Below are 102,918 nucleotides of genomic sequence, written 5' to 3' on the forward strand. Positions count from 1 at the left end.
GGCGCTCTCCCCGTCGCGTTCTGAACGTGCGCAGCAATCATCCGGCGCGTGCGGTGTGCAACCCAACAATTGCATTTTGAACGGAGTAGGCTGGTGAACTTGGAAGGAAAGGAGGCGTGAGTTTGAAGGAAAGCGAGTTTATCATGACCCCCTGTAAAGGACCGAAGACCACCACAGCAATTTCTGCACAATTATTTAACCAGCCACATGAAACCCAAACCACAATGACAGATTTAACAAATGTACAGACTGTCGGAAAGAGTTTTTTTTTTAACCAAACCAAGAGCCGTATTTGTAAAGCGGTGTTTCGCCTGCAGCTGCGTCGTGGGCGGACGTTGACAGCGGCGTTGTGGTGTAAAACTAAATCGTGGTCTTATTTTTCTACGTGTGTCAATGTTGGTCGTGAGCCGCGCACGCGGTTAACCCAAGGCAGCCTGCATTAAGCTAATGTGACAATCTTGTATTATACGTGCTAAATGCAATTTAATAAACGACAATAATAAAAAAAACCCAACCTAACAAGCCTCCATACAACGTGTCTGTCTTGAAGTGGCGTGCCCGCCTTGATGTTGTGTGCGTGTGGTATGCACAGCGCCCTGAATAGCAATCTTCCACACTGCCCCAGGGGTCGTCTTGTCAGTTTTCACTTTCTCTTCACTTCTCTGGTGGCCTACGGCCCCTATGTATGTATGTGGGTGCGCCACGGTGGCTAGGAGATGTTAACTCCCTCGCCTGGTATACAGGATGGTCGTGGGTTCGATCCCGACGCTGATGCTTGTGTGTTTGGAGTTTGCAAGGTCTCCGCGTGATCGCTTTGATTTTTTCCAGGGGCATCCGATTTTTTCTTTCCGCATTTAGAATCGATGTGCATTTAGAGTATTTGGCTACTATAAATGTCCACGTGATAAGCCATTTCGTTGAGCTATCATTCGTGACAGCCAGGTCGCTTCTGAAAAAGAGTCATATAGCTCAGTGGGCCCTACCTTGTTCAAACAAGAAATAGTTTACAGTTTTAGTTGAGTATGTTGAACTTATTTCACTATGGACAGACACCTCGCTGCCTCCAGTTCCACCAGTGAGAGTCACTCAAGGCACGCGACGACTCCCGACCACGCTTGCAGATCTCTAACATTTATTGTGGATTAGACAGACGCGCCGTGGGTCGGGATTAAGGGACGTCGCGGCACACATTGATGGGAGATTGAGATCACGATGAAATATATAAGGCACAGAAATTACGATCAAATCAAGCGGAATGCGCCCGACTTCCGTCACACATCAGAAGCTAAGCCGTGGTTGAGCCTGGCTAGCGCATGGATGGGTGATCACCGTGCGTAAAAACAGGTGTTATAGGCTGCTTATAGCCGACGTCAGCAAAGACCGGTGCAGCAACATAGATTATTCTACCATACTACGTTCCACGCCTTCACCAACCCGCACTGACCTGCGTAGTGAAGTATGGTCAAATAACCCCCATGACCCCTCAATCCAGCAGTGGCTTGACAAAAGGGCCATACGTGTCAAATGTAAAGCCAAGTGGTGCCGTGACAGTTTGATTCACAGTAAGAAGGTTGCGAGTATAGTAATGGTGCTGTACATTCAAATCCCTGTCTGGACTCGACTCAGCCTCTCAGCCCAGTAGGGTCAATGTGTCCGACTATGCAGGAAGATATTATCCCCCCTACCATGGGAATGTGGAATTCCCAGAGCTATATATTTTATGAGCCTTGGTGACGTCAGTCTGGCACGTGTTGTACTGTGGTATCAATAACAGCCATTGACCTTTGGAACCCCGCACTGACCCCTTGAGACCTTCATATGGGCCCTGCTTGTTGGGACGTCCATCCAATATATATTTTTTGAGTTGTATTGCTTTTTGGACTGGAGACCATGGATCCCAGTGAAAACCCACATATGTTAGTGGATAACGCAACCTCCGCACAGGTATGTCAAAAACAAACCTACCTATTCTTGTACTGCCTCCTATAGTCAGCTCATAGCCCTGCGGTTGCTCATCTCACACACGAGATGACCCCCCCCCCCCGCCTCTCTTTATCTTTGCCTGACTGGCCCAGGTTCACACCTCTTGCGCTGGTGCGCAAGCTCCAGAATGTGCCGTCGGTGGTGGCGGCAATCCAAGGGGGAAAAAAGTAGCTTAAAATGTTGACACCTTCCTCCCAAAACAATGCAAATTCGTACAATATCTCATATTCACACATTATCAGAAAATGTATTTCATCATTCGTGCACTGGGCGTCGGCGGGCGTGGAACGCAGCTTTAAGACGGGCTACCGATAATAAGTGTACACATTTTATGAAGATCTTCAATTATACAGCTGAAATCCTGAGCAATTACATGCAAGTGAAGGTGATTCGTTTACTGTAATTTTGATGGCGGCACGATGCCTTGGCCGTGTGTGCGCGTGCGGATTGTGAACTCGTGGCACCGTGCGGTACGACAGCTTTCGTGGGATCTTCATCCAGCAGTGGATTGATCACGGCCGATGATGACGAGTGCTGTGTGCCTATCCGGGGGGGGGGGGGGGGTACGTAGCGTGGGATAAAGGCTCCAGCCGTGGTGTGCACGCCACCGCGCGTGAGATGAAGCATCCACTTTCGAGCAACGGCGGCGTGAATTGTTCGAGTGGTCACGCTGTTTACTGGGCTGCATTGAGATTCCAAACCATGAGCCGCCCGCAAAGTGAATAAGCAGCGGGCGCTCTAAAAGCGCTTGGGCTAATGAGCCCAAGAAGATGGCGAAGCGGCAGAATAAATGATGATGTAATAACGTTCGCTCACAAAGGCGCTATTATGTTCGGGCTTGGGACAGATCAATTCACGTTTATTACCCCCTCTCCCTGAATCCGTCCAAACTGGCCTTCCTGGGTAAATAAACAACATAATTACAACTTAAAATAAGGGGGTGGAGTGGTGGTGCAGTGGTTAGGGCACTGGGATATGAAGCTGCTAAGCTCAGTTCGATTCACGGACAACAGCAGCAGCGAGTGATGTCTGAACTGGTCATGGGCCAAAACCTTCCTTTGTCAGTCCACTGCTGGACGAAGGCCTTATACCACGCGGTGTCGGTTATGGGGGTTGTTTGAGCAGAATTCACCTACGATGGTGAGTGTGGACGAGTGAAGGTTGTTGGCTGTGGGGGGTCAAAACCGGTTCAGATATCACTCCTGACTTATGTTAGCCGTGGTTGGGGATTGAAGTCTGGTCACAGTGCTCCAAACCAATCCTTGCCTCCTGTAACTACAATTAGAATGTATATTTGTATTATTATGAACATGATATAATGGTCGATCCAATTTGAAATAAAAATGCAAATCGTAATATAAGCCTTACATTTGTTTATATTTTTTATCGCGATGTTAATCCCACGAAAGAATCGAGATCATTTGGTCAATTCTGTTCTCCAGGGTGGTCAGGTTGCCCGGCCGCATGCGTGACGTCACGACACTTCAAACAATTCAGAGCCACCCGCAAACCCCCACAGTTGAATCATCTTTGGGTAAAAATATAAATTCGAGAGCAAGATAGTTTCACCTAAAAGCTACGCGTGATTTAAATCAATCGCACGGAATGGCTCAGCGCAAGAAAACGCGTGCCCTGCATGCCGTCGCACGCGATTTACGAAAGCTAAGACGATCAAAGTTAGGCTAAGCGCAGCGAGCGAAAGCATCGCGGAGAGAGGCTGCGCTTCTCCATGAACCTTTCCCTCTCCGCGGTGACCGCACAGGCGAGGAGGCCTCAGGCCACCGCCGCGAGTAAGTACGATCTTGAGAACCATGAGGCTGGTCACAGCCACGCGAACATCCACACCCAACGCACCTGCAAGCAACAGAGAGTTCGTTTGATACTCACGATTCAAATACAACCGCAGGGGGGCGCGGGGGGGGGCGGTGCTTTGTCAGCTTGCTATTTTGCAAAGGGGTGATTGTGCTGGCCCTAATGAAACGGAAGAATAATCGACTTCAAAAGCGTGGCCAATAGCGTAATGATCTGCGGTACACCACATTCCACTACTTGCTCGTCCAATTAGGCAAATTGGGAGTGTTTGTTTGGAAACTGCTGTATCTATCTTTGCCCAACTCAAACAGTGCCAGTGGGGGGCGCGGGGCTCTCTCAAAATTACTCGACGAATATGAAATATACACTTTATACATCAATTAATGTTAGATTGGCTGTACGTGTACAATATTCGTAATCAGTAGCAATCTTACCTGCTTGCTGGAGGCTTCAGCATTACACTTGCAACAATGAAGAGTGAATAACTTGGTTCACTGGTGATGGACATTGTATATTTGTGTTTTATCAAACTTAATTAATTTAGAACTTCAGGCTGATGCTGCACTATTCGTAAAACCACTCAGTCTCTGGGCTGCAATGTTTAGGCGTTCAAATAAAACACATATTGGCTTTCATATTTGCCTTGTTGTAGGAGCGTAGATTTGACTCAATTCAGCTCTCCAGCCCTTCTAGAACACCAAAATAATTTATATCAACCACTCACTCAGTCAGTCACGATAATCTATATGCATTCGATTGAACAATATACTGCACCCGTGTATCGTAAGGTCACAAGTACTGTACAGCACTTTGCCAACACCACTGCTGGATGAGGGCCTCCACACACCGTGCGGGTCGTGGGGGTTATTTGAATATACCTCACCATACTGGTCAGTGCCGGTTGGTGAAGGTGGGGAGCGTTGATCTGGGAGCGCAGAAGTAAAGTACAACAATGGATTTTGCTGCACTTTCCCTCTGTTGTCCGGCGTGTAAACCGTGCAGTCTATGATCGCCTACTGTGCAAAGTGGTCGGGCCCATCCGATTACTATCCAAGCTCAATTCCCCGCTTAGCTTCTGAGATCTGATGAGGTCGGGCGCTCTTGGTCATAAGCCGTGTGACAAGCAACGTTATGAAAAATGAAAAAACAACAACTAAAACTCTTTGGCAAGAGCCACCCGCTGAGTAGGTGCCGTGTAGGGTAGCGCGATTGACGAGCGAGATAATGCCCACTGGGGTCTCTTGCCATGGGATCTCGCTGAGAGCGAGCGAGCGAGTGAGCGAGCGGCGAGAGTTACCCGCCGAGTTGAGGCCGCTGGGGAGCGACTTGGGCTCGATGTTGTTGATGACCTGCAGGAGCGCGCTCCTCTGCTCGGGGCTCAGAGCGCTGCGCTGCTCCTCGGTGGACGATGCGGAGTTGTCGGCTCCGAAAGCGAACAGCTGCTGCGGGGACAGCGCCTGGACGGCAGACGGAACGCGTGGTGTTAGCCCGCAAGCGGCCGCAGCGGCGCTGTCGTCACCGTCGGCAAGGATCAATCCACTGCTGTTTGAAGACCTTCCCACGAGCCACCGTTATGTACGTACGTTGAACTTCTTTCGCGCCGTACGTAGCCAACCGTGCTAATCGGAGGTACATTGGAAGGATGACAAACTAATCGTAAGAAGCGGTTCTAAAGAAATGATTTTTCAATGTAGATTTAAAAGTGCATAGCTCTCAGTGGCTTCCTCATATCGGAAGGAAGAGCCTTCCAGACGGCCGCAGAAGCGCACGCGATGCAATTACCGTCTCTGTTCGATGGCTCGTCAAAAGCTGCTGCTGCTGCGAGGATGACCGGAGTTCGATCCCAGTCAGCAGATCCAAGGAGGGCAGGCGGCAATGCGGGGACCGCTGCCCGATACATTTTTATTTATTCTCAGAGCTAGAATTGATCCAATTTATGTGCAGAACTAAATTCAATGTGTTTGCTTTTTGTTGTTGTTGTGCAGTCGGTGGTGACAGGGAGGAGGCCACAAACCCACTCCAGTTCTACGGCAGGTGGCTGTGTGAATTGAAGCCCGGGAAATCTCTGTCGGTGCCGGCCGGTCAGCCGGCCGGCTTAGCCCTCTGACCTCCGAGCCACACGGCCACCTCCACGCTTAATGCAGCCTTACCTTGAATGCATCAAGGGAGAGAAGGGGCACAGCTGAGGGCTTGATATAGGGCATGAGGCTGCTATTTAAGTTGGACAGCTCGGCGGGTGTCAAGCCCCCTGAGAAAACAAGACAAACCAGCGTTAGTAATGCAAAGTAGGCTTTCTGTTTTTGTTATCTCACACCTCTGCGAATGTCAATAATTAATTATGTCGCTGGACAAGTCGCATTGATTTGTATGCTTGCCAATGAGCCAATTTGCACAGTCAAACAGTTCGATTCGTTGAAGCCGCCCCCAGTAATGTCTGCCACAATTCCAAAAGCAGCCTCCTGGTTCCGAAGTGGACAGGGGAGATCCCTTGCGGCATCGTTGTCATCCGTCGTCGTCGTGAGCGCAAGCATCTGAGTCGCGTTGCCATAGCGGCGATCCGAAACCGTTAAATCCCACCGCAGTGAAGAACAGATGAACCAACTCGGAGGGCTGCCGTCTGACAACGGCGATATTGAATTGTGGGCACCGGGAATGTCATCGCGGCAGTGGGTGGTGATCACAAACCGCACCGGGGAAATGCCACGGGCGATGCGGATGCACATCTGATGTATGAGTGGCGACGAAGACGACGATGATGATGACGACGATGATGACGACGATGATGACGATGATGATGAGGTGACGATCCGCGCTGCAACAGCGCAGGCGAACTTCGCACACCGGAACGCGTCACCGCGGAGAGTCACTCGCCGATAGCCACTTCCTCCCGGTGGGATGACAAAGGTTCATTCTGCATCCGTCCCGACGATCGACCTAGCCCTGGTCGATGTTTCCATATCCATACGACAGAAGAAGATTGCCCAATTTGATAACGCATTAAATGCATTTTAAATTTGTCGTCCTTTCTCCCACTTTTAGGCGCCATTATCCTCTGGGTGCAAGCCTCGTGACGGAACGGAGGACCCATTCAGGTTTCTCGCAGAGCACTTGCGAGCGTTCCTGCCAGACAACGATCAACAGAAGCGGACATCACGGAAGTAGTGCAGAGATCGCTTCGCGTTGAGCGACCTCTGGTCCGTAAAGTCAAGAGCAGCACTTTACCGCCCGCTCCGTTGCAGAGAGTAATGTTCCTATAAAACCTTAAGTAAGTTTACTGGAAAAACTGAAGACCAAACGAAATTAAAAATATATATTGACCATGGCACTCATCACTGCCGTAGTTCCGTTTACTGCTGTAATCACTCGGCCTTGCGGTTAAATGGAGAGATGGCACCGAACCAAACCAGCAAATCTGTTGAATCCTCCACATTTCACGCCGAACATGAAACACACGTAAAACAAAATTAAACACTGGATTCGATGCACTCATTTGGCCACAACATTGGGAAGTAATTCAAATCATGCGCAATGACATCTCGCTTTACACAGCATATAAGAGGTTGCATCAGTAAGCAAGCATCTAATAACGTCAGGATGTGTTCTGTACTCGTATTAATAGTTCAATACATTCGACGTTTGTTCACCATTGCACGACTGAAATTTGCATCTGTAAATTTTCAACGCCAACCTACCATCACCGAGGTCTTTATTCAAAACCAGATTTTGCATCTTTACAGAAATAAAGTTAAGCGCTAACCTGGGCCATCGCGGGCAACGTAAAACAAATCTACAAATAAAACAGGCAAAGGGGGTTTGTTTACTCTGGAGTGAAATACGGAATCCATTGACTAATGGCGCTTTCTGATCAATGCGCTCCAATGCGTCGCATCGATCCCAAAGGCTCGATAGGTCGATAGATTAAATTTATGTTTCCTCCCTACGCAATTCTTTTCTCGACGCAGTTGCAACAGGGCAGGGCACAGGAGCCCTGCGTTCCGCGGTGCCGGCAACGGGGTGGTAGCAGCAGTAATAATACTACAGGGCGCTTCAAAAAAATATTAACACTTAAATGGGAATATCATTTTCAATGGAAAAAGAACGGATAATACACTGTAACATGATAACAAATGTGTGTTAATAGCTTCAAAAAGGCAAAGAGTGTCCACTTGTTTGCCATTATTGTCAACACATTGCCTGGAATCTTCTCCAGATGGTCTTCAGAGGCACACTTATTTTATTGTAGCAAATGCTCGGAAGTGTGAACATTTGTTTGAAGCACCCTGTACTGATGATGACGCTTCGATTAATCGACAACGAAAATCGATTCGTAGGCTCACGGCGGCGGTGGCTACGCTGCTGCTGCTGCACGTGACTGCCGTAGTCCAGCACTGTGCAGGGGCAGCAGCGAGGGTTGTTGGAGCATCACCGCACGAGCGACAAAATGTTGCGAAACTCCCTTCCCGTGGTCATCGACGTCCAATACTCTGGCTTCGCCAGCAGAATGCAGTACAGGTACAGCAAAGTGTGGGCTGATGCCATATGTCCCTTCTGTTTGGGACACGGTGTTGCTCCTTCGCATGTTGGGGGGGGGTTTCCTTGGGTGCTGCTGATCCCTCTCACGTGTATAGTGAATACTCACTCACTGGCTGAAAACGCCTTAATATATAGAGAACTGCAGAGCAATTGTTTTGGTGTTGTGGTTCCCACTTGGCTATTGTGAAATGCAATTTGCAATGGACGACTATAACATAAAAAACGAATCGTTATATATTTTTTACACATCAAATCGTGTGTGGGTAAGAATACAGCAGATACTTTCCAATGTGTATACTGTATATGTTTAATGTAATGTGTTCACGTGTGCCCTGCAAGCTACTAGAGGACGCTACATTTATCAAATTGTAGAATTTGTTTTAGAGATTATTTTTATTGGATCGTGACGTTGAATTGTGGAAATGTATCAATTTGTTGGCCGTCATGTGGCAGTCGTGAATTGTCACGCGCCTGCTGTTATGGGCACACACCGGCCTCATGCAGGAGGTGAGCAGGTGTGTGGGTGGCACGCATGACCGCTCGATATGTATCAACACGATGGGATGGTCATCGACAGCTCTGGAAAGGGATAGCAGATTGAGCGCTAATGCCAGCTGCTTATGCTCTTGTGCTGTGCAATAATATAAATATAATAATAAGAATAATGATGATGATACTTTTGAGCAATTTGTCAATCCACTGCTGAACGAAAAATCACCCCATGCCGTGTCACCTAATGCCGTCCGTGTCAGTCGTGGGGAGCTTACTAAACGTCCCGGGTTCAGGATTTTGTAGAGGGTTGTGGAGTAGCAGGTGGCCCTTTGAGCAAATAGGCCACGCGGTGGGCGCGTGCGTGGCTCGCGGTTGTGTGGGCGTGGCCGTGTTAAAGTGGGCGGGGTTATGTTAAAGTAGGCGGGGGCTGACAAACCATACAAGTCCTGGTCGATCCTCATGTAAAATGTGGTGTCCTTATCTCCCCACCTGCTATGTTTCCAACCTCGTGCAGGGTGGACTCGGTCCACTGTGCTCACAAGGCCCAGCGCCTCCACCGCCTTCTCCTTGAGCGCTCTGAGCACGACCCTGTCGGAGCAAAAGGCTCCTCCAAGAGACGCCACCACCGTGCTACGGGAACAACGAGTTCACAAAGGGAGGGGGGGGCGGTCAGAGGCTTGTAATGCACACACGTCGCTTTTAGGGCTCGCAATAATAACGACAATAACAACAATCATCTCATAGACATCCGTGAAAATGAGCTTCATAGCTCATCGGATTCCACCAGTATAAATATTCCGATTCTGGCCATTTACAGCTCTCTTGTTTGATCAACTGCTGGTTCGAGGCGTCCCCATGCCACATCGTTCATGGCAGTGCATCGACCATACTTCACCTTGCCGGTTAGTGCACGTTGGGTGAAGGTGGAGAGGAATCGGTCCCGATATCGCTCGCCAACTTTGGAGTTTCTCCCCTTATCCCAAGCTAGAACAATGGCAATGGTGCAGATTTATTTGGCCCAGTGGATAATAGGAGGGTGGATGAACGGTTAAAGCTTCATATTACAGTATGCTCATGCTCATGATTGACACAATGACCCTTCGGCTTAAGCGTAGAGGGATAGCAGTGGGAATGACTGACTGGTTTATGCCCAAACTCGTGCCCGAGAGAATAAGGACCTCACCAGGCCCAGGGACTTCATCTTATCCTCTGCGTCGAAGTCTGTCGCTTTCTTTGCATTAAATAAATGGACATATACTTGCAACATTCATCCTTTCCCAGGATGCCTACGTCTTGATTGCATTTAGATTGCCCTCATATCCAAATTGGCGTCGTGACGTTTTGTAATTTGCTGTCGTTCCGTAATGCCTGTTGAGATTTTAATTTCAAATGGATAGCGCAATAGAATATAAAACAAATAAGTCGTGTATTATCGTATTATTGTTGTACCTGCTTACTCAGAAAAAGCCTCACTTAATCTCAAGTCTCTTTGTAGGGGAGTTTTGTCAAGTTTTCACATGAGGGGCGATGTTCTAATGTGCAATCCAAATCGGAGTATTTAGCAGGTATTCATGATAAAGTTTTTTTTGGGCTATATCGCATAAACATACCTGTCAACGCCTTATCAGTGCCTACCTTATCACAAACCAATTCAGGACCTGATTGGTCACCCTGTTGCCCTAATAAATCTCAACGTTCATCCTACAAAGTCCCATCACAAGAGGAAGAAACACCAACACATAGACAACATTTTTTACTCAATATCCCTGTTAAAGAATTTGGGGTGTACCGTGTGGTTTGAGAGCTATGTAAATGTGTTGTTAATCCACCACCACCCCAACACAGCCAATTAGTAAGGTTGGTCAAGTGAACAAAACGTGCGAATTCGTGACTACTTCAGCACGCCAATATGTTGGGAGCATAAACCCACGACGTTTACGATTCGAGTACGACGTTTCGCTGGTGATTACAACCAGCTTCTCATAACGCGTTTCGCCTGATGAATATGTGGACGGCATAATTATAGCCGACTCTCTGTGTTGTATTGCATTATATTTCAAAGTTTACTAGTTTTTCTCTCATTCGTTTGTACCTGATGACGAATGCTTGTGTTGCAATCGAAACGTCGTATTCTATTATTATGATGTAATTTTATTTATTTCTATGTGACATTACCAAAAGAACCAAAGAATGAAAGCCTACGTGTTAAATCAGCAGGTACATTTCCAGCATCGCGACGTTTGGTCAATGCCGGTGACATTGTACGTGGGTTTTTTTTTTTTTTTTACCCATGGGGGGCAACGTGAGAGGAGGAAATACAGTCCACATGGAAAGCCACTCGGACCCGGAATCGAACCCACAACTTCTTGCAGTGAGACACAAGTGTTGCCACTCTGCCAGCAAGCCGCCAATTTATAACTATTGTTAACGTGAATGTTTAATGTCACAACATGATGCATATATGTACAAAACACATTTATTTATGAAAAATTACCCAATTTTTATCCTAATTGCGCTATCAGCATCACGGCGTGAGATGAAGAATCCATTCAAATCTCTCGCAGAACGGTTTCCTGGAAGCAGACGCCACGGAGTTACCTCTGAGATATCTGTGTGAGTCATCAGTGACTGGGCTGAGATCATCAACTCACACAATTTGTGCCCAGCATCTCAGTGGTGCCGGCTCTGAGCTCTGACCTCTAACCCACCAGGCCATCTCATCAACGGGGCTTCAATTAAATTGCTATACTCTTTGGTTCTTTCGGTAAAGTCACGTAGGTATAAAATAAAATAAATCACGACGTTTCGGGCACAACACATGCCTCCGTCATCAGGTGGGAAAACATGGTCTGCTGCTAAAGCAGACTGTTTTAAAAAGGTTTGGAATGGGTGTCGCCCAAGGGTCATAAAAAAGTTGGCGGGGCTAGTGATGTTAATGTGAGAAATTAGCATGTAAATGTAAGATCGGAAAGCGGCCTCCTATATATAAATTTGTATATATATGAAAAAAAAAACTCACCTGAAGACCGCTTTAGGAATCTCCTGGATTTGTGCCTCTGAGAAGCCACACACGAGGTTGCCTTTGCCAGCGAGCTCATCCTCCTTCAAGTTCGCCGGAGGGTACTGCTTCAGGAACTCTTCGACCAATGCCTGCAACGTACAACACAAACGTGTCTGGTCTGTGGGCGTGCATTTCCAGCACTTGGGGATTGCGTTACCGATACACGCTGTGCTCAAGACGGCGGAACAACCGTGTTGTCACTCCTGCAGGCGTTCATTAGAAGCGAAATTATATTTTAAAAGGCTTTTGACCTGGGGGAGGTAATTCCAGAGTAAGTGTGATATGATGACGATGATGGTGATCATTTGTGCCATACTGAATTGGCCATGAGCACAAGTTACAAAACCGAAACGGATTGATCATAAACACTGCCCTATAAAATGACCCTACGTGGATGTCCACGTCCCATAGTGGGTGTCCATGTCCCACACAGGCCAGCCATGTGCTATGAAAAAGGGTCAACGACTGAAACGGCGCATATGATATACAGTATATTATTTATATGGTTATGATGAAGACAAGCATGAGTGAATATCGTTTGTTTCATCATTGTACTAGGTTTTAACTGGCGTTGTTAAACATCTCGCTTTGTCGTGTCTTCACGTTGATCAGTTGACAGCATGTGGCACACATTACACTTCATTTCAGCTCCGCTTTATTTCCACGTCTGAATTATTGACTCCCCGGGGGCGTGTGAAATATCGTCTTCTCTTTGCATTATGAGACCTGTTATGAATGAATAATGATGATTATGGATTGATATCCATTTTGGAACAAAAATATATCATGACTACGATGATGATGATGATGGCGGTGGTGCTTAGTTAGCTTTGGCAGGAATATAAACCAACATCTCACGCATAATGAAGGATTTGTGATGCACGGCAGCTTATCGCTAATTCTCAGCAGTGAACGCTAGGAGGCAGCACGTGTCCACCTTGTAAGCAAGAGCCGATCCGCATCAAGTAAAACAACCCCAGTGGGAAACACATTGTCCTGCGGAGGGAGCTGGTAGGAACGTTGGGTTGCTCGGTCAATGGCCAGGGTCAACGGCGGCGTGGTGTATTCCGCAAATATGGCCGACTGTGAGGGCGGGCACAAGCCGGCATGAGTAGGTTAAATGTTGAGTTTTATAAGGGCACTACGCGGTGAGCAGCCCCTCCCCACCCAGCCCCACCCCTCCCACCCCCCACCCAGCCCCACCCTCCCCTCCCCACCCAGTCCCACCCAGCCCCTCCCCACCCTCCCCTCCCCACCCAGCCCCTCCCTGCCCACCCAGCCCCTCCCTGCACGACGGACACAATAATTCCCTGTGGGCTGGTGGAACCAGTGGGTCCCTACCAGTACAAATACTTTTTTTGTGAAACTCTTAGGGCTATGCTCCGGGTCGACAACCTGCGGTTCTGTTCATTCTTTTAAATATCTATCTATCTAGATATTTGTTTCGTACATCAAGCCTTTTGGGATTTCCGAAACCAATGCTATCCAGCACCATTAGTTTAAACAAGGGAAAACTCCCCACTGGTTTCACATCGTTGGGGAATCTCATCGGCAATCATGGGTGGTGGTGGCGCTGCCGAGTTCAAGTCCAACGGCCACCCCCCACGCCCCCCCCCCAAAATAACGCCAATGGGCCAGGCAGTAACAATTGTTCACCGCCTGTCGCCCGGCAGTGAACGATGTGCCACCTTGCTCGGCTTCCACTTGGGGAAGCTGGCGAAAGCCGTCACGGTCTCGGTGATGCCGATGCTCAGCGCCGAGAGCTCCGCCGACGTGAAGTTCAGCGCGATGTATCCCAGCGAGGAGAACTGCTCCGACGTCCAGTTCGACAGGACTCCCCATGCCTAGTGGTGGTGGTGGGGGGGTGCGGAAGAATCATGCGTGTTAAAGTCGGGGGGGGGGGGCGTGGGGAATAATCGTGCAGTGCGTGTTAAAGTCAGGGGGGAGCAGGTAGTGCAGCGGTAAGCAGCGCTGCGCTACGAACCCGGCGAAACCGAGTTCGATTCCCGCTCACGGCCATCAACACCAAGTGACGATTATCTGAACCGGTTCTGGGCCTCCCTAAGGTCGACTCAGCCTCAATATGAGTACCTAGTGCCGTGCTGGCCTTCATGGGTGCTTCGCTAAAAGCACTCGCCCCTCTAGTCTGGTTCAGGCTATACGGGGGATCTTTGTCTTTACGTTAAGGTCACGTTCATAATTCTGGACACGCTCCACCAGGGTCCTTCAAAGTCATCGCTGTGCCGCTGGGTTCACGTCTGTGCACGCAGACTCCCTCATCTGCACCTCTTGCCCTCCTGTTCGTCTCTCATCTCTCTCCCGTTCATCTCTCGTCGAACTTCCTCTGTCCCTCTTTGCTCTCTGCGGTTCATAACTTCGCAGTCCACTCGGGTGGCCCAAGTCCGGCGCTCTAGCCACCAGTTTAGAAACCTTTCATTTCTGTTGAGACTCAACGAATGGTGATACGTCTACTGCGGCGGTGCGCATGCACGGGCAAATGAAAAACAAAGCTCAACTCATGTGTCGATTAACGCTATCTTATTCTTGGATCTTTCGGTCAAGTCACGTAGAAGTGAAATAATAAAATAATACACATTTAACATAATACATTTCTCATCGACGTTCCGGCCACAACACAAGCAGCCGTCCTGTTCTTCACCTGAGGACGGCTGCTTGTGTTGTGGCCGAAACGTCGTGAGAGAGAATTTTATAATGTTTTATTTTTATTATTGTATTATTTTCCTTCTACGTGAGTTTACCGAAAGATCCAAGAATATGAATCCCTGCAGTCAAGAAAGCTTTAAATCGAAATTTAACGCTATCTTCTCGTTGGTCAACTTTTTTTTTAATTCCCAGGGCCCCCAAAGCGTAAAGTGTGATCTCCAACTGTAAGTCAGTCAATCATTTCGCCCCCTCCCGCTCTCTCTCTCTGTGCTCTGAGCAAGGTCCACTGCCTGCAACATCAGCCTCCTCTATTATTTTCTGTTCAAGACAAAGATAATGGCGAACGTGGCGATTGATATATCGTTGTGGTTACTATATTCTCAGAAAGAAAAAAATTGGCGGGGGGGGGTCTTCTAACCCACTAGGCGTAGTGCTTGTCTGTGTGTCTTTGTCCGATCAGATAACAAAGATATGGGGAGCGGTCGTGGGGAGCGATAGTGTAGCGGTTAGCTCTGTGCGCGACCCGGGGTTCGATTCCCGCTCACGGCCACGAGCAGTGACGATTATCTGATAGGATCCTAGGCCTTCTCTAGGTCGACTCGGCCTCAAATGAGTACCTGGGAAGACAAAAACGGCTAGGCGTGGTGCTGGCCACCCACCCCTTCGTGTGCCATGCCGGCCTTCATAGGCGCTCGCTCACGGCAACTTTCCGCAACAGTCTGTTCAGGCTACATCGGGGGGATCTTTGTCTAAGTCAACTGGGTCACGCAAGAGCATGCAGGATGGAGGGGGTCATCCTTGGTGCGCCCGAGGGTCTTCACCGTGAACGACTTCTTCTTGAGCACTTCCAGCTGATCGCTGTTGAAACCCTTCACAGAGCCCAACACCTCCACTGACTCGATGAAGGTCTGGTTGGTGATGCAGGCCAGGATCTCCGGTTGCCACTGGGAGTTGGCCTCCTGGAGATTCGCGATGGTCTCCGTGCTTGGGCACACTGCGCACAATGCACGGACGCGACCCCGAGACGTTATGGCTCGCCGGTTATCACGAAACGTTTACAAGACAAGCAATAAAACAGTAGCGCAATGCTATGGCAGATTTTTGAAGTGCAACACCATTCTTGGACAGAGGTGATATGCCGTGAACATGATGCGGTCACACTGTCGCATCTTTGACTCTTCTCACGCAAAGCCTAATGCAGAAACATGAGTCACAGCTGGTATTAATGTGAAAACAACATCACATCACCCAGCATGTGGCTTCACACTGCAACTGTGGTGCTGCGAAGCTGTTATACAATAAGTAGTCACGAATCAACCGGGGTGCATAGGAGACGCAGCAGCTACCGCACCGCCCTATGCACCTAACGACCTGAGTTTGACTCCTGGCCACAGCGAACATCGGTGATGTGCCAAACCGGTCATGAGTTCAACCGGCACTGACCAGCACGGTGAAGTATGTGTAAACAGCCCCCCACGACTGACGTGGTGTGGAGTGGTGGGGGGGCCTTCATCTGGCACACTGGTGTAGCTTGCGAGTGTACAGGCGGTGCAACTGCGTCGGGTCCCAAAGGGGCTGGAGGGGCAGGAAATTGCACAGTGTGGTTGTGGTGGACGGCAGCCCATTTCATTCATTGCACTGGGGCCTTTGCCGACTAGGATCTGTCAAATATCATTATAATTATCATTATAATTATCATTATAATGAGCATAAATCGTCAGTCAAGCTGCGGTAATCCTTGCAGCAGCGGCTTTTGGCTAACCATCGAACAAAAAAGGTCACTGCATTGCGCGCTTTCAGATACGCTTCTGCGCCCGTCTGGGAGCATTGCACTTTGAAATCTAAACTGAAAACGCATTTGTTTAGAAGTCTCTTTTGTGTTCATTTTAGTTTGCTCTCCCCCCCCCCGCCCGCACCTCTGATTAGCACAGTTGGCTACATACGGTGCAAAATACGTTCAACATACAAAGACATACATCAACGTACGTACATCATTTTGTGGAACTAGTTGTCAGATGAAGTATCATTATCATTTCAGTTCACGATTCCCCAACACCTACGTGTGTGTGTGTGTATTCTCTCGCTGATTCCCATGCTAAGAGAGCGTTTATAATCGTGGGAGGCGGGGGGGGGGGCTGCACACCTATGCTCCTGCGGCTGCGCAAGGCGAGGCTTGTGGTCGTGGAGTCGTAGTATTTCCTGGCGAGCTCCGTGAGGTCCAGCGTCGAGTTGAAGTCGGGCTGCGTGTCGTTGATGGTCGGCGGATTCGCCAGGACGCTCTGCATGGCCTCCGCTACCGCCGCCTGTGCCACCCCCCAGTTTGCCGATTATAGCGGTCGCTCCGCCACACGTTTTACTATTATCGTCATCATCATCATCGCTGTTGTCATCATCGTCATCATCTTAATAACGGTTCTTTAGTCGTCAGTGCTCAAAAGCTAAGCTAACCTGGACAGGGCCTATAATGGGTATACATTGCAAAAAATGTACCTCCAAAACTGAAAAACTAAAAGAAACAAACACATTTTTCAGGTCATTTAGCAATCAGAGCCACTGATTATGATTGCGTGGAGCGAGTTGGCGTGCAATGTATCAAACTCATGCATTGCGAGTGAGGACATCGTTCGGTCACATTTATTGCCAAACAGCAACCAAGGACTCATAATAAACATTGTTTCAGACCATGAACCCAATCCAGGACACCCTGCCGTATAAATTACACATTCACACCAACAGCGCTACGGGGTGGGTTCCAATTCATCAAAGCTGTGGAGAAAAACAATTTAGCATTGAAAAGGGAAAGCAATTATATGTATACTCATGCGCGCGCTCGCGCAATCAAAAACGTCGCGGGGGTGTGCCGCATTCGCTTGACGGCAAATGATGAAATTTCTTTGCGTTATTTCCGCAGCATTCGCGCGTGCGTGTGCGCGCCCGTCACACTCGCGACCCCGGACGCGACGTCGGCCCCGAATGCGCGCAGGATTGTAGCTCGCGCATTCCGCTCGCGAGTCACCGTGCTGTTGATGGAGGTGATGTTTTCCGCGCTCAATGTGGCCAGCAGAACTCCGAGCTTGATAATAGTATCCTCGGACCAGTTCGATGGAGCCCTTGGAATGGAATGGGGAAGAAATATAAATATGTGTTACCGGAAAGATTCAACCATCAGCAGGAGGATGAACAAGAAAGCTACAGCGGCAAAGTTAGAGAAAAGCGACACATTCTAGATTTGAAGCTTTCGTGACTGCAAGGATTAATATTCTTAGGTTTTTTCGATAAAGTCACGTAGGTAAAAAATTAAAATTAATAAAAGTAAAATAAAAATATTTTTATTAAAATAAAATTATTTTTATTAAAATATAAATATATTTATTAAAATATTTTTATTTTACTTTAATTCATTTTAATTTTTTACCTACGTGACTTTACCGAAAAAGCGTCACAGCCAGGAGAACATTTGCATCACAATCTTTGCGGGGAATTCAAGGCCCACCTACGAAACGGCAATTTAGCCGAGCGTATGATCATAGTTTGTCATTTGTTTGTAGTCTGTAAGGAAGAATGTTGATGATTCACTCAAAGGTGGCAATCGGTTCATAAAAAAAACTAAAAATTCTCAACATACTCATCAATAACGCTGAGGCCTCAATAGGCAAAGTATATAATAGGCGACGTTTTGGGCAACAGCCCTTCTTCACAGAGGTAGAGTGTTACTTTCATATAATTGCCAAAAAAAGTGTCACCCATTAATTAGTTTCTGTTTTGTAATAAAATTTGCCAATGTCTCTCGAAAGGCCATTCGCATGAGTAAAGGTGGTAAATCTGCAAGTACGAATAATCCTCCGTTCCAATACAGAGTGCAGAATAGCGCTTTGATGATTCTTCAACACCGTCAGCGTTTATCACAAGCGTACCGTTATTTCACTAAATCGAGGGGGGGAGGGGGGTGAAACCTCACGAACAATTTACAAGAAATGAAAAATCTCCCCATAGCCAACATTTGAATTCAACCAAACAGTGAAAGGGCTCTCTGTTGATGGCTGTGGTCCACAAGCACAAATAATTCAATAGATAAATAGAGAGATAAATAAATAGGCTGCTTGCCACATTGATTCTGAGCAGTGGCCCACTATTAGGGCTGCTGAACAGCAGATTGAACAGTCCTCAAGAAAGGCGAATTTCCATACCATCAGCCTATGATGCATTCTGCTGCTACCATATTCTCTGGATTTAGGAGATGCTCCAAAAAGGAAAAGTCACCCCCCCCCCTCCCCCACACTCGTGCCCAGCGTCAGTAAAGTTATACAAATCTGAAGCCTTAACTGACTGTTGGGGCAAGTGCTGTTAGTGAGCACCTATGAAGGCCAGAACAGCACACTAGAGGGTGGGTTGCCAACACCACGCCCGGCCGCCTTTGTCTCCCGAGTGGCAATGCTTTTACACACCGCACCAGGTACTCATGTGAGGCTGAGTCGACCTAGGGGAGGCACAGGACCCGTTCAGATAATATAATCGTCACCGATGCTGGTGACTGTGGGCGGAAATCGAACCTGGGTTGCTGGGTTTGTAGCTCAGCCTGATAACTGCTAGGCTACTGCTTCCCACACACACAGCAATGACATTAATCTATTGTATAGCATTATTGGTGTTGGCCGTGAGCGGGAATCGAACCCGGAACACTGGGTTAATAGCTCAGCACACTAACCGCTACACTACCGCTCCTCACAAGCACAGACACAATCCGACCGTATTAATGGACGCATCCTCAAACTGTAGATGTGAAAATGCAAAGGGGAGAAAAATGTGTCTTATAAATGCGGAGAATATGGTTGACAATGACGGATGGGGTGAGGTTAATGAAGGATGTGGTGTTTTTTTTAAAGCATTTGAATGCACTCTTTCCTAGGTGTGGGGAGTTGGGAAGGTAAGAGGAAAGAGTACCTGATCCACGCTTTTAAAAATGATATCAATGGCAACGACAACCACAAATGATTATAATGTATATTACAAAAAATGTTACATTCTTGAGATGAAGAAATTCGTCCACAATTCACGTAACCTTTTTCGCTCCATCAGTTTACATTTCCCAAATAATCATGGCAGACAATGTCCTCCATTGAGCAAGTGTGGATTATAATATCTTGATCTCTTGATAAACGCAGCGAGCACAACGAAGGTGATGAGTGATGAGTTAATGATGACGTCACCCTGCTGCTGCTCTATTTAAGACCAGAAGCAAGAGCAGAGCCTCACCATTCTGGCGAATTGCCCGATGATGCTGGATGAAATTACTAGCGAAACGTCGTGCTACTCAAAAATTGTAAATGTTGTGGTTTCACGCTTCAGCACACCGGTGGGCTAAAGCAGTGAACTATTTGTCTTTTGTCAACGTGACACTTTTTTTGCTGATTGGCCATGTCGGGTGGTGAAGGGTTGCGGCGATCTAAACCCAAAAAAAACGTTGATTATGGACAACGAAGGTGGCTGATGGACGTGGCGACTGGAGCTTCGGGACGTGCTTTATACTTTGTGTTGGGCGCTATATCTCGCAATAGGTGTCAGGTTTTTGTTTTTTTGTTGCAGCAGTCGAGTCCTCTAGAGTCCAGGATTTAGGCTCATTTGCAAGAGTGACCCAAGTCATCAAAACGATCAAAGCAATGAAATCAAATAAAGCACAGCAACGAAAGCAAAGATAAATCAGTGCAAAAACAATTGCACAGACAATTAGTTAAGATTAAATAAAATACAAATGTCCCGCACTGAAAGTTGGGTTGGACAGATAACTTAAAAAAACTAAACCGTTCAAAGCAAAAACTAAGAGTCGGAAAGGTCACAGCAGATGTCGAGTCATTATAATGAATATAATTATTATAATCACCCGACAATAATACCAGCTTGCAATGATTATTGCAACACAAGAATAGGTGCTGTACCTTTCGATTTAAAGCTTTCGTGACTGCAGGGATTCATCTTCTTGGTTCTTTTGGTAAAGTCACGTAGAAGGGAAATAATAAAATAATAAAAATTAAACATAATAAAATAATTCTCACGACGTTTCGGCCACAACGCAAGCAGCCGTCCTCAGGTGAAGAACAAGTCTGTCGGGAAGACAGCGTCTGAGGACGGCTGCTTGCGTTGTGGCCGAAACGTCGTGAGAATTATTTTATTATGTTTTATTTTTATTTATTATTTCCCTTCTACGTGACTTTACCGAAAGAACCAAGAAGGTGCTGTAGCGTTAACAGCATAAACTGGTGACTCGAGGGGGAAGGGTGAAGGGGCAGGTCGGATATTGAAGCGGCAGCGTTCCCGGTCATTCGGGATCCCCGGAGTGAGGGAAAGGAGAGAAAGCGCGTGGCGTGGCTGGGTGGGTGGGGCTGTGGGTACGCAGCACAAACAGACTGCGACAGAATCACCGATCATGCAGATATCAGCCAATGATAGCGTCACACGACGCGATACTGACCAATGGAGATGACTCGATCCACGGATGTAGAAACGTGCATCTAGATCATTTTGCTGCTATAAATTCCCACGTGGAGCTATTATTTGAGGCCAGGTTGCTTCGGAAAAATAAGTTCATATCTCAGTGGGCTTTTCCTAAGTAGGATGGGGATGGTTGAGTTTTATTCGTGTGTTTGCGGGTGATTTGTTTGACCTTAATTGTATTTGGAGCCGTCCATAAATGACGTCACAAAAAGTCAGACCCCCCTCAAATATGACGTCACAAAGCTCTGCCCCCCCTCCCAAAAAATAAAATATGTTTCAAATCGCTTTAAACTATTGTCATTGTAGTGCGTATTTAATATGGCGCTGCACTCTGATGTTGTAGGAAAACATTTATGATAACGTCTATTTAATTAAGCAGAACGTGTTGTCTATATTTATTTAAAGTTGCGTATTGGATGTGACGTCACATTTCTCAAACCCCCCCTCCTCCTCGTCACACATCGTCACAAATGTCTGACCCCCCCCCCCCCAGGTGCGTGACGTCATTTATGGACTGCCCCTTTGCACTCCTATCGTGTATGTTGTATTGTTTGTTGTAGTAACGTTCTTGCCGACCCCGACTGGACATCTGTGTCAAAGAGCTTTATAGCTCCTCAGATTCCTCCTGCAGTATAAATACATATTCCGATTGCCACTAAATAGACACGGCGATTTAACCCGCAAATTACGATCCAATTTTTTGCCGGCTTACTGGATCGACTGGGGGGGCAGCATCGATACCATTTTCACCTCGGTTCACCATCCACAAATGCCCACATACGGCCAACGGCACGCCTACACACACGTGGTGGGGGGGGGGGGGCAGATCTCTCCCGATGGGTGACAATTTCGTCCAAGGTGTCCTCGTTTTATTTCTCCTTCTACAGCGCCGGTGGCAATTCCACCGGCGAGCAGTCATTTGGTTTGTTTTGTTTTACCCGAAGGCCTGCCGCAGCTTGACGGCCACGGCGTCCTTCTGGGTGCCGTTGAGCTGCAGGCAGAGCTTGAACTGCTCGAAGGACAACGCGAAGGCCTCGTCGGGCATGGCCAGGATGTCGCCTGCGGGCAGCATGCACACCAGCTGGCCCATCAACTCCACCTCCTCCACTGGTGGGCGCCAAGCTCGAGTTCTGCGAGAGGAGAGGTGGTTGCGTTTGAACAACGAAAGGCAAATATTTACCACCACCACCACCAACCCCGTTTCGCCTGTACCATACTCTCGGGGGTAAGCGCTTGCTTAGCGAGTAGCAGCATCGCCTATGAAGTAGGGCTGAACGATTTGGGGGAAATATCTAATTGCGAATTTTCTGACAGATATTGCGATTTGATTTGCAATTACATTTTTTAAAAAGTCAAGCTTCATTTCAATATTCACTGTGTAATAGATTTCAAACATGTGATGGGGCATTACCACATTATACCATCAAAACATGAACTGCTCTATATATTATAATGCAAGGATGATAACTTAAAAGATATTAATTGCTTCCAACATGTATTTATAAAAAAAATGTTATTGAAATAGAACAATCAACATAGAACAATTGTTAAGATTAAATAAATAAAGGTATAATTATAACAACAAAATAAAACAATTCCAATAAGAATGTAACAGGACTTTTCAAATCGCAAAAAATCGCAACCTTTGCGATTTGCTATTTGCATTGTTTCAAATTGCGATTTCGATTTGAAATCGATTAATCGTCCAGCCCTACTATACGTCGCACACGAAGGGGTGGTGTGGCCAGGACCATGCCCGCCTTTGTCTCCCCAGTGGCGATCTTTGCACACCGCACTGGGTACTCGTTTGAGGCTGAGTCGACCTAGGGGAGGCCCAGGACCGGTTCAGATAATATAATCGTCACCGGTGCGGGTGACTGTAGGCGGGAAACGAACCCGGGCTGCTGGGTTTGTAGCGCAGCCTGCTATCCGCTAGGCTACTGCTTCCCACACACACAACAATGACATTAATCTATTGTATAGCATTATTGACACACACACACTGATACGTATCCATTATATAGCATTTCAGATGAACACCCACCCATGCACAATGACAAAGATCTCACGTATAGCATCACTGACTGGCACGTACACAATGACAAGGCGCTAACGCGCAGCATCATTGACACACACCCACACACAGTGATAAAGAACTGTCATATAGTATAACTTACACACACATACACACGTAAGGATAACGATCTGTTATGTGGTGTTACTGACACACACTCAACGACAACGCTCAATCATCAGCATGACTGACTCACTCTATGATAAAGATCTATTATATGGCGTTACTTAAACACACACAAATACCCAATGACAATGATCTATTTCACGGCATTCCTGACTCGCACATGCAATAATAGAGATCTATAGGGGTCACCTGAATGACACTATCACACACGCACACAAGGAAGACGGTATTCCATTAAGCTTCACTGACTCCCACACACACATGCATCGACAACGATCTTACAGAGATCTTAACAGGACTTGCACGCAACACGCACACACAAAGAGACCCCCCCAATACAGCCTTAATTATTGACAAAGACAACATATTCCCTTTGTAGGCTTTCGCAAACCGTTGGGGCGAGTGCACCTATTAGGGATTCTATAAAAACAGGAAAGTGGTTTGGCATGCACCACTCGGCCATCTTTGTATTTCCAGCGCTGATGTTAACACTTCTAAACTAAACTAATATTTATTATAAATTTTACCAGGTAAGGCCCGCTGGGCTATATAGCTATTTTTCAGAAGCGACCTGGCCACAAATGATAGCTCAACGAAGTTGCTTATCATGTATAGCAGCCAACTCAAAACGTGTGTTTTTTTAATGTGGGTGGAAAAACCCGGTGGACCTGAATAAAAATCCACACGAACATGGGAATAACATGCAAATTCCGAAAATACAGCAGGTGTCAGGGTCGGAAACGAACCCACGAACTCCTGTATACCAGGCGAGGTAGTTAACATCTCGCCACCGGCTTAAATAAAGCCGAGACAATCTCGAGAATGTCACCCTGTACATTCGCCGAAAGTTCAATTACATCGCATAACAAGAATAAACAGCTACAGAAGAATTGGTCTGGCTTGCAGGACATAAACGCATCGGCCCACACTTCGGCCCGGAGGCCTTATTAGCAACTTCACGAAGTCACAAACTGTTTGAAAGCTTTTTCTCTGAAATGTCCTAGAAGTTCGCCAGCATAGGGCACACACACACACATCAAGCCACCGTAGGCTCTTGGCTTCTGACGGAGCTCCCGTACGTGGCGACGCTTGTTTCTGGTGCTATCCACTCGCGATATTTATGGACCTGGAAACCTTTATTACGCGTCAGTGTTTAACAAAATGCACCTTTTTAACGGGGGGGGGGAGGGACTCGCGGGGAAACTGTACAACAATGTCGAGTGCCAATTGTTTTAATGCTTTCATCCATCTCTCTTTAATGGTGAGATGGGCTAAAGGTTACCCGTTGAAAGCAATTTGCCCGTTGTGCCGCTGTTAACACGAGGCACTGCATTTGTAGTCGTATTTATTTAGACCGCCGGCTCCGGTATTACATCGGCAAATAAGACTCTCAAATGGTGGCAGTGTTTCAAGGAACTAACCCCAATGCCCCCGGAGCATTTTCACAATTTCGACGGATGTCAAAGGCCTGAGGGCAGAGGAGCAGCACGTTACAACTTGAAGGTCTCGGGTTCAAATCCAGGTAAGGTTCAAGTAATCCTATCACTGAACCAGGGGTCGCTAAATGAATGGATGCCGATTGGTTTTTCGATGGACAAATGCGAAATTCACACCATTGGGGTCAGGGTCCGGCCGCTCTGATGAACACCGCTCGCCCTGCGAGAGTGGACGAGTCTCGACCATGCATCGGTGCACCAATTAACATCGACGATTGCGCTCAAGATAACGCGCACCGGATTGCCCGTAAAAATTCGATTACATGTGCGTTATTGTTTTGCGTTAACGACTGTTGGGGAAAAGCTAACTTCCGGGCTTAGTTCAGGACGCGCCCTGGGAATTGACGATGGCCGATGAGGGGTGAGACTGGTGGTAGAATGGCATCCAAAGCGGGTGGGGGGCGGTGACTGAATTGACGACCGCTGCCGAGACAGAGCGACGAGATCATCTCGTGTGTGGGAGCGAGACGGATCGTGGCGTCCCGTGAGATTACAAGGGCTTTCATCCAGCAATGACTAGGCAAATGGATATTTTTATTTAAAGCTTTCGTGACTGCAGGGATTCATCTTCTTGGTTCTTTCGGTAAAGTCACGTAGAAGGGAAGTAATAAAATAATAAAAATAAAACATAATAAAATAAATAATTCTACGTGACTTTACCGAAAGAACCAAGAAGATGGATATTTTTATTTTACCAGGTAAGGGCCACTGTGCTATATAGCTCTTTTTCGGAAGCGACATGGCCACAAATGATGTGGCTTATAACGTGAAAATGTATAGCAGCCAAATACTCTAAAACGCACGTTGACTCTATATGCGGAGGGGAAAAAAAACGGAGGACCCGGAGAAAAATCCACGCGACCACAAGGAGAAAATCCACGTGACCACGCAAACTCTTAATCAAACCCACGACCTCCTGTATACCACGCATGGGAGATAACACCTCCGAGTCACAATGGCAACCTACATACCCAGCAGGTTTTGGCGAGGGAGATGATGTCTTCTCTGAGCGGGGTCCTCTTCGCCAGGATGTGGACGTCAGCCCTGCCCAGCTGCTGCGTCAGGTTCCCGCACAAGGCCATCGGAATTTTCTTCAGTTCTCCAAATCTGCAATAGCGGCATTCAATCATTGGACATCTTAATCGCCAACCATGATCAATCTACTGCTGGATGAATGCCAAGCTGCAAATCCACATCTTGCTGTGCTCCAGCGTGGCGATCCATCCTCGTGTCTGTGCGTCAACTGATTTCATTGCTTCAGCTTAATGGTCACGGAAAAATAAACAGTGCTTATGCTACTGACAGATTCAGCCATTCCATGGGAATGTGGAATTTCCTCCACTGGCTCAGGAATATAAACAGTAGAGTGCTGCGCGAGGCTTCTTTGAACATATTTAAGAATTCATCCCTCTTGCCTCCCGAACCTCCTTCCACCGATTCAGTGAATCCTTCAAGTGTGCAACAATTCACGATCTCCTTAACACTGCGCTGAATATGTAGCACCTCTAGCGGCTGAGAGAGGTGCCACACACTCATTGCGTGCAACACATACGGTATAGTAGTTGAAAATCATGGATTCTTCGATGCGTCGTTCCAGCCCAATGGCGCTGTGGTAAGTGCACCGCCATATGGGCCCGGCGACCTAAGTTGTACTCCATGCGATGGCAATCATCAGTGGCGAACAATCAGTGAACCGAACCTAAAAAAAAAAACCCTTCACCAATCAGTTTAACCGTTGGCTTTCACAACCAATATCATCCATAATAAAGGTTTTTTTGGGTCAGATTGTATAAATGTTCTTTGGGTCTCTCGGTAAAGTCAGCGTAGAACAAAAAAACAAACAATTATTTTGTTCATTTGAATATGAATTCCTGCAGTCACGAAAGCTTTAAGTCAAGATTTAGATCGTGTAAATATAAACGTGCCCCTTCACTGATCCACACTAAGCAGCACTCTGAAGTATGGACAAACAGCATGAGGCGACTTCAAATTTAGTCATTTTTGCCTATAAACACCTGGTAGTTAACCGAGCGTTGGTTCAAGCAAGCCCCACTCTGCTGATGAGACACTTGAGTATCGAAACCGATCCAGAGTTTGCTGGTTTTTGGACCAATGCTGTTGAAATTATGCACTCTCAGAAGGACGTATGGCTGATGGAATGTGTAAAACAAATACCGTGATATTTTTTACATGAAAAGGAAGAGACATGGGGATTGGAGTTATTGTGTGATTATTCATCAGTTTGGATTATTGGCTACGTGTGATAACACTCAAAGACCACTCATGCACTTCTGTCAAAGTGTCATGTGACCTAAAAGATTGAATTCCACTACGTGCAAAGTACATACCGTACACAATAGAGAAACGAACGGTGGTGAAGAGTTGGGTACGTATAGTGCTGGATTCTCCAAGTAGCACAAGTAGCTACATATGTAGCTACTACACGTGTAGTAGCTACATATGTAGCTACATATGTAGCTACTACATGTGTAGTAGCTACATATGTAGCTACGGGCCCCGCACTTTCAAGGGCCCCGCGCTACATGCTTTCAAGCTATCAATTCCAGTTCAGTGATTCTGCACTTGCTCTATTACTATAGTACTATACAGCCTTCAACTTTTATGAACGACTGGGTGTTTAAGGTTAGCGATTTGTCGTATTATCTGGCTATTTAGCAAATGAAAAAATACAATTACTTTACTATGCAAGTTAAACATTTATGTGTTTTAATATTAGGTGTTTTTTTTAGGGCCCCTTAATAACATGTGCTACAGGCCCCGCACTAGCTTAATCTGGCACTGGGTACATACGGTAGCTGTAGGAGGAGGTTGGGAGCAATTTGGCTCAGCTCCTCGGACGAGATGTTGGAAAAGAAGTTGCTCCTTGTTGTGTTCAACCACGAGAAAACTCTCTGTGCCAGGCATTTGAGCTGCAGAGAAATGCCACACCTATTGGTTAGCCGGTGAAAGTTCACCAAAGACAAAGACAAAGATCCCCCGTATAGGCTTTACACATGCTATTGGGGCAAGTGCTGTTAGCAAGCACCAATCAAGGCCGACACGGCACACGAGGGGGTGGGTGGCCAGCGCCACACCCGACCGCCTTTGTCTCGACAGTGGCGATATTTTTACACACTGCACCAGGTACTGATTTGAAGCTGAGTCGACCTAGGGAAGGCCCAGGACCGGTTCAGATAATCGCCAGAGGTGTTGGCCGTGCGCAGGCATCGAAAGCGGGTCACCAGGTTCATAACGCAGAACACTAACCACTGCGCCACCTCCCCCTACACATAAGATCCCCCGTGTAGCCTTAACAGACTGTTGGGCAAGTGCTGTTAGCGAGCACCTATGAAGGCCAGCACGGTACACGAAGGGGTGGGTGGCCAACATCACGCCCGGCCGCCTTTGTCTCCCCAGTGGCTATGTTTACACATCGCACCAGGTACTCATTTGAGGCTAAGTCGACCTAGGGGAGGCCCAGGACCGGTTCAGATAATCGTTACTGGTGTTGGTCGTGAGCGGGAATCGAACCCGGGTCGCCAGGTTCGTAGCGCAGCGCGCTAACCGCTACACTACCACTCCCCCCACACATAGACACAGACACACACACACTTTCACTTGGTTCCTCCAATAGCCTGCCCAATAAGCCATTTCAATATTTCATAAATTGAGAAATGCTGGTGTCAGAAAATGTATTGGCTGACCTGTGCCCTGGACATCAGGTCTCGCCTGCCGGCCAGGATCCCGGAGCAGTGCAGCAGCGTGCTGTTATCCAGCTGCTTCAGCATGCCGCACGTGAGCCCAGAGGATGCCGATGCCATGGTCCTGCACGCCGCGCCACAAAGCCATACATCGCTGCTGAGACTCACTCGGTGGACTGTGCGGCGCGAGGTGTGGAGGGGGGGGGGGGGATATTGTGGCCGTAAATGTCACCTGAAGCCCCGGGAATGAGGAAGAGCCCACTGGATTTCACTGTGGTTCCTTCCATGCTGTTCCAGGTGACACCCACTCAAATTAAACAACGGTAAAAAAAATTACCAGGTAAGGCCCACTGGGCTATTTAGCTCTCTTTCAGAAGGGACCTGGCCACACGTGATAGCTCAACGAAGTGGCTTACGTGGAAATATATAGCAGCTATATATTATAAACGCATGTTGACTCTAAATGTAGAGGGGAAAAACCGGAGTACCCGGAGAAAAATCCACGCAACCACGGGGAGAACATGCAAAGTTGAAATATACAAGCGTCAGAGTTGGGATCGAACCCACGATCCTCCTGTATATCTAGAAAGCTAGGTAACATCTTTCCACTGTGGCGCCTACAATTAAATCCGGCCAGGTGTTGGCTTAGCAGAAGGTCGTCGATTTTAAATCTTAGTTGGGTGTTCACTTAGCCCATCACCATCATCATCTGGCTAGGATTGATCAAAATGAGTACCACTTCGTGGCGAAGTCAACATTGGTTGATCCATGGATAGACCCACCCCCACCAGAGGAATGTGGGATTTTCACCACTGGCTTAGGGCTGTAAACAGAAGATGAACACTGCCGCAATGCTCAGTTGAGCAGAGAATCACCGAAGACATCCGTGTACCCCTATCAGACAATTTAGAGAAGGAGTCTGGAATGTGGTTGGTCGTTGGGTCGGAGTGGAATTTGTGCTGTTTGCGTAACTATCTGCTCTCTGCTCTACGAGTTTCCATGCCGACTTAAGCCCAGGGCTGAACTTCCGACTGAATATATATTTTTTGTGAGCCGCTGGTAGAATGAACAGGCTGTACGTGGCGAGCAGCCACAGCCATAGCGAGAGATTAACCTAATGTGGTGTGCCGAGCGTGAAACAGTATCTTCCTGGTCACCGAACCAGGCACACGTGGTTGAAATGAAGCCCTGCTTTGAGCCTATTGCAAAATCTTGACTTAAAGCTTTCGTGACTGCAGGAATTCATATTCTTGGGTCTTTCGGTAAAGTCACGTCGATAGGTTCAATGAAAATTATTTTAGTTATTATCTTTGAGCCTATCTACGTGACTTTACCGAAAGACCCGAGAATATAATAATACCTATTGCAAAAGGGAGTCAATTTCAGACCAATGACAACTACAATTTTCTTGCTGCTGTGCCCTGTTAACATTGCATAATTGTCAAGTTATTATTGTAAAACAAATATTTCATGGTGTAATTAACAGATTTAATTACTCATCAAAAAAATTAACAATGCAATGTCCCACTTCGCCAATACAAATTACACTTTAGTGCTTTCTTATTCTTGTGCCCAATTAATTAAACCATTATAAATTACAGCCTATGAAAAACCAATTGAAAATGTGATTTTAATTCAACAAGTTTTAATTGAAAACACATTCACCAGTGTCCTTCATTTAACCAAGCGAGAGCACGCAGACAACCATTAACTTTGCAAAAGGGAATAAAGAAAGCCCATGACGTACTTAGAAAGAGCTTTAACTGCGGATTTGGGCCAATGTTTCACGGACATAAAAAACCGTGGCTGTCAGGTGCAGAGCCAATCTCAGTGTTGCTCAAAAGCCAGTCGAGAAAGACATAAGGTTGGGGGGCCTTTTTGAGTTGTCTCTTAAAGAGTCGGTGTAGATTGGTGTTCTTCCTTGTGAAGGCCCGCGGGTCACTTGCGGCCCCTGGTGGTCTTTATTGCGCCCCCAACAATACACAAACGTGAAAACACCCCCCCCCCCCCTGCCCTCATCGACGTGCTGTCAAACCCCAAAGGTTTCGAAAGTGTGGCGGCCCTCACACCGATGTCTTATCGGCGAAAGTGGCCTCCCTCTCTGAAAATTGGTGAAGAATCTACACACTGGTGTAGATACAATGCTCGATGGCGTTCGAGACGATTTGGACCGCCACGGAGATGCGTTGCCTAGCAGTGGCGATCCTGGTCCTTGGTGTAGAGATGAGGAGGAGGAGGTTGTGAGTCACGCTGCTACTGCTGCTGCTGCGGAGACTTCTACCGTGAGCTGTAGTGTGCAGGGTGACGGGAGAGCTGAGAGAGGTACTGTGGACGAACGAAAGTCGAGGTATGGCAGCAGAGGCAGGAGATGTTGTAGCTCAGCCCTGCTGCTGATGGGAAGCCTACTTATGACAACAGTGGTGATAATAATGTCCCAGATAATAACCTGCCCTATAGTATTAATATTTTGAAGATGTATTTTAATCCTCTGCTGGATGAAGGCCTCCCCATGCTGTCTCAACCATGGGGGTGATTTGACCATTTTGAACCCCGCTGGACGGTGCTGGTTGGAGGGGTAAGCCCAGGCCTGGTTGTAATATCACTCACCACTGATGTTAGCCGTGCCTGGACATCAAACTCAGCTGTAATTAAACAGCAAGTGCGCTAACTGCTGTGCCACCGCTCCGCGCTGTACAATCTCAAATGGCAATGTGCAGATAACCAACAAAGGTGCCCTTACTTGATGTCTGCCGAGGAAATGGACTGTCCATCCTTTAGTAGTTTCTTCAAGAGGAAAAGAGCCTGTCAAAAATAGGAAATAAAACATTGCACAGTCACGGCCAATGGGTTCAGGTCGATTGAAACACCCGTCAGAGGCCGATTACTGCTCACGGTTAAAACCACGAAAGAACGAAGCTGAGGAATGGGGCATTGAGTTGCGTCGGCGCGATGCAGATTACCGTACCTGGCCCTTGTTCCACAACTTGTTTTCGAACGTTTTATTGGTGATGTCGGCAATGTTTCTCAGCCTGACGAGAGAGATTGCACTCACGAGGGACCCCTTTAGGTAATCCAAGGCTCTGGAGATATTGACTTCTTCAATGATCTGGGAATTGCAAAAGAGGTTTGTTTTGTTGTTGTTGTAACAAACATCGAGACGTTTTGTTTATCTAATGAAACGCGCACTCAGTGCTTACATTTAACCGTGACCATCGCCTACAAACAGATCACCGGGGTTGTGCCAGATCTCGTCAGATCTTTGTCACATCTCAAAAGCTAAGCAGGGCTGAGCATGGACATTGCTTGGATAGGCGACCAAGAGGCACAAGCGGGTTGTTATAGGGTGCTGCGGGGTTACGCGTTGCTCAGCCGAGGCTAGCGCAGTCAAAGCTAGCATTGTACAGTACTTATATGCTCCCACATCCAAGTTTACCCACCGAAGTACAGTTAAATGACCCCCACGGCCCACATGGAGGGACGCCCTCATCCAGCAGTGGATGGAGAATAAGGAAGCTTTAATTTATACGCAGCGCTGTCAAGCAGGAAAAATATCAGGCGGGCCCCAAGTGCAACTGTGGACATCCAGAAGCGACCACTACAACACATAATAGCGCACTGCCCGATCCACAAATACGACGGAGATATCACAGCAATACAATTCGCTACTCCTGACACGGTTATCTGGCTTGACCACCTCAATGTCAAATTTTCGTTGTTGCTCTGTATCTACATGAGCCATATACGATAAGAAGAAGAATAAGAAGCCCACAGTGCACGACATTGAACTTCTGGGAGTCAATTACATTTGTCACGGTCAAATAATGATGATGATGATGATAATTATAATAATAGCGAAGATAATAATTTCAGCTTGCAATGTCGCCGCACGGTATCCGCCTGCTCTCGCAGAGAGAGGAGGGAATGACTCGGTAGGCGCAGAGGAGCAACCACAGGCGAGCGGGGAGGAGCGGGCAGCCACGCGGTCAGCTGGCGCCAACAATTGTGCAAGCTCTGCGGTCCTGTATATATATATGTGTGTTCAGGTGTTTCCGGCCGATTAACGAGTGCTGCCGTGTTGGAGGGCTCCCGAGCACCCGGATAAAAATGCACATGCTCGTGAAGGGGAACACGCTCTAATCCCGTGCGCACCAAAGAGGTGCTGCCCATGTTTACTGCTGCCCATGTCACTTGCCAAAGCTATGTGGAAAAAAAAACCTGTCTCCGATCAACCATAGGACCACAACGCATCGTATTGCCTTGCACTACTTTCTACTGTGAATGATATTGTGCGAAAAAAAACCCCACCATTTCAAGATGTTATTGCAAATTTTGCAATGAAAACATCTCGAAAAGTTCATCTCCGATGTTTAATTTCTCTCCGTATATATGTACACTGTCTATCCTTGCGTTATAACTATATGTCTTCAAGAATATATATTGGTTAAATCATGTTATCATACACACAACAAGAAGCATGATAAAATATGTATTCTTCGTAGGCCCTTTAGTTTTCGTAAGCCCTAGGCACAGTGTCTACTGTGGCCTATTGGATAATGCGGCCCTGGCTCCTCGGGTAACGTTTTTAACCCGTTCCACGAAAACTACTGTTAACCATAATAACTGTTAATCGAACACAGGAATTACATGGGTCTGCAAGAGAGCTGTTTTCCACTGCCAATACAGAAAACCTCACGTAAACTTAAAGCCAGTCGAGGTCTAAACTGCTCCCAATGGGGTTGTCGCTTAATTGGCTGAGGGCATGCGCTCAGCCAAACTTAACCAACGCTCGGATAGGCATCACGTAAACATGCTCTTTGGTTCTTTCGGTAAAGTCACGTAGATAAAAAAAAAATAGATCACGACGTTTCGATCGCAACAACAAGTGACCGTCTTCAACGACAAGACGGTCGCTACGTGACTTTACCGAAAGAACCAAATAGCATGGATTCATTCCTGCAGTCACGAAAGCTTCAAATTAAGATTAATCACGGAAACATACCGTGAGTCAAAATGTGTAACGCGATTCGAATCCACGGGAGTCCTCTACGGGAAGCAAAACGTTAACCATCAACAACAACAAAAACAAAACCCCGTTAACCGATGTCGCTGTTAACCGAGGAACGATTGCACTGCAATTCTCCTGGCCTAGCCCAATACATGTGTGCCGTGATCCACAAACTCTCGCTGCTGCTGCTGCCTCTACAACCGCGCTGGATTACAGGTAGCCACGTGCAGCAGCAGCACCATTTCCACTGCCCCCCGCCTGGCTTCAGGTGTATCGTGCCGGCTGGCAATGAGACGACTTTCACGTCAGGGCCGTGTTGCAGCTCGAAGGCAATCACCGCTCACGTGCAATGTTTGATATTCGTAATTCAGCGAGTCGTAATGGGAAGTCAAATACACGATTGCAAATGAAAAATGGTGATTTACAAACTATTAGCCAGTATTTCTTATCGGAGGTGGAGGGGGGGGCACCGCTATAAATACTGGAAAGAAAAACCATCCGTCATGAGGGAGTTGCTGGCAACCCACCCGCTCGTGTGCCGTGCCAGCCTTCATCGGTGTTACTAACAGCACTTGCTCTAACAGCCCGTTAAGGCTACACGGGGGACCTGTGTCTTTGTTGTGTACGTGTGTACTTTTTTAATGCATAGTATATGTGTGTGTACGTATGTATGTATGTGTGAATGGACACACTTTGTACGTGTGTGTGTACGCATACACGACTCTGCCTCAAATGAGTACCTGCTGCGATGTGCAAACATCGCCACTGGGGATACAAAGGCGGCCGGGCGTGGTGTTGACCACCCACCCCTTCGTGTGCCGTGCAGGCCTTCATAGGTGCTACTCACTGACTGCACTTGCCCCAACAGTCTGCTCAGGCTACACAAGGGGATCTTGTCTTTTTTTTTGTTATGCGCATTTATGCATATACGCGCCCATATGCCACTCGTGGTCTCTTGGTAGGAAATCTGTGTGCCCGGTCAGAAATGTTTAACTGGAGTGTGCCGCTGGTTGCATACAAATCAGACATTTCAGGTAGGTGTCGGGAATGAAGTGGGTTGGGATGACTGCAACGAGTGGACCATCACCATGGTGACTTCTCACCTTGCTGACGATGGCCTTCTGTTGGGAAGGCCTCATGTGCTCTGCTTGCAGGGAGAACTCCTCCGACACGTTGAGGAGCTCCTTGGTGGGTATCTGCCTCAGAGTGTTTGCGTCGATTCCTGCCACCAGGGAGCCCAACCGCCGCAGATCCACGGCCGACGAGATCTGAAAAGAAGTCAACAATTACTTGGCGCCGCGGTGGCGAGATGTTAACTACCTTGCCTGGTATACAGAAGGTCGGGCTTGGATTCGTTCCTGACCCCTGATGCCTGCTGTATATTTGGAGTTTGCGGTGTCTCTCTCCCCGTGGTCATGTGGATTTTTCTCCAGATATTCTGGTTTTTCCCTCCACATGTAGAAACGTGTTTAGACTTTAGGGCATTTGGCTGACATAAAATATCCACGTGATAAGCCACTTCGTTGAGCTATCATTTGTGACCAGGTCGCTTCTGAAAAGGAGCTACATAGCTCAGTGGGCCTTACCTGTTAAAATACAAATAGTTTAATTCACATTTGGACGCTTTATAAATTCAAGTAATTTTTTATTAGGTCTATTAATATAAAAGTTGGCGCACACAGTGAGCGTTAACAAAAGTTAGGAGGTAAAAACTGCGTGGAATATAATGCTGTGATCATGGCAGGCGCTAGCGATAGCAGAATTATTACACTTTAAACAAATTCCTCTTCATTTATTAAAACATGAATTACCGAGCGCGAGCGGAGCATGAATATACAATAATTACACGGAGACACAGACCTATTTATCACGGTTAAGTTCACCTCATTGAAAATTAATTTTGTTATTTTCCATTTTTCATGCACTCGTCAATTTAAGTTTTGGCAACACCATACTGGGCCATTGTAACGCTGGATATGAAAGTCTCGCCCCATTGTGCCGGTCTTGAGCATTGTTTGACCATTCTTCATCATGCCGGTAAGTGCAGATTTGCGAAGGGGAGGCCCCAAGAGACTGGTTCTGACTGTCACTCACCTCTGGTATTTGCCGTGGCCTGGAATCGAATTCAGGTCGGTGGGTTCAGAGCCAAATGCACTTACCATTCCGTGAGCACCCCAACCCTTTATCAATTCCGATTCCGCCAATACACAATTACAGGGCTTACCAAAAACTGCAGTCCTCACGACCCAACACACCACGTCTTTCCGTGTTTACCAATTGAATCCCCGTTACAATTGTTTTCGCACGTCACGTGGGAGGTGCGTAACAACCATTGGGCGCGTGCAGCGTTGAATCGAGTCGATTTGCATCTGAAGGTTTGAGGAATAAATTGTTCAAAACGCAGAGAGAGGGAGGAGCGTGATGGTGGGGCCCGCCAAGACCGCGGTCTGGGGAAAAACCCCTGCACTCCGAACCGACGCGACACCTCGAACCTCGACCGCAGAGAGAGCGCAGTGCTGTCGCGTAGTGCCGGTGCAAAAGGAAGCTCACGTTTTTGCCAGAGGCGAGGTACTTGGTCACCAGCAGCTTGGCCTTCCCCCTGGACCACGCGCCCATGCTTCCCAGCTCGCTGATGGCGTCTCGCACGACGGTGTTGCCCATGTCCAGGAGGCGCGTCACCGACACCAACTGCACGGCCTTGCCCAGCTTGCTGATGGCGACGGCGTCAAGCCTCGCGTCCGTGCCGTACATCTTGGCGACCATCTGGTACAACTGGGAGAGTGGGAATCAGAATATGTATTGATACCAGAGGAGGAATCTGATGAGCTATGAAGCTCTTTTTCACAGATGTCCAGTCGAGGTGGGTAAGAACGTTACAACAACAAACAGTACAAAATCATGATGGTAGTGCAAAGTACAAGAAATGTAAACAAATCACACAAACTCATGCAAATGAAACGAAACCATCCCCATCCAAACTAGATTCGAAGCTTTCGTGACTGCAGGAATTGCTCTTTGGTTCTTTCGGTAAAGTCACGTAGAAAATAAAATACCCACATGCAGAGAGATACACACACAAAGACACACCGAGACTGGTTTATAGCAAGAGAATCGCAAGTGTGAGAAAGCAAATTTAGTAAAATAAGGAAGTGTAATGCAATGCAACACAGAGGGTCGGTTAACACACAGTTAACGCATAGCCTGGTTGATTCACGTTCTTCCAAAGATTGCTCAATTAGAAGTTAAGTGTGAAACAAACAAGCAAGGAGAAATTTAGAGAGAGGTGGGAAGTTTGAAAACAAATTTAGTAAAATTAGGGCGTGTAATGTAATGCAACGCAGAGAGTCGGCTAACACACAGTTAACGCATAGCCTGGTTGATTAACGTTCTACCAAAGATTGCTAAATTAGAAGTAAAGTGTGAGTTGTGAGTAGTAAAGTGTGAGTTGTGAGTAAACCCTCCCCCGTAGAGGTGGTTTAAACTAGATTCGAAGCTTTCGTGACTGCAGGAATTACTCTTTGGTTCTTTTGGTAAAGTCAAGTAAATAATAAAATACCCACTTCCCACTTCTCTCTTTAAATTTATCCTTGCTTGTCTGTTCCACACTTAACTTCTAATTTAGCAATCTTTGGAAGAACGTTAATAAAGCAGGCTATGCGTTAATTGTGTGCTAACACCGACCCTCTGTGTTGCATTGCGTTACACGTCTTAATTTTAGTAAATTGCTTTCTCAAACGTGCGATTCTCTTGCTTTAAACCAGTTTCGGTGTGTCTTTGTGTGTGTATCTCTCTGCATGTGGGTATTTTATTTTCTACGTGACTTTACCGAAAGAACCAAAGAGTCATTCCCATCCAAGAAGACAAAACCCACCGAGGTATAAACTTATTTTTCAAAAGCGACCCGGCCACAAATGATAGCTCAAAAAAGTGGCTCATCATTTGGACATTTATAGCAGCTAAATAATTTAAATAGTTTCAGCACATGTTTCTAAATGTGGAGGGACAAAACGAAGGACCCGAAGAAAAAAATCCACGCGACCACTGGGCGAGAGAGAGACACGCAAACTCCAAATATACAGGCGTCAGAGTCGGGATCGAACCCACAACCTCGTGTACACCACGCGATGAAGATAACATCTCACCACTGTGGAGCCCCTTAAATAAGTAATTAAAGTATATAAGTTCAAATTGCACCATCTATTCCCAAGCTTCAGAAAGGCAGTAAAACAACAGCAAAAACAGTGCCAGACCACATCAAGAGATGGGATATTCGTCTGCGGACGCCGCCGCAGCGTTTCCAAAACTTGCTGGCGGTGGCCCCGTTAAGGGTGTTTGCAAAAAGGGCTTCAAATTGTGCTGAAATTATTTGTCGTTGTTGTAGTAAATAACACGCTCGGCAGGGCTGTCCCTAAATAGTTAATGGCACACAAGCAAGGTACAGGGAGGCCAGCAAACATGGCCTCGAGAATGACTGTGCCTCTGGGAAGGGTTGCAAGAAGCCCCGATAGACGGGGACGTAATTGACAGGATCAGCTAAGAAAGTTCGGAAACCTGGCACACCTCTGGTAACCTTGATATACAGCAAATGTAAACACATTCACGGGCGCTCATCCAATGGAAATGCAACTCAGAAAACAAGCATCTCTCGTGTGTGGAGATATCTACCTATGTTGTGTGTTCCGAGCTGACGCGAGTTTTAAGGATCATTAATGACCAAAAAAAGCATTTAAATTTGCAGTCAGGCGTGGTCTATTGACCACACTGCAGTGATCTTGTATTGCATGGGAGTGAAACTTGAAATGCTTTAAAATATATATGTTTAACGGAGATTCAAGCACTTGTCAGACAGATCAAAACACATAGTCCAGGTACATATCTATGACATAGGAGCTTGTTGCTTTTTGAGCTGCGTATTCCTTGACTTAGAAATTATACCAGGCGGCTGTCGGTGGCTATGCACATGGCCTGCAATCCAGCAATGTGGAGGCAAGGGTTGGTAGATCACCGCACAAATTTGTGGAACTTCCTCCGTACAGGTTACGTAGTACAGCAAGTGGAATAATTTCTATTTGGATCTCATCTCTCCGAGGAGATTGTTCATTACCCCCCTCGTACACGTGGGCTTTCCTCCAGGGACTCTGCTTTCCTCCCACTGACAAATGGAGATGATAAAACATCCAAATATAGGACCACAGAACTTGGGGCAATTATGGACACCGTGCAATAACTGAGCAACGTTACAAATTCTGCATTCACCACAAGTGCTTGTGGTAAAACATGCAAATAAACGTACTCTGATAATTATCAAATAATATATGCAGTATGTTTTTTAACATATTGGCCTATTTCATTGCGAGAAAGGGAAAAACCCTATTCTTTCCATAATTTGATACTGGCAAAAAAAGGTCCCGTAGATATACTCCGGCGGTTTTTGAGACGCCATTTTGCATCAACGACATTGCGTTCAAAGTAAAAAAAAAATCCCATGATCGTTCTCTCGATTTTTGCCTCAAATATAATCCATATCTGTATCCAATCCACCAATAAATATGGGAGGCGATCGGGCAAGATTTTGCGGCACCTTGTCTCGTTGGGTCGCGCACTGCAGCAGATTTTCGAGCAGCAGGTCGGTCACATTGTTGTTCTTAGCCCACATGACGTTGGTGCCGCTGAAGAAGCACGTCAGCTGGCCCAGCCTGCGGGTTGAACGCGTGGCAGAGCAAGAAGGCGTCAAGGTGCGATGACGACGAGCATCGTCGACAATTCGAAGCGCTTACATGTATCGTTGAGATTTAAACAAAACAAAAATACAGCAGGTGGCCAGGCGACTCAGGGGATCAGAGCATTGAGCCGGCACGGTTGATACCCTTGGTTGCAGTAGCTCTCTCGCTACATTTCTTCCTCAGCAGTCCGCCTGCTGTATTGTTTCACCTGAAGACGATGGCTTGCGTTGCTATCGAAACGTCGTGATTTATTCGTTATTTTTCTATCTACGTGACTTTACCGAAAGAACCAAAGAGTATGAATTCCTGCAGTCACGAAAGCTGCAAATCAAGACCATAAAGCTATTTTGCACGCAGGTCCAGTCGGGGCTAGTCAGAACATTACAACAACAAATAAACCACGATAGGAGTGCAAACTACAGGAAAGGTAAGCAAATCACAAAAAGTACGAATAAATCTGTAATGACAATAGTGCCTGCATGCGGTGTGAGTGGACTAGTGGCCACGGGAGGTAATGCCAGGGGAGTCAGCCTGCAGAGCGAATGGACTAGTGGCCACGGGAGGTAATGCCAGGGGATTCAGCTTGCAGAGCGAATGGACTAGTGGCCACGGAAGGTAATGACAGGAGAGTCAGTTGTGAGTGCGAAGGGACTGGTGGCGACGGGAATGATCGAGAAGGGAGCGTGGTCAGGTGACAGGAAGAGGACGGAAGAGGACGGCGGAGTCTGCCGGTGGAGCAAGCGTCCAGAGTCAGCGAGAAGGTTCGGGAAGGGGGGCGTGGCCTCGTGTCGGTATATAAGGGGGAGATGCGTGGGAAACTCGGGGCTGTTGCAGTGGGGATCTCTGCCTGATGTCAAGTGAACGTGTCTTCAATAAAGTTCCATTTCAAGAGAAGTGTGTCAAGTCGTCATTACAAATCTAAACTTTTTATTTTACCAGGTAAAGCTCACGGAGCTATTTGCTAGCTCAACAAGCGGCTTATCACGTGAACATTTTATAGCAGCCAAATCATCTAAATAATCTAAACGCCTGAATCCACAACCCGAGTTCGATTTCCGACCACGGCTAATGCCAGGTTGGGAGTGACATCCGAATGGACCCTTGGCTACCCCGTTTCCCCTTCACGAAGCGCACACCGACCGTCATGGTGAAGAATGGCAAAAAATTTAAACAACCCCACAAACATCTAGCAGTGGATCGACAGAGGAATGTTAATAATTGTATTATTATTTTTACTACCGTGACTATTGATCATACCAGATACAATATATCGTAGTCATGAATGCAGCCGTGTGTGTAGAATACTAAACGATGGACTCTTTTGGGAGGAATCACACAGAATAGATACAAGGTGGAGGTCACAGTATCTGAGGTGCAGTGCAGGAGACTAATGAAGGTTGATTACATCTTTGATGGTCTCAGGTGGCCCACAGCGTAAGACAACCTTAGATATCAACTGTTGTTGAACCCTAATCATAATGTTGTACAAATTAGTTTTCAATTAGTCAGGGCACGGATATCATCAGTGGTGACTAATGTCAGAACTGGCGCTGGAAACCCAACCTTCACCAACCGGTACAGACAGACCAGCGCATTGAAGTATGGTCAAACAACTCCCCTGACCCACATGGCATGGGGAGGGGCCTTCATTCAGCAGTGGATTGACAAGAGAGCTGAAAATTATCACTTAATTAAACTATGCCCACAAACATTTCAGTTATTGGTCGCCTAAATTTAAAGCGAGTTAATTTGTTAAATTGTGCATTTTTCCTTTATTAAACTGTCTAATAAGAATGAAGACGTTTTTTTTATTAGTCACGAAAGCTTTATCTCAAAAATTAAGAGTTTAGTCACATTACCATGTCAATTGATTTTGCCAATGTGCAACGCTGGTAAATAAAAAAATTATACTTTAAAATGTCAAACGTCTCACTGCATATCGCAACCTTCATTGCCAGTAAAGCCCCAAAGAGTTAAAAGCCTGAATAAATATTTCATTTTATGATGGCATCATTCAAATTTCATTCTGTCATCATATATTCATAGCTACGCATAGCGCATGCAGATATCGCTGCTTGGACGGGCCACGTTTCTCACCTCTGTAGAAAAGCTCTCGGCACCCATCTGTCCCTGCAGCTGTCAAGTTTGTCCAGCAAGATCCTGGCCAACAACGGTTGTAGGTCCGTCAAGTTGCCGAGAATCTCCACACCCAAGTTGTTTGCAAGGAATTCGCAGATCTGGGGGGGGGGGGGGGGGGAGATGTTCAACAGATGTGTCACGATGTGCTGCAGTCGGATGCCTTTGGTAAAACAACTTTAATACGCATTAACAACACCTTGCACTTGATTACTCTATGCTCCACGTAATAAGACATGCTGGGATGTTTTTGTCCTGTATTTAACAGCAAATGTTGGTGGTCTGTCTCATGTCCGGTAGTTGTGTGAGTGTGACCAGATCTGTATAACTTTACTGACACATTTAGAGTGTGTCTTCCTTTTTGGAGAATCTTCTGATCCGGAGAAAACGTTATCTAAAGTGCCGCATTGTATTGTATGTAAAAATGCATTTGTTAAACACTGCAAATCACAGTCCTATTAGGTCAGCAATATATAATCACGCCAATTTTTTTTATGCTCATAAACATAACTTTTCATCAGGGTAAATGAAGAAGGGTGGCTGTGAGACACAATGACCTGCAAACGCACAGGAAAACATCGAGAGCCATTCGTAACGAACCATTTCACACATTTCACACATCTACATGTTTCCAGGATTGCATATCCAACAATCTCCATTATAATACTTATTAAGAATTAATGCCCGTGTTAATTACATGCTGTTTGGCAACCAACGATGCGTTTTCAATGTTTACTATCCTTAAATTATTCAATCAACAACATGCTTTCATTGGACAAGGTGAAATTGCATCGAGCAAGAACACTGTGTGAAGCTTGTTTTAAATATTCGCTTGTGAGAATGTTAGGGTGTAAATTATAAATGAAGAGATGTATATCTGAAAAAGCTGCAACCGTGACAAATTCTTCAGTTTTCATTTCACGGCGATTGCCGTGAGTGCGGAGTAAAGCTCGCTTTATTAAAAACTCAGTTGCTGAGCACAGACCCAAAAGTCTTGTCTTGTCTTCAGCCATCTGCGATCCGAGGGTTGGCCGCGCCATGGGCAATCCTACGCCGCTGACTTCTGTCTTCTGCTATCCTCATTGTCTGTTCCAGCGTGAGCCTGGTCCATGCTTTGTTGTTATCTATCCATGCCACTCTTGGTCTTCCGTACGCACGGGAACCAGGTATTTATTGTGCCTTGCATAATCTGCTTTTCTAAAACAAGTTAAAAACATTTCTCATGACGCGACAATAGAAGGCGAGCTTTCTTGATTTCATCACAAGTTTTCTTTCAACATCAGCTTTCTCTAGAACCCATTCACTTGCTTTCTCTTAAGCCCACGATACGTGTAGTAATATCCGCCTGAGTCCTTTCATTTGAAAGGCGTTTAATCGTTTTTCTTGATTGTCCAATTTTCACAACCATACATAGCAACTGGCCACCACAAAGGCATGCAAAAGTCTGATCTTCGTTCCAATGGGGATGCTGTGACTCGCCCAACACTTCTTCGGGGATCACCCCATTGCCTGACCCTTATTCAATTTAGCTCGAATTTCCCTTGCAACACTTCGCATCATCAGTGATAACTGATCCAAGATATGGAAAGGTGTCAACTTGCTCCAGCTGGATGCCTTGTATCCAGATGTTGCAGGCTGCTCCATTACTGCCCATCACTTTGGTCTTGTCCACATTGATGAGGAGGTTAAACTTTTGACGAACCCGATCTAAGCGATCTGTCAACTCCTGCGGCTCCACCTCGGAACCGCCAAGCAAGATGACGTCATCGGCATACCAAAGATTTGTGACTCGTCGCCCTCCGATCTGGATTCTTCCGAAGAAGCCATCAAGTTGTCTATCTCCTTACCGTTTCAACCAGAATGTAAAATAATTATGGAGAAAGGTCATAACCCTGTCTGACTCCCTTTCTGACACAGACCCATTCTGACCGTGACTCTTGCAAGTTGTTTATGATTAAGTTTTTGCCAGGAAGTCAATCAGATAGAGTGGGAATCCCATGTCCATCGTGGCCCACCAGAACTTACCAAACGCTTTCTTGACGTCCACAAAGCCCACATATATAATGGTTGAGTATGTTCTTTTGCCTTGTGCATGGGGATTCTGAGATTGGGTGACTTGATCACCTGTCCCTCTCCCTTGCCGGAATCCCGCTTGCTCGTCTGAAATCTCGCATTCTGTTTTACAAGCGGTTCCGTTCCAGGATGATCCTAAGAAGGACTTTGCTAGCGTAAGAATCCAGTGTTATTGTCCTGTAATTTGTATGCTGTTTAGAATCACCCATCTTCGGAAGTGGCATAAATGTAGAAGTATGTCCAATCCTCTGGCCATTCACTGGTTCCCCCAGATTGCCACACACATTCTGTGGATCCTGTCAAGAACCGTCTGCCCTCCTTCTTTGAACAATTCCACAGGGACTTGCTATCTGACGAACGGCTCGGGCAGCTTCTGAACGAAGGGGAATTGGCTCGCGCTCCTGATAATCTCTTTCCAGGCTCCCCCCTCTCCCGCTCCCGCTGTTATCATCATATAGGTCTTCACAATCCTCTCGACACTGCTTGGCAATTTGTGAAGCTTCTGTGAGATGTTTCCCCCAGTCGCATTTTGGATGCATTGCAGTCGAGGTTGCAACTTCACTGCGATTGACCTTGGCTGCCCGGAAAAAAAAAGTTTCCTTTTAGGTTTGTTGCTTCCATTTCCTCACACGGATCCAAAAGTTCGACAAGCAAACAGCAACCAAAGAGCCCTCTTGATAAGAGAGCAGATGCAAACCCTAAGATGTGCCTTGCACTTGAGCGAGGTGAACGGAGAGTCGGGAAGAGCGGCGATGGCAGCGAGGTTTCCAATGCCGAGAAGCGCAAAGGAAACGAGTCGGAGAAGCGCGGCGATCCACATGAGAGTGGTGACGCAATGCATCGTGAACGAGAGGACACAATCGCATCTGGTTCTTCTTCTCTCTCCCACCTAATGTGGCAACATGTCCAGCAGAAAAATGCCAATGTCACGTTCCGCTAGCCACGAGAGGGATTCTGGAGAGAGTTGTCACATCTGTCTGGGCTTCAACCCCAGACGGATGTGACAAGAGGGCGACACAACCTCGGCTGAACAATCCATTTACGTGCAGTCCTTGGCATTAGTAGCGGAACGTACGTATGTTGAACTTCTTTCGCACTGTATGTAGCCAAGCGTGCTAATGGGTGGTGCGGGTGAAGGACAACAAACTAAACACAAAATTAGCTTTCAATCTAGATTTAAAAGTGCATAGCTCCAGTGGCGTCCTAATATCGGAAGAACGAGAGCGTTCCAGACGGCCGCAGAAGCGCATTTGAAAGCTCGCGATGCGGTGACTGTCATTGTTCGATGGTTGAGCCATAAGCCGCTAATGCGAGGATGATCAGAGTTCGCGTGATGATGGTTTATGCTACTTGACGAGATCATTTTCGTCATTTTCGTTCAATTGTGGCAAGCACTTCGTGTGTGTAATGAGTGCGACCCTCATAATCATGGATTCGCTCGCCATCCAGAAGCCAACGCAGCTCGGAACAGAGAGGAACTGAGGGGCACCCACCGCACAGAGAGACATCACAGCAGTGCCGCAACGCTTGCCAAAGCGAAACATCCCGTAAGCAATTAAAATGGTTTAACAGAAAGCCGGCAGCCTGCCGCTTCAATCGCCCTCTCTGTACAGCAGTGGCAACAGCAGCAGAAGTCGTAATCGGTCAGAGGTAGCCCTCTGATTTTTGGTTGTTTGTGTTGCTTTGGGGGCAATTTCTTAAATTTCGATTTAAAGCTTTCGTGACTGCAGCGATTCATCTTCTTGGTTCTTTCGGTAAAGTCACGTAGAAAGGAAATTATATTTTTTGTATGTTATAATGTGTTATTATTTTATTATTTTATTATTTCCCTTCTACGTGACTTTACCGAAAGAACCAAGAAGGACAATTTCTTAGTATGTTTGTTCATTATTGGTTTTGCTTGGTAGTCGTAGGGTTTTCATTTGCTTGGTGTAGTGGCTGTACATGGGAATTGATTCTCATAATTACTGTACAGCATTATGGGATGCTATTAACATGAATGATACTTTTTAAAATGTAAGTATTATTATTATGAGAGGTGCAGCGGAGAACTCAGAATGCGCTCACCTGCTCTGGAACGATCTCCCTGAGATCGGAGGACGTCACCTGCGCCAAGAAGCGTCTCATGCACAGGAGAATCGTGGTGTTGAGCCAGGGCTCGGGCTGAGCTGCATGGGCCACCACGTGTCCCATGACAGAACAAGGCAGACAGCGAGAGACGGAGGGCAATTACAGAATACTGACGTAGCTACCTCGAGTACCAAGGGTGGTCCAGATGTGTCGTGACACCACCAAATTAATTGACCCCGAATATGTGTGTTTGTCCTTTGCATGTTTCGTGATCTGTTTTAAATAAAACATTACGTGAAAACAAAATTTAGTTTTAGAGAATTCAATCGGCGTCACAAGACATCTGAAGCACCCTGTAGAATAGGAGCTGGATACATAGACCCCCAAAGTGTGCTCATATTCGAAGATGCTTTTTGCCTTTCCAGCCACGAGTGTAATGTTAAGATGTGTTGCTTATATCGGAACTGTGCCTATATAAGGCGTGATTAGATCCAGCTTCGTACAGTCAATGGTTTTGAAATATGCGCACGACGTCAATCAAGCGCACTTATTAAGCCTCACACATGTCATGCGAGCGTAAATGGGGTTGCTGCTGGGCTCTGGCCCAATCACATGGCCCGGGGTATTGGGGGCGGAGCCCGGTATGGGGGGCGTGTGGGAGGGGCCGCCGTTCACCTCGGCAGCTCCAATGGGAAGCGAGGTGAATGGAGGTGGAGCCAGCAGGGCAGTATGGGAAGGCCGCATCGGACGATCCGGAAGGGGAGGAGTCAGGATCACGTGGGAGAGAGGATATAGAGGGGAGCCCGGAAGAGATCGGGTCAGTTGATGGAGTGAAGAAGCGGGACCACGTTGGGTGGCCGCCGCGCCATCAACCACGTGGCTGATGGGGCTTCGGCACACCGTCGTCCAGCGGTGAGCGGGGAGGAGCGGAGCGACTGACGGGAAAGCGCGCCTGCAAGCAGGCTCCTTCCAAATGGAAGTGGTCACAACATCCCAATGCAGGATTCTCCGGGGCCTCAGTGAGACTGTGCTCACTCACGAGGCTGACGCGCTAGGCAACCACATTACCCGACTTGTCTCGCGGTCCACTCCCTTGGCTTCCGCCCCGAGTTGCAGTCCGAAACCACGAGAAGATCGCTTCCCGCATCTCCGGCTTCACGTGGTCGTAGTGGTGGCTGAGGAATGCCATTCTGCAATCAAGAGCGCAGGGCGAAAGCGTCGTTCGAAACGGGGCGTTCTTCTCTGTTCGAGGAACAAGGAACGGAACAGCAGGAAAATACTGCAGGCAGGTCTCAATAAGGACAGAAACCACAACCAGCGTCAAGGTCACGTGTGCATTTGTACCGGGTCAGGACTTAAAAAAAAATTCACAATGATTGGGGTGAGGGCTGAGGTTTGAGTAAGCCTTAAGGCTACTCTTTTAATATCGGACTGAAAATAAGCTTATATACTGCATAAACAATTCAGATAGCTAGAGAGAGAGAGCAAATGTTTTTGTTTAGATCTGTAAGCCCCCTTTTCCTGGTTTAATGTCTACGGCAATGAGAAACATTCCATTGCTTGTGTACGAGGCTATTCAACGTAAATGCGCGTTCAACAGTGTTCAACGCCCTTCATTTGAAACCGGATACCCAGCCACCTGGCATCTTTTGCGTTTTTACACGCCATTGAATGATTGCTGCTTTAGCAGACGAACGTTAGAACACTAACAAGAACCTTCGGTGGCAACGCCTCAGCTTGTGCATTCAATGGCATTTGTCCACGAGCCACTCAGGGGGTCGCCCTGCGACCACGGTGCGTTAGCCGATGCCGAGCAAACCCCGTGGGTGTGCGAGGAGGCTTTCATCTCAACCGACTCGGAAAATATTCCCGCACCCACAGGCGCCAACGGGCGTCCAGTGGCTATCTCGCTGCAGCCGTGGCTACCGGCAGTCGCGTGCCGTCTACGAATATTCGGCGAGAGGTTAAGGGGCCGTCCATAAATGACGTCACGCAATTTTGGACTATTTTTGACACCCCCCCCCCTCTCGTCACGGCGTCACGAAAAGTCAGACCCCTCCCCTTCAAATATGACGTCACAAAGCTATGCCCCCCTCCCCCCCAAAACCACATTTCCATTTTGAAAATTAAACATGCTTCAAATCGCTTTAAACTATTGTCATTGTAGTGCGTATTTAATGTGGCGCTGCACTCTGATGTTGTAGGAGTGTTGTTATAACAATTATTTAAAGTTGCGCATTTTGATGTGACGTCACATTTCTCACCCCCCCCCCCCCCCTCTCGTCACACATCGTCACAAAAATCTGACCCCCCCCCCCCCACCTAGGTGCGTAACGTCATTTATGGACGGCCCCTTAGGGCGCCCGCTCACATGGTATCCAGCACCGTGGCGTTGTCAGCGGGGGCGGGCAATTTGCGCAGCGATGACGGCAAGATGTCCTTCAACGTCGCGGCGCCTTCGGCGAGGATGCGATCAGCCTCCTGCGCGTTGGGCGCGCGTAGAGCTCGGGCGACCTGTCACCCGCAACACGCGACGCACGCACAAAACGTCAACAAACAACAACAAACAACAACAAACAACAACAACAGCAGCCGCCATTCGTCGATAGGTGGCGGCCACGGCGCCTGTGCCAGGCCAGGTGCACTTTCGAGGTCACGTGAAGTGTCGAAGACTCGCTGACAAGGAGGTCGCGGGACAGACCCAGGTTGTTTCCCATGAGTTGACTGACTGAGATGACTGGCAGATGCACCAGCTGTGCCTGACCCCCCCCCCCCCCCCCCTACTGTTACAACTTGCTGCGTTTTAGCCGCTCGGCGTTCCCTATGCACAAAAAACAGCACGAGCACGCGCGCATTCATCGTAGTCCGTCGGCTCGGTTGACACAAAGTTCGACAGAGTTAAGCGAAATGCACGGAAGATGTGGTGTGTTTCCTAATGCGCATTGCCTGGTGCCTTGCTACTTTCATGCAGTGTTTTTCCTTCATGGGCAAGATACACATTGTGATGATGAAAAATGGTAAATGCCATCCGCTTGTCGATTTGTGCTCATTATGGTGAAGAGTGTGAAGATAAGTTTTCAAGACAATTAGGATGAAAAGCAAGATTTGCCAACATTTTAATCAGTACCCTGCGCGTCAGATGACATTTTCCAACTTTTAATTCTTTAAAAAAAAATCTATTGAACATTGTTCATTCTGAAATGATTAGCTCAATTGTGATGAGATGATATTTCCGTTCACAGATTTCGAATCAATCCCCGTAATTCATAATTTAATCATATCCTTTCCACCCGTAATTAAACTGGGTTCTCAAGAACAGAAAATTGATGTCCTAGCCTGGTTCACCAATGACAGCTCACATAAAACCCCACCGTAATATTAAACTGGGTTTTGTACCTAATCTGTCCATTAAATTCACTCAAGAACGAACTCTGCATTGAATATTCTTCCCAGTTGCATCCGAGTGGTCAAATTGCTGATGTAATTCATTCGTTGTCTTATTTGTCTTTTTTGTACTTTTACTTTTCCCATTCAAAACATTGCACTGTGTTCTCAATTCACGTGCAAGTAACACAACTTGGCTTTCTCCAAGTATGCTCATTCATTCTTAATTCTTTTTTTGTACCTGCTGCCACCCATAATATAATTGATCGCTACACCTCTAAATGTCACCCTTCCAATATCGCCGATCATTACGTAGAATCGCCGCCACACGTAGGGTCACAATTACACAATCTTTGGCAAAGCTGGGCGTTGAATCTTTTCTGAAGTTTTACAAATCCCCTTGGCAACCCACGCTGCATATTCACTGCGATGCGACTCTGTCCTCTGGAGGCCATCCAGAAATAGAAACCCGCATCCTGCCTAGAGGGTATGAGTACAGCCACGGTGCGGGCCACAGAGGTTTACAGTTATGGTTTGAAAATATTTCCACAACGTGTGCGTTATTATTATATATACACACACCGTTTTTTATCGTGGCCAGCAACTTAATCGACCGCATCAATGATTTTGGACATTTTCATTACTGTGGTAGCCTCGTACGGAGTTTCTGCCAACGCCTATCTATGGAAAAGTTGTGCAATTCACCTTTTTTAAAATTAGAAATCATGAAGTTAAAACTTTTGAAATTGTACCATTATCAGTGCAGACGAATATCTGGTAACTCTGCTGGGGTGATGCAATTTATAGAAGATGAGATGATTACTGCATTCCCTCGTTATTCACGAACTTGCGATCCGCGATTTTGGTGATCCGCGAATCGCATGTGGAACTCGACACGACTCCATCAGAGAGAAATAGGGAGAAATAAAGTGATGAGAGCGAAAGTGATCAAAGAGAGGAGAGAGAGAGATAACTTATAGAAGCTTTTGAAGAATCTGCAGATGCTGTGCGTATGATATTTGCCGGCCAACATCATTATCAGTGAGTTTTGCTATTCACGATCATCTCCCTTGTCGCGAATAACAAGGGAATCACGTCCATTACAATCTTCAGTCTTCTCATCCTCTTTGCACATTTGCTTTTCATGGTGTGTGTATTCATTGCAATGATCCAATGACAATGCGCATTGTAATACTTGTAGGCGGTACGTGTTTTGAAACGTATAATGATGTTAACATTTGAAACAACATTCGTTGAAAAATATATATGTGAAGAAAAACAACACGGAGCAAAAAGAACAAAAAAGCACGTCGAATATACAAATTGTTAACGTTAAAAAAAGTAATCACATTATGTCCAAACATTGTGAATACTCGTACGTAAACAAAAACACTTACGATGTTGTCATCATCTCTCTTGCTCAGAGGTTTTCCCGGAGTCAGAGGCATACCCAGCATTGCTGCTGGTGGATTTCCCCCGTTGGGATTGCTGCCCTGTGAAGACTGAACCTGCTGCCCTGGTTTGTTCGCTGCCTGGTTTTGCTGTCCCTGATTTTGCTGCCCCTGATTTTGCTGCCCCTGATTTTGCTGCCCCTGATTTTGCTGCCCCTGATTTTGCTGCCCCTGGGTTTGCTGCCCCTGATTTTGCTGCCCCTGATTTTGCTGCCCCTGGGTTTGCTCCCCCTGATTTTGCTGCCCCTGATTTTGCTGCCCCTGATTTTGCTGCCCCTGATTTTGATGTCCTTGATTCGGTTGGCCCTGAGTTGGTGGCCCCTGCGTCGTATTGCTGTGATCCGTTACCAGTATGTTTGTTTTACTCTCACTTGGCTGGTTTTGGTTTGGATTTCCGTTGCTTCGTTGCTCCTCATTGAGGTGTACTGCGGTGGTCTGATTCATATTTGGATGTTGCTGACTTGGTATCAATGATACCTGACTTGTTTGCTCAGAAATATTCTCCTTTTTGGGTAGCCCATTGTCTGCTGTCCCTTTATTGCCCTGATCATCCCCATCTGTGGATGAAAAACATGAAAAAAAATCGATTTCATATCACAGTATTTACATCGTGATTTTTTATGTCTTGAAACACTTGTACAGTATAAATATATCGTGCAAATGTTCAGAGATACACTTGCCATTGTGATGCTCTCATTGAATTACATTTTTTCACAATCCACCGCTGGATGAAGGCAGCCACTGTGAACTCGCCACAAAGTGGTACTCATTTTACCTACAAGGAGACATTTGACCTACCTAGGCCCAGGTGTGTCTATTCGCGCGTCTGTTTAGTAGATGCGCAACAACAACAACAAACAACATCCTCACAGGGCTTGTGCCAGGCTAGGTGCACAAAGTAGATGCGCACATACACACAATTTTAATGTCGCCCTCCACAGGCAGGATAGTGCAATGGTGTGTGTGTGTGTGGCTTATTCACGTGTGTGTGGGGAGCGGTGGCGTAGCGGTTAGCGCGCTGCACAATCAACCCGGCGGTCCCGAGTTCGATTCACGCTCACGGTCCTGGGCATCCCCTAGGTCGACTCAGCCTCAAAATGAGTACCCGGTGCGGTGTGTAAACATCACCACTAAAGAGACAAAGGCGGCCGGGCGTGGTGCTGGCCACCTACCCCCTCGTGTGCCGTGCCGGCCTCCATCGGTGCTACTCGCTAACAGCACTTGCCCCCAGCAGTCTGTCAAGGCTACACGGGATATCTTTGTCTTTGTTGTTGTTGTTGTTGTTGTTGTGTGCGCCCAGGGAGCTCGTCGCTATGGTGACGTACTCGCACGTACCTTGGGATCACCATGGCAACCGTGCAAGCGTCCAGGTGAGATTCTTCACCTGGCCGCTCTATTAGCGGTAACGAGAACCCATGGCGAGGCGCACGGCGCTCTTCACATCATGCACGGGGTCAGTGCAGGCTGGCCGGTCAACGTATTTGTACAGGCACCTGTACATCTAATGAGTTGCGCCAGCAAGATACAACGCCGGGTTTTTTTTTTTGGTTTCCCGTGATGTCTGTTTCGTTGGTTGTTTTTTATTTGCTCAGAATTAGCATTTGCTTTATTGTTGCGCGTTTTTTCCCCCCTTTTATTCCTTTGCTTTTGTTGTTTTGGCGACCCGGGTCATCCTCGCAATTGAGATTCTTAGTCCTGATCGCTTGCATTCACACCCACCTCGTTATACAAATACGTTGAGGAAATTTCAGATGGGGGGAAAATTTGTAAAAAAATAAGCATCTTAGGAAAGGAAATAATTCGCAAAAAGCATTCATTCTTAATTATATTAAACGTATCCAAACAGAAATGCCATAATTATTTCTTTACAAAAATAGAATTGACATACGATGACTATTTTTTGGGGTTTTGGGGTCTCCATGGACGGGACAATCAACCAACTTGCTGTGCTGCCATCTGACCACCTTGGGGCCCAGTGAGCACTCGCGAGGTCCACAAATCTCGGGACGACCCACCAACCCTTGCCTCATTTAACGTTTCCAACCACTCTGAAACCATTTCCCTATCCGCGTGCGAACGCGTGCGTGTAGATCGGAGCGTATGTCCAGCGAAACGCTCCGGATCCGCTAACATTTCCTTTGCCCCAAACGCGTGCGTGCGTTCGTGCGGCCAAGTTCCCCAAAACCCAGGCCCAAATTCGTGGGGATACACTGCAGGTGGTTTCTGTTCCCTCTGAGAGAGAGAAACATAAACGCGAAGCTGCCGTTTAGCACACGTCCGTGACTTCAGCTGGCGAGAAATTTGAAAGGAAATGTCAGTTGGAATTGTTTTTTAAAGTCCCGTATTTATGGTTGATGTGACGTGTGAATGAATGTTATTTTGGCCATTGTAACAATTCAATAATAGTAGGAAAATTTACTGAAAGTGGGCAACGACGATTGTGCACATGAAGCACTGCAATTTTACCAACTTCGCCTGGTTCTTCACCGATTCTCAAAAAAACAATGCCCCTATAATAATGAATACATTAATTAACGTCCGTCATGTTGCGCACATTCTATGCGATGGAAGGCAGGGGGAGAAGGTGTTCAAGCATGCCGCCTTGTGAATGTTGTGTACCCACATTAGACACCACTGCAACCAATCGACCAAAATAAACCAAATTTGTTTCGTTTTATAGCCAAATCATCGCACAGGCAGCCACGGATGAGGAATCTTGTTCAACGGCCAATTTGTAAAAAAGATTAAAAAAAACTATTGATCGACGCAGTAATGAGCTGCCAGCCTAATTAGCGGTGGCTGAAGGGTGCAGGGAGCAAACCTCCCCTCCCTCCCTCCCTCTTGGACCGTGTGCTCGCTCATTACCGACCGTCACGAATAAGCCACCCGCATCAAAAACTAAAATTGCATTCTTAAAAAATTACTGCCTTAGAACAAAAAAAAACTGAACAAGCAGCATTGTCTTTCCCGTGCTTCCCCCTGCCAATGTGTTGGGTTTTCTGTTTAACCGCAATGCCATTACACAAATGGAGCACGCCAAACACGCTCACACAAACAGGGAACACCCAACATGCCAACGCGTTCACACATGCGATTCCTAAGGGGGAGAAACGCGTGCAACGGTTAGCACGCTGCGCTCCATGAGCGGCAACCCGAGTTCGATTGCCGCTCACGGCCAACGCCAGTGACGATCGTCTGTTGGCCCCCTAGGTCGACTCAGCCTCAAAAGAGTACTTGGTGCGGTATGTAAACGTCGCCACTGGGGGAGACAAAGGCGGCCGCGTGTGGTGTTGCCCACCCACCACCCCCTCGTGTGCCGCGCCCCAACAGTATGTTAAGCCGATATGAGATCTTCGTCTTTGGTAAAATTGTTGGTGGGGTTTCTCATTGGTGTAAGGGAGCCATTGGTTCTACATGAAAACGTTTTACAGTGAGGGTAAAAAGTATTTGATCCCCTGCTGATTTTGTACGTTTGCCCACTGACAAAGAAATGATCAGTCTATAATATTAATGGTAGGTTTATTTGAACAATGAGAGACAGAATAACAACAACAAAAAATGCAGAAAAACGCATGTCAAAAATGTTATAAATTGATTTGCATTTTAATGAGGGAAATAAGTATTTGACCCCCTCTCAATCAGAAAGATTTCTAGCTCCCAGGTGTCTTTTATACAGGTAACGAGCTGAGATTAGGAGCACACTCTTAAAGGGAGTGCTCCTAATCTCAGCTTTGTTACCTGTATAAAAGACACCTGTTCACAGAAGAAATCAATCAGATTCCAAACTCTCCACCATGGCCAAGACCAAAGAGCTCTCCAAGGATGTCAGGGACAAGATTGTAGAGCTACACAAGGCTGGAATGGGCTACAAGACCATCGCCAAGCACCTTAGTGAGAATGTGACAACAGTTGGTGCGATTATTCGCAAATGGAAGAAACACAACGAACTGTCAATCTCCCTCGGCATGGTGCTCCATGCAAGATCTCACCTCGTGGAGTTGCAATGATCATGAGAACGGTGAGGAATCATCCCAGAACTACACGGGAGGATCTTGTCAATGATCTCAAGGCAGCTGGGACCATAGTCACCAAGAAAACAGTTGGTAACACACTACGCCGTGAAGGACTTAAATCCTGCAGCGCCCGCAAGGTCCCCCTGCTCAAGAAGTTTGCCAATGAATATCTGAATGATTCAGAGGACAACTGGGTGAAAGTGTTGTGGTCAAATGAGACCAAAATGGAGCTCTTTGGCATAAACTCAACTCGCCGTGTTTGGAGGAGGAGGAATGCTGCCTATGAGCCCAAGAACACCATCCCCACCGTCAAACATGGAGGTGGAAACATTATGCTTTGGGGGTGTTTTTCTGCTAAGGGGACAGGGCAACTTCACCGCATCAAAGGGACGATGGACGGGGCCATGTACCGTCAAATCTTGGGTGAGAACCTCCTTCCCTCAGCCAGGGCATTGAAAATGGGTCGTGGATGGGTATTCCAGCATGACAATGACCCAAAACACACGGCCAAGGCAACAAAGGAGTGGCTCAAGAAGAAGCACATTAAGGTCCTGGAGTGGCCTAGTCTCCAGACCTTAATCCCATAGAAAATCTGTGGAGGGAGCTGAAGGTTCGAGTTGCCAAACGTCAGCCTCGAAACCTTAATGACTTGGAGAAGATCTGCAAAGAGGAGTGGGACAAAATCCCTCCTGAGATGTGTGCAAACCTGGTGGCCAACTACAAGAAACGTCTGACCTCTGTGATTGCCAACAAGGGTTTTGCCACCAAGTACTAAGTCATGTTTTGCAGAGGGGTAAAATGCTTATTTCCCTCATTAAAATGCAAATCCATTTATAACATTTTTGACATGCGTTTTTCTGGATTTTGTTGTTGTTATTCTGTCTCTCACTGTTCAAATAAACCTACCGTTAAAATTATAGACTGATCATTTATTTGTCAGTGGGCTAACCTACAAAATCAGCAGGGGATCAAATACTTGTTTCCCTCACTGTACATCCATGCTGGTGTGGTAATGCCTGCGCTCTATCGCACCGCACCACCAATACACCTTCCATGCAAAAGCAGATACCGTCCGCTCAGGCTATTACGGGGGATCTTTGTATTTGTATTTTGATGTTGTTGTTGTTATCCTCCTTACGTGAGCGCGCGAGGAGGATGGCGAGGATGAAGACGAAGAGAGGGAGCGTGCAGTTTGCTCCGAGTCGACGCATTGTGGCTCGTTTGATGTCACGCGCACCTGCGGACACACGCGTGCGCGTTGCGCGTGATATCCTTCTTGACGAGGGCACACACACGCAACGTGTACGAGACACTGCGTTGGCGATGCAGCGCTTACATCCGAAAGGCTCTTCAAGTCTAATGCAACAATTTCAATCCACGCGCTGTGCAAATTAATTGTTATGCTTGGTTCTTTCGGTAAAGTCAGGTAGAAGGGAAATAATAAAATAATAAAAATAAAACAATTCTCACGACGTTTCGGCCACAACGCAAGCAGCTGTCCTCAGGTGAAGAACAGGTCTGTCGGGAAGACAGCGTCCTAATGAACACTGCTAAGCTTGGCAGCGGCTGCTTGCATTGTGGCCGAAACGTCGTGAGAATTTTATCTTATTATGTTTTATTTTTTTATTTCCCTTCTACGTGACTTTACCGAAAGAATCAAGAATATGAATCCATACAATCACGAAAGCTTTAAATCGAAAATTAATTGTTGTTATAAATCATCATCACGACGAGTTTTAATTCACAGCAGGTAAACGTGCAATCCAGGCGACTGCTCGTCTCATGCGACTGCTTGGTGGAAGGGTCTCCAACAGATGGAGCTCTAGAGAGCCCCTGTAGAGGGTCAACTCTCTTCAAAAGACGTCTTAAAAGTGAGTTTATATATGTGTGTATATATTACAGAGGAAGCGTATGAACATTAGGGACAGAATTCAGACCAAATACCCGAGGAGGAATTCAAAACAATATCAGTTGGGAATATTAAGCAGTGGCTTGGCTGCACACAGAAAAACTACAAACACATTTTTTTTTATTTTACCAGGCAAGCCCCACTGAGCTATATAGCTATTTTCAAAACGACCTGGCCTCCACAAATGATAGCTGAACGAGGTGGATTATCATGTGAAAATGTAGAGCAGTCAAATACTCTTAACGCGTGATGTTCATTCTAAATGTGGAGGGGAAAAAGCGGAGGACACGGAGGAAAATACACGCGACCACGGGGAGCGAGAGAGACACGCAAACTCCAAATATACAATAGGCATCAATGTGACCCCACGCAAGTGGTGAATTGTGCCGTGCTGTGCAAAAATTAATGCAGTGCCTTTAATAAAGGGGAGAAGATTTGGATGGAGTAAGAAAAGCAAAGAGGGCGCAAAAAAGTGGCGGAAAAAAAATGGTGCGAGCCGTTATTAGAATATGTAACTCGTGAATGTATGTTGCATTTCTTTCGCACCGTACGTAGCCAAGGGGAGGGGACGACAAACTAAAACACAAAAAAATCGATTCTAACCAAATGAGCTTTTCAACCGAGCGTGACAAGAGGAGAGAAGGTAGGTCTTAAGTCTGGTGTTAGAGGTGAGGACACACGCACGAATATGCAGCTCACCTTGCTTCAAGCGCAGCAGTGGGGAAGGTGAGTGGGTACCAGTCTGGCCTCTGCTCTCTCTATATATATGGTGGCCAGGTAGAGGTGACGTCGACAGTGTTGTGCGTGAGAGCGGTGTCACGGAGTGGGTTGTGAAAAGGCACCGATGACTGCAGTTCTCATTGAGTCAGAGCGCAGCAGTCCATCATAAACGAGGTGCCGGCGTGTAGCCTTTCTCCCCGAGGCTTTTCTCATTGTACGCGAGTTGCGAAATTAGAAATCAAAACCCGCACCGATTAAATCAACAATGGGATCGTGTATATTCCCCAGAAAAAGGGGCTGGGTTTCGTCCTGAATTTCACCGTCGTCATCATCGTCGTCAACAACCAAGTGACATCGTTGTCAAGGTCATCACGTGCCGAGGTCAACGATCGAGACTATGAACTAAACGGCGGCATCTCTAATTTGTCGCGTCGTCGGTCTATTAAAAAACACAAAATTCGCTCGCCAAACACCGTTTCCTCTATTTCGTGACCATGGAAAAATCTCCGGCGAGTTGTTTAGCGGCTCACGCGAAATTGCCGCCGTTCTCTCGCTCGGATTAGCAGCAGGGATCCAGTGGCACTTTTTTTACGCACGGAATATTTCGATGAATTACTTAAAGAGAACAGCTGAACAAAGCCTGCACTTTAGCAGCTTACGTGTGCAAGCAGCTACCTGTACACGCACGTTTCAACACCAATTGCTGTAATTAAAGAAAATATTGCATGCGACAGCCCCCCCCCCCCCCCGTCCCCCCATGATATATGGCACTTGGCATACTAAGTATGGAAATTCACACATCTCATACTTGCATCGGTGCCTGTGGAAGGTGGACAGAATGCGAAATGGGGGGGGGGGGGGGGGGGAAGTCGCAGCAATATAAATTAAGGCAAATTTTCAATGTTCAACTTTAATCTGTGCTAAATATATTAAACCCAGTGTTTTATGCATTACAAAACATTGTTATAATCTTTAGCATTGTAATTGTTTGTTTTCTGATAGGCTTACACCTTTTCCCAATCAGAAAATAATTGCTCCATGTCACACATTTATGAAACAGTAATGCTATTTTATAGACAGTAGTGGGCATCTGGAAAAAGCACTGGACATTTGAAAGAGCTTCATAGTTCATGGGATTTCTCCAGGATAAATATAGATTCTGGTTATATAAGCCCTGCTGGGACTATAGGGCACTAATCATTGCTAATCATTGCTGTAAACTCTGTACGTGTATGTTTAACTTTAATAGTGCCGGGCCTGCGAGGCCACGGCGGGATGTCTGCGGTTGTGTGTACACCCCGGACACGGGGTGTAGTACCAGCCCTAGTGGGGGCTCGGGTGAGCGCTGGTTAAGCGCGGTGGCACCACGCACAGCGTGCGGTGCGGGCTCCCGTTGAGAGAGCGAGAGTGTCAGCCAGCTAGGGTTACGTTGGGGGCATGATGCTCTGGCTGACCTGGGGACACGTGACAGAACGATACGGGAGGGGGCCACCGGTGGAGGGGGCTAATGGGTGGTCACATGGTCCGGGAAGAACTCTCGAGAGCCTTCGGGCAAAGGCGAGAGACCGAGAAGGTGGGCGGGGTGTGAGCCAGCCCCAGCCCGGTCCGATATAAAGGGCGCCCTGAGAGGGGATCGGGGTTTTTAAATCCTTTATATTAAGTTTACTTGCTTGCTTGCGCGCTTACGACCGTGCAAATCTTTCGGTCGTTTTTTAACCCACTTCCCGTTATCCAATCGAGCTGACATTATGCACACAGACTCGTTGTGCGTGACAATTAATTTTCGTGAATTTTTTTTTCTCCAAATTTTTACACTTTTTAGGATTTTTTTTTTATATTTAATTACCAATTGCTTAATGGTGGCAGGCAATCATCTGACCCATAGGTGGCAGCCATCTCAAGCCAGAGGACGAGGACTCTAGCCGCCACGCATATAAAGGATTTATAGTGAAAAACTTTGTTTTTACGGGTTAATTTTTTACTGTTGGAGAGGCAGGAAATCCACGTCGAGCTTGAAGAAGCCTCCAGCCACGTGGTCCAGACCGGGATTGTGGAACCGTGTCTAGTTCCGCCGTAGCGTGGTTCGTTGGGTGGTCACCCCCCGTGAGTGTGTTGTGTTAATAGCCTGGAGTGTGTTGTGTTAATAGCCTGGAGTATGTTGTGCTAAGTTTAATAAAAACGTATTGCTCCCAAGACGTCTGCGACTCAGGTGGACTCACTTCACTTGTATAACAATAATACTATCGCATAGATACTTCATATTTCATACCTTGGATGGGACATCCCTCCGATTTGTATTAGGTTCCGTGCAAAGAGGGTTATTAATGGTGTGATATGGGTATTGTCCAAAAATTCAAGTAGATCTCATGAAACTTACTCAATATTTGAACGTGTTGACCAATTAACAACTAACGATGACATACAGCGATTCCATACGTATTGAATTTTTGGGTGGAGCAGTGGTGCCGTGGTTAGAAAACTGCTACGAACACAGAAACAAGAGTTCAAATCCCAGCCACGGCTGACATGAGTGGTGAGCTATATGAGAACATGTACTGGCCAACCTACCTTCGCCAACCCACACTGACCAATGTGGTGAAGTGTAATCAAATAAATCCCATGACCAACATGGGGAAAGGGAGGCCTTAATCCACAATTGGACTTGAAAAGGCCTGAAAATTACAAACCATTGTTGAACCTCACCTGTTCACCGATCCGATACGAGAGCAAGGGATGCTGTTGACAGTGATCTCAAAAAGGTGGCTCAAACGACGGTGGTCTAATTCGGTTTCCAATCCGTCAAGACAGTTGACACTGAATCAACAAATGTCAGTTGCACTGGAGCCATATCTCAGCCATGTCATGCAGTGTATACACTTCATATATAATGGCAGGTTTCAGGTTACACAAACAGGCTGCCAAAACTTAATTAAACACGTGTATTGCACACACAATTTTTATTTATAAAAGCGAACAGTGCTAAATCTTGAAAGTAATGTTTATTTCGGTGTTGTTTTTTGGTCTTCCTTCGCCATACAAGCATCGCAAAACAATGAAAACACCTGATTCTGGAAAACACCTGCGCCCATGAATAAACAGAAACGTGACGGTGTGTTTTGAGGGGGATGGCTGGGAAATAAATCAACAAGGCGTGGTCCGTTGGGGCCAAATAGATAATGCAATTATTGCACAAGCAGAAACTCCTAGAGCCAGAAAATTGATTGGTACAGTGTACGTCAGCAAGGTACATGTTGCATTCCCCGATAGCATACGGTCACACATCGCATGTGGCCAGATAACGGATTTACATGACCCTCTTGGTTCTAAAAAGCCATATATACTTCTTCCATGAATAACTGGACATTCCAATACAAAACCACACCCAATGATGCACCGGATTGCATTTAATGTAACATTGTATACGCAGTTTTGTTTTCTACATCAAAACCTTGGCGAGAACACACAGGACTCGCCCTGGAAGCTTTTATTTCAGGTTTGGTATTGAAAAAATAAACAGTACAAAAATGTTAATGTACCATTGGAATTTAATACAAAATGCTAATGTTCCAGATACATTTCACAACGGATTTTTTTCTTCTAAATTAAATTTTACACACTCTTTATAATGATCATACATAGCTGCACTACTGTTAGTGTTGCTGATGAATATGGAAGTTTCATTCGACATTTTCGGGTTGCCATTTGGAACATTAATTTTTTTCTCCAACACGTTTATAATTTTTCCGCTCCTAAGCATTAACAAAATATTTGGATTCATGCAAATAAGCTGCGATTCACTTTTTAGGAAATTATAACTCATCAGCACTTGCATAACTGCCAGGATATTAATGCCTAGTTGGTTAATACTGTTAGGATTTAAATATCAGGGTGACTGTTTTAACTGCACGTCAACCCTGACATTTAAAACGTGGACTAAACATCACTTTTTGGATCATTAAGGAAGCAGTTTTTTTTATGAACCACTAGAAATCTAAACACAAAAAGTACTGAAGATATTTTCAACATTCATGGCATGTGTAAAACGGTCCTTTATCCAGAGGCTTGGGAGAGGATACAGTATATGTAAACACCGTAGCAAGTCTTGCAGGACTCTGGTGAATGAACGTGGCCCACAGACGACGGGCTACCTCTGCAGTCTTATTCAAACGACAGCGGCATATTTACCGTAAAAGATGGCAATTCTGTACCTTCGAAAACAAATAAGAAAATCACACTTTAGTAGATCGAGCAAGTTTCCTGAGAAATGGCTTTAGATAAAATCCAAATGTGGTTGTTTTTGCTCAGAACTGTGGTGCGCAAATGTTATTGGATATTCGAAGTCTGTTCAAGCTACAAAGCTATTAAGTTTTCTTGGTCTAGTCCATATTTGGTAATGCCATACTTTATATTGAGCATAGTAACGAGTCAGTTGAGTCAACATCAGGATCCATAACTTTAGTCAGTCCAATTTAGCATTAGAGTTAATCCCAGTGCTTATTTTGCCCACTTTTCACAACATAACATTTAATCTAAAGCACTCTATATACAAAACACAATCGTGAATATTTTTACATTAGCAACGGAATATTACTCAAGTCAAAAGGTGACATGTAAACAGTAATATATGTGGAAGAAAACCAAGACGACTGCCAATTTTGGTTTCCACTCAAATTAACCATGTGCAGTATTCCCAAAAATATATTTTATAAATCAATATATTTAAGTCATGTATTTTTTGCATTAATGCATTTCCATGCATACCAGCAATAGATATACACTGCAGAAAAAGCAGCATGTGTAATACATCTTCTTTCAAATACCAAATGAGATTCTAGGGAATAAATATAAAAAAACATCTAAATGTTCCTATTGATAATCACTGTTGTCACCACAACATGCTTAGGACTATACCAATGTCATTTCACTTTCCTGTGAATCTATCATACAGAGTATATAATATGAAATTTATTTTGCCATTGTAGAAACTGCAAATAATGGCAACTGCTTGTCCAATAAACATGAAAATAAAACCTTTCGTTTCAACCCAGTCCATGAATCAATAACTGAGAACATTGCAAAACTATTAACCATATTAAAACGTTTTTATTAAAAAAGCAATACGAACATGGTGGGACAGTGGAGAGGCAGAGGCCCTGCAGCTGCCAGAAGGGAGAAGTAATGCGTGTGTGTTCTTCCCACTTTCAAGACTTTCAATTTTACCAGGTTTGTCTCCAGGTTTAATTTCTCTCCTCCGGCTGCTCTCATTGACATAATTTATCTGCCTCCCCCCCCCCCCACTCTATATAATGCCTCGACAGAGTTGTTGTTTCTCTGTCTGTATTTGTCTCAATCAAATTTAGCAATCTATGGAAGAACGCAATCAACCAGGTAATGTGTTAACTGTTGTTAGCAGACTCTCTGTTGCATTGCATTACATTTCTCTAAGTTTGCTAGATTTGTTTTCTCATTCATTCATACCTGATGACGGTTGCTTGTGTTGCAATCGAAACGTCGTATTCTATTATTTATTTTATTTTTACGTGACTTTACCTAAAGAACCAATGAGTAATTCCTGCAGTCACGAAAGCTTTGAATCAAGTTTCAATGATGTGAGAATCAACAATAAGGAGAAATGCAACAGCAACAAAAACTGTGCACAGATGCATAGACTTTATTTGTTCCTCATCAGATTTATTTAAAAAGAAAAAAATGTTTATCCGCCGTATAAAGGTCTTAAACCCCCATCTCTGATCGGCTGCGGGTGCATGAACATTACAGTACTCACAAACACGACTCCAATTTCTCCCCAATAAAAAAAACCCCCACATCTCTGAAAGGACAAAAAAAGGACAAATTGAAAACTTAACAAAAAAACGTAAGTGCATTGTATAACTAGGTAAAATAAAACATGGATTTACAAGTATAAAACCCTATGCATATATATCTTCTGTACATGGTAAAACTACATTTAACATTAGCTGGCAATAATAATCTTCAAAATAATGTGTCATACATGTTGTTTCTCTCATAAGCAAACGTAATGTGCACCAAGGCCAGCTCAATACTGAAAATAAAAATACTAGTTCGTAAACACTTTGACCAAGTGCTTCGCATGTGCGGGTCTCATTTGAGTGAATTACATGGGGAGAGGGGAAACTTCTGAGCAGCGCTGTTTCTCCGTGGTTGAAAAGGTTTCTTGTTTTTCCCAGTGGGAGAGCTCAGGTTCCATGGCCTGATCGATGGTGCTCTGAGGGGGTTCGTCAGAGAAGACCAGTTAGCCGTACACAGCTTCCTTCATGACATTTGGCCGAGCAAAATAAAACCACGCTTCGCTCTAAACGTGACAATGTCAATAACGTGCAAACAAATAAACTTAACGGTGGCGTCCATGACAATGACGCTTGCACAGCGGATATGAACAACAGTTGAGTAAAAACCCTCTCGATAAGACTAAAAATAATTAACCAATGCTATATTATGGAAGTTTATTTACACATAATTATGTCAAACAAATTAAATAGTATTTAATACATATTTACTGTACGTACGGCAGTCCACTAACTGCAGTGAACTCATATCTATCTTCAAAACTGTATGATTGATGTTATAATTTGCTGCACATTTGAAGATGCAATATACCATCATTTTGTTTAGGCATTAACTAAAAATCACAGCTTTTATTTTCCATGTTAATTCATAATATGGACACTGTAATATAGACGATTTTATAACTTCACTTTTGCATATGACCATGTGAAAAATAACTCACGGCTTGTCTGGAGACAAGAGGCAAAGAATATCTTTCGGAGGACACGCGGTTGCCTCTTGACTTCCACTTGCTGCAAATAAATTGAACACAAACTGCAGTGCATGTTTTGATACAACGTAATAAGGTTAGAGACACTAAGCAATAGCACAGAACTTACCATTGGGCACAGCGGGAGGAGATGTGATGACGCTCAGATCAACATCCGCATTGGCAAATGTCATGTCACCCATCGTGTCTGCAAAACAATGGGCGTTATATATACACAAGTCTGCACGTGTCGAGATTTTCCTCGCAGTTGAAGGCGAGGTGTCAAGAACAAGTCCATACTGACAAATCACATGTAAGGAAGATAAGAACAGAGGGATAACGTGCTTACGATCTGGGGTACTGAAGGCTCTCCAACTCGCTCCTTGGGTCACTCGAGGCTCGGAAGCTTTCTGCTGTGTATTGTGGTTTAGCTCCAATCCTGAAAAATAAACATACAAACTTAGAATCCTTAAGAGGTTTTTTTTGGGTTAGATCGCATAAATATACACGTGTCGCTAAAACCGCCACCACCTGACACAGCCAATTAGTAAGGTTTGTCACGTAAACAAAACGTGTCAATTCGCTACTAGTTCAGCACACCGGTGTGTTGGAGAGTAAACCCACAACATTTATAATTCAAGTACGACGTTTCGCCAGTCATTACAACCAGCCTCTCATCGGGTGACGCAGCTATGCTTAGAAGTTTTAGATTAATGCAAAGATTTAACAACAAAAACAGAGCCCGAGGCATTTACAGCAGGTGAAGGGGACATGGGTGGTGCGCCTCGTGATAGCGTTTTCCACATGCGTTGAATGTCTCGTGAAGTCCTTGCCAGGTTTGGAGTTCGACGGGGGCGGAGTGACGTTAATACTCTGGTTGTGGGTTTTTCTTTGCGCCGCCACCAGTTTCCTGGCCGAGTTCACGATGGCGACGGTGCTCAACGACTGATGCCTGCTGGACGAATCACAGGGGTGGGGGGGGAAGCTGAATAACCCATCGCTCACAAACAGGAGCGCAAATTATTTATAGTCAACCCAGCAGCAATTAATACATCTCCTTCTTTAGCCCCAACTTATTTGTTACAAGGCAAACACAAGGCACGATAGTAAATCATGTGGGAGCAAGCGGTGCATTGGATTTAGCCAGGGCGTGAGCATGAGTGCCCTACGTAGTGGGGGGGGGGGGGGTTAAAATCCCAGACCAGGTGACGTTGTATTCTTTTTCCTTATCTTACATCTGAAATTATCGAGTTGGTGGAATAAAGGTACTCTTCATGTTTTCGTAATACTGGATACTATAGAGGAATAAATGTTGGTGAGAAGTACCCAGGGGGACTTAAGAGGTTCCTTCAGTCTTTTTCCACACGGGTTAAGTGTGACTGAGCTGGGGTCAGTGGGAACCAGTGTTGTGAAACTTGTTGTAATAGTTTTTGTGTAAGGAGAATGATCACACAGGGGAATTCAATCAACCAAGTGGAAAAGAGACTCGCAGAGCGCACGGCCTGCATGGAGATGAGTGGACCTCACAGCGACCAGCATCATCTAGGAGGGGGGTGGCACAGGTGAAGCATGTGCAAGGGCCAGACACCCAAGGTGCTGTGGCAATTGCCTGGGGAGGCAGTAGGGGTGCTGTGTGGACAACCCCAAAGAGTTCAACCCTAAAGAGTACAACCGAGAGCTGGGAGGGCACTTGCAAAGGACAACACCCAAAGCCCATCAAGTTAATGCCTAAAACTGGTTGGCACTTGTGGGTAAAAACACACGTACGCAACAGCCTGCAATTTAAAACACGCAGCGTTGCCTGCAACATCTGGGGGCTTCCGCACTCAGCACAACACAGCTCCCGACAACTTCAAGCATCGGAAAATTGGGTCTGGATTTGGTCTAAGCAGAGGACTGCCATCTCATGTAGGAGGGGAAGAGGTGGAGCAGGGCTGGGTGTGAGGGTCTGCCCCGTGACCTCCTGCCGGCGGGCATTCGACACTTCACGTGACCTCAACGTGCACATAGCCTGGTACAAGCGCCGTGGTGACGTCACCGTCACTTAGTGCTGAATAGCGGTTGATGTATGTATGGGCACCGGTAGTGTCGTGTTAGCGCACTGCGCTATGAACCCGGTATCCCGAGTTAGATTCCTGCCCATTACCAACAACAGTGACGAATATCTGAACCGGTCCTGGTGCTGGTGGCCACTCACACCTCGTGTGCAGTGCCAGCCTTCATAGGTGCTCGCTAACAGCATTTGCTCCAACAGTCTGTTGCAGTCTATATGGGGGATCTTTGTCTTTTGTGAAATTGGTGGTGGGTTTCCCATTGGTGTAAGGAAGCCATTGGTTCAACATTAAAACGCTTTACACCCCTGAAGTGTGGTTATGCCTGTGGTCTATCACACCGCACCACAGATAAACCTTCGATACAAAGCAGATGCCGTTACATCGTAACACTAATTTCTCGTACACATTTTACATTTTTTACAAGAGTAGTCGCATCGGTACAGACCTGGGTTTGTTGGCAAGAGGTGTGTAGTTGATACCGTTGGGCTCATGCGGCTTGCTTGATTCACCTCCTAACGGGCTTGGATTTGACGTATTGGCAGCACCATCTTTGCTTACGTGCAGTGAATGACAGTCCTACAACAACAGGTTTGATTAATCACCCATTAAAGATGGCATTTGTTGCAATATCTAAGGGAGTTATTTTGAACATTAGGAAACCGGAAAACAAATTTGGCATTATTTCACATTGTACCAAGAAAAATGTATTACTTTTGCACAACGGCCTGCATTCAAAGCGCAACTTTCGTGTGCAAACTATGAAATGAAGGTGCTGTGTGCTTGAAGGAGGACACGTACTCGTGGAGCAGGGGCAGCAGTGGGAGAGTGGACCCTGGGGCTGGCAGGGCTGGCAGGGCCAGCAGGGCCATTGGGAGGCAACGGAAGATCCCCACTCAGTCTCTCCCTTCCCCTCTCCTCTTCCTCCTCCTCATACTTTTTGAGATCGTACTCCACTTCAGCCGCCAGCCGCTTGTCAGCTGCCAGGACATCCTTCACCTCATCACGGTAATCCTTCATCACCTCCTAAAAGAACACCGTGTTATACTTCATAGCGCGGACACGCAGGCAGGCTATACATAAAAAAGCATCTTCTTGCAAATAAATTAAAATCTGTAAATGTAATTGTAATGTTTAGTCATATGCATGCATGACAATTAAACGGTTAAAAGATGACAAAATATGGGTATAACAATGCATTGCTATTAAGCAAACGATACATGCATAAAATCACAAGTGCAAAATTAAATATATTTTTATTTGCATGTTTAAATGTAATGTTAAGTGTCACCCCTGCAGCCACCATTCACAGTGGAGGAGGAGTAAAAAAAAAAACAGATTCTCAAAACTAATTGTGACCCCGATTTGCAGCGATTTATCAAAAGTGTACCCTAAACACTGGGACACAGTTCCATTACGATGAGAGGTACATTGACAACACTGAGATTCAGCTGACGGTGTGGGAAACCGACCCGGAGATACTGCATGAGGTCCTTGAGCACTGGCAATCTCTTCGTCTCCATCTGCTTCTTCAGCATGATCACGATTGGAATGATGTTCTCGACGAAGTTTTTCTTTTGCACCTTGAGAATACACACACAGATGCAACTTTTAAATAAAGGCAAAGGCACTTTCCATAACACTCCCAATCATTTTAAACCTCAGTGTTTTTATTAATAGTGGAGTGGAGCGGTAGTGCAGTCGTTAGGCACACTGCTATCAACCCAGCGGCCCGAGTTCTATTACTCGCCTTGACTAACAGCAATATCGGAATCCATACTAAAAACTCTATCGTTTTTGATACAACAATCTAGCACTTACTCACATTGCGTCACAAAACTGTACAACATATTTTTGGTTCTAACGGAAGATTCACGTCCTTTTATTTTCATTATGCCACAACAGATGTTCCATTAAAAAGTTACACGATGTGGCCACATGTCCCGTTCGACTGAAAAATGTACCATCAAGCAGCGGGTTCTACCTGCGAGATGAGCTTCTTCTGGGCAACCTGCATGACGGCATTGGCCATTGCCATCTCTCCGTCTTCGGGCAGCTCTTCGTCCGCTGGCCGTGCGCGAGACACCACCAGTTTAATCTCCTTGCAGCAGAGCACGGAAAAAATGTCCGATAGGAGGTCGGCTGCCTCCATATCCAGCGCCAGCATGCCATCCACAAAGCTCCCTGAAAGGGCAGGGACGAAGGCACAACACGTACACACATTATTGCCCTCATCAACCAACACAGCTTCGGTGTACAAAAGATGCCTCTGGTCACTCGGGCCGGTGACAAAGCGGAGTAGAACATGAAAACTCGGTGTCTACGAAGATAAATAACACTGCTCATGTCAGACATGCGCATTTGCGAACTCTCTTAAAACTTTCTAGTTTCTTCAGGGCCCCAAGAGTAAAGGGCAATTTTCAACAAGAGCGTAAATACGCATCCATTTTCTCGCTGCTCTCAAGTACCAGTGCCAATGTCAGCCGACTACATCTTTTTTATTTGTTATAAGGCAGGGTAAATAACAAACCTAGTGTGTTTGGTTTATTCTTGTTTGTGTACCACTAGAAATGCAAGTCCATCAATATTCTGTTTATAAGTAAACGGGCAATATGTTCCAGACCTTTCCAATAAAACGATAGACTTTGTACGAAAATGATCTCCAAATTAACAATGCCGCAATGCACGTGATTTACTCGGACATTTCAAATGCAGTGCAATCCACATAACGTGCATGCAAGAATATTTATCTTTGGCAATGTAGAATTTGTTACTGACTACCCCCCTCCACCCCCCTTTTGAGAAATGAGCATGTTACACATGTTAGTGTTGCTTCACTTGCAATTGTGACCTTGACAACTGCAAGTGTCCAAACAAACATGAGCCCAACATCACACTTGCATGAATGGCTGCAGGTGTACTACTTTTAAGTGGCAACACAATACAGTTCACCACTTAATGTCGCCCCCATCCATGTAAATGTTAAATTGCACGATACAATATCCAAACCATCAGCCGAAAATTATACACAATAACAATGAAAATGCAGCCAGCATTAACATTATCACTTTGTATGCCTCATTGCCCAAAGCAGGGATATTCATCCATAATACAGGTTTTTTTGGGTTAGATCGCACAAATATGTCGTTAAACTCACCACCACCACCCAACAGCCAATTAGCAAGGTTTGTCACGTAAACAGAACATGCTAATTCGTTACTGGTACAGCACACCGGTGTGTTGGAGAGAAAAGCCACAGCACGAGTTTAACGACACATTTTTATATTTAAGTGATCAAACTCAAAAAAGCTGTATTATGGATATTGGTCGCTAAACCCTACGTGTTAAACAGGGATATGCATGCTTAAAATCACTTTCTTCAATGCCTAGATATGCCTGCTGTGTGAATATATGCAATACAGAATCAGTCCAACATAGCACATTTACGAAAACCCCATTGCTAAAACAATTATAAATACACAATTACCGTGCCACATAACATACACCAAATCTACTTAAGCTGACAAGGGTGCACTGAATTGATAATTTATGCAATTTCCTTCACTTTGAAAAAAAAACATGCTAAATGGAGTACATTTACCTTATAAAAATGTTACTTTAAACAGTGTGTTATTGTAGCTAGTCAGAAAGATGGGATCAAATCATAAAAATGCACATGGGGAAAAAAAACACGTGACTTTCTTGAAGTAATGAGGATGCCACTCACGACCCCACACACACCGAGAATGTTCTGAGCGAGCTTGGTGCTCAGATTGAAGCGCTGCTCGTCCGTCAAGTGCTCCAGCAATAGGCGATAGATGGTCATCCTCTTGCTCTTGTTGTGCGAGCCTTTCAGTGAGAACAGGTGCTTCTCCCTGTTACGAAAAAAATGTGCGTATGCTTTGACGGCAAATTATCAGAAGTGTATACAAGCTCAACAGAGTAGATGAGCATTTGAATCTGTCTTGCAAATACATTAAATTAAACCACTGTAAAAAATTCACAATTGTGATTATTCATAACACTGTAATGACATGAAATTATTTGAACTTTATTCCACCTCTTAAACAAATAAGCGGTTTAGCTCTGCAATTAATATTTAGAATTTTCTAGCCACATTAGCATCAAAATACAACATCTTTAACTTGATTTGACCAAAACTGGTCAATCGTTATACATCACAACCACACAGCGGTGTCACATTTGACATTTTGAGAAAAATGAATACGATGTGACTCGTGATAACTGAGGTGGACTTAAAACAATTGGCACGTTAAGTTGAGGTGCAGTAATTAAACAATACACAAGATGGTTTTCTAACAGTACAATAGAGTTAAAACAGGGCTATATATTGCACCGTGTACATTACAGCATCACAATAAGAATTAAGAGTTAAAAAGCACCATTACCTTGAAAATCAGTGGCAGCTTCCCACTCAACCTTAACATTAATTTCCCTTTAACACTATCTCAATTTTTTTTACTTCATATCGTCTCAAGGTCAATTGAAAAAATGGGCAATTCACTTGGGCAATTCACTTTTTTACAATATTATCTTCAAATTATATATTTAAAAAATCTATTTCATAGTGCATAAAGCAGTGATTACACAATTAAGGCAAGCCACGGAGGATTTTAAATTACATTAGGCATGTTTATCTTTATCTATAAAGATGAACAAATGTGCATTGCACAGATTAAGGGTGTTACCGTTCTGTCTGGCTGAATTGGTATTTCTCGTGCTTCTCATAGCAGTTGAAGTGGAAGATGCACTCGATAAAATGTTGGAAAATTATTCCAGGATGTTTCTTCAGCAGCAAATTGATCAGACAAAACTCTGCAAAGCTAAACAAAAGAGAGTTGCGTGTGAAGTGCCTTTCAAAACACCTGGCAAAAACGAAAGTCCATCGGGAATCTCTCCGCTGCCAGGCATTCCATTTCACAAACGGTGAATCAGGTAAACCAAAATGCTGGCCTTGTTTATCAACAGTACCAGTGCATTTTACTCTCTTAGCTATAATAAAACACTTTATTTTTTAATAGAACCACATCAACAATTCAACATTAAATAAGTGTATTCAAATCAAGAAAGAAGTGCATTAGCCAACCTAATATTTATGTTAACACACACCTGCTGCATTGAGAATACATTATACATGCGGTTTAGTTTTTGTTCTCTGCATTCAGAATCTAATCAAAGAAATATAAAAATCAATTATGTAAACTCTTTGCTATTTTGCTGGTATGTTGAGTTGATGAATTCCACATTGATTGCAATTACAAATTATAGCGGTTACAACATTATATAGTACTCACCAAGCCACACGCTTTATAGTATCAGACACAGGCGCCCAGGTTTAATCCAAACATATTAAACATTAATGTATTCTGGGGCTGCTCTGCACACAACACAATTACTTTATTTCCCCAAGCAATGACATCCTCATTAGTAAAGCAAGCGGGTTTTCTCGGCCAACACTCTTCCACTGGCTTTCACTATATACCTTGACCGCGAATGGTTCGTACACTATCATTTAACGCTCTGTAGTAAAATGTCATCGAGACATTTGGTGACTTGCTAATATCCAACACTGTTAATTGCCAAGGCAGATCGCTGTAAAAATGTTTAATATTTAAACATTTAGACCTTATGCTTGATTTCACCACTGTACCAAGCTAAAGCTTTACATTAATGAAATTGTATTGAAAATACAATTCAATAATTTGTACAATATACACTAATAAATGTTGGTTAAACCTTCTCAATGAACTGAAAATTTTGTTATAATTTTAGTTTGATTTAAAAAAACATTAGATCACTGTTAGATTTAAAATCAGGTCGTCATCGTATTGATTAGTATTTGGTCAAAAGTTTAAATATTTATTTTTTCACTGGTTGGGTATGCATATTTCCCCCTCGTACAATACATCTTCAATGATGCATTCCATAATACCTCCGGATTCCAGGATCACTATCCACGAGCACGCTGGCAAACCGGTGGAAAAGAAACCCTCTCCACTTCACGTAATCCTCCTGGGCACAAGGACAAAGCAGTGCACGAATGAACAAGAAACTTGACGTGCAAAATCTGAGGTGCATAGTTTCTCGTGTACTATGTGCTGTACAAAGGATCTGGCATTATATGGTACGTGTCTTAGCAACTGCTTGCTTTGTCAGAAATGAACTAGGATGCTTATCAAAAACAGCTTAAAATGAAAAGCACTTCAACAGACAAATTGGACAAAATCAACCCAATGATCCAATTTGCATGGCGATTATTTTTCAAATACATGTTGTTCTCCATAAGGGTTATAATTCCACATGTAAAAACAGAACCCTAAAAGCAAATAAATGTACTTTGTAAGCGATTTTTCTCACGAAAAAACAAGTACAACTCAGACTAACAGCATACCTGAATAATTAAAAGGAGCCTGCGTAGCCCGAGCCAATAATGCACATTAAACTCTAATTTACAATCGGCGACTATATACTGTTCTTTATTTACATAGCACCTATCATCTATCAAATGTTTTTTTTCCTCTTTCACTCATTAATTATTCAAGACAACAGTTAGCAACGGGCTTCGTCAGTGCGTTTACACTGGAAGCAGTTGTTAACGACGGGCGTTTGACGACAAATTGTATAAGACAATAAAAGTTGACAGATAACATTAAATGTGCCTTTAAAGGTTTGGGGAGGGGGGGGTCAGCACCTGCAACAGGTTGGTTAAAAGGATGAGCGTTTGTCGGCGGATGAAAGGCTCCTTGTCCCGTAAACACGCCGAGATCTTGGAGATGTAGCGGTCTACCAGCGTGGTGTAGCGGATGCACAGGTCGCACATGATGATGATTACGTTGTTACGGATGGATATCTCTGATGATATCTCCAGCTCTCGGGCCAGGGCTGGGATACACTTTTTGGCCAAGTCTTCATTCTGCAAACACAATTTCCCTAAATGCGCATACAGCAAAAGTGTATATATAGACATTAATTATCTCAACGATGGTAAGTAGAGGATTTAAATTCAAGCGGAGCCAGAGCAAACATATCTGCTGCCTCTTTCAAGGTCAAAATCTGCAAAAACACATCTAGCAACTGGATTGTAACCTCATCAAACAGTCTAGGATTTGTGTAATTATTGACAAGTTTCACATCTATATGTTGGGGTACACAAACTAATTTTGCATGGCTGTGGAGCATTATTAGTTATAATAAATATAACCATAACTCCCATTCTGCGTACCCACATATAAATATATAATTTAGTCCATCAGCCTATTGGTTTTCGAAGACCAATATTCTGTAAAGTCATGTGACTTTACCGAAAGAACCAAAGAGTAATTCCTGCAGTCACGAAAGCTTAGAATCTAGTAATTGTTAAAGTAATCAGACTGGGTTGACTTGTCAAACAAATGCTGCTGGATTATCATATGTGAATGGCAAAAGGACACCCTTATTAAGCATATATATTTTGGTGGTCTCCTTAATGTTTAACGTAAGGTTTTTAAATAAATATTCACTAGCTATGTGCTACACAATTATAAATTACATAACAATAAGTATGCTGCTCATTATCGCTATTGAGCATACTTTGCCTATTAAATATCCTTCACAACACACATGGATTACATGAACAAAGGAAATCAACAACATAATTTCACAAGAACAGCTTGTTCTAAAAGAAGCTATGATTTTGTTCAGTGAATATAATTTTCCTTCAGGTATGGTACATACAACCTGTGTATCGTAATCCAGGTGACAGAGAAGTTTAAGAAATTCCAGTTTAAATGGAACGGTGTGCGAAAACAAATTGTTAGCAGTCAAACAGGCCGCTGCAACAAGTAATCACCAAATATTGTAGCCTAAACTTCATATATAACCAGCATCAGACAATATACATATCAAGATTAGAATAATATGGTTCATCAAGCACCGCAAAAATGTTGGTCTATTCGAAAGGATCAGAGTTTTCCCTCACCCAGAGTGATGAAGGCATGCGCTCGTATAATGGTAGGCATGCTGGAGCCATGGAAGTGTGCTAGTGGCTGAGATAACAGAATTGGCTGGCTGCTTGGGACGGCCGTTTCCTCGGACTCCCCTGGCGTCTCTCCTGTAACAGCACACAAGGATTCACCGTTGTCACGACCTACGCAGCGGACGCTTTTGCACAACACGTTTAATCACCTCTGGCAAATGTTTTCAAAATAGGATGGTGCGGATTTATTCGGAACCTTGTTCAAGGTTCGGGGAGGCCAGGAGAGACTGCACAAGGAGGAAGATGCGCTTGTTGATGTTGCTTGGGGACAGTTGGGCCACTTCACCGAGTGTGAACACATAGCGGACCTGTGAAGGGCACAACACCATTACCGTCAATCAGTCACAAATCTAAGCCAGCAGCGCTTGTCCTAGGAATTGCCATTTTTATGTCTACTGCACTAGTGCAACCAATTGTTAGGCCAATCAAGTAAACCCAATGCCATATTAAAAAGGTATTGAATGATAAAAGCAAATGATCACTAATGCCCACTCTTCAGCTTCTAACATTTTACACAAGTTTAAACAAAAATAAAAATGTTCCATTAAATGATGAGCATGACAAATCGTCAATTATCAGAACTAATTTCATTATGAATTTAAACTATTTTAATAAGTGTGCGTATTATGTAATCAAAAGGGCCAGAAAATGTAGTTATGAATGAGTTACTTCCATCTATAAACAAAGCCCAATTTTACTGGTTGGTTAACAGCATATTTGGCATCGATCTAGAGGCAAAACTGGAATAAAAGCCATTGTGATTTTTTGTTAAATACATGTACACATCGGTAGACCAGGAGTAAACGTCCACTTTACTACCATCATTGGATTTTCTTTCCTGTCCCGTCATAAATCACATCAGAGAAAGATGTTTTTTTAATAGGTTACATCTGTGGCTCAAACTGCTTTTTTCACAAAATAAATCATAGGGTTGTTGTTGTTTTTCCCACTGACCTCCAGATCGACCTTAAGATCCAATATAGTACAGTAACTTTCAAGTACACCTCAATAACACTGGCAAAGTGTGCTATTTTGCGAGAAAGCACTGTAAAAAAACGTTGATAGCACATCATTTATTTATGTTTATTACCAAAGGGCAAAGACTACAAGGTTAACTTAGTATCACATGAACACAAAAAGTGAGAGCACCCCACAGGACACATGCAAGCATGCTACCACCCCTTTACCAATACAAGGTTGAGTTTTTATTACAAGAATGTAATAAAAACTAAACCAAAACCAAGACAGCAGATAGTATCCAATTCCCATTCGTCAGTGTAAAACGAAAATTAAGGGTCTAATAAATGAGGAAAGTTATATATTTTGGGAAAGCAGTGGTATGTAGTGGTTAGCGCACTGGCCTATGATCTCAGTAACCCGAGTTCAACTCCCAGTTACGGCTATATCATCAGGGGCAACCTGTGATGATCATTGTGAAGAGATAACAGCCCAATTGACGAAGAAGTCTGGGCAGGCCTTCATCCAGTAGTGGATTGACAAAGGGCTGTATATTGTTATTTACTGTTATTACATTATATTTTGATGTCAGTTATATGAATTATCTTTAATTTCATTATCCAATGACAAAAACATTGCTACCCAGACCTTGCATTATGCTTGCATATACATATGAATGTGCATGTACAATTGCAATATTTGAAAGCCTTTGCAATTTGCCTTATGAGTCTTCAGAATCTCTACATGTAGTCCAATTTCTTTCCAACATACACAATAGACCCAAGACAAATGCAGTTATATATGCACCGTGCACTAGTTTCAATGGGATTTGAGAACGCAGTTATATAATCATGTCTTACAGTGGGCAGTAAGTTATGTTTGTACTTGAAACCTGACATTTGGTAAGATGGGATTATCGACTGACTGTCAGTCCTCACCAGCTTGTCTTCGTGCATGCCAACCCTCCCGGTCTCAGTGAGCACTACTCTGGAAATGTAAGCATCACAGGCTTCGATGAGCTGCTTGCACCACTTGCTGACCTGTTTCTACACACGTACAAGGTAAAAGCAACGCTGTCACAACAATCTTGAAACCAAGACAAAAAATTAGCAGCAAATTCTGGAAATGTAATAACTAGATTTGCTCTATTTTCTAGTCCTTTGCCAACTTGAGACACCCTCTAAATGTGCATTGTTGGATGTGCTAAACTGCACTTAAAAATACGAGTACAAGTCCCACCATGATTATCAATATTATAATGGAACAGCTGTTCTATACAAATGCCATTATGTACCATAGCGCTCTCCGGAGATTCCTGTTGAGCTCTACAAAGGTGGTCCAAGGTGGAGACAGAGGCAGTGATCACCTCTAGTGGGCAATCAAATGATCGTAACCTTTCCAGGAGGTTTTCTGCAGCAGAAAAACAATATAAAAAAATACATCACCCATAGGCGGCTCATTTTGTAAGCGTATTTCACACAACTGTCAAAATGAAATTTTTACAATTGCAAATTGTACTACTCATACAAAATTTAGTTTTGGAGGTTAATATTTCATGGAAAAGAACATACACTGCAAACCCGAGTTGTGAAACCAATACCACTTTACCTATGAGCTGATGGCACCCGTCATTAGAAATATTCTTCGCCATGGTACCAATCACTGCCAGAATGTGACACATGGTACTGGGCATTATATTAGAATTCCTGAAAGGCAAATGTGAAGAGCTCAGGCAAAAGGAGTACATTTACATTCATATTAATTCATACAGAAGGGAAGAGACCACCACAGATCGTGTATTCAGAAAGCAATGACAAAAAGGCACACACCTGTGTACTTGGTCCCAGCATGCTAATATTTTAGTGCAGTTAATCTTGGGGCAGTGACCGGCTACCTTTGACAAGAGTAGCCAGGCAGCAGGGGCATGCTCTGACTGCACATGGGAGAGTAGTGCATTAATTAATGATGCACTGAAGGGATTCTTGGCAGCCAGCATATGGCAAGCTTTCCCGAGGTACGAGCTGTGGTGAGATACACGGACATGATGGTCAAACATTAAAATTGTCATAAAATAGTTATATTCAAAATCTGGTCTCAAAAGGGAAAAATAAATCACCACATTCCATCCTACATACTTTATAAGCTACTTTTTTACATGTATTCTATTTACAAGCACCTATTTTATTTACAAGCTACTTTTTAAAGGCTAATGAACACAAAACACACAGGTTCTAGCAGTAATTAATATATTCCTGACATTACTCCGAAAGTACATTTCTTCTCTAGATAAAAATGCAACTCACCACAATTCCTGATGCTCTGGAATGACTAACATGTCAAGAATGTCCCACGCGCGTTTGTGGGAGGGGTCGTGGTTGCTCGAGCCTCCAGTGCCCGTCTGCTTCTCTTTCACGTTCTTAAGAATAACCTCATCGACATACTCCAGCACTTTCTCCTGAACAGACGTCTCCCGGTCTATGACAGCTGGCAGTAGACCCTTGAGCCAGGCGCGAAGTAGCGTTCCATTCTCTGGGTGGCTCTGTTCAAAGCCACAAAGAAATTACGATGGTAAAGTAGTTATTGTGGAACATTAGAATACATGAGCAATATAGCAATTGTAAAAAAAAAATCATCACCTTTATAAACTTTCCTCTATGCACAGCATATTCAAAGTTGAAAGCTTTCCATTAGTGTTGCTAACATATGTCCTCAGTTTTGACTGTCCAACAAAAGCATAATAAGTAAACTTTTAGAATTGGCATAACAAATAAGTTACTTAATAGCACGGCATTCTTGTGATTCATTAATAGGATGGTTGTTTCATGGTTATCCCGTGGGTTTAAATATGATGCCGAGAGCACACACCTTCAGGAGATTAGTTAGTGAAAGCAGTGATTGCTTTCTGACAGAGAGTGCAGGATCATGACATCGCTCCACCAGGCAGGCCAGGTCCACATCCGTCAACGGCAAGATGCCGTGTTGCAACATCCCCTCCAGCACCTAGCAAGTGTGGAAAGATATTTAAAATTCGTTTATTAACCTACCCCTCCTATTGTTGGTGGCATCGCAAACTTAGACAAACAAAACAAGCAACCAATGCATTTCTGTAACAGAATTCCATTTTGAGAAAGTACTCTTTCATAACAAAGATTACAATTCCAGTAATGGATTTACAATATGATACTGCTACTTATTGAATATTAACTTGAAAAGATTATTACAACGGTGGTTATTATTTATCACAAGAACAAGTAATCTGTAATATTCACGTTGTGCAACACCTGTAATGCTGATTTCCTGACACCGGGTTTTTCATCTCCTGTTCGTTCCTTCAGCATGGACAAAACTTCTTGACCTATAGTATAGCACAATACAATATAGTAAGATTTACAAAGCATTATTGAGCAACTACATCAAATACTGTATACAATGACATGCACATTATGAAATCACTGGACATAAGGGCGAGCTATTCATTTTTAAGGTGAAATTGGAGGTAATGGAAAGGGAAATTCAGGGAGAAACATACTTTGGGTGCATAAAGGTAGAAATAAAGACACTAGGATTGATGAAGATGGTCAGTCAGAGGAAAATAAAAGCCTTAAACCAACGGAGAGGAACAATCTGCTGAAAGCCAGGAGGGATCTGAAGACGATAGGGGTGATTGAAAATAACAGGAATTAACTCTCTTTGAAAGAAAGTGAACTGGAAATGTTGACAGGACTTGGTTGCTGCAGGAGGGCAATGGGAGGAGAAAGAAGTGACATGAGGTAGAGGAGGTAGGCAGGAGTTGGTCTAAACAGAGGACATTGGTAATGGCAAACTTAAAATTGAGCCAGTATTGGAATGGGAGCAAGTGGAGGGTTCTGAGATTTGCAGTGATGAAGTTTAATATACAGGTCAAGTCAAAAACAGGTCTTCTGGATAATTTCCAGTTTGTAGGGGGAGAAAATTTGGGATTAAATACAGATCATAAAAAGGGCAGACGCAAACATAAGAATGGAGGTGGTTTGAGTATGGAGGAATAATTTATTAGGTAGTGGCCTTTAACAATAATTGGTGAAATCAAGCCGTGAGAAAATGGACCTCAGGTCTGGAATTATAAAGGAGCAAGGTTATGGGAGATGGGAGTATATGGCAATATAAAGGAACCACATAATGTAATATATTGCTCAAATTGCTATTTGTATAAAAAATTAGAATGCAGTAACAGTAAAAAATATAAAGGTGAGCTTTACCATATGGAAGTGTCTCATTGCCCAGGTCTGTGATTTCAATCGTTTTTAAAGCTCCCATTGTACGTGCTGTTGAGCATGAGAAAAAACATGAAAAAATATGTAACTTAACATTCCAACAATACCTTATCTTAAATGTATTTAAAAATAACTTGTATAAAAACAAGAAACTCTAAAGACTTATTTTGAATGTACAATTGGTCAACAGTCATTATTATTATGTGTATACATGTAGCAATGTGTTTTTTATGCTTAGAGGTAACACTTACTCTTGCTGTTCCTTTGCTCAACACATATAGATGGGTTAGTCAAACTTGCGGTGCCAAGAGAGTTGTTGGTTTCGTTGATGCCCGCAGCACACGTAGTTGTGTGTAAGGTCAGTCGATGGGGTCCTCAAGACATAAAGTCAAATCAACAAGAACCAAACATTTTTCAAATGTATACACAGTCCAAGATGGGTAAATTAAAAAAAATCGATTATTTGAATATCCCTGAGAGAAATTAAATAAGTTTTGGCCAACTGGCCCTTCTTCCGGCAATGCAGGTTTTAAGTCTTAAGGTGCAAGACGTCAGCTTGAGTGTAAATTATGGACTCATTGAGGTGTAATGATTCAGACTTTTGAATGAATTCCAGAAGTCAAAGTTTAGATTGTCTTCCTGAATTGAAATTTTCAGTTTGCAAAAAGAGATCAGGGGATCTAAGCGTTGGTGGCTTAAACATGTTGTTGTGAATTATTTATTGATTTACACTTTTCTCGCAAGGAAAGTCTCACCTAGCCACAATACTCTTTTTAAGATGAGCCGTGCATAGTTTTTTGCAGTACAGGTGATATTGCCATGTGTAATCCCAATTGAGTCATTTGTAGGTAATTTTCGAGATTTGGGATGTTTGGTCAATACCAGTTACATTATGGTTGTTATAGTTATGGTAATAAACCAGAGGAAACTCATGCTGAACGTACAAACTCCACAGAGGATGGCCCCGGTTGGTAATGAAACCAAGAACCTTTTTCCGTGAGGCAGAAGGTACTGAGCTAGCCGACAGCCTAATAGGACTGTGAATAGGCCCTTTGAAAAAAAAAGAACTGTACAATGTTTATCATGCATTCCTGCATGTGTCAATGGGGCCATTATGGATGTCAGCTGTGTCAAAATGAGTCTCCCCTCTGCCTCGGTGGGAGTATTAACAAGACTCCAAAGGGTCATGTCAAACAGGGGCTTTCCATGAATATAATATTCAGATCCTGGGAAAAAAACTTGTATATCAAAGGCAATCTGCATATTTACTTCTGAAATGGAATCTCGTCATGTGCTGTTAACTCATTGCACCTCAGCAAGTCCATTATTTACAATCTGACACTCACCCCACCTCCACCTACGCTCTACAATAATGTATACTGAATATTCTATAAACCTCAATACTTCCTAATTTAGGCAGTTAGTTGGCCGACACAATCACTTTCCTCTCAGTGATAATATTTTATCAACCAATCTATATATTCTGCATTATTTATCAAAAGTAGTAACTTATCTGCAACATGTATGGCATTCAGAAAAGTTTTCATAAACAATCTAATTCTGAAACATTATTATTAAAGGTCACCAATTTATGAAGAGCAGAGACAGACACCCTTTACAGCTGGGGAAAAAAAATATTTCACAAATTGTGGTAAGACCAATGGCGGAGCCAAGATTTTTAGGACGGGGGGGGCAACCCCTCCAGCAATGAAAAATGATAGAGGAGTTGTTAGTAAGGACTTGTCCCTTGCTTTTTATTCGACGCGTGTGCAGCGATGGCGCAGCCATCGATCGAGGGTCGAATTCGAACCGTGTGATCGGCATCGCGCTCGCTGGAGGTGAATGCCTTCAGGGAAGTCGTGTGCTGTATATGCAACTGCGCACAATTCTGCGAGTCACTTATAACGGCTTTGCCGTTACTTATTGCCAATTATGAACTCAGACTATTGTCCTATCATCTCATAGAGTCCCTGGTACGTAATATGCTACAGTGGCAGCAGTGGGGGTTGCAAAATGCCGATTTATTACTAATAAACCCCAATGATCCGATCGAATTTTTGTTCCGATCGAAATTAGGGCATGTGCCACCCCACCCCCCCCCCCACTGGCACTGTCATTAGGTAAGACAATATTGCGACTTTGGAATTTAATTTGGCTATGAATGGACGAGCAAGGTATTTAGTAAATTCTTTTTCATGACAATCCACTAATGAAATATTTTTGTGAATGACATTTCACAACTAAAAGTTATATATTTCATTCAGTATTTCAACAGAAATTAACAATGCCAATCTCAAGCCTTGTACTTTTGACTATCATAGGATGCAGTACACTCTCAACAATGCTCACCTCCCTGCACGATCTCGTGCACACACTCCATAGCGGCGCTGCCATGCTGATTCAGGCTCTTGGCTAGGGCAGACAGGGCCTTGGCACGCACAGTGGACATGCGGTCGCAGCAGCGACACACCACAGTACTATGCACCAGGAACTTGTGTGAAAAAAACCTGAGGCGCCCAGTAGACACGGTACTGTCCGCCTCTCGCTCTGGGTAATCCAGAAGCTCCAAAATGACATCCAGTGCAAACACGCGGTAGCCCACCTGCACAAGGCAAACAGCAGATATGCTATTTTTCACATCTGTTCAGGTATGCCATTTACAAATGCACATACCTGGATTAATTAGTAAGCTCCTAGGGTATTCTTCTCATGTCCTGCCACCACGGTGATATGTTTATCCTGTATAGGGCACTTGATATAGCCCGATCTATAGCCCTAGTAAGGTCAGAGGGTAATAAGCTACTAATGAACAACAGAATTTTGTCGAAGTGTTTGTTTTAATATCCACATTTCCAATTTGCAAAAATACTTGTAATACTCTGGAACATTATTCCTACTTTTAGCTGCTCACACATTCTGAAAATAACCATTATTAGACTGTCAAGTTTTAATAACTCTTCATTTACAACAGTCAAATGTAGCATGATTATTACAATTTGAACATGGTCACGAAATTACATTGCTGACACCGTGAAAGCTAAATGTATCCTTTCAGTTATCACCTTGGCATTCTGCGAGTATTTGTAGAGCCACTCAATGAATTCCGCATAAGCTGAGTTGCTCATGCAGTCCAATAGCTTGCACACCGCTTGTGCTGCATGACCCCGGTAATCTGCTTTGTCTGGGACCTGACAGCAGATAACAGCAGCACCATGTATGATGTGAAAAAGTTACAATAAGCATATTTTCTTTTACAATTAAAATATAAGAGGTACAATACCTTAACACAAATGTGCTGTAGAAGGATCCGGAGGAGTGGAATACACTTTTCACCATCTTCTTTGACCAAATGACTGCAAACACATACATGTACATCGTTGTTCATTTTGAACACACAATTTTGTGAGTTGACCATATAAATGCAAGAAATTTCTGAGAAAGGGTTATTACTCTAAAGACTCAAGTACAATGTAATGATCGCTGATAAGCAATGCATTTTGTAATGAGTGCAATTCTATTATTGGTATCCATACCACACAAACTTTAGTGTTTGGTTTCTCAAGTTGACTGCATACTGTGGAATAAAAGCCAGCACCAGATTTGCACGTGCTTCTCCGCCCACCATGAGGATGTGGTTTAACAGCCGATGAAAAACATTTCGTAGAACCTAAGGAAACACCAAAGTAATTCAAAGACTGGATGGTCAAACAATTTGTGGAAATAACAGATAGTCCACTAAAATACATATTTAGATACTGCAATTCTAACAAGATGTGTCAGTACACATTGGTATCGCAAGTGTACCTCATCTTTGGAGCCATGGGAGGTAGTGCAGAGTACTTTCAGGTTGCAATACGCGAGCTCTGCAAGTGAGTGGGCCTGGCTTGTGCTTCTAAAAAAAGGAGAATTTATTTTTTAACAAAAACTGTATCATTGGATTAAACATAAAATAAATATGTGACCCATAAAATTGAAGATAACACTTACACATTTAGTGGGAAGTCCATTTTCTGAGAGTGGCTGTTTTGTTTGGTTAGCTCCACAAGGACCTGCGGCACAAAACTATTCATCATCACTTCTACACTTGAAAGCTATCAAAAGCCTTGAACGAGAGAATCAATGTCAACAGCACAAACATGGTGTATTGTAACTGTAAAAAAAACAATGTCAAAAATATCCATTTGGCACATTCAACCTTATTGTAATTATCATTAATTTAAGTATGCTTGTGCGACTAATAAAACAAATGTGGATTCAAATAATATATGCACTGCTGCTATACATGCCGTAAATGGTCAGTTTTAATATGCACTACGAAATCGACGCACGTACATTGCACGACAAAAACTCTTTAGGCAAGAAAAAAGCTCCAATCAATCACATTCATATTAAATCCACATGCATACAAACCCCAAGGGGCTGCTCGACGGGTCGGTTACATGGGCGGGCGAGCACGCACCTGGATGCAATGTCTGATGCACTGCGGGTTCTCTTTAAGCGAGAACACGGAGAGCAGGCAATGCAGGGTTTTCAGCAGCAAGCACGCCACATCATGCAGCCGCTCAACATTCTGTCCTGTGAGTGCCACTTCCTCGGCCTCCTCATCATCGTCCTCATTCTCCAACGCATCGTGCACCTATAGCGATCAATCTTTAGTTGGCATGTAATGGTTAACCCTCACCCGCCAGTCATTCATAGAATAATCAAGATTTGGAGTGGTTATTCCATTTAAGAACTGCCTCGTTTGCATTGTTTTTTGCCTCTTTTGTACAGCTTTGTTTGCTCCACTATAACAAATCTAATATCATATCATCTCCTAAATGCTATTCCAAACCACCAGTGGGCTGAAATAAAAACCACTTTTTTTTTTCCAAAACTCAATAAAATAAAGTTCTCTCCGCAAATGGAAAAGGCAAATTCAATTTATAAATGCTGTCAAAGCTGCATGAAATGGTGATAATATATTATAATATGCACTAAATAATGAAAGTCAAAATTTGGATGTGCTTCAATGTTGATTAAAACCTATGAACTGGAAAGTAAATAACCTTGCATTTATTCTTTGCCAATTTAATTTCAATTATTTCAAAATTTTGATAAGTATGTCGGGAAAATATATAATTACAAAACTACCCAAATAAATCCATTCAATACGTTTGTACTAAGCCAATGTATGCACTGATTTCCCCTGATAAAGTAGTTAGGCAAATTTAATAAAACATCCACAAAACTTTTTGTTATATCAAATTCGTTCATTTGTCATTCTTCTGAAATATTCACGATGTCTTCGTTGAAGACAAACTGCAAATAAATTCTGTAAAATGCATTGCCCTTACCCATTTACTGTGCAGCAAAGCATGTTGTAAAAACTAGCATAAAACAAATCAATAAACAATAAACGTAAGCATGTTTCAGTTGACAGGCACAGCGGGTGCCAGGCATGTAAACTCTTACCTCCTCCTCCAAGCGTGGCAGCTTGGCCTTGCGCCCTCTCCCTGTGGCTGCTTGACTGCCCTTGAGTGGTGCACTTTTTAGTTTCCGTTTACCATGTGATGTCTGTGGGAGGACTTTTTGAGCCACAGCCACACATTTGTCAAAAAGCACCGGATGAAAGACCTTGTGTGCTATGCTGCCTGTGAACACAAACCAATACGGGAGATGCTGTCATTTCAAATACAAAGCGTAAAATCTACAGCCTCAAATGTTTTAACGCTGCACTAACAAATATGCTTTAAGAAAACAATTCAGCAGGTAGTACCAATTGTATTTCATCAACAATCAATTGTAGAACTGCCCTTAATAAAGTCTTAATAAAATAAAGTCGTACATTTTACATACGAAAATTCAGTAACATGCCAACCACAATGCTAACAACCCCAGTGGGATTTACCAGGGATCTCCAGCAGGAGAAAGTAAAGACATGCAGCCTTCATAGCGAGTATGCGCTGCTGGAACGAAGAGGTCTGCTTCTGGCCACTGTTTACAAAGTGATGAAGTATGGCGATCAGGTTTTGATGAGAAATACGCTTCTCATAAAGGAAGCTCCAAATACTCTGAAAAAAAGAAAATAACCACAGGTCACATAAGTATACTGTATACTCCAATCAGTAAACATACAAGAGATTATACAACATTTTTACTGATCATTTGTGTCTTTCCTACTAAAAGTATTCCTATCATTGACACAGGCAGGTATACTGCAGCAGGGGGGAAACCGTATAACCAAATGATTACAATCATAATATAATTACAATGTAAAAATATATATACGATTCAAAAATGCTTGTCAAGCCACTGCTGGATGTAGGCCTCCCCATGCCTGCCACAGAGAGTTGTTTGACCACACTTTACAACACTGGTCAGTGTGGTTTGGCGAGGGGGTTAGGACCAGTTCAGAAGCAATCCGACACTGATGTTAGACGTGGCTAGAAATCAAACTAACATTGCCAAGTTCAAAGATTAGCTTGTAAACAACTGCCGCTAGACCACCACAAAGTAATAAAACAAACTCATTCACAGAAACATGGATCCCTTATTTAAATCAACTGCTGGAATCGGGCCTTCTGACACCACATAGGTGGTGAGGGATATTTTACCATGTTGGTCAGTGCAGATTTAAGTTCGCGAGACCAAATGTGAGAGCAGCAGAGAAGTACAATTCCATAATGGATTTAGCTGCACTGCCCACTACCCCCAACCACGTAGCCCCACAACACTCATCATTATACATTGTCACCCATCCAAGCACTATCCGTTTTGCTTCAGTTATCCAATGATATGGGCACCTATTCCGAGTAATCTGGTCGTAAGTTCACAGGAACATCACTATCAATAAATCTGACAATTTAAAACAACTTTGTACTTGGTATTAAGCATTTGTTATTACCTCAGCACCCTCCTGTGCATGTGCCACATTCTCCAAGCGCAGATGCAACTGGTCAAATGCATCAACACCCCTGGCCAAAACCTCCTCTTCCAGCCAGCCCTCCAGTGGCACTGTATCCGTGAAGTCTTGCTCCCATACTTCGTCTGCCCATTCTGGAAGTTGTGCAAGAATAAAAAGAACAAAAATTCATTGCATTGATTTTTACTGTGAATTGCCAAGAGGCACAGCCAACATAAAACTCAAAAGCGATAGAAGACGATAACGCACAGGCTAAGAATGTGGGATAAGGGTAGGTTATGGTCAGTGAGAAAATAGCTAGTTGGATATTCATGATTAGTTATCGGTAGGGCCAGCATTTGGTAGACTTGTGTGCTGCATATACTGTACAAACCGCTTGAGGCATTTTCAGTTATTGGACGCTTTTCGTTTCTGTTTAAAAGATCTTCATGGTTGCATCATCACCCTCAAGTGTGTGAATGACCGCGAGTACCATATAGTATCGTCACTAAACACGTTAACCCAAACTTGGCAGAATTCAAGGCAACTCGAGGAGACAACACAGACGTGTGCAATTGTAGCCCCCAAAACGGTGTGCATTGCATGGACACAGCAATGCCAATACTACCAATACTAAGTAAAGTTGGGAGAGGGGAGTCGGAGCCCAAGAGACATAGCAGAGACATGAGCTACAACGAGAAACATGAAGACAGACAGGAATAGAAATGGATACACAAGACACATGGCGATACACAAAGCGAAATTAAAATAAATATCCTGAGACAGGTAAATGTCAACAACGGTAATGGCAATTACAGCAGCACTGTTAGACGGCATAACGATTGAATTGTGATTGCAATTAATTAGGAATAACACAATTACAATTGTAATTTACATCATCCGCCGTGATGTCGTCGGCACGCACCTCCAATTAGCACGGTTGGCCACGTACGGTGCGAAAGAAGTTCAACGTACATAACCAGGGTGCTTGTGGTAAGGCAATGTGCACAGCGACACGGATATCGACAGACAAAAATGTGACGGCCACAAAAGACAAGACACGCGATACACGTGCAAAGAAACGCACACAGAGACAGCAAGAGAAGCACAAAGACAGACACGAGAGGCAAGTGAGAAAGACCCCCCCCCTACCCACCCCTCCAGGAACATCCTTCGCGAACACCCCAACAATGAACCGAAGTTCAATGAACCCAGCTGGCCAGTTAAACAATTCCCTTCGTGTCGCGAGTCACTCAGAGCGAGGCAATTTAAGGCGCAATTACAAATCCGTTGGCCGGAGGCCTAATTCGGGGGCCTAGTCGAATCCCCATTGACCGCCAATGCATCCTTGCGCTCGCCTAAATAAAACCAGCTCCCGCCAAACCGGAGCGCCGAACGCTTGTGGGCCCGCGGCATCGTCCCTCCCTCCGCCCTGCCCCTCTCACCGCTGCTGACGCTCTCCACCTTCAGCGCCTGGAAGGCGTTGAGGAGGGCGCCGAGTGCCATGCTCTCTCCACCGCTGTAGTTTTGATGTTTTGTTTCTTTCTTCCTTCCCCGTGAGCCGCAGATTCCGAATCCCCCGCCAAGGCCGAGCCGGGGCGCGCAGTGCGCATGCGCGAGTGATGCGACGCGCGCGTGAATTCAAACGTTGGGGAAGGGGTGGGGGGAGGGGTGCAACGCTCGCGCACGCGACGACGACGACGACAACAACAGCACACGCGGGTGGGGGTCTGGGGGGTGTGGCGCGTGCTCGCCCCCCCCCCCTGGCAGCTCATTGGCCCCACGGTCAGCCACTCGCGTTGGGGGCTTCGCTCCTGTTTAAATTCAAACCGTTGGGGTTGATCTTTTGATGGCGTTATTGGAGCCTGAGCCCGATGATGGAAAACACAAATAGTGGTGGTTGGCCCGTTGAGCCGGGGCGGTTTGGAGCCAGTTATTTCTCAACATTTTTTGAGTTATACCCCCACTTGGCTGACCCAACGTGGTTCTGAGAAATGTGTGAATAGTGAACGTCAATATTCTTTGGTTCTTTCGGTAAAATCACGTAGATAGAGAGAAAACATGATAAAAAATAAAGTGAATAAAAATATCACGACGTTTCGATCGCACCACAAGCGGTCGTCATCAGGAAAAGGGGTTATCCTCTAAAGGCAAACTGTTTATAAAGGTTTGGAGATGGGCGTAGCCCAAGCGTATTAGCAGCACCATCAACATGAGCGGGACAGCAATGCCAATGCAGCAGCAATGCCAATGCAGCAACAACGCAATTTCAACCGAGAGGAAGGTTTTAGAATCGGCAATCATTGGAAAGATGTCATCAACCACTTTGGGTCATGACTTGACTTGTGTTTTCTTGTCAATCAACCTCCACCGTCAGCAGTGTGGAGTGGTGTGTAGTAATTTCTTGCTGCTGATTCAAGTTCAAGTTCATTTATTAGGTATAGCCCTGTGAGCCATTAAGCTCTTGAATCGGGTGCAACCGCAACAAACAAAAAACAAAAACATGAACCAAAAACATCTTAAAGTGAATATGTGACTAAGTGCAAACAGAAAATCCAAGAAAAGACAGCAAAAATATTGCAGAAAAAACACCGTACACCAACGCTGTGTGCAAACATCTCAGTGGGATGCAAGTCAAACAACAACAACCACAAGACAGCTTAGATTAAGGCCATCAGTCTAACTCTGATACACTTGGGCTACGCCCATCTCGAAACCTTTATAAACAATCTGGATTTGAAGCTTTATAAACAGTTTGCCTTTAGAGGATAACCCCTATTCCTGAAGACGACCGCTTGTGTTGCGATCGAAACGTCGTGATATTTGTATTCACTTTATTTTTATTATTTTTTAATTTTATTTACGTGACTTTACCAAAAGAACCAAAGAATATGAATTCCTGTAGTCACGAAAGTTTTAAGTCAAAAAGTGAACGTCAACATTTTAAACAATTGTGATATATCCCTGAACTAGCTAAATAACTGCAAACGAATAAAAAAATCAATATCATAAAAAACGATATTATGGATCATCTACGATATAATTTCACACATTTATAAATCACCTCATGTACCCCCTGGAACATTGCCACGTACCCCCAAGGGTCTGAGTATCCCCGGCTTAGAACCATTGGTTTAGATTATTTGGCAACTATACATTTTCACAGGGTAAGCCACTTCGTTGAGCTATTTGTGGTCAGGTCGCTTCTATAAAATAAGCTAATAGCTCAGTGGGCCTTACCTGGCATTATTTAAAAAAAACATAGTTTAGTTTTATGTGTAGATTTTAAGTAATGTGTTTTTCCCTTTCTTTGCCTTTTTACTCCTGTCATGTTTTTGTATTCTTTGTTGTCGTAACGTCCTGACCTGCTCCACCTAGACATCTGTGAAAATAACTTCATACCTCATCAGATTCCTCCAGTATAAATAAATATTCTGTTTAGGAATTGGTGCCTTTTGCAAAATTCACGAGGCTGAGAACTTTGTACTCGCAGTGCACGTTTTTGTGTGTTGTTAAAACTTTATTTTCTGGCCTGCATTAATTTATCTCTTATCATGGATTTTCTCATCATTTACATTGCTTGAATTACTGCGAAGTGAAACGCCTATGTTCTGCTGGAACATGCTGGGTGCTGTTGGTAGATTAGCAGAGTCCCTAGCAAGGCAAGTATATAAGAGGAATACTTAACCTATCATCCACTCAATATGATGACTTTTCCTCAATCATGGATAAATATAGAGATATAACTAATTTACCACACAACTGCTCACATCTCCCAAATTTCATAGATAATAAGATACATTTCTATCCACTGGTAACAACTTTTTTCGTGAAGTTATTTGTGACGGGATGATACCATCAATTGACTACATTTGAATTGGAACAGTTTCTAAGTGGAATACAGATCAAACATAAAAGATTACCAAACCGTCCAAACGTAGTACTGTGTTAACATTCACCAAGGGCTGCACAAAGAATCACATAAAGTACAACGTGTATGGTGAAACAAAATTACAATACTTTACTGCAATGCATTATAACCTCAGAGTATTCACCGATATTTTAGCCACAGTCCAAACTTTTTTTTGTAAACACGGCCCAAAAAACATATATCTATATTTAAAAATTGATCCCATATAAGCATGCTTTACGTTTATGTTGCGAAAGAGGTGATCCCCAGTGGGCGCTTACTTGGTTAAATAAAGGTCAATGAATTGCTTTGACATACGGTGTGCTCGTGCACTAAACGGCCTGCCTTCTTTCCTCGGCGTACCGTACCTCGATCGTGAAACCGAATACAATGCCGCATTGCTGCACACTTTAAACACTGGCATGCATACCATTTTTGTCAATTATTTCTTTTTTTACACGGACATACCAAAAGGTTGCTTTTCAAGTATATTGCTTTCTTATGTCAAAAGAGGTATGTTATTTTTTTAGGATGATGTTATCTTTATTTGACAATACACTGTACTGCCAAAGCTCAATCAATATGGCTTGCACTGGGAATTTGATTGTACCTGCTGATAGAGATGACTTTGGGTCTTCCAAAGGCATACCGTATATATTTTTTTACCACTTACAATGAAGACCAACCAATTTTTTAACGTAGGAAAAAAACCCAATTCATATTATTATTATGCGATTAAAAAACCCATTCTGTTCGAGATTACAGTACTTTAATTTGCACATCATGATGTAAATATTCAAGCCTATATTTTTACAAAAATGCTAAATTGATACAAACTATGCTTTTAGTAATTACTTTACCATTATACTCTTTTGTTCTTTCGGTAAAGTCACGTAGGTATAAAATAAATAAATCACGACGTTTCGGGCGCAACACAAGCGTCCGTCATCAGGTGGGAAAGCATGGTCTGCTGCTGAGGCAGACTGTTTTAAAAAGGTTTGAAATGGGTGTAGCCCAAGGGCCATAAAGAAGTGGCCGGGGCTAGTGATGCTAATGTGAGAATTTAGCATGAAACTGTAAGATAGGAGAGCGGCCTCCTCGACGAGGGCATGGAAGTGGCTATGTTAATGTGAGAGATTAGCATGTTAATGTGAAATTGAAGAGTGGTGCAATCCAAAGCGGCCTCCTAGACGAGGGCACGGAAGTGGCCTGATTTTTTTCTGAGACCCTGCTTCCTTTCACGGGCAAGTCCACCTCAGCTGTACTTAACGCAGCTCGCTTGGTTTCTCTAATCAGGGATATCTCACTGTCTCCAGATGATTTGCTTGTCAGTTTCGATGTAGTCTTTCTGTTCACCAATGTACCTGCATCTGACACCATTGTAATCATTGAAGACCTGGTCCAACAAGGACTAAATCCAGATGTACCAACTTTGGTAAGGCACTGCCTTACCAACACATGCTTCACGTGGAATGGTACATTCTACAAACAAAATGAGGGTACCCCAATGGGTTCTCCCTTATCGCCAGTGGTAGCAAATGTTTCATGGAGAAATTTGAGACAGATGGCATCCAGACATCCACCCTACGTCCTTCCTTGTGGAAGAGATACTTGGATGACACGTTCGTATCTGGCCACATGGCCTGCCAGCACTGAAACAATTTCTCAACCACATCAATTCCATACACCGTCTATCAAATTGACCATGGAAGTGGAATAGAATGGCAAGCTACCATTCCTGGATGTTTTGATCGAGAAGAGACCTGATGGCTCGTTGGGACAATCGGTCTACAGGAAAGCCACCCACACAGATGCCTATCTCAAGCCTGACTCCCACCACCATCCAGCCCAGAAAAATTCCCTCATCAAAATACTACACCATAGGACCCGTTTTATCTCTGACCAGCACCACCTAGCCAGTGAGTTGGAGCACGTACACCAAGCCCTCAGGATGAACGGATACTTGGACCGTACAAACAGCAAAGTTGTCACCCCAGCCATGCGGAGACAACCTTCTGAGGATCCAACCAAAATCATCACTTTACCGTACATAGCAGGGGTTAACAAAAAGATTTCCAAAATCTTAAACAAACACAAGATCCAGGTACGATTCAACACAGTACACAAAATCCGTGATTTAATCCCATCTGTAAAGGATGTGATTCCTGACATGCAATACCCTGGTGTCTACAAACTGAGTTGTGGTTGCGGCAGCAGTTACATTGGGGAAACGAAACGACATGTCTCGGACCGGGTTCGTGAACACAAGGCAGATCTGAAAGATGGTAGGACCAATACCTCTGCCATTGCCAATCATTGTTTTAATGCTGTGGGCTCACACGAAATTGATTTTTCCAAGACTGAAGTACTCAGCAAACCTACCGACTACCTACAGAGATTTGTTCATGAAGCCATCCAGATATATAAACAGACACAACTTCAACCGAGAGGATGGGTACAAACTCAGCAATCATTGGAAGGACATTATTAACTAGGTAAAGTCTTAACTGACTATGATGTTTCCATCCTACCTGCCTATGTCAGCTGTTATTTCCGACTCTGTGTGTCTCTCTCTTAGATCTGTCATGCTCACATATCCTTTGTATTGCACTCTCATGTCTTTGGATTGCACTCTCATACTCACATGCCCTTTGGATTGCACCCTTTGGGTTGCATTCATGCCTTTGGATTGCACCACTCTTCGATTTTACATTAACATGCTAATCTCTCACATTAACATAGCCACTTCCATGCCTTCGACGAGGAGGCCGTTCTCCTATCTTACAGTTACATGCTCATTTCTCACATCACTAGCCCTGGCCACTTATTTATGACCCTTGGGCTACACCCATTTCAAACCTTTTAATACAGTCTGCCTCAGCAGCAGACCATGCTTTCCCACCTGATGACGGACGCTTGTGTTGCGCCCGAAACGTCGTGATTTATATCATTTTATATCTACGTGACTTTACCGAAAGAACCAAAGAGTATGGATTCTTGCAGTCACGAAAGCTTCAAATCAAGATTTTACCATTATAGTTTTTGTACATCTCGTTCGATGTAAACATTGCTGCCATCAAAAATCTTAATTTGGCTCATCAAGAAGTAAAGTGGCTAATGATGGATGTGCATCATAAATCAGAATTTAATGCTTGAAAACACTTGAGCTCACAATCTCATTTTAATATAATCCAGTTGAGGGGTAATAATGCAGTACAGGGTTTATAAAATATATATATGTCATTTCAACTTCTAATATGCATAGACTGTCGCTTGTTCTCGAATAGAGAACGATGCCAGAGACCCGAGGAACCACGAAGAAGTGGGAAAGTCAGCCAGGCTGTTAGCCGGTGCCAAATTTCCCCCAAGTTCTGTGGTCCTCTAGATATTCAGGTATTATCAACCAACGAATGAGTATTTATACTTGTGAGAGGGAACCAGAGTGCCTGGAGAATGCCCATGTGTGTAAGGGGGTAAAACTCTGTCCCATATAGATGGGAACAGATGGAGATTAGTCCACACAGGCTGTACTGCGATCCCTTGGCAAGCCACGATATGGCAACTTCCATGTCCACAGGAAGCGAGTTTTGAATGTAAGTTGATCTATTATCGCACCGTACGTAGCCAACTGTGCTAATCGGAGGTGCGCGGAAGGACAACGAACTTAACGCAAAAAATCCCTCATCTCCACAGTGCCGGATTACGTGCGTGTGACACCACCGCCCGGGAAATTAGTATGTAGATTAGAATCACACGTGCCTAATTAAATGGACAATCCACAGACATAATTAAATGATATTCCATGTGGGTCCACACATAAATGATAGAATATGCCACCATAATTGGCAGCTGAATATGCACCAAACATTTCAAAGCGTCTCTCCCTGCTCATTCTATGGTGATGAGCGTTAAGCGAAACACCTGCTAATTGGCTCTGATTCAGCAGTGACAACGTGAACTAGTCCTGAATAACTGAAAAACTCTGACGCCTGCAGTCTTGAAGAAAGTCACCGCAAATGCGGTTATCCTTAACTCTCCACGAGTGAATCATGGGCAATTAAACAGCCGATTACGGAGGGTACCACTGGCATTTTCTGTATCATGCACGTTTAACCGCTTGCCACGACTGCCATTGTGAACTAATAATCCGCTATTGACTAATAACATCGCTTCAACATAGATCTAGCTTATTCCAAAAGGTCCTATTTTTGGTTGCAATGGCGTCGTCGTTGTTTTTTAATCACTTACCACTAGGGGGCAGCGATCAACAATTCAGTATCTCAATCAAGCCATTGGATGTGTATTATTTATATGGTGATGTTTGCATGTAAGTGGACATACTAGGATATGCTGATGTGTGTCGCTGTTGTTAGCATTTTACAGCTGCTGATTTTTTTTGTAGCAGAGTATTGTGTCCTTACATGACTGTTATTTAACTGACATTCAACGAAATGTGTTCATTTAAAGATAAGCATGAAAAATAAATCAACGCCTAGCTTAGTACTGAAGCATCTTAATATTTGCTGCTCACCCTCACTTGACACTAAAACTACGTAAAAGTCAAAGATTAGCTACCTTAGAATTTGTTGAAAGACACGGTGCCTATGTTCACTGTAAATGTAGGACAAGCCATTTGAAGATACTGGCATTGACCATAACAAAGTAAAAGATGATGTTTGAATGGGGATACATTTGGACTTGACTGCAAATTTAAGTTCAATTCTCAGTTGGCTTGTGAAACTGAGTGTTTTCCTAACTAAATTTGACTTCCTTAAACTTGGTCTCTGAATTCAGTTTAACACCCAAATAAATGCTCACTCTCAACTTCTAGGTGCATTTATTGATTAAACACTCACTTTGTAGAACATGTTCAATTACTGCATAACATTTCTGCTGAATGTGTTATTCCTGCCTCCACAAGCAAGTCATGTTCCTTGATACTAATTCGTTGTGATATCACTCACTGTCAGTTACTAATGCTTGCCAATGTTGATTGGCAAAACGAAGACATCAGTCGACAAAAAATTATTATATTCCAAATAAGATGCTGAAATTTACCCATTCGAAAAATATCAGCGAAGGAATGATTTAAATACTCATTCGTGTTTCATATGAAGAAAACAAAATCTGCTGTTTGAAGCATTGATTGTATTTTAAATCCAGGATAGTGAAGTTTCATACGTGCCTGCCATGGATTATTAAATAAAGCACAATTACTTTGATATTAGTTCAAACGCTTGGAGTTCATGAACACGTTTTAAAACCCAGCAAAGCAAGTGAACGTTTGGTCACAGAAGCATTCAAGTGTTCAACAGTGCCTACGCCTGTGGTAAAAGTCCTCCATCAACTGCTGGGTTGTGTAAAAGATTCTAAAAGCATGTCTAATACTTGAACAAAAACAATCCTCAAAACCAAATACCCACGAGAACAAGGTGAGAGCTGAGCTTTTTTGGCACCTGATGGTGCTGGATTTAATCTCCAGCGACACGTCGCACAAAATTGTCAACATTTTGCTTGCTTTTCAAAGTATTTTTATTTCTGAAAAACCCAATCAATTGGCATATTTTCCCATGTGACAACTTTATTAAATTAGCTCTGTCAAGTAGTGCAGGGTTACAGTTGAAAATATGACATTACATACCGATTTGATCTAACCCAAAAGAAACTAATTATGAATCTAATTTGTCGTGAAAGCCTGCGTATAGAATGATCCCACTTAAAAAGTATTTGAACCCAATTTTTCTCGAAACATTTCAAATTTGCAGAAGTATGTTTAATGAGAACTAAGGCATTCAGAATATGTTCAATATGCCACGTGAAATGCTAAGGTATATAAAGTCAAACTTCTAGAATACCATATTCCATTAGTACTGACCAATGTCTTCAGGAGTTCATTACAAATTGGAGCAGGATCTGTGAGTCTGAGTGTTACCATCCTGGTCCCATTCCCACCGCTGACAGAATTGGCGAATTTCATCAATTTAATTAGCTTATAGCTACAATTAGGGTTCTATCACCCACTCCTTAAAAAAGAATTAGTGGTTTATTGCTCCTCACAAAATTTTCAATCATTGTGAATTAATTTAATGAAAAAAATATATTTCTGCATATGGCAGCAATTAGCAATCAACACAGTAGTGTGCTGCATATTGCTTGCTGCATAAAAAAGCCACATGAATATATTTAGTACAATTCTATTGGGAAAATGGCATAAAATAAACCACAAATTCAAGTTGTATAATAAGACATTCTAATAAAATGCAATTACATTTCCTTTGACCAAGCAAAAAAAGACAATTGAGATTCTGTTTTTGATTATCAAGAGAGACCTGAGAAATTATATTCACATTGGGGCAATTTATATTGCAGATACACTTTTAGATTCATCATTTAAACTATGTCACTGACACACAATAGCCTTCTCGTGCTAATGGAATTGAGGTACCTATGTTGCCTGTTTAAAATAAGTGTTGTGTGTGGCTATTTCCCAGATGGGCATCTTATATAATGCGAGGGCACATGCAGCACATAACCTTCGTAAATGTATGCAAAACTGCGTGAATTATACGTTTGGGTTTCATGTAAAAGGAGCTCAGTTGCACGCACACTGACCTCTGGGTTCTACTGGGTTACCCTGGCATCAATGAGTTCTCTGATTCTATAGAGCCGGACAGCCAATCAGATGTAGGGAATTTATGCACAAGGAAAGGCAAGTTTATATCCACAGAACCTCTGCCACATATCAGCTAATTGACTTCATCTCTCGTGGGGCGTATGTTCAAAATGTATGGTCACTATTTGCTGCATAAATCTTACATTGCTTATGTTGAATAAAAAACAAAGTATAATACTTTACCGCCTTTTGTAAATCTACCGTTAGATGAAGGCATCCCTACATTGTGTCGGTAATGGGTGGGGGGGGGGGGGTATTGACCATACTTGACGCTGCTCAGTGTGGGTTGGTGAGGTAGAACGACCAGTTCAGATATCATTCCCTACTGAGATTATCTATGGCCACAAGCACACCCAGGTGTCAGAGTGCAGTGCACTCACCACTGATGCCACTGTTTCAACCCACACCAAATATTATACTGATTTTTTGTTGTTGTTACCACGCTAAGCTATTGTTGGTGGGCAGAGTGCCTGCAGTGGACACATTTCAAAGCCCAAATAAAACCCCGTAGTGACAGCCAGTGACTCATGATGTGTACGCACCAATGGCGGCTCGTGACATTGCCACAAGGTGGGGCTGTTGTGAGTGACCTGAAAAGATGGTGTTCTGATTATAAAAAAAAAAACTCGTCATGTTATTGGCCTTTCGGTGAAAGTGAGATAATTGTCTTATCTACCAACGGTAGGCATTTGTAACCAATACGAAACACAACAACAAATCACTTAAATGTTGTCCCCATGACCCTCAGTCCACACTAAACAACGCCTTTGACACTGCCAAAAGCCGTGGACCTGCTATATTTGCACAGTGCAACATTGTTGACATCGTCTCATTACAGCCAAGGGCCTCAAACGGCGTGGCTGAAAGGCGAAGCTAATCGCAACGACTTGAAGGGATATCTCTCACTAGGACGCCTTCGAAGTCGCCCCGAGACCTCCCCGAGGCACAAATCAGACTGTGTTGCAGCGGTTTCTAATATGAACAACTTAAAATGTTATCTTCAGGAAGGCAATTTATTAACACAACAAAACGCCCCTAGTGGACGAACCGCGCCTGGTACGCAAACTGTGCTGAAAGGAACATCATACAAGATCAGTGGGATGCAAGTAGGGCTTAAATTTGAGCAGGACACAAACCATTTGATTAAACTTTGAATCATCATTGCAGTTCTGGATGAAACTTAATTTCCTCACATTTTTGGTAACATTTGAACGCTGCTGCAGGGATTATCATCAAGATTACACAGCCTCATTGTCCAACATTGAGTACGTGCACAGTAATAGATTTATGTGCTCTGGGATGTCTATATTCTCAACGGCAGGTATGGCTCATAATGACAATGTGAATACAGCAAAATTGATTTGCTCTTCAATTAGCTCTGTTGGGACTGCTTGATTTGGGAAGTGCACAAATCCCGTAGTGGATTGCCATATCCCCCCCCACACACCTGTAGTCCTGTGACGTTGGCATTCATGCCATTAAACCTGCTGTCATCTGTTACTTAGAGGCTTTTCCATTGGCGGGGCACCATTGGGAATCCCGCGTCCTTTCATGCTGTCATGCTCACCGAATCTGATTGCTGCTCACTGCTCCAGGCGCGGCCAAGCTAACGGTGTAGAAGTTGATATCTGTATTACAAACATCGTGAAAGGTAGCATTACGACCGCAGAGCCAAGCTGTCGTATGATCCCGTTAAAGCATATCAGTGTTCAGTGACGCATTCCAACTCGCCACTACACGATACGGATGGATACGTCGTGTCGTTGTGCAGAAAGAGAGCAGTTGTGTTTAAAGGCTTTTTTTTGTTTCATATCCCCAAAATACTTTTAACATCGTTTTTTCTACAATCCTGATGTGAGGTGATTTAAGTAATTATGTAGTTTATTTTTACGAGCTTCAGAGAGGATTTTTTTAACTCGTCACAATGTTACGTATATTTTAGTTTTTCTGTGTTCTCGCAGTTCTCACGATTTACAATACATTCAGTGCAATACTCCCACCAAGGTGCAGATTTACTCATTGACATGGTGAACTTGCAATGAACGCAAATGTCCCGTGTCACTGAGATGTTTGAGGCTTCGTACCCTTGGAAAGCTAAAATTACTGACGCTCAGGACACATCATTGCAATGGCCGACATTAAGGCATTTCATAACTGACAGTCTGGTAAACACACACACACACAGCTGATTAGTCCAATTGCTTGGCTATTTTGGGAAATGTGTAATTGTGCAGACAAGCAGCACAGACTGCCAAAAACATTGACGCATTGACATGGGAAAAAACACATCAAGTTCTGTGTATATCAAATTCCGTTATAACATCGGGTAAAAAAAATATTCTGGTTTCATCATTTCACTAATATAGCCTAAAACAGTAATTAATAGATTAAATCATCCCCCGTTGGGTATTTTTTGTAAGTATTGTATGTACTAATGATGAAAATAATCACAATTTACAGCCCTTTATGATTCCACTGAGAGTCAAAGGCTTCCCGATATGTTGTCGGTCGTCGTGGTTGTTTCGCCATACTTCACCAGGCTGAAAAGTGAGGACAGAAGAGGTGGAAACGAGTCCAGGGCCGGCTCAGATGGCACATGCCACCGATAGCATTAAAACACACACACAAAAAAACTAAATATCGTGTTCAAAAGCTCTTTTTCAGACCAGCCAGCTCAAAAGAACTGAATATGTGATAATTTTTTCGTTTGTTTTCAGACCTGCACAAATGTTTCCGTTGTGCATGAGTTTTCTCATCATTCACAGATTTGAATCATTCACACTGATGTTAGCCATGGCAGAGAATCGAACTCAGGTCGTCTGGTTCATTGCGCAGTGCGCTAACAACACTGCCACCATGGAAATGAAAAACATTGCACAAAAAATTAATACGCAAGCGGCTATGTGTTGTGACAATACAAGCAAGCCATGTTGGTGTGGGCCATTGATCCTTTTTCACATGTCCTCTCCATGTTTGCCGATTAGATAAGCCTTACCATATCGCATTATTGAATACAACAAACTCTGACAGCTTATCGCGCAGTCCATTATAGCTGACAGTATCAAGGTTTTTTCAAGTTTCATAAAAAATATTGCTTCTCGTAGTCAATATCAAAGTTTTCTTGTTTCCATTTGGAATTTAATTAGGTCATTTGCAATGATATACAATACACGAACATCCAAACGGTGGTTGACACGTTAGGCTAGAGCTACTGCAACAGCCAGCACTTTTTACTGTATTGCTGAACAATAACAAGAATCTTGATGACAAAAATTATACCACCATCAGAGGTTATTCTCACAAGCGCACTACTCCCATTCCAATTGCTACACTGCCCAAAATGTTGTTGGAAGTTGCTTAATTATTTCAGTGTTCTTTAAAAAACGTGACGTCAGATTTAAGCAGTTTAACATCAAATGTGTTTTTTAGACCTCTTGCAACGCAGTTTGATTTAAGCTCTCTTGAAACGGGCCCAGGAAACCACCAAAAGAAAAGTAAAACTCACTCAACGTTTAAAGGCTCAGGATCCAATAAGATGACAAATGCGCTGCCAGCTACTGACTGTTAGGGAAAAAAACCAAACATATAGATACTCTAATTTGCAATATTCTACTTTTTTCTGACTAATGAGACATCACCTATTGTAGAATGTGAATCCAAGTATAGATGCACTCCATGAACAGCATTATTGTACCTTGTGCTGCTTTAAATCAGAACATGAATTTCAAGCAGATTCATAATTTATAAGCAGATAATCAATCCAGTGTTTTAATAGAATAATTGATAAGATTGATTGCTCAACACAGCTGCACTACAGAAATGCATTTGTATCACTTTAGGACTGTTGAGCAGGCCATCAATTATAATTCATTTGCAGGCTTCAGCTTTTCTAGAGAGTAATACAAAAGAACATTACGTAAAAAAATATGCTATTAGGGTTTGGAAAACATCCCACTTGTTTCCCGTCATTATTAATCCTCGCGGCAGTTTTTTTAAATGCACTTACCAGTCTATAAAACACGGAGGGAAAACCACATTTCTCAAATAGCATAGTCACAGCACAGGTGTCAAATTTCCCACGACTAGAATGCATAATCGAGTATTTACATTTTTTAAAATCAGAACTAGTGATTACAATTACCACATGTTGAGCAGATTATGTTTAAACGGCTGCTGACTTATACAGCATGGGTAATGCTTAATCGATTGGTCGGTAGTTTAAGTATCTTCCCAGTCTGACCAATTTTCTCTGAAGTATTGTATCTCTGCCTCAGATTCCAGCTTAAGGGGTCGTCTTCAAACCTAAATGCTTTAATTGTATCCTTGCGGTGACCTTATAAAGTATGGTCCCCTGATATTTGTCTTATTATAATGAGAAAAGGGTTGGATTCTCCATTTTATCATGGGCATTAACTCTACAACCTTCAAATATTGCTGCCGACAACTTTTGTTTGCATACAATCGTATTTTTAGACTTGTGAGCTCACTGAATTTGAAGGTCCATTTCTTAAACTGCCGACAGACAACCGCTTGTCGCCAAATGTAACGCTTGTAGCGTTTAACTGTTCTCTATCACCCACAGTTTTCGTGAACAGACACGCACAGTTGCCGTTTCATTTGTAGCAGGTCCTGTCAATTGCTTTGTGCTTCTGTGAGCATTCTGCCACTTGAAGGTGACACGAGACCACCTTTGTATGAGTGACGCTAAAGTCTGGGACAGCATGTGGAAATTTGCTCACAGATTTGTGCAGGTTGCTGATCCCGCGAAACTTTATTTAACGTAACTGGTTTTCATGCAGAGGGCATACAACTGAACATTTCTTATTGCTGAACAATTCTGAGCTGCATTAAGATACATTAGAACGCTTTCTGCATTTGGGAGAAAAGTCGTCCATTTACATTTGGAAAGAACAAAAGTTAGTTATTTTAATTGATGAGCGCTTTGTGAATAGGGTCAACCGTCCGCCGGGTTTTTCCCGACGTCGGCTGAGTCTTCAAAGCTTCTGTGATAAATAGTTGTGCTTCGCTCCTCGCGTGATAATAAAAAAATACCTGGCTACCAGCCGCGCTGACAAACTCCCCTCCTCCCTGCCCACGGTGACTCGATGGGCCGGATAGTGGAAAACGCCTTGCGGCAGGCAGGCTGGCCACCTGCTTGAGATAACGCCTGATGTCCTGATCTAATTATTAAGCCTTGAAGAAATATACGGGAGCGCGCGCGTTTATGGGAATATCCTGCCACGCATGATGTACACACCTCGACGTGGAAACAAGGTTGGGGCAATGACGATGATAGATGGTTGTTCATTTCTATGAAAATGAGCTGTTTGTATTTTGTATTTTAGTCGAGTGCGCAGGTAAAATCGCGATGTAAACCGTGCATAATAAACACCCGTAACCTTGTCTATCAAATGTATTTCTGGGACGTCATTTTAAATGCTACACGTAAACATAAGAACGTGTACACATACTTGCTGTTCTGTGCTGCAGTGTCTGCCGCGGAAAGTGTAGCCAAGGTGAGTTAACAACGATTCTCAACTTTAAACAAGGATCACTTTGGAAACGGTCGTAAAATATTCCATAAAATTTAGATGCAAATCAGAATTTACGAAAAACATTAATAAAAAATATCACGTGCGATGGCATGACACCAGTGCAATTGTTTTTTTATTATGTTTTGAGATATTCAATATCAAAATTATAACTCTTCAACGTGACTGCATACTTAACCTTATGGTAGTCGATAAAGTGCATACAAAAAATATTTAAAAAAGGATGTTTGCGTACGTGACCTAAAATATGTTAACATTCATCCAATTGGCAGGTACGGCGTTTATTGGCACGGGAGTGTGCAGTGTTGCCACGGTTACACGCGTAAAGCCTCTTATCATGATCATCAGCTCATTATAGGCCTGAGGCCACCTGAGGGCTACACCGTGCCCTGCCCCCCAGCCTCTCTCCGCTCCCTCCCCCCACCCTCGTGTTCTCTTTCAAGGTTTCTCTCTCAAGGTCGCTTAAAAAAAAAACTTTGATTTCTTAATTTCATCTCAACAGTATCTTCACGCTTTCAAGGTGTCATGCCCTGCTCCATTCACAGCAACGTCTTGATAAATACTGTGACCTTGATAACTCTGACATTTTCAAAACATGACCAGAATATAAAGTTTGTCCGTTCTGATGAACACTCATACATGCCCACAGTAATGCACTGTTGCACTACCTATTTGGTACTAAGTTTAATTACACCATTTAATGTTAGGTTGAAGAAAGTGTGGGCTATAATTACATTCGTTTTCTAGCCATTACAGAGCACTCTGCAATTGAAGGTCTGCACATTTTGAAAGGAAGTTGATTGAGATGCCATGTGCCTGGTGTTCTACAATGGTCAAGTATCCTTCAAAGTTCCATCTTAGAAGCAAACATTCCACGACAATCTTGGGCAGTT

The 102,918-nt window shown here is 44.2% G+C and overlaps 2 protein-coding genes across 5 annotated transcripts; both read right to left on the minus strand.

Moving 5' to 3' along the window:
* Window positions 1-1,110: 1,110 nt before the first annotated feature.
* LOC133347875 (otoancorin-like) lies at window positions 1,111-57,064 on the minus strand. Its single transcript, XM_061560593.1, is given in 27 exon segments — window positions 1,111-3,837; window positions 5,093-5,252; window positions 5,946-6,043; window positions 9,310-9,349; window positions 9,351-9,450; window positions 11,840-11,970; window positions 13,570-13,725; window positions 15,367-15,539; window positions 16,689-16,848; window positions 17,562-17,655; window positions 21,973-22,142; window positions 22,144-22,164; window positions 25,702-25,837; window positions 27,542-27,660; window positions 28,435-28,555; window positions 31,172-31,233; window positions 31,397-31,537; window positions 34,540-34,704; window positions 35,987-36,208; window positions 39,018-39,132; window positions 41,257-41,396; window positions 45,436-45,536; window positions 46,507-46,628; window positions 47,810-47,952; window positions 50,220-50,830; window positions 55,425-55,523; window positions 56,895-57,064. Coding segments are annotated over 26 exon segments (3,852 nt in total). The 5' UTR covers window positions 55,498-55,523; window positions 56,895-57,064; the 3' UTR covers window positions 1,111-3,559.
* A 5,499-nt stretch (window positions 57,065-62,563) lies between these two features.
* NCAPD3 (non-SMC condensin II complex subunit D3) lies at window positions 62,564-87,507 on the minus strand. Of its 4 annotated transcripts, XM_061560591.1 has the most exons (36): window positions 87,336-87,507; window positions 85,894-86,045; window positions 84,898-85,060; window positions 84,462-84,640; window positions 83,467-83,643; window positions 82,995-83,056; window positions 82,812-82,899; window positions 82,541-82,674; window positions 82,288-82,360; window positions 82,070-82,195; window positions 81,357-81,609; window positions 79,259-79,381; window positions 78,993-79,058; window positions 78,036-78,109; window positions 77,620-77,754; window positions 77,058-77,293; window positions 76,584-76,775; window positions 76,363-76,460; window positions 76,049-76,164; window positions 75,693-75,800; window positions 73,994-74,105; window positions 73,741-73,872; window positions 72,475-72,713; window positions 71,716-71,795; window positions 70,472-70,606; window positions 69,504-69,637; window positions 67,747-67,946; window positions 67,235-67,345; window positions 66,564-66,788; window positions 66,211-66,341; window positions 64,545-64,666; window positions 64,061-64,150; window positions 63,842-63,919; window positions 63,685-63,754; window positions 63,056-63,162; window positions 62,564-62,745 (listed from the first exon to the last, which is right to left on the minus strand). In XM_061560591.1, coding segments are annotated over exons 1-36 (4,584 nt in total). In that variant the 5' UTR covers window positions 87,397-87,507; the 3' UTR covers window positions 62,564-62,743. The 4 variants fall into 4 exon arrangements, with proteins under 4 accessions (XP_061416575.1, XP_061416573.1, XP_061416572.1 ...); XM_061560589.1 differs by having other exon boundaries at window positions 62,564-63,162; window positions 82,812-82,896; XM_061560588.1 differs by having other exon boundaries at window positions 62,564-63,162; window positions 64,545-64,663.
* Window positions 87,508-102,918: the final 15,411 nt, after the last annotated feature.

This window comes from Lethenteron reissneri, chromosome 26 (assembly GCF_015708825.2).
Source record: "Lethenteron reissneri isolate LAM-NWPU_2019-01 chromosome 26, ASM1570882v1, whole genome shotgun sequence".
In the NCBI taxonomy this organism is placed as follows: Eukaryota; Metazoa; Chordata; class Hyperoartia; order Petromyzontiformes; family Petromyzontidae; genus Lethenteron; species Lethenteron reissneri.

What these genes read in the sequence shown, in the direction of transcription:
- NCAPD3 (XM_061560587.1), bottom strand. Translation starts at nt 87,396, where the DNA reads ATGGCACTCGGCGCCCTCCTCAACGCCTTCCAGGCGCTGAAGGTGGAG. An exon ending in ATGCACAGGAGGGTGCTGAG is followed by an intron (nt 85,061 to 85,893) that starts GTAATAACAAAT and finishes TCTTTTTTTCAG; the next exon opens with AGTATTTGGAGCTTCCTTTA. An exon ending in CTCCCCGAACCTTGAACAAG is followed by an intron (nt 73,873 to 73,993) that starts GTTCCGAATAAA and finishes GTGCTGTTACAG; the next exon opens with GAGAGACGCCAGGGGAGTCC.